General features: G+C 39.5%; 10 protein-coding genes and 1 long non-coding RNA gene across 19 annotated transcripts; 7 read left to right on the top strand and 4 right to left on the bottom strand.

The window, feature by feature from the left end:
* Window positions 1-11,851: 11,851 nt before the first annotated feature.
* LOC130552078 (uncharacterized) lies at window positions 11,852-21,678 on the top strand. Its single transcript, XR_008962680.1, has 3 exons — window positions 11,852-12,183; window positions 15,122-15,216; window positions 19,721-21,678. It is a non-coding gene; the product is annotated as an uncharacterized LOC130552078 (long non-coding RNA).
* Window positions 21,679-23,477: 1,799 nt separating this feature from the next.
* Window positions 23,478-31,282, top strand: rbpms2a (RNA binding protein, mRNA processing factor 2a). 2 transcript variants are annotated; one of them, XM_057330259.1, is made up of 8 exons: window positions 23,478-23,999; window positions 26,527-26,604; window positions 26,713-26,751; window positions 27,196-27,282; window positions 27,529-27,679; window positions 27,919-28,064; window positions 30,300-30,372; window positions 30,452-31,282. In XM_057330259.1, exons 1-7 carry the CDS (start codon window positions 23,946-23,948, stop codon window positions 30,363-30,365), a joined length of 621 nt encoding a protein of 206 aa, XP_057186242.1. In that variant the 5' UTR covers window positions 23,478-23,945; the 3' UTR covers window positions 30,366-30,372; window positions 30,452-31,282. The 2 variants fall into 2 exon arrangements, with proteins under 2 accessions (XP_057186242.1, XP_057186243.1); XM_057330260.1 differs by having other exon boundaries at window positions 23,498-23,999; window positions 27,220-27,282.
* A 2,256-nt stretch (window positions 31,283-33,538) lies between these two features.
* LOC130551524 (AP-3 complex subunit beta-2) lies at window positions 33,539-55,034 on the top strand. Of its 4 annotated transcripts, none has more exons than XM_057329185.1 (27): window positions 33,539-33,690; window positions 41,995-42,070; window positions 43,426-43,500; window positions 43,703-43,798; window positions 44,415-44,575; window positions 44,678-44,744; window positions 44,826-45,008; window positions 45,080-45,256; window positions 45,468-45,565; window positions 45,908-45,962; window positions 46,583-46,654; window positions 46,769-46,831; window positions 46,942-47,074; window positions 47,194-47,303; window positions 47,386-47,562; window positions 47,640-47,826; window positions 47,905-48,023; window positions 50,152-50,266; window positions 50,572-50,755; window positions 51,044-51,212; window positions 51,298-51,382; window positions 51,457-51,566; window positions 51,646-51,874; window positions 51,969-52,053; window positions 52,308-52,405; window positions 53,659-53,797; window positions 53,983-55,034. In XM_057329185.1, the coding sequence occupies exons 1-27, from the start codon at window positions 33,584-33,586 to the stop codon at window positions 54,131-54,133; spliced, it is 3,321 nt and encodes a 1,106-aa protein (XP_057185168.1). In that variant the 5' UTR covers window positions 33,539-33,583; the 3' UTR covers window positions 54,134-55,034. The 4 variants fall into 4 exon arrangements, with proteins under 4 accessions (XP_057185168.1, XP_057185167.1, XP_057185165.1 ...); XM_057329184.1 differs by having other exon boundaries at window positions 53,944-55,034; XM_057329182.1 differs by lacking the exon at window positions 33,539-33,690 and adding an exon at window positions 37,147-37,700 and having other exon boundaries at window positions 53,944-55,034.
* A 192-nt stretch (window positions 55,035-55,226) lies between these two features.
* Window positions 55,227-63,334, top strand: cpeb1a (cytoplasmic polyadenylation element binding protein 1a). Of its 3 annotated transcripts, XM_057329186.1 has the most exons (12): window positions 55,227-55,256; window positions 56,171-56,288; window positions 57,033-57,215; window positions 58,250-58,464; window positions 58,593-58,836; window positions 60,443-60,556; window positions 60,657-60,746; window positions 60,838-60,974; window positions 61,043-61,241; window positions 61,315-61,409; window positions 61,500-61,580; window positions 62,159-63,334. In XM_057329186.1, the coding sequence occupies exons 1-12, from the start codon at window positions 55,242-55,244 to the stop codon at window positions 62,267-62,269; spliced, it is 1,602 nt and encodes a 533-aa protein (XP_057185169.1). In that variant the 5' UTR covers window positions 55,227-55,241; the 3' UTR covers window positions 62,270-63,334. The 3 variants fall into 3 exon arrangements, with proteins under 3 accessions (XP_057185169.1, XP_057185171.1, XP_057185170.1); XM_057329188.1 differs by lacking the exons at window positions 55,227-55,256; window positions 56,171-56,288 and adding an exon at window positions 56,726-56,957; XM_057329187.1 differs by lacking the exons at window positions 55,227-55,256; window positions 56,171-56,288 and adding an exon at window positions 56,726-56,957 and having other exon boundaries at window positions 57,003-57,215.
* A 24-nt stretch (window positions 63,335-63,358) lies between these two features.
* On the bottom strand, window positions 63,359-67,869 carry sv2 (synaptic vesicle glycoprotein 2). 2 transcript variants are annotated; one of them, XM_057329180.1, is made up of 13 exons: window positions 67,371-67,658; window positions 66,986-67,042; window positions 66,740-66,901; window positions 66,074-66,236; window positions 65,857-65,978; window positions 65,565-65,728; window positions 65,278-65,358; window positions 65,114-65,197; window positions 64,937-65,025; window positions 64,708-64,835; window positions 64,527-64,622; window positions 64,258-64,417; window positions 63,359-64,125 (listed from the first exon to the last, which is right to left on the bottom strand). In XM_057329180.1, the coding sequence occupies exons 1-13, from the start codon at window positions 67,570-67,572 to the stop codon at window positions 63,942-63,944; spliced, it is 1,692 nt and encodes a 563-aa protein (XP_057185163.1). In that variant the 5' UTR covers window positions 67,573-67,658; the 3' UTR covers window positions 63,359-63,941. The 2 variants fall into 2 exon arrangements, with proteins under 2 accessions (XP_057185163.1, XP_057185164.1); XM_057329181.1 differs by lacking the exon at window positions 63,359-64,125 and having other exon boundaries at window positions 64,297-64,417; window positions 64,504-64,622; window positions 67,371-67,869.
* Window positions 67,870-68,099: 230 nt separating this feature from the next.
* On the top strand, window positions 68,100-76,751 carry snx1a (sorting nexin 1a). The gene is made up of 15 exons (XM_057329179.1): window positions 68,100-68,331; window positions 69,593-70,274; window positions 70,656-70,795; window positions 70,890-70,956; window positions 71,681-71,724; window positions 71,811-71,952; window positions 72,038-72,116; window positions 72,268-72,343; window positions 73,821-73,934; window positions 74,027-74,120; window positions 74,239-74,444; window positions 74,561-74,704; window positions 74,780-74,860; window positions 75,260-75,331; window positions 75,408-76,751. The coding sequence occupies exons 1-15, from the start codon at window positions 68,224-68,226 to the stop codon at window positions 75,456-75,458; spliced, it is 2,100 nt and encodes a 699-aa protein (XP_057185162.1). The 5' UTR covers window positions 68,100-68,223; the 3' UTR covers window positions 75,459-76,751.
* Window positions 76,752-78,289: 1,538 nt separating this feature from the next.
* On the top strand, window positions 78,290-83,561 carry snx22 (sorting nexin 22). The gene is made up of 6 exons (XM_057330164.1): window positions 78,290-78,623; window positions 82,260-82,448; window positions 82,694-82,788; window positions 82,883-82,921; window positions 83,056-83,123; window positions 83,213-83,561. The coding sequence occupies exons 1-6, from the start codon at window positions 78,534-78,536 to the stop codon at window positions 83,434-83,436; spliced, it is 705 nt and encodes a 234-aa protein (XP_057186147.1). The 5' UTR covers window positions 78,290-78,533; the 3' UTR covers window positions 83,437-83,561.
* Window positions 83,562-83,830: 269 nt separating this feature from the next.
* ppib (peptidylprolyl isomerase B (cyclophilin B)) lies at window positions 83,831-85,648 on the bottom strand. The gene is made up of 5 exons (XM_057330165.1): window positions 85,448-85,648; window positions 84,868-84,981; window positions 84,691-84,784; window positions 84,341-84,525; window positions 83,831-84,223 (listed from the first exon to the last, which is right to left on the bottom strand). Exons 1-5 carry the CDS (start codon window positions 85,580-85,582, stop codon window positions 84,101-84,103), a joined length of 651 nt encoding a protein of 216 aa, XP_057186148.1. The 5' UTR covers window positions 85,583-85,648; the 3' UTR covers window positions 83,831-84,100.
* Window positions 85,649-86,443: 795 nt separating this feature from the next.
* depdc7b (DEP domain containing 7, paralog b) lies at window positions 86,444-91,107 on the bottom strand. 2 transcript variants are annotated; one of them, XM_057329591.1, is made up of 13 exons: window positions 90,618-91,107; window positions 90,442-90,502; window positions 90,127-90,282; window positions 89,925-90,022; window positions 89,665-89,749; window positions 89,148-89,589; window positions 88,908-89,032; window positions 87,759-87,948; window positions 87,423-87,682; window positions 87,194-87,336; window positions 86,975-87,100; window positions 86,793-86,868; window positions 86,444-86,717 (listed from the first exon to the last, which is right to left on the bottom strand). In XM_057329591.1, the coding sequence occupies exons 4-13, from the start codon at window positions 89,928-89,930 to the stop codon at window positions 86,494-86,496; spliced, it is 1,677 nt and encodes a 558-aa protein (XP_057185574.1). In that variant the 5' UTR covers window positions 89,931-90,022; window positions 90,127-90,282; window positions 90,442-90,502; window positions 90,618-91,107; the 3' UTR covers window positions 86,444-86,493. The 2 variants fall into 2 exon arrangements, with proteins under 2 accessions (XP_057185574.1, XP_057185576.1); XM_057329593.1 differs by having other exon boundaries at window positions 87,534-87,682; window positions 90,127-91,107.
* Window positions 91,108-91,626: 519 nt separating this feature from the next.
* On the top strand, window positions 91,627-106,992 carry nuak1b (NUAK family, SNF1-like kinase, 1b). The gene is made up of 7 exons (XM_057329590.1): window positions 91,627-92,653; window positions 98,079-98,199; window positions 99,676-99,827; window positions 101,084-101,149; window positions 101,346-101,465; window positions 102,439-102,571; window positions 102,691-106,992. The coding sequence occupies exons 1-7, from the start codon at window positions 92,444-92,446 to the stop codon at window positions 103,728-103,730; spliced, it is 1,842 nt and encodes a 613-aa protein (XP_057185573.1). The 5' UTR covers window positions 91,627-92,443; the 3' UTR covers window positions 103,731-106,992.
* A 7,259-nt stretch (window positions 106,993-114,251) lies between these two features.
* LOC130552097 (uncharacterized) lies at window positions 114,252-117,448 on the bottom strand. Its single transcript, XM_057330197.1, has 4 exons — window positions 115,454-117,448; window positions 115,008-115,208; window positions 114,602-114,855; window positions 114,252-114,515 (listed from the first exon to the last, which is right to left on the bottom strand). Exons 1-4 carry the CDS (start codon window positions 115,602-115,604, stop codon window positions 114,402-114,404), a joined length of 720 nt encoding a protein of 239 aa, XP_057186180.1. The 5' UTR covers window positions 115,605-117,448; the 3' UTR covers window positions 114,252-114,401.
* Window positions 117,449-128,635: the final 11,187 nt, after the last annotated feature.

The raw sequence follows: 128,635 nt of genomic DNA, 5'->3' as shown, positions 1-128,635 counted from the left end.
TTCTGCATGACTGAATTATAGCAAAACAAGGAGAGAAGCAATGCCACGGCGACCACAATGATGGTTGATGGTTGTGAATTATAATGTCGAGTTGGTGAGATTTGATACCATCATACAAAACACAAATAATGACCCGCAAACATGACTGGACTTTTCAACACTGTAGATGTGTGTGTGTTTGATTTTTATCTCTGTGTTTGGTCAACGTGTCTTTGACCTCACAGTACAACAACAGTGCGTGCTGGGAAACATGTATCCCGGAAACTTCGTGCATGTGAAGGAAACTTCAGATCTATGAACAGAGAGAGAGAGGGAGGGAGTTGGACTTGATTTTTCCGTTGGGTGTCCAATTAATATTGCTTTCACAAGCTTTATTAAAACCTGAACTTGTTTGTTTTATTGGTAGTGCCTGCACACACCTATGTTTGTGTGTCTGTCGGCAGTTCTGTGATCTATTGGCTTACATTCATCACTTGACTCAGTGCCTGCGGTGCTGTAAACAAACAGAGTCCGTACGCTCATTATTTATCAGCCGTGTTTTGCTAATGAAAGGAAAAGCCATGTGATTTTGAACGGTGCATTAGATCGGGGGATTATATTGATAGTTAAAATCATTCTGTTATCATTTACTCATCCTCATGCTGTTTAGGCATCACACTAACGCTGGATTCACACGGAGTGTCAGCATCAACGCTTCTCATTAGGCTTGTTCGACTTGATGCGGCGCCGCAAGATCCGACAGGCGAATGACATCAAAGTTTTTGTTTTTTATTAACTGAACATTAGACCTGGCACAAAAGAGCAAATGTCGAAATAGACATCAGACAAGCATTACAAAACAAAATAAAACAAAATAATAATTTCCATATACCTTTGTAAAAACTGCAATTATTAACAGAATAACACAATACAAGAGAAAAAATAATAAAATAAAATAAAACACACACTAGGGGTTCTCCGCAAGTTCCAAATCTTCCACTAAGTTACACAAACAAATAGCATTTCTCTCCTTCATGAACTTGAGTGACAAGAAATACAGACATAAATCTTTGTGAAATATTTAAAAATTGGGAATTGTCTTCAGAAATTTACATTTATGTAAAAATAATTTTACAAGAATAAGAATTGTGTTAACTGCTAAATCATGTGTTTTATCCCTCAAAAACAAAACAAACAAAGATGTTTCTTTGTTAACTCAGGAAGATAGTCAAATTTTGGAAATAACCAGTAATGCAAATCCTCCCAAAAAGCATGAGCAAACTTACAGTCAAAAAAGAGATGTTCGGTTGTTTCAATTTCATCAACACAAAATGAGCAACTGTTACAGTCTACTATAGTACCAAATCGACATCTGGATGACATCAAAGTACCGCGAGAGCGATTCGAAACCAAACATTTTATGGTATTTCGAATGGCTCTCGCGGTACTTTGATGTTATATGCCTGTCGGATCTTGCGGCGCCGCATCAAGTCGAACAAGCCTCATTTCTCAACTTTTCAAGCGCCAACGCAGGCGTCAGCCAATCAGATCACCTTATGCAAATAACCTAGTGCAGGCACTAGCCAATTGCGTTCATGCAAGACCGGAGAACAATTTAACTGGCTGTTGTCACTATGACGATCGCGTCGGCCACGCTTCAGACACGCCCTCCGTCTATGGAAGGCCAGAAGGGCCAAAACGTGTGATCGGAGCGTAATGCTTCAAATGACGTGTGCGCTTTATTTCACGTCTCCTGAGTGTTTAAGATGATCATCTCACACCGAAATAAACTCACAGATGCCTACACGCGATTGCAGAGTTGCATACGACTGTGATTTTAAGCAAATCTCTTAACACACCTGTTTGCGTGTGAACGACTTTTAAAATGTGCAAAATATTGATTTTTTTATGAAAATGGCACAAATGCAGTGCTGGGCTTGAAATCTTTAACACAACCAAATTCTGACCCACATAGCATACGCGCAACTGAGATGAGTTATTGATTTGGTGGAGAGACATGTTTGCTGATAACAAGATCGGTTCTAGGATCAGACACACTGACTGACCTCACACTGACCGTTTGATCAAAGTGACATGGATAAATGGTGATTTCAAATTGCATTAGGGGACATTAGCCCTGTCTAAAACAATAACAGCAGACCGTATTGTTGTTGTGGCAGACAGCGCCATCTGTCTGTGGTTGGGTGTAAGATTTTAACAATGGAGCATGACTTAATACGTCTGAAAGTTCTTCCACTTCACATCATGTTCAAACGCATGTGCGTTTTATTCAAACCATATGATAAAAAACAAGTCCGCATTAACCAGCATATTTAATATTTATGTACGTCATATAGTGCACTTTTATGCATGTTTTTGGCGTTTTGTTTGGTTATACTTGCATTACAATCCTTTTACAATCATTTACAATACTTACCATCTATTTTCTGTTGGCTAGTGATGATCGGTTATCGAATGAATAAATAATATGAGTCGATACCTTGCAATGATTCGAATGCCTTGGCATACTTCGGTTCGCGATTCAAATAGAATCATTCAGACGATTTACTCGCGCACCGAGTTGTTTGGAGCGTTGTTTGGTAACGTTTGTAAGAAAAGTACTTAAAAAAAACTGAAAGTGGATATTTACATACAGTCAGTTGGATTAAATATGCAAATCTATCCCGTAGAGTCGTTTGCCAACAACGATGAAAATCCTTCAATACACCTGCACGTGCAGCAGCGTGGTGTGTGGCGACGACGGAGGTAATTTAAAGACGACGGGTTTTAACCGTGAGAAAGTACCGTGATAATATTTGTTTAGATATTGTGTACCATGGTATTACCATGATATTATTTGAAGAGATTTGAGGTTCAGGGTTAAAAAATTATTCCCCCAAAATACAAAAAAGTTAAACTTGTATTTTGAACATGTACACTGAAATGAAAACAGTTTTGTACTTCTGTATCATCCAAATAATCCGTGATTATTTTAATCTGGGTTAAAAAGATAAAGTGTAAACATTTTATTTAATGTGACAAACTCGTATTACAAATAAAACATCAACCACATGACCACTTGCATACTTACTAATTTTTCCACAAGGGGACGCCAGTGGTCAACTTGTTCTTACATAAATATAAACACACTCTTTTTGTTTCTCTCTCAAGGTTGTGAGTGCTTTCTTGCGCAAATGAACTTTTGATTGTGCTGCCAACAAGTGTCCTGATTCAGATATGATCTTATGAGCCGTGACCACATTTGAGAGATCCAGCATCACTCTTCATTCATCTCTTTGGATAAAACGTTTGGCCTTTATATTTTTAAAAATAACGTTGCATTCCAGTGCTGAGGGTTAAGGATAACATAAGGGTCAAACGGTGGGTTAATAATGACAGACATTTTGGCTGAATTGTCCCCATAAGACAACTTTAAAGCTACTTGAACGTTTTCTACATTCTTTTGGTAAGGATGCTACTGCGTTAAAAAATCATTCATTTTTACAATTCTTCATTGTAATGTTTACATACACAAGTATACATAAATCTAAATTCTGATTGGCTCTGTCAGAAACTTGGAGTGCACACAGTTCTGTAAAATGATCGTCCGCCACACACACGCGGTGTATACGTCACCGACCTGAGGGCATGGGTAACTAACAGCTGGAGGTAATAAACGAAATCTCCTTCTGTCATTCTTTCAGGTTTTTCCACAGTATTGTGTTTCATGATGCAGTTCGGTCATGTGAAATGTTGTTTTGATGTATTAGCAGATCTGCGGAATAGAAACCCAGAGACTGCTTTGCTATTTAAGAATCTGAACGATTTGCGCCAGGACCTCACCTGCGTCAGAATTCCACAAAATACTTAATTATTCTTCAGTTAGAGGAGAGAAATGTGAAAAAGAACGCAAAGACCTCACACTGAGCTCGTTTACATATGTGAATATTCATAAATCTGACGAAACCAAATACACGAATCAAGCAAAATGCACTTCCAATCAAAAGTTGTGAACTCTTGGCTCATGCGTAAACACAGTATTGTAAACAAATGATGTATAAATTGCCCAAATGTTTTTTTCAGATTAACTGTATGTGTTAGACCGAATAGCAGGATTAAGTGATTTTAAAAAATGTGTCGTCATAAAGTTTAGTGACAGAAGAGTCGAAAGTTGAGCCGGTTGAAAATCGATTATAATATGTGACGATTCAAGTCGGTTGAGACGTTATAAAAACCGCAGTACATGTTTTGAACAGCAGGGGCCGCTGTTTCTCTGCAAACTTGGTAAACGTGGATATGCTGATATTTCTTTAAAAAGTAAAAGTTAGGAAAAGCACAGATAAAGTCTTAGTTTGTTTATATTAAAGATACTTTTGTATTATTCATTTTTTATTTGGTTTGGAATTTGTTTTATAACTGTAATTTAATTTTGTTGTTTGACATAAAATATATTTTTATTTTACAAAGAATTGTGCATCATTAGAGAAATAATAAAAGGGCAGTTGTTCGTTTTAAATTTTCCTCAACTCATTCTGTAAAAAAATTGTGATTAAATCGTATCGTGATATCAAAATCGTGAATCGCATCGTGAGCAGAGGGAATCGTTACGTCCCTAGTCGACAGTGCAGGGACATGATTGAGCCAACAGCTTTAGCTGCTTTGAAGAACTTGAAACAAGATATCTGATTCCATTAACACCACTTAATTCCCTTTGCGCTTAGTACTTTCATTTGTTTTATTTTATAGTTTCAATCGCTTCACCATTATTCTAAAATGTGGAAAAAGCCTTTGTCAGATCTTTAAAGTGTAATCAGATCATTAAATGATGGTGCATGTTTTAAATTCATTATGGGATGATGTTTCTAAGAGAATCAGTGTAAAAGACATTGACCCATATTTCAACGCCATTACTGCTTCATTGTTGTTGCCATGGCTTCTTTTGTCCAAAAAAAGAAAAAAATGTTAATGCATATAAGTCATCTCTCTCTCATCTCGATGAACATATCAGCACTTATCAGGGGAGAGAGAGTTTATGCAGCAGGAATCTGATTTGTAGAGGTCATTATGATGTCACCACACAAGAATGTTACTCGGTTGATGAACAGCGAGCAGAATTCCAGCCAGGAAAGCGCACGTTAGCTCAGCATGGAGGAGTTTACCCTTCTTTAGTATTGCGTCATGATAAAAGCATTAAATCTGCCCTACATCACAGAGACCCTCGTATCCCCTGCCGACAGCCACAGCGAAACCAGAACACATTTCCTCTCAATTTAAGAACAAATTCGCCAATCAAATTTGTGTTTTTGATGTTACTGAGATCATAGTATGTAGTCAATTAATAGAGGCTTTTATCCAAAGCTTTTATCTGCAATCCTTATGGAGTAACCTGAGTTTAAGACAACAGTCTCTAATGACTCGCTACTGGGCTTCGAATCAACAACTTTCCAGTTATCATATCAGAGAAGTTAAATAAGTGTGAAAAGATAGAGTCGTTGAATCATGCAGGGCCACTAGTGACGTTCGCTGTTCGCCTCTATCTCTCAACTCAAAATGGCAGTGTGGTGTGAGCATGAAATATTTAATCTGTTAAGTGGAGCTCAGCTCGATGGTTCTGATTCAAAATGAAGTCTGTAGAGAACTTACAGGGCGACACATACACAGGGCACTCTCAGCGATCTGCATTAACACAAAAATAATCATCCAAAATGTATGATTCAAAGATTTTCAGGCCAAGCATTTTTTCCATTTTGTTTCTTCCTGTGCAGCATTTTCCAGTATGATAAATCACTATTAGGAGCCCCAGAACTCAAACAAGTTGAAGCGTAGAGGCAGAGGTGGGTAGAGTAGCCAAAATCTTTACTCAAGTAAAAGTACAAGTAACTAGAGAAATTGTTACTCAAGAAAAAGTAAAAGTCACTATTTTAAAATTTACTTGAGTAAAAGTAAAAAAGTATGCAATGAAAAAACTACTCAAGTAGCTAGTTACTTAGTTACTTTGTATCTGATTATATAGGCCTACTACATAAAATTAATATTAACGCCAATATTTTAATATTACATTTTAATCAATATTTTTAATTATCATAATCAGATATCTTTGCAATATACTAGAGAGACTAAAGAATAGACAAACACAGAAGAGACGAGCATTTCTTTAAATTTCATATAGTCCTGATGTCAATGTAGTTTACACAACTTATTTAGAATAATAGACCATGTCAAACTAAAGCATGAACTAAACTCAGAGCATTTCCTAAAATGATCTAGAACATCTGCAGTGCTCTCTTAAATGAAATACACATTTTTGAACAAAGCTCATGTTTTCTCGTGTTGTGTCACGTGTGTGTTGTGAAACGCTCTTACTTGTAAACAAACAGTAAACAGTGAACCACACGCCCATCAACAAGTTTTCTTCCTTCTGTTCTTCAAATGTATATTTCTGCAAGCCCACGTCTCTGTGTCTGACAGGTAACGCGCATGTTGCGGTGTCTGACGAACAGGTGGGCGGGTGCGCGCATATGGCGGGCATTTATCATTGCTGGCAAACAATATGACACATTTGCAGTTTTGATTGTATAGATATAGATTAATATCCACTTCATCCAACGCTCTTTGTGTTCTGCGTGTTCTTAAATTTGGCGCTACGAGGAGTGAGTAATCCTGCTTCAGATGATTCAGATCGTGCTGCGAACTGAACAAATCATTTGAACTGATTCATTGGCCTATTCAAATGGTTTTGCCCATTGTTCAATTAATGCTTTCAAAAGAATCGACTCAAAAGAATCGATCACTCGGGAATGCCCGTAAAAAGAGACGACAACCTTGAAATAAACAACGCGTTTTAAAAAGCATATTTTAAAATGAAGGAACGAAGGAACGTCACGCAATGTAAGTTATGTAACGAAGTAAAAGTACAGATTTTCTATTAGAAATTTACTCAAGTAAGAGTAAAAGTACACACTTTTAATTTTACTTAAAAAGTACATATTTTCCAAAATGTTACTCAAGTAAATGTAACGAAGTAAATGTAGCGCGTTACTACCCACCTCTGCGTAGAGGTGAAAGGTTCTAGGTGTAAATGTGGTAACAAATCCTTCCCAATACAAATCCTTCCCAATCCTCATTTCTCTCTCTCTCTCTCTCTCTCTCTCTCTTTCTCTCTCTCTCTCTCTCTCTCTCTCTCTCTCTCTCTCGCTCTGCATTCTTCTAGTGTTAGATAAGTACCTCTCTTGCCAACCAAAGTAAAATGATGTATTCCGATTTCCATGATTCGACTTCCTCATTCTGGTTACTCAGCCCATATATGGCTAATTTCCATTTTCCTGATTATATCAGTCGCTTCTCATTGTTCTCAGTGCCAAGTGTTCAGAAATACATGCCAGACAGGTAAATAAATGCACTTGTGTAATAATTGTGGAATGCGCGCTGATGCTTTGACTAATGCATGTTTGCATATCAATATTTTTGTGTGTTGATTTGAGAAAAATACCCTTGGGGACAAACACCATATATTTCTTGTTATTTTAGAACTAGATGTTTTTGTTGATGTGAATGCTTTTCAAGAGGTCACTGTTGTAGCATTTTGTTTTTCGAACAATAGCTAGTGTTTAATGCACCAGTCGTACTTTTACACGGCTGTTTTTACCCTCTCTATGACCCCAAAAGTCAACCGTAAATCATATTCGACCCTGTGCAGTTTCTTAATACTTCTTCCAAGTCTTATTGTGCATGTTAAGATTCATCTCTGTGATCTTAGCGCATGCTTGGAAAATCCTGTTTTATGACTACTTTAAATTCTGTTTCATTCAGCTTTTCTTAAATGCTTATTTTTATTTTCTTGAACTTAATTTCACAGATGTAAAATGTTGCCGTGGTTACAGTGGTCCTCTCCGAGGAGACAAAGTGCTGTGGATCCTTCCTGTAAACCAAAAGAACCTGCAGGTATTTCCTGTTGACTAATGAAATAAACCCAACCCGAGCTCTTATTCGTCCAATGGAATGTCCGTCATCTAAGTCACACCTCCTCTGTCTGTCCAAACAGGAAACACACTCCGACAGTCACGTCAAAGTTCTCATAACTCTCTGGAGACTTGTTTAGATTTATGAACGCCGTAACCGTTCGCTGCACAAACACTCTGAAACACGTCCAACCTCACCTCTCCTCCCTTTTATCTGTTTCTCGCTCTCTGTTTTTCTTTCCCAGATTCACTGGAAGCTTTTTCATATTTAATGGGATTAGTTCCACCCACCGCACCGCACAGCTGAAGGCAGGACAAAGAAGTGGACTGAAAAACGAACCCTTTATTTTAATGAGCCTGTTATTGGCAGTAAGACGGGTCAGTTTGACCCCGGATCAGATCTCCTGCGCCCTCTACAGCTACAGACCCAATAGATGGTGCTGGTTTAGCGCTGGAGCTCTGAAGTGAGTGTTTAAGGGAGTGTGTCACTTTCTTTGAACCCAGGTGGAATTTGTTTGGGAAATATTATTTAAAATTGGTGCTTAACCGCTCAACCCTTCATAACCGACCATTAAGTAATGCGCTGGCAACCATTTCTGACACTTAAGCAACTGCATAGCAACACCTTAGCAACCATCCATAACACACTGTGTTAATGCACTAAACACAATGCAGAACATCTTAATCACATAGCAACGCCCTGACAACCACCCACAACATCATGTTTGTAATTTATGCATTTGTGTTTTTAAAGGTCCAGGGTGATGTCGGGTCACTCCCCTCCTTTCGAAGCACTACGGTGGCTGACACAGAACAAAGATGTTGTCACGTTTGCACTTCTTTGCCGAAGGAGATAACGTATTTATGAAACACGTTTGTCCGTTTAGGGCTACTGTAGAAACTCAACTCAACTCAACTCAACTTTATTTATATAGCGCTTTTACAATTTTCATTGTTACAAAGCAGCTGTACATGAGACACATTGACTACAAGCAAAACAATCAAAGTTGTACCTGCAAAAACAAGAAAAGGTTGAAAACACAGAAGACAGACACACCCACACACAAAACACTCCACACACACAACACGCACACGCACCAACACACACAGACACAGAGACACACACACACACACACACGCACGTACACAGACAAGTACGCACACACACACACGCTCAGTGAGAGCACACATTTAGGATAAAGGAGAGAGAAGCACAGGTCAAATATAACAGATAATAAATTCCTATATGCAATATTAATTAAGTAAAACTTTAAGATTCTAAAGCAGCCCCCCCGGTCAGGCAGATAGTGCAAAAACAGTATGCAAACGGTGGCGAGGAACCCAAAACTCTAATCGAGAAAAAAAACCTCAGGAGAACCCAGGCCCAACCAGGGGATTCCAGTTCCCCTCTGGCAAAAGCTGCTGCCTCTGCACAAGCTCCAGAGAACTTGCACAACAAGGCTAAATAAAATAAATAAACTTAATAATAAAATAAATTATAGTTTAAGATTATCATTAATAATCTAATAGCATTTGAAGTTTTGTGGTGAAGACATGTCAAGAGACCGCGTCCTTCTTTATCCAGCTCTATCATCTCAGCTCTTGTCAGGTCCCCACTTCCCATTCTCCGCTCTACCATCAGGTCAGGCCATGAACTGCATCCTGCTCGCTGTGGTAACCTTGGAACAATGAGACAAGACTGGCTGAGAGTAGAGTACTGTTCTGTACTCTTTGATGCAACAAGTACATCAGTTGTGTTTTTGGTTCCGGTTGATCTAACTAATGCAGCCTAAACCCTCTGAAGATTTATATTATGGAAGAGTAGTGTATGCAAGATTAAAAAGATGCGTCTTTAGTCTAGATTTAAACTGACAGAGTGTGTCTGCCTCCCGGACAGTGCAGGGAAGACTATTCCAAAGTTTAGGCGCTAGATAGGAAAAGGATCTACCACCTGCACTTGATTTTGAAATTCTAGGTATTACCAACTGACAGGACGCCTGAGAGCGTAATGCACGTGAAGGACTGTAATACAAAAGGAGTTCATTCAAGTACTGAGGAGCTAAACCATGTAAGGCTTTATAGGTAATAAGCAAGATTTTAAAGTTAACGCGATGCTTTATAGGTAACCAGTGCAAGGTTGACAGAACCGGGCTAATATGTTCATACTTTTTTGTACGTGTAAGAACTCGAGCTGCCGCGTTTTGGACCAATTGGAGTTTTTGTAATAAGCCTGCAGGGCAACCACCTAACAGTGCATTACAGTAATCTAGTCTTGATGTCATGAATGCATGAATTAACTTCTCTGCATCTGAGATTGACAGCATATGACGTAGTTTAGATATATTCTTAAAATGGAAAAACGCAATTTTACAGGTGTTGGCGACGTGGCTCTCAAATGACAGATTACTATCGAATAGAACGCCAAGATTCTTTGCTGACGACGAGGGTTTTATGGAACATCCGTCAATAGTTAAACAGTATTCTTGGTTGTTACTTATAGCAGTTTTCGGTCCAATAAGTAACACTTCCGTTTTGTCCGAGTTCAGTAATAAAAAGTTGTTACTCATCCAGTTTTTTATATCGACTATGCATTCCATTATTCGATGGAACTGCTGTGTTTCATGAGGCTTCGAGGAAATATAAAGTTGAGTATCATCAGCATAACAGTGAAAGCTAACTCCGTGTCGCTTTATTATATCTCCTAGAGGTAGCATGTATAATGCGAAGAGCAGAGGCCCTAAGACTGAGCCCTGTGGTACACCGTACTGGACTTGCGATTTGCGTGACACCTCATTGTTTATTGCTACAAATTGAAAACGGTCGGATAAATAAGATTTAAACCATTTCAAAGCTATTCCCTTAATGCCGACATAATTTTCGAGTCTATGTAGGAGTGTGCTGTGGTCAATGGTATCGAATGCAGCACTAAGGTCTAGCAGCACCAATAACGAGATACAACCTCGGTCAGACGCCAATAGCAGATCATTTGTAACTCTGATCAAAGCAGTCTCTGTACTGTGACATGCTCTAAATCCAGACTGGAATTCTTCATTGATGTCATTCCTTTGGAGGAAGGAGCATAATTGAGTTGAAACTACTTTTTCCAGAACTTTAGATATGAAAGGTAGATTCGATATAGGCCTGTAGTTCCTTAGTTCTCTAGGGTCGAGTTGGGGTTTTTTGACAAGGGGCCTTATAACAGCCACCTTATATGCTTTAGGCACATGTCCTAATGTCAGAGATGAGTTAATAATACCAAGAAGAGGATCTATAATTTCTGGGAGCATCTCTTTCAGTAGATTTGTAGGTATAGGGTCTAGTATGCATGTTGTTGATTTAGATGATCTAATAATTTTAGACAGCTCATCTTGATCTACGGTATAAAATAATTGCATTTTCTCCTTAAGGGCGCTGTAGTTAGTTTGTTCAGCGGGTTTCACTTCTGATTGCATTGTTATAATTTTTTCTCTAATATCTTGGATTTTATATGTGAAGTAGTTCATAAATTCATCACTGCTATGCTGATATACAGGATCAGAAGTCACTGACGATTTATTTTTTGTTAATTTAGCCACCGTGTTAAATAAAAACCTAGGATTGTGCTGGTTTTGTGCTGGAAACAACATGGCGAATTCCATGCAAGGGGACCCGCTGTGTATGTCGATAGAAATAGCTCATTCTAAGGTAATAAAACATAACGCTTCATTATGTATGGTCTTTATACACCTCTGAAGACAAAGTTATGTATATTGTATCGCATTTCTGTCAATAGGTCCTCCAAAAATGTTTTGTCATTCAAACACCGTTTAATGCGATCACGTTTTCAAAATGGTTAAGATGCATGCAAAAATTTAGCCAATTACACACTTTCTGTGTTTTTGTTCCAATTTTAGTTGCGCTCAAAACTACGAGATACGGCAGGGGTTTAATATAAACATAGAGGGAGTCAATAGAAGGGTTGTTTAGCGCTGAGAGAGTTTCAGGTGCGCCTGTGGTTTATCACCGACAGCTTGTAGACGTAATCCAGATGATGGTGGGAAGAGCAGGAGAGAGACAGGGAGATATAAACAGAGATGGCATGTGTTTTGGTTTCAGATCTCTGATTGATGCGCTCTGACTTTCTTCAGCTTCGCAAACAAAAGTCTCTCGCGTCGAGCAGGAAGTTTAAAAAAATTCGTCCAATCGGACCATCCCAGATAAAAGAGTCAGGTGATATTACTTCATGAGCGCATTCGTGTTGGGAATAGTAAGTATTTCCATTTCTGTCCTGCTTTTAAATAATTAAAGTGTCCCATACTGCGATATCTTATCGTGACTCTTCAAAGCTCCAAAGGAAAAACACTGAATAAGAATCAAGAGGCTGTAATCTGATGATGCAAGCGTGTATTTATGTAAGACAAAGATGAAACGCTCCAGAAGTCACGCTCATACTAACTTGATCAACAAACCGATGGCAGGATCTGTGTCTTTTAACCACAAATTATTTGCCTACTTACTGTATGAAGTATAAGAAAAACAATGTGGTTTTCGTAAGCAAATGGTCTGTGGTCATGTCATTTGAAACTAAGACGGTATATTTTAAGCATGTGATTTTCTTCCATCCATTACATGTTAATCTATGTTGAAAACTCTAAATTTACCCAGTGATGTTGTGAGAGGGTGCTGGGATTCCCACGCTGTGTGAGCGGAGCTGAAATGGGGAGAACGGGTCACACAGGAAGGTAGAACATTTGTGGGTGGAACCCCAGCAGCGTCTCCTCTCTCGGTTCAACCTCACGAGGGACACATGGAGGTCGTGGAGTTGTCAGTGGTCATGTGGTCATGGGAAAGGTGGAGCAGAAATATTGGAGAGGTCACAGAATTGAAGCCACAGAAACTTTTACTTATTCTTTCCCTTTTAATTGAATTAGTTTTTTGTTAAATTAGTTTTTTGTTTGTTTTAATACTTAATGTGACCGCTTTGACAGTCAAAATGTATAGATTTTTATGGTGTTAATGCACACTAAATTGACCTTTGTCCCATTTGGGGTTTTTTTCAGTTTTGTTTTGCTTTGCTTTTCTTTTTTGCTTTTACTATAGATTGTTTTCCCATTTGTTTTGTTTTCTATTGGGTTTTGCTTTGCTTTTTTTATATTGCTTTATGGATTTTTGTCTCAATTGTTTTTTTATATTTTGTTTTGCTTTTATTTTTTACTTTTACTAAGTATATTTTAGTCCTATTTTATTTTTTGCTTTGCTTTGCATTTTTTTAATTGATTTTTGTCTCATTTGTTTTGGTTTGCTTTTATTTTTTACTTTTACCAAATAGATTCTGTCCCATGTGCTTTTAAATTACTTTAATTTTGTTTCTCTTCTTATTTTGCTTTGCTATTTATTTTTTACTTTCACTAAATTTAATTTTGTCTCTCTTGTTTTGTTTTCTTGTTTGTTTTGCTTTGCTTTGCTTTTTATTTTTTTAATTTTGTCTCATTTGTTTATTTTTTTTACTTTGTTTTGCTTATTTTACGTCTTATTTAATTGTTTGCCCTGCTTTAACAACACACATGTATTTGTTATGGCACACTGAATTCTCTATGGATTTCAAAACACTGAATTCTTTATGGAATGCAGTTGAGAAAAAGAGTGAGGGATATGAAATGGAATTTCCCATGTTTTTCTTTTCTCTCCCAAAACAATTCTCAGAGAACTATATTTAGGAGCTTTGGAGATGCTCTCAGCGACACTGTACAGAGAAGGTCATTTTTTTCTGCTATTTTGGTTCTCTTGAGACCCCCTCTCTCCATCTTTCTCTCCTGCTGTGAAAGTCCTGTCTTTGCTGGTAACATGTTTCCCTTGACCCCTCATGCAGAGAGAGAGAGAGAGAGAGAGAGAGAGAGAGGTGACTTACAAATTATCTTACGTCATATCAGAGTTGCAACATGTCATACATCAGGTGCGATCGATTGCTCTGTTCATCCTGCGATTCTATTGGTCATGTGACCTCTTTTGTTCTGCACATGCACACGGTCAAACTTTGTGCTACAGTATTTCTCTCTCTGTTTTGCACTGGACTGTAGCCAAGACCCTCGTTGACTGGATTGTCCTCCTTCACAGAGCGAGGGAGAGTCGGATGGGGGAGTAAGGGAGAGAGAGAGAGATATTGGAGGGCCCTTCAGAATGTAAACACCTCATTGCGAGGACAGACTGTTCTTATGCTTGGCATTCCAAAAGAAGTGATTTATAAAGCTTAAGACGTAGAAAGACCGTTTTTTCCCCCTCTGGCTGTAATTCTGCTTTAGGCAAGCTCCAGATCTCTGAGACCAGATCATGTCATCAATCAGAACGTTTCTGCGTCACTCTTACACCACAGAAGCTGCATTTCCTCTGACTAATATGCAGAGGCCTTGTGTTTGGGTACAGTAACGTTTATTGAGATGTTTGTTTCTTCAGTAACTTTCTGAAACTCACAAACCCTTACAGTAAACACAAATGATTGGTTTCTGCCTTTACAAGTGTTGTTTGTTAGAATGTGATAGTCACGGACAGCTTGCCAAGTTTTGTGTTTACTTTAATGTTAACTTTATTTAATACAATAATTTAATGATTATTTATTTTGGTAGTTATTTAATACAATAATTTAATGATTATTTATTTTGGTAGTTATTTAATACAATAATTTAATGATTATTTATTTTGGTAGTCATTTAATACAATAATTTAATGATTATTTATTTTGGTAGTTATTTAATACAATAATTTAATGATTATTTATTTTGGCACTTTTTAATGCATTCCTTTTTTTCATACATAGACCACTTTGCAACATGTAAATAGACCAGAAACCAGAAGCACTTCCGGTTTCATTTTTTTAGTTATTTATTTGTATAATCCTACATATATAATTTAATCTTAAAGAGGTTTGTTTAAATCAATTTTGTTAAACTGAAACAGGAAGTTCTTCTTGACCAGCGTTAAATGTTTTTTTTTACGACGGTCGAAGAGGTCTATACAATAATTTCTGAATGTTTACTGAAATAATGTTGTTGATTTAATTCTTTTTTATTTACATTTGACAGACGCTTTCATCCAAAGTTCTTTCCTTGGGAATTGAATGACTTTTGCGATTCTATCGGAATGCTCTTCTTCATACTTATTTGTTATATTTTCGGACTACTGAAACATTGATGTTGTGACAATCCTAACAGGCACGGAATCCTGGAGTAACTTTGAGTCGACAAGACCATCGACCATCCAGTAACCGGCATTTAACCACCACACCACGCATGACAGCTTGAAAGAGGTATGAAACGACTATACATATGTCCTGGGAGGAACCTTTTAGTGCCATGATTTTAGACATAAATATAGAAATCAGAATTCCTGACCCTGTACCAAAGGGTTTGTTGTAAGATCTCGCCTCTTGATTAATCAGCGCTGTGTTTGGAAAACCCCCAAAAATGCTGATAAGATTTGAGAGCAGAACATGACTGGAACTTAAACAAATCCTGCGACCTAATGACAAAATCACCGGAGTCATTTTCTGTCATTATCTGTATCATTATGTTGTCTTGAGCGTTATCAAACACAAATGCTGCACGGGAAGTGAAGGCCGGGATCTTTCCTGTTCTGAGAGATTTTAAAGTGTTTCTGCTCTGTGGAAATGAGGGCGCAGAGGACAGAGGGGGTGCGGCGAGAACATTTTAGCGCTGAGATGATGCTAACGCGATTGGACGTACTCATCGAGGCGAGATGGAGAGAGCGAAAGAAAGGAGGAGGGAAAAGGGAATGAGAGCGAGGCGGGGGAAGTTGAGGGACCTGTGGGACCGGCTGCTTTTAGGTGAATCCACGGCTCTGCTTGTGCCGACTTAACCTTCTTCTGCAGGTACAAGGATGAAAGATATAGATAATAATAATGAAAAAATCCTTTAAACCACCTGTGTGACCAATTCTTTTGAAAATGTGGTTAAAAGACCGACTTAGTCAGGATGTTGGTCTTTTGAGCTGGAAAACAGAATATGTTAAAGTAATGCAACTTAAAGCTGCAAAAATGTTTATAACTACAGTATAGTATGTTCATTATATGAGCTGTCTTGTACGACTTCGTGGAAAATGTGGAAAACATCATTCGACTTCAACCCATGTAAAGAAAAGTTCGTATATAGATCTGCACTTTTATGTTTCAAACAAAGATGGCGATATAGAGGCAAGAGTTACAAATGGTATCTTTAAGTAAAATGCTAAAAAGAAGTCATGTTAAATCTACATTTCAGGTTTAAATTAAATGCACCTTTGAAAAAAGTGTGTTGATATCCACCAATAACATTTCCTCTGCCTCACTGTCGACAAGCACAACACGCTAGTCTTTCTGATCTGCACTCAGGTGAACAGAACATGTAATGCCAGGTCACTAAGAGCAGAAAACTGGGAACCTTTTTAATGGATTATTAATAAAAATTTTTTTGCAGTTTTCTGAACAAGCTGTCGTTCTAAACAAGCTGTCTCTCTCAAGCTGAGAGAGAGGCCGGTAGCCCAATCAACCGAGCCAGGTTGACCTTACGTAACAAACATTAGAGTTGGCTTGAAAGATTTTGTGTTGTCTTATGTTTGATGTTGGACAATCCTTAGTATATTTTTCCTTCTTTCTAGAACAATGGAATTCCCATTTCCTTGCTCAGGTGTATAATTCTGTCTGTTTTTCTTCTGAACAATGATCTCACTTCCTGTCTTTATATTCTTCACGTTTCCTTTTCGACAATGGCTTATTGAAACACAATATGGAAACACAATTTCCACAGGCCCCACCATAAATGTGAAATCAAGCTTTGGGTTATAGCTGGACTGTCCGTCATCCATTGGGAATATCAGGGTCCTTTAAAGGGATAAATGAAAATTCATCATTTTTTACTCATTTCATTCCAAACCTGTATGAATTATTCTGCAGAACACAAAAGAGGATATTTTGAAGAATGTTGGTAACAAAAACAACATTGGAACCCATTGACTGAACACAAAACAACATTTTTCAAAATATCATCTTTTGTTTTCCACAGAAGAACGAGTCATAACACACATTAAACCACATGAGGGGGAATAAATGATGACAGAATGTTTGTTTTTGTGTGAATTTTTCCTTTATATACCCTACTTATATGAGATGGGCCCACCCGTAAAAAACATCCCCCCTTAACACCTTCCCCAACTGAACTCGCCATTCCAACTTCTTCCTTTGCTTTCACGGTGGACAGACAGCCAGCAGAAACTTTTCTTTCAAAAGCCACATGGTTGTGAATGATTTAGCGTGCTGTGAATGTGGCGGTGCTGTTGGGAACAGCAGGGCTACACCGCGGTAGGCTTTAGCGCTCATCATTTATGGAAGGTCAAGGGAGAGATGGGCTTGCCTCCCCAAGCTAGAGGTTTTCTGAGCTGGAGAGCATGAATAAGGCATGTTCCTCCTCCGCTATGTCTGTACGGACCGGGCGAGGGGGTCCAGGGGAATCAGAAGGGCCGGTTGGAATACACTGGACTGGGGGGAGGTGGTCAGGAATACACGCATACACAGGAGGCTGTGCGGGAGCCATGTTGTGACTGTGAACCGTGAGGTTTATTTAGCATGACAGCAGCAGCAGGAGATACCATGAGCATGAGTTTCAAGCAGGTGTGTGTCCGACTGGCCTCAGATCAGGAGATGCAATATCATTAGCATTTGCATTCAGAGGTTATGTTCAGAACAGCAATAATTTAATAATTTACTGTAGTTTCTCATTTTTGACCCAGAGAAAAACTATTTATTGTTCAGATGTTGCTCTATCATAGCTAAGAAGATTTGAGTTCTCGATTGTTTAATTTATGTATCATCATAGTCTCCAATGTTTCTCCTAAAATGAAAAAAAAATGGGAACAAATTGTTAAAATGAAAGGAGTATTTCTCTTGACTTTCCAAAGTCGTTTTTAATCCTACTATGGAAAGTCAATGGGGGCTTATTTTAAAGTGAACTACTCCTTTAATGAAGAGTATGGATGTGTAAAATGAATGTAGATTGGAGATGTAAAAAAATCTGGATTTGAGTCAATTTGATGAGAAATGTTTGAGTTCATATTGAGATCTTCAACAATATTGACTTTTGATTGCAGACTCAGTTTGCGTCATTGTTTAGATCTCTTGTGAAACTCTAACGGAGACGTTCGTGAGATATTTCTCAAGAGTCAAAATATCTGGGACGCAGATGAGACCAGCTTCCATTTGCTCTCCATTCAATCTCATTGATATCTAGGAGAAATCTTTGAGATATTGAAGAGAGGTTATTCTCTCTTATGCATGCGTTTTGAAGAGAGTCTGACTCTGGTTGTCTCTGCCTTCACGTTTATGTCGGGAAGGAAAACAACTCTTCATTTCAATTCTTAATTCATCATGTGGAATTAAGGCTTTCCTCTCCTCCTCCTTTCTCATCTATCTTTGATGTCCACGCCATTTCTTCTCACCGGTTTTAGCTCCGTTGGGTAATGAACTGTAAGATTTGACTGTGGAAGGAGAAGCAGTGATGTGGAAGACGGTCCTTCTGAGGGCTGCTAAAAGCCTGCTGTCGTACACCCCACCTCACCAAAGTGACACCCGCAGTCTGTCTGTCTATCTATCTGTCTGTCTGTCTGTCTATCTTTCTCCATATCCGCAGACAACTGAGTTTGACTGCCAGACCATTTAGGGAAGAAAAAGACAAAAGTGATTCATAACACTAAAACAGACAGACAGTTATTGTACCGTCTGTACACTGCACGTCTGCAAACTGTACAGACGCGCAGGCCTCAATGTGTCACAATAGCTGGGACTGATATTTTGTTCCGTTCTTCATGCTTTGATGTACACGAGCGCCTCTCCTCCCTAAAAGGACAGAGAGAAACCATTAGCTCAGAAATAGACTTTTAAAATCCTCAAGCTAATAAAAGACGCTCAAGCGGGTTTACAAGACGGAGATCTTCCTTCATGATAGCGCAGGAAGTTCTGCTTTGTTTGGGTGTTTTCTAGTCTTTAAAGTCGTTGGAGTTCTTCTTTCAGTCAGTGTCAGTGTGTTTTATCAGCTGACAGAGGCCCGCAGTGATCCACCGCTGATTTGTTGGAAAATAAACACTGACGGTTTAATTCTTCTCAGCTGCTCGGAGCTCCATAAAAGGCACTGGTCTTCTGAGAGTGATTTGTTTACATGTGAGCTCTTGGAAGCTAGATATTAAAAAACACAATACTTTCTGCTTTTAACAATGGGAATAGAAAGTCAAGGAGAGTCATAAAATAAGTTTAAGATTAGATAATTAGCCAATCTTTGCTTTACAGACACAGTAACACAAACCTGGATGAGGAATCATTCAGTGCTTACTTTCTGGATGTGTCGATAGATACAAAGTGGAAAGCAGAGATTTATTAAATTTTGAGAGGAATCGGAGAGATGTGCCCAGAGGAGATTTATTGCTCTGATGTCAAAGCTGAATGGAGTCCTTGGCTGTTTTTTATTAGAGTATCAACTTGGTCTCAGGACTTACAAAAAATATAATATGATTGTTGATATACAAGATTGTATTACTAAACTATTTGTGAAGTGCAAAATAAATACAAGTTAGTCTTGGAAGTACTGATACATGGTTCAGATTTCAAAGTTGAGCATCTTGGCAAATGTGAGCTGAGATCTTGGGCCAGAAAGCAACCTGGCAACTAATCCCATTCTTATTCAGAAAATGTAAAAATAGTTTGTGATTTACTTTCCTACTGTATAGGTAGTTTTAGCGGTTTATCTGTAATCTCTCTCTCTCTCTTCCAGAGCGACGTCGGTGGAATATCTTCCCAACAGCTTTGGCAGCAGCAAGTTAATGCAGAGAGCAAACACAGAATTCCCCTTAAAAGGAGCCAATCTCGAGTCTCTATAAACCAGCGAGAGTCGCGTGTGTATATACAACTGCATGAAATAGTTTACAATCGCTCTACCACTTCTTAAATAGATCCTTAACGTCTGTTTTCCTGTGTGTTCCTGCATTAGGACTTTTATTATGGCTGCACCTATCCATTTCGTTCTTTCTTTTCTTAAATCTTCCATTGACATTTTTTATTTGATGCACAGGTCACACAACGACACATTCACCGCAATTCCAACAAGCATGTGAGATACAGAACTTTGACCCTTGAGAGAGAGGTGTGTCTGTGTGTATTTATCCTAAAAATCATGGGATCCTTCAAATGTCTTTCTTTCTTTCTTTCCTCATTCTGACTTAAAGCCAGAATTTCTTCATCCGTACACGCTTTCCTTTAGTTCAACATTGGAAGTGGCAAGGCCATAAATTTGATTCCCAGAGAATGCACACGATCATAAAGTAGGCCTATAGCTTAATTGCTTTTAAAGGGCCAGTGTATAAAATGTAGCGCGAACTGCAACCAACGGCTCACACCAGCACTCCCCCCTCCGTTTCGAAGCACTACGGTGGCTGACACAGAACTAAGATGTTATCACGTTTTCGCTTCTTTGCAGAAGGAGATAACATATTTACGACATGCGCTCGGAGCAGTTTGTCCGTTTAGGGCTACTGTACAAACAACATGGCCAATTCCATGTAAGGGGACCCGCGGTGTATGTAGATAGAAATAGCTTGTTCTAACGAAGGTAATAAAAACATAACGCTTCATTATACACCTCTGAAGACACAGTTATGTGTATTATGTGTTTCTGTCAATAGATCCTCCAAAAAAATCACACACACCACCTTTAAATAAAAGTGCCATCTATGCATTGGTGAAAATGTACAAATAATGAACCGTTTTAAGTAGAATTAAGGGGACAATGTTAGTGTTTTGGTTTCTTTTTATCACAATAGCACAGACTTGAATTTGAGAAAAATCTTTAATTTGGTGTGATGTAACTGCAACAATAAAAATAACTTCATTTCCAGACAAACTAGATGCAACGTGATAAAAACGCCGTCCTGTGAGGTGGGTTTATAAAAGGAACAAACTCTAAAATCTTCAACTCAACACCACCACACAGACACGGAACAGCAATAAGAGGTTTTAAATATTTTACCGGCGCGTCCGAGACGGCTGACTGCAATGAAAGATACAGCTGGCGTTAAAGTTGCTGTCGGATGAAGTTTGCAGCGACGCTTTCCCACTGACCTGAGATCAGCCGTCTGTAGTCTGTCACCATGGTTTGTGACCACATCAGAGTCTGTTTAAAGAGATATTCAGAGTTGGAAGGCGATTGCAATACATTGTAAGTGCATAACTGTCAACACATTCATCCCACAGATGTGGTTGATCGAGTGACTCACAAAAAACACAGAATAATCTCTTAAAAAGCCTCTGGAGTGATCACAAAAAACAAAAGTTCATGGGCAATTTTAGCTTTTTTTAACGTGTCGGATGTTTTATCCAATCTGTGCTCATGTTATACACACAGTGTACATGTTCTGTCTGTTTATGCATTAACGCTGTAATCCTGTGTCTGTAAATCACAGACCCCGAGCGAGAGCGATTCCTCTGCTTCTGTCAAACAAACTGGTCTGATTTGCTGCTCTCTGCCTGCCGGGACTTCTGCACACTGTCATTTCGAACACGGCCGAGGAATAAAGTTATACACAAACGGGATTTAGTGCAAAGCAACATGGGTAACCCCTCGATATCCTTTCGAACTTCTTACATCCTTCAGATTTTATTACTGAGCCCCTGAGTGACCTCTGCAGTTAGTACCACGGGCGTGGGTGCTCTCACTTAGGTCCTCTTGATGTTATCTCTGCGGCGATGAAGAATGTCAGGGGTTGTTATTTATACCCCCGTGTCTGATAGTGAGGTGATGGTGGCAGACGTGTTTATCTCAGGCAGCATTCTCTCCCTCAGTTACCCGTGATTAGCAAGGGGGCCTGGTGGTCTCCTAAAGAAGGCTGGGACAGCACCCACTGGGACAATTATCTCGCACGTATCTCTCCGAGGGCGTGGAATTATCTCACGCCCTCGGATAATTATGGGGTTTGTATGATGTCTCGATTAAACCAGAGGAAGCTTTAAACTGATTTTGACTGGGGATAAGTATTTGTGTTTTTTAAGAATTTGCGAGTAAAAACTTTTAATAGTTGAATTTGTGTGAACACGTTTAATATTTTCAGTAGAAACGAGATGAAATAAATAAAGTTTAAATTTTCTAGGATTTGAGATCACAAAGTCCTAAAACAAGTCTACCAGTTACAGGTTAATAAGTGACTCTAAACCTTCAAGCAATACCTGCTCATGAATATTCATCTCTCACAGAACAAGAATGGCAAAATAAATCAATAAATAAATACGTTAACAACACTACCATTTGCCAAATACTTTATTCATAACAGCCTGCCATTATATAAATTACCAGGACGTTAAACATGTACATATTCTTTTTAGCCAAATAAACATTAAATAAATTCACTGAAGCTGTAATCTAAGAACAGTAAATTATCAGAATGTTGGTGAGTGACGGTGTGAAGCGCTGATATTGTGGCATGTTGTTCTCTTCAGATTTGAACTGAAAGGTCAGAGATTGTTTTAGTTAAGCGGCAAGAACCATTTTAGCAGGTCAATGATTGCTAAAGCCTCAGATCTCCACAGTCACTGCAGCTTCTGGTCTCTGAATGATTGTCCTGTAGTACAAAGTCAGGAAGTTCCTACACACACACAGACTGAGTCTGCATTAATACACACACAGGCACATTCATTCTTACACATAAAGCTGCAGAAAGTCTACCGGAAGCCAAATTCAGCTGTATGTCGGAGACTGTAGGATTAGAGGCCCAATATTGACAAGGCTGAAATTATTCTCATATTTATCAAATTTAAATTTGTTTAATTTGTATTATTAATATTTTGTTGATGGGTATGTCGCTATAGATGTATTGTATAGAATACTTGTAATATTTTTATTGGAGGCATGGTGTTATATTTAATTGGACTTATTTAATTCTGTGACAGAAATAAAAACCATTGAAAGAGCACTGAATATAAATACAAATGTACATATTTAAACGGAAAAGGAATAATATATTTTCATTTTCATGTATTAACATAATTGTGTGTTTTTAACTGATTATACAGGATCATAAATGTTGCAGACTCACGCGCACTTACCATAAAACATGCGGCCACGAGACCTTGGCGCGCGCGTCATGCGGGACAGGCGCGAGATCACAGACATAAGCGCTTCTTTAGATAAAACCGTATGTTGGATTTTTACTAAGAAACTGTGCTGTGTTCTGTATTTACGCTAGATTTCGACAGAACAAATCAAATTATTTGTGTAATGTGGAACCAAGAAGCCTCAGACTGTTTCTTTAACTGGTAAATTAAATCTGGGGTTTCATTCATTTTCTTCAAAGTGTGGATACAACAGCGCAGAAAGAGGTAGATTTACAGCAACCAGTAAACGATTCAAAAACAGCACGTTTTCACAGAGTATGAAAGCAGAATTATGTGATATGCAGGAGGTGTTGGGTTAGATATGTATGCAGGGTTATATAGCTACATCATGTATAAAGGTATGAAGACAGGTTAAGATGGCATGTAAGATAAACGGGTCAGATGTAAAGGAGGGTTTAGATGTGAAGGCAGGGTCCGATATGCAGATGATGGTGATGTGGGCCGGGCCTCGCGCAGCTGAGTCCCATCTGAATCTCGAATGCGCGCATTGAACCTGATTGATCCGCTAATAGGACAGAAGAGCAGAGACATTCAACTCCAACTTTAAATCTATCCACGGTTCCTCTTTTCTCATTTCTTTCCACTTCAACTCAAACGAGCTTGATGTGAGCGAGAGGGGATAAAGCAAACTCCAAAAATCACCTCCTTTCCCTTTCTCACCCTCACCGAGCACCTCTCACCTTTATTTTCGGATTCTGGCTTTAACTCACGGCTTCACCTGAGCACGAGACACCGAGAATTTCTTCCTCAACTTTAACGCACACCAGGGAAAAATCACCGACAGGGAAAAGTGATCTTTTTGTTTTTCTGGCACAACGACGCGTTAAAGTTACACAATGAGTCTGAAGTCAGATTCAGAGACGAACACCAGTGTTTCATTAGAGGAGGAGGTAAGCGCAATAAACTTTAGTAAACATCAAGTTCACTTCGTTGAAGTAAAAAGTGTCTCCCGGCGCGAGACGGTTGAAACTTTGCGCGTTTGGCACGAAGTTCAAAGAGAAGTGGCGTTGCGCGTCTCCAAAGGCATTTTAAGTTTTGCAGAGGGGTTTATTTACTTGAATGCTCGTGTTTGTGAAGGAGAAGCGGGCTTTGCCGGATAAGAATGGAGTTTATAGAGCTGAGAGAGGAATGTGAATCTGTTGATGATTAATCTTAATGTTGGCATTGAAGTACAGGGACTCACCTGATGACACGCACCCTCGTTACAGTGTGTGGGTGAAGGAAATGCTTTTTTTTTTTTATTGGACGTTCAAGTCATTTTTTTAAATACTTTTTTTGGAAATACATTTGATAATGTGTATATATAATTTAGGTTTAATGTGGAGTGATATATTCTTTTGGGAAAATGAATGGTTTATTATAGAAGGCAAGCGATGTTTTTTATTGTTTCATTGGTTACCCTACTACTAATAATAATTTGTATTCGTTCTACTAATGTCATGGATCTTTAACTCATGGTTGGGTCAAATATATAGACGATTAATTGAAGCCAATGGGTGTGTTTGTCCATGTTTTACCCAACCGGGTTGAAACGGCAGACTTTTTTACAGTGCATAGTTCTCTGTGATGAGGCCACTGTAAATTTGTGGTAAAGGTTTTACTACAAAAAAGCTCAACTATGGTGACCGTATTAGAACCTTAGTAGTTTTCATGCTGGATGATCATCTTTCTTGTAATGTAGACTTTTGGCATCCGTTTTAAAACGAGTAGATGGTGCCATATGTAAAATGCCTAATCATTTACGTTTGGTTAAAACTCTCATTGCTTAAGCCTAACATGTTACGAGACTGCATGCACCCCAACCAGAACACATTAGGAAGTTTTTCAAGTAGTGCCCGTATTGTGTTCGTTGTGGTTGGAGGGGTCTTGGGCTGGGTTTCAGAGGGCGTCGTGTCCTGTCATTGTTTTTGTGCAGCACTGGGTCAGTGCGTTTGTGCCGTGTGCTGTGATCACCAGGACGGGTTTCCTCCCCTCTCAGCCTTGTTTATTTCTGTCCTGAGAACTCTACATCTTATTTTACTGACCCCTGAAAAATAGCCGCGCACGATCAATTGGCAGTATGAATGTTGTCCTTCGTTTATTTACTCTCTCTGTTGCTGGCAGAAGTTGCTCAAGTTTTATATTTCAGAAACGTCAGAACAGATGCTGACCTGAGTTTACAGTGACCGGGTCTCAATCTCTCCCTGCAGCCCGGCAGGAAATGACTGGTTTCCAGTGGCCGCTGTATTGGTGGAAATGAAGTGGAAGAGATCTTACAGGGATGCTTCACCCAAAAATAAAAATTCTGTCATTTACTCGCCTTCGAGTTGTTCCGAATCTGTATAAATGTCTTTGTTCTGATGAACACGGAGAAAGATATTTGGAAGAATGCTTATAACCAGACAGATTTGGCCCCCATTGACTACCACAGTAGGAAAAAATACAATGGTAGTCAAAAGTGCCCCAGAACTGTTTGCTGTCCTACATCCTTCAAAATGTCGTCTTTTGTGTTCATCAGAACAAAGTAAATTTTCCTACTATGGGAGTGAATTCAGTTTTCGATACAGCGATGATGTAAATTGTATTCCAAGGTGTTTAATGATTCTGTAAGATTTACATTGCACTCCAAGGTATTTGCCCTCTACTGCTAGGCATCACATTTAACTTTTTAATATTAAGTCAAGAATTGCAAAAATATTTAATATAAAGGTAAATTTTGCGAGATTCACGTAAAATTCTTTCAGATTATGTCTGTTCACATGTAAAGCGTTGAGAGGGTCGTGCTGAAGCATACTGTAGTTCTCTCTCTCTTTCTCTCTGCTTCTCCGTAAAAGGTCATGGCACACTGTGTGCTTACTCCACTTTAATCTCTCTCTTTCTTATTGTAGATATGAAGTAACTACATCTGTTTTAAACGCTCGTTGCATTTGAGTAACTTCAGAATCTGTGAAATTCAGACTTGATTTGTGTTTTTTCTTCTTGGAATTCAAAGTTTCAAGGTGACCCCTAAAAACTGTGCCAGTTCTTTTCCCGTGTTTTTACTCTATTCACTGCATCATTTAATCCATCCTGTTCATTTGAGTTCAAATACATTTTCTGCATTCGAGCCGAGATTCTGTTTATGGCCTGCAGAAGTTTCTGCATCCATGCTGAGGGTCACGCACACACACTTCTGCACACCGAACACTAACACGGTCTCATGATTGTATCTGAACGTGTTCAATCTCACATAGTGTTATCTGCAGAAAATGGAGACGCGCGATAGGAAGAGAGAAAATGAAAGGTAGTTGTAATAATGATTTTATATTTATTTTTTCAGGGGAGCATTATTGCTAATGCTAATACAGTGCTCATAGGTCAGAGGTCACAGGATTATTTAGTATCTGTCAGTCATGTTTGTGTGCGCTGTTGTCATGTATAGGCATTTCCTTGTTTTAGGTACGAACGCTCTTTGTCAGCGGCCTGCCTGTCGACATCAAACCACGTGAACTTTACCTGCTGTTTAGACCCTTCAAGGTAAGCGTGATGTCATTCAGAAAAACTGTTTGTGATTGGTTATTATTTGGCTAAGGTGAGGATTTAAATGTACTAATTGTGGAATTGTCTGATGCTTTACTGAAACAGGGATATGAAGGATCTCTCATAAAACTGACCTCAAAACAGGTGAATTGTTTTCGTACTTTAACTTTTTTTATCTGTTTGGGCATCGTATAAATATTTTAAAAAAAATGTATTTGGGTAGTTGACAAATAAACCGCACATGTGTAATAAACCGCTGGTGTCGCAGCAAAAATATAGAAAAACCTAACAATGATAATAAATCTCTTATGCTATTTTATATTATAAATGTAAATAATGACAAAAATAGCAAATATTTTGAAAAAAGTTAATATTGTGTCACACCTGGACACATGGTATGGTTTGCAGGTTTTATTAAATTTGACTTTTCGTAATGATACAAAGTTGTATTTAGATTTTTTTATATTTAGAAACTCTCCGTCTGGCAAGGTTTATACAACTTGACTGTAAAATCTGTGACCTTAACTAATACTGGTGACATGAGATTTGAGACCTTGTTTTGCTATGCAGATGAATTTCTTTTCTCAGTCTGTGTTTCTGTCCATCCTCCAGCCCGTGGGCTTTGTTACCTTTGACAGCAGGTCTGGGGCTGAAGCGGCGAAGAATGCGCTGAACGTAAGTGATCGTTGATCAGTCAGTAAACTGACGTGACTGCGACGTTTAATTATTTATCAGACTGTCTCTGCTTGTGTCCTCTAAACTTCTCCTAAAAGTGCCACATGGATACTTAATAGGACTAAAGTTCACTCTAGTGTGTATGGTGTGACGTCATGGTTTTTGTCTAGATGTAAAATGCATTGGGGAATACATGGTCGCAAGCAATAAGCTTTTAAAAACATTTCTGATCTCCTCTGTTCTCAGGGAATCCGTTTTGATCCAGAGAGTCCTCAAACGCTGCGTTTGGAGTTTGCTAAAGCCAACACGAAGATGGCGAAGAGTAAACTGATGGCCACACCGAACCCGTCCAACCTGCATCCGGCTCTTGGTGCGCACTTCATCGCTCGAGACCCTTGTGAGTAAACAACTGCCGGCCTGCTAAACTCATAATGTTGCTCTAAAAAATGTTACAGAACGTTGATTGAAAAGAAACAACCCAGATTTATCTTCATGCTAACAAAGTTGGCTAGATCTTTAAAACGGCGTGGTATAGAAAGCCCCTTAAAATCTCTTTATACTGATGATTATAAATGTATGAAGTGCCTTTTTACCCAAGTCATGAAGTCTTTCTCTTGTCTGTGTGTAATTCTCTAGATGACCTGACGGGGGCAGCACTGATCCCCGCATCCCCTGAGGCGTGGGCTCCGTATCCACTGTACACCGCTGAACTGACCCCAGGCCTGCCTCACGGCGCCTTCACTTATCCTGCTGCTGCTGCAGCCGCTGCCCTGCACGCCCAGGTGAGCGACCGGCCGATGCGTTGCCCCATTTCTCTTCTGCTTTTGGAGGTTTATGTGGTGCATACTAGCATCTGAAGTATTCGCCGGAGTGACGTGCTCGATATAACCGTTTAGGTGAGTCTGAATATGACAGACCTGATTACCCAGAATCCCTCTGCAAAGCTCGCAGGGCAAAGAATGCCCTTCAAAGAGCTCACGTTAGAGAAAAGCTGGTTTTAATTGCATCTGGGCTTGGATTATGACTTGGTCGTTGAGTGAGTCTGTGCACAGAGAGGGCCGGTTAAACTTTAGCCAAAAAAATCTGTGTGTGAACGCTTTTACGATCTATTAAAAGTAACACGTGTTAGAATCCTCCCTCGCTAACAGTCCCCTTGAACGCCTCGTGTAGTTTAAGATTTCTTTTAAGGTCAACCTGTTGATATCAAATTATTGTTGTCATTGTTTATTATAGATTTTATTGTTCACTTGTTTGCGTAATGAAACGTGATTGATTTGGAAGAATCTTGACCGTGAGTTTATCGATCGGCGGCTGGACTGTGCGGTTGTCACGGTAACAGCCCAGTGAGCGCTAAAGGTCATGGATGAAGAGGTTTTACTTGTAAAAGTCTCTTGAGATGTACTGCTGTTTCTTCTGAGGAAAAAATTGGAACGTTATGGCGCCATGATGTCGGTTTGATCCTTTTGGTTAGGCTGTGTCATTGTTTATACGTTTATCTTATTTAAATTTCAGTTCATTTTAATTTGAGCTACAATTCAGTTGTATTTTTCTGTGACGGACCTATTTTGTTTATCAATGTACACAGTTCACTTAAAGTCCCAGTGAAATAAAAAATGACAATTTTTTTTTCATTAAATATTGCAGCGTTTATACTAAATAGCTTATCAATGTGGGTCATTTTCTTTTTAAAATTCATGTACCCTCACAATCTTCAGTTAAAATCTGAAAATGCACTTCCGCCCTGAAATGACGATCCATCTCAAATGACGTAACTCCTCCCCTTCAACTGCCAGTTTCATGTCAAAATCAATACACCAGCTATCTTTACACATCCAGTCAATTCACAGTGAAAAACGCAAGCCACGCCCACTAATTTTCACCTTTGAAATTCACTCGGAAATGTGTCAGAATACGGAAGTAGAAGAATCGCAACTTCCGGTTCACGGGGACTTTAAAGCTTGAATGTTGTACATACGTTGCATGTACAACATAAATTGTTTTTATTGAAAATGATTTTGTTTTGGAAAATTCAGTATTGAGTTGCATTTAAATTGTTCTAAATATAAAATTGTGACCGTGAATCCTATATTGTATTAAATCATGAGCTGATTGTATTGTTACATTTTGCAGTTTGAGATTTTTAGTTTGGAAAATTTTGCTTTCTATAATATTTGGAATAACGTACTGAGAAGGCGTGTTATGGAACGATCTCCAAGGGCTTGAAAAAGGTTTTATCCTACTGGTGAGAAAAGAGTCGACGTGCTAATGGACCCGGGTCACTGGCCAATATCACACTGTGGATCTTTAGAGAGAGTAGGAGTTACTCATAGCCGTCCCTGCGTATTTATACTGGGAGAAAGCATTTTAACACAATTAATTGAATCCTTTGACATTGACAACTTCCTGCTGTTTCTGTATTGTTGAACTCAAGAAAAAACTGATCATGGCATGTGTATGTGTGTAGTCTGGATGATTCAGCTGAAGTTAAACAACAGGAATAAAACTCTTCTCCACCCCACCCACCCACACCAAACCTACTGGAGAGGTTAAAAGCACACTGGCTTTAATATCCTAATGGACTGGGCTCTTTGTGTGCCGCTGTAGTCATTTCGAAGCGTTTGACGGCTCGTGAAGAATGTGGGAAGTTTGCTGCAAGTGTGTGAAGAAAGTCTGAAACGGAAGTGCCGGGCTGATTGTCCTTTCCTTGGCCCTCGAGAGGGAGGGGAATGCTTGTGGTTGGGACGGCATGCAGGATGAGAAAAATGAGTTGTTGTTGAGAGCTGTTTAGAGATGCACTGATGCATTTCATCCAGTCCGTGAGTTCAGGGTCCATGGCTGAAATGTTCTTTTCAAAATTCTTAAATGAACCTGTTTACCAATTTAGCTTTATGGTTCTTTGGATGTCGTTGTTGACTTTACAGGATTTTTTATGCACCAGATTTTCTCTTGAATGATTATTTGCTTCCATTAAAAAAAAAAAAACTCCCTTAATGTGACTCTTGCGATCTTCTGTGTAGATGCGCTGGTATCCATCTCCATCTGAGAGCTCTCAGCCAGGATGGAAGTCACGCCAATTCTGTTAAAACATCAGTGAGTATCAAACAGTTCTCAATTTCCTGCCTATGAACACTTGAATGCGATGCAAGTTAATGTGTTTTTGTCTCCACAGATGCCATGTGTTCAGTACCGGATTTATATTTTATTTTCTCCTGTTTGAAGTAAGCGGAACTGCGCTCAACGTTTAATTTAATCGGGTTTATTTAATGGACAATCTAAGCATGAAGGAATATTTTCTTCTCTACAAATGTGGTGAGATTCAGAGGATGCTGACAAACTTCGCGGTACTCTCTCAGTTTCCAAATCCGTGCAGGACGAGCCAATCACACGCAGGCATTCACTCGTCTAGCCGCTCTGTTATTTGTGTTTTTCGGGGGGGACGGGATATTCTGCATGCAGTCAGTCATGAGGTGTAGATTTTTGCTTGTGTTTGTCCCTAAATGTTTTCAGAATCTCTCTCTCCTTATTAAGAACTGATGATGGATGCACTGGTTATTTGTTTCTGTGATTTTTGAGAGCAGACTTGAGTTCTTTCCAACTTTCAATGCATCTTCCTCTAACCCAATCTCATCAAACCTCTATCAGTGTCTGCTTGGAGTATATTTGAACAAAAAAGAAATATGTACAAGTGTTGTTGTACATTTGTATAATAATGAATATTTATGCATATTTTGTGAAAATAAGTATATGTATGAGCAGTTTAGTGTTGTTTTTGGAGTTTTTCTCGTTGATTCCGTCTATAACCTGTTTGAAGTAAATAAGTGCAATTCTTGATTTTCTTTTTGCTCTCGTGTTACATACTGAAAGTTTCTTGTCTGTGGCAGTACTGCAAGTTTAAATGGACTGCTAACATAAGATTGCTGTATTATATTGTTTAAAAAAAAAAAAGAAGAGTAAAATGCTGATTTTTCAGAATGTGAATCTGTAGAATTAAAAGAAATCTGAGGCTCTTGTGTTTGAGTGGTTTCTTTCCTTTTTAGTGTTTTTTTTATTAACCAAAATAAATTGCAAACCTAAAAAACGACTGCAGAATACTACAAAAAAGCAAAAAGTAATAGACTAAAGGCATTCAAACTTGACATTCTGTAAAATATTACTCTTTAATTTGGGTTTATCCTTGTATGGATTTACAGCAAACTGCTGAATGTAAGTGCTCCTGGTGTGTTCGTTCAGAGGGGTTTAGTTTATTTTAGCTTGCACACAGTATCTGCTCCCCTTCCGTGGGTTTTGCCTTTTAAGGCATCTGTCCCTACGCTGCCAAAGAAAAGAACTTCTCTAATCGCAAACCATCAGAGAATTTGGTCAGTGGAGAACTTATGCTTATTTGGCGAGTAACGTCAGACTGTTAACGTCTATGATTGTCAGTTTCTTGTGTGATGTCAGATGTGTTAACGTTTCGCAGGTTCTGTGATCTTTAGCAGTTGTTTCAACTCTCATCATAGGATTTTAAGTTTGGATGACATGTTTAGTGGGGGAAGATGATGTAACTTCTTACTGACCTAAATTCAGCAAATGGTGTTGAGTTATAGACCATTAATGAGTTTTATTGGCCGTCTCATCAAATGGAGACCACTGACATAGGCCTACCATTGATATACTGGTAACTGGTTATAAAAAGGTCAGATTCAGTGCATGTGGGATGCATTTTCCAAGCACAGGGCATCTTGACACAGTTGAATATACAGAGATTTTTGCACCGTATGTCTGTACAGAGCTTGCTATACTGCACAATAAAAATAACTTGATCTCTTGAATAATCCATGTTCTGCGATGTAGAAGTAAAAAAACGCAGGCATGTTTCTGACCCGAACCAAGCACTCTGACTGTTGACACTGCTCAAAAATTGTTTGTCCAACTCCCACTTCAGAGGAATTTCCTGAATCCAAGAAAACACCCCATGCCTTCCCACTCACTTCTTTGACTGAGGGGAAAAAAAGAAAGGAATAAAGAGAAAAATGTCTGTGGGTGTATTTTAATATGTAACCCAAAAATGAACTTACCGTGTTTCTTCACGTTCATGTGAAATGAAGTTGCACGTCGGTACCAGCAGAGGGAGACCTGAATGAGTTTAATTGTGAGTCTACAATATCTAGGCTACATTACGTGATGCGTTATGTTATACATTATATGTTATACATTATCTATCTACATTACGTAATACACATACAAATTAGTTAGTGATGCAAACTTTTGACAGAAATACACCGAAACACCAATAGGGGTCTTCAAACCAAACCATTACGTAGCCCATCTCATCTTAATAGGCAAGCATACAGACGTTTACCAGGTTATTTTCCTGAGTGGGAAACGGGGGCCAGTTGCACAAATTTAGCCGCTAAAATTACTGCGTCTTAACCACTTAACACATTATAGTAACTGAATGGCAATTAGTTAGGACTTATCAGGCTTCCTTTTCACATTTCCGTTAGACCAAAATACCTTTTTATATAACTGACTTGAAGAAGTTATGACCAGTCTTGAAGAAAACAATGAGATGTCTAACTTCTAGGACTAATCTAAGCCGCTTATGCAACCGGCCCCTGGTTTGTATGACTGAGCAGAATGAAATTACATGTAAAATTGTGAATTTAAACATTTTGTGTAGAAATATAATTCAAACATGCAGTAAATACAGTTTTTGGAACGTCTCGGCTGCAGTGATATAGCATTGGCGCCCTCTGGTGGGTAAAAGCAAAACTGCAGTTTGGTGTGGAGCGAAATCACGGCATGGGACCTATCGGTCTGTTTCGAATGATCTAAATATAAATGAATACTATATATTAATAATGTACTGGTAATGTTCCGTGCACATTTTCAACAAATAAATAAATTAAATTGATATGGTAATTTGGTTTGATCGTCATGGTTTAAAAAGGAAAATGTATAATTTTGATTTGGTTCGATTAAAATATATTATAAGGGATCGTCAAACAAAACAAACTGTGTTAAACACCAATTTATGGGCAGATTTTTCATTATTTTACGAGCTCACCGGCCCATTCGGTCTTGATAGCTAAACGAGTTTGGCTTGCTGTCATGTTTATTTACTTAGAATATATTTTACTTATCTGTGCTATAGGACATGACTGTTGTTTGTACACAATTTTTTTTTAAATAAAACATTATTTTGACAAAAAAAACACGAATCTAGCTGTCCACGCATGCGCGCGGCCCGGCCTTGTCTGTTTCAGCACCGGGGTCACGTGATTCGTCGCCGCTGAATCGCTTCACAGCAACAGCAGAGATGTCCGCGAGCTCCGCGTTCAGCGATGAGAAAGGAGGGTCGTCCGGTGAACCCGAGTACGGCCACGACCCGGCCAGCGGGGGCATCTTCTCCACCGACTACAAGAGGTGAGACGCGCTGATATCTCGTTACTATACCGGAGAATTTACCTTAGGCTACGGAAATCACAGACGCGGGAGGCGCGCATGCGCGGATGAATCTGCTGGAAAAACGAAAGAGATGATAAACATGATTGTGATATTTAATAAATAATTGATGTGTTGTGTGTGTGTTCGGTGTGATTTTACCGTGCGGGCAGTGTGTGTTTCGTTAATACAAATGAACACACACACACACACACACACACACCGGTGGGGCCTGATTGGATCCCGATCCGATATGAAACGATAGGATCTGATCTGAGAGATCATAAGGGTGTGTTTGATAGTATAAATGTTTATTACATGAAAAGGTTTAAGTTTACCGCTGTGTGTTTTTGGTGAAGCGTGTATTTGTGTTTCAGCACCGGCCGGTGGACAGCGCCCAGCTCCAGATATAATATGATTATGATTTCTGCGCTGTTTTCATATTCTCGGCATGTGTTACGGTGTATTTCTTAAGTGGGATGTGAAGATTTTGTATTGTTCTAGAGAAGTCTAAGATGTGTTATCTTATTGATACCCATCATACCTTTACGCATTTGGCAGATGGTTTTATCCAACGCGACGTGCAGTAAATCCAAGTTTACATTTGATCAGTTTTTGTTTCTCGCGATATTTGAAGCTTTGACTAATGCCATTGCTAGCATTATAATGTACCAGCACAGCTACATCTACCTCAAAATATATTTACGTCTGTTCCAGTATATAGCTCAACTGGTAGAGCAAATGTGACGGGTTTGATCCACAGGGGACACACATACTGATACAAATGAGCTTGAATGCAATTTATGTCGATTTGGATATATTGTAATACTTTTAACCTCACCTCATAACCAGCGTTCTCTTCTAACTCCACATCTCTCTCTCTCTCTCTCTCTCTCTCTCTCTCTCTCTCTCTCTCTCTCTGGTCCACACCATGTGCTTACTGAACCATCTGTTTACTGATGGTGTGGACCAGTTTTGATCAATGCTAGCTGCCAATCTCTCTCTCTCTCTCTCTCTCTCTCTCTCTCTCTCTTTCTATGGTTATATTTAGAGGCAGCTGTTTTAGATCAATGTCCTTAGTGGGGAATATAATGGCTCTCTACTTGAAGTTGTGTGACATGCTATTCATTTAACTGATGCTAGATTTTGTGATTATAACTTGCTGAAATGTTTTTTTCTATCTCAATCTAGCTCTGAACTGTTTTGATGCATTGATGTGATTTGTGTGTGTATATCAATAGAATGTGTTCTCAGAATCAGATACTTTATTTTACAACTATTTTTCTGTGCAGTTTTATTCTGTGATTTGAATTCAAGTAATTTCTCAACCAGGTATTCATACATCAGTACATTTTGTACTGACTATACCTTGGCCGTACTTCACCCGTACTCTTTATTGGTGTTTAACATGGTGGTTTTAACGTATTTTGGTATTAAACTGTTTGTTTATTTCTAAGTGATGGGACAATGCATGTATAAGATCCGATATAAAATGTTAATGTGTAGTGCGGGCCAGGGGTATTTGTTTGTACCTAAAATGTCTATTCTTAGCAAGGATTACGCACAATACTAAACTGAAGCTTGTAGACATTCCGCCTGTTTTCCACCAGGGGGTGCTATAAGCCTTCAGTTGATGTCTGGGGATAGATTTTGCATATGGCAGGTATTTTATATTTTTTCGTTATATGTTAGTTGCAGGACAGATGTTTTATAATTTTATTCAGAATTTATAAAAAAAAAAAAGAATTATAGGTAGGTTTTTTATATTTTAATTTGTTTACTAACTTGGAATGAAAATGAATTTACTTAGTATGTACTTTCTTAAAAAATGTCCCTTTTTAATATTTTTCAGAATCTTAAAAAAAAATACAATATCTTTCTCTACCTTCAAATAATTTTTTTTCTGTTTTTATAACCAAGGGGACATGGATAGAGAGACATAATAGAATTAACCAACATAATAGTAGGCCTCGTCATAGTCATAACAATCACGTTAACTATTTTGTTATAATTATGTTGTCACATTTGCAAAAACAGTTTTGAAAATTTTCTAAAATCATGTTTTTGTATTGTACCTGCCAATAATGTAATGTCAATCAAGCTGCAGTTGGGATGTTTTGATTAAGTAATAATAACTAAATACAGCTAACTAACAAAATAAAACATAATCAAACCATGATAACACAATAAAAAACATTATTTTAAAAAGGGATTTATCTGTTTCGCAAATAAACTCTTCACATATAGTACTGCTGACACACATTGCACAGAGCTGGATTAGTGTGTGTGTGTGTGTGTGTGTGTGTGTGTGTGTGTGTGTGTGTGTGTGTGTGTGTGTGTGTGTGTGTGTGTGTGTGTGTGTGTGTGTGTGCGTGGTGGCAGTTTTACTGGTCCCAAGGTAAACATGAAGACTAGCGATTCTCACCTGCTGTTGCCTTGGCAACATGCCTTCCCGAACGGCTACTGTACCGCTCTTCATGTCTTCTGCTTTAGCAGCTGAATTAACAGAAAGCAGGAGCTCTGATCCACAGAGAGTCACACTCAAATGTTCATTTAACAGATTCTATATTTGAGTCGAGGGAGCTTCAGGCTTGTCTGACACGTGGGAACGTCTGAAACATTTTGTCACTGTGCTGTGAATTCTGCATCTGTCTGTGAATTCAGCTGCTCTCTCCTCCATGTTGTTCAGACACGCCACGTCAGATCTTCGAGAACTGAATCCCACTTCAGATCACACTGGCAATGCAATGTCATGTTGAGTGCATTGCATTGTGGGATACAGTATGTTTCTCCTAGATTCAATGCAGAGCAAAAGCTTCTGAATCTGAGATATTTCTTACGAGAAAAAGACTCGGAAATCTCTTCTGAAACTCTAATGACAATGTCTCAAAAACGGAGCTCTTATTTGTCAAGTCTGCAATGAAAAGTCAATATTGTTGAAGATGTCAATATGAACTCAAACATTTCTCATCAAATTGACCCAAATCCAGATTGTTTTACCTCTCCAATCTACATTCATTTACACCTCCGTACTCTTCAAAGATTTCAACAATCGTCTTATCTGTTCCCATTTTTATTCTTCCTAAAACAGTAGCTAGATCCAACACAAGTGTCCTGATGTGAATGTGTATTTGTGTATTTCTGCACTGATGGTTTCAGGCGTTATTAGGCTGTAAAAGCAAACAGCAGTAATGTTTGTGTATACGCCTGTGTGCGCACATCAAATGGGGGGTTTTCCTGCGAAAAAGCCTTTAGTGCTGCGTTTAGCTGAGTCATATCTGAGAGAGGGAGAGGTAATCGGCTGTTGCAGAAAATACGATTGAAAAAAGGACGAGAGAGAGTAAATGTGTCAGGAGAGAGAGAGCGTGTGCTTTTCCTGAGAGGCGGGGCTTGTGCCGAGGGGGGCGGGGTTTGCCCTGCTGAACGATCCGAGCGGCGTGCGCACCACCATTTGGTCCTGAGCAGGATGAGAAGACCTCTCGCCGTCAGAAGAGATAAAGCTCTCGTTTCGTCTTTTTACATCTCAGAGCCACGACTGACACCTGAAACGTCTCCAGATCTCTATTACAGACCTGTGGATTGTGAGAGCTAAAGCTTGGCGGACAACTGTTGCTCCCGAGACGGATTCGACATATAAAGGTGTTTTAGCACAGGTGCACAGACGTCTGGTAAGTCTTGGATTCTGCAGTTTCAGGCCGGTGAAGTTGCAGGACAGCTGACAAGATGACCACCATGCAGAGGTTGCTTCAGCTCCCTGTGAACGCCGTGAATATTGTGAAGAGCGTGCAGGGGGCTGCTCAGGGTCAGGAGGAGGTCCTCAGCCCGGTGTTGACCCCAGACAGCGGACCTCAGAACTGGTACAACGCCGTCCAACCTGAAGAACTCAGACACCTGAGATCAGGGGGGACGGGGGGAGGCGGATGGGGGGAGGGATCGGAGGAACGACCTGGGACGGACGAGGGTACAAGCGGCGTTCAGACGCAACCCTTACGGTACGCACACACATACACACGAGTGATATAAACGTAGGATGAAGCATCAGTGACGTCTCATGACGATGTCAAATTCAGAACATTTTTATTGATCAATTTTGTTTTGCTAAACGCGTCAAAATTGTGTGAATAGCATAGCTTAACTTATTTGGACTTGGATGTGATGAGAAATGTTGGAGATTAAATTGAGATCTGTGACTTTGGTATCTGTGAGATCTCTCTTAAGGAGGACGCGTGAGATCATTCCTAGAGGAAACTTAATTCAAATTCAACAGGAAATTATGAAATATATGTATATATATATATATATATATATATATATATATAATACACACATGGTATTGTTCAAAATTTTAAGATGTAGATTGACAAAAACGAACAAAACATTTGTGGGTTTGTCACCAACCGTAATCAGACCGTATTATAAATGCTGTAAGATTCATATTAGTAATACTAACTTTAAGAAAATGATAGTCTGTAAGATTTTAAGAGGTTTTCGAAATATAATATATAAAGGAATCAGAAGACTTGAGTCTCCATTTGCGCTCCATGTATTTTCAATTATCTCTATGAGAATCAATAGATCTCATGTGATGTTTCGCTTCTCTCTTCTCAGCGGGTTGTTGTACCTGTTGATGGTTTATGATTGTTAGCCTCTGATTGGTCTGTAATAGTCACATGTCCACCTGTGACACAATGGGTTATATAGAAGGTTGTTACGGAAGATCTTCCACACATATGCATGTGACACCGTGACTTCCTAACTGTGAAAAGATCACTGAGTATTGACTAAGATCATGTATGTGTGTGTGTGTGAGAGAGAGAGAAACGCTGTGAAGTGTTAAATTATGAATAACATTAATAATGTAGATCTGAAAGTGTAGAATGATAAAAGATAAGACAGACATAAATCAGACTCTATGAAGACATTTTTCCCACTTAACTTGATATACGCTACTGCAGCTTGCTATACCACTCAAATGTTTATTATGCGACGCACACTTGCTTTGCGTTAAGAATTGCATCATACATTTAGAACACAATTATTCTAAAAATTCACATAGTGTGCGAGTGTGTTTCATGTCTGGATGTTTTCTATCCCTGCTAAAGTTGGGACGTGCTGGTTTGTGCATGTTGTTGATGATTTGGTGCTGGTAGGACTAGGGATGTAACGATTCACTCAGCTCACGATGCGATGCGAGTCACGATTCTGATCTCACGATGCGATTTATTCACGATTTATTTTTACAAAATGAGTTGAAACAAATTAGAAATGAACAACTTGCCTTGCATTATTTCTTAAATGCTTCACGTTTCTTTGTATAATAAAATAATGTTTTATTTCAAATAACAAAACTAAACTGCAATTTTATAACAAATTAATAATAGAAAAAGTCTCTTTAATATAAACAAACTAATACTGTCTGAGCTTTTCTTGGATTTGTTTGCATTTAAGAAATATCAGCATGTCCACGTTTAGATTTGCAGTGAACATGGCGGCCCCTGCTGTTAAAAAAAAATGTATTGCGATTCAGTTCACACCTCAACCGATTTGAATCGTCACTCATTATAACCGATTTTCAACCGGCTCACGGTGAATCGTTACATCCCTAGGTAGGACACATTTCTCCAAATATCTTTTTCTTGTGTTCCACTGATGAACGAGTCATATGTAGGTTTACAACCACATGAGGGTGAATAAATGCTGACAACTTCCATTTTTGGGTGACTTTCCCTTTAAGTTAACGCTGTAAATATGTCCAGCATGATCGACAATTCAGAATTGAATTCATTTGCTAAAAGCCTGTATGTAAATGAGTTCGTGGTTGTAAAAATAAACACACTCTCTGACATACTGTATGATGTCATGTTTTGTGCCCAACCGTGTCTGCATTAGCGAAGATGAGGACTTCTCTCTGATCACGACCTGATTCTCACAGCACGACAGGGCACACACGAACACACGAGACAGACCTACTGACGCGTGGAAGGAAATGCCACCCCCGCTTTCTGCAACACAAGCGCACGGTGAACTATCACTCCTAACGTTGACGGCGCGTATACGCCACGTCGCAGTCCCTAATGAAAGTCACCGGTGGAATCTGGATCTGAAGATGCTTGTGTGGGGTGGGAAACGTTGGCAGGAAATCTATCCGCTGGAGTTTATTGCTCTGTTTGTTGCTGTGGAAACCAGAGAGCGAGACCTGGGTGCCTTTTAAGATATCGTAGTCGCTTCGTTTTGGCGAAGGCGACGTGACAGGCACCCAGGAAATGTTTTTCATTAGGCTCATAACAGTTTCACGCTAGAGCTTTCAGCTCGGCTTTGATGGAAAGGGTTCGAGTGAGTGAGGTTAGGCTGGCTCTGATTGGTCACTATCGTTGTGACATATTCGTCGTGTCATCATTCATCGAGGCTGTTATGACTGCTTTTCATTCATAATTAGAAAGAGAGATGGAGATCAATCCGGAGAAAGAGAGGCGCGGTCTCGTTCATGTCAGCCCTCTCTGAGCTGATCTCTTGATACACACACACACACACACACACCCTGGTTGCCCGCGAACACCCGCCGGCCAGACAGATAACCAGAGCTCATCAGACGCAGAGAGGGAGAACGAGGAAAGCGTGAGTGAATTCAAAGCAGGCGAGGGAAGGCATCACCTCTCCTTCATTACTTCCTTTTAAAAAGAGATTCATCACATGCATGTTGCTAAACTGCTGACATCCGGATGCGGTTGCTATGGTAACGTGTCGATCTCAAAGATATGGACAGAAGGGTTATGGCTTCAACTCTGTCCAGATACTAAAAACAGAAGTTTAGATCAGTATGGTTATAAATGGTCTATAAAAATGAGTCGAGACGTTTAGTCCATGCGAGTCCATCGAGGCCACCTTTCTGCTAGTCTGCTTCTAAACACTTAAAACGGACTTTTAGCAGATAAACAAATATATTCATATTTTATGTTCAGTAAAATTGCCTAAAATATTGATGACACATCATGAACTACACACATTTTATTAGCACTGGTTTACTGCTGTGACATACAGTATTTTTTATTTAGTGTGTGTTTTTTGCATAATATAGCCTACTTTTTGTTTGATTATTGAATTGATATTAAATTCAATGGGTTTTAATATTTTTGCCAATTGAAGCTGGACTTTCCTGACTAGAAAATCGCTGCTGGTGTGATACCATGATGGCCGCCAAGCGACTTGCATTAACAGACATTTTAAAAGGATACTTCTCCCAAAAATGAAACTTTTGTCATCATTAACTCACCCTCAAGATGTTCAAAACCTGTATAAATGTATTTGTTCTGCTGAACACAAAGGAAGATATTTGAAAGAATGTAAGCAATTTTCAGTTCTATCATTCACTAATATATTTTTTGTTCTGTTGAACACAAAATGCGATATTTTAAATAATTTAGGAAAGCAAACCGTTCTGGGGCACCTTTGACTACCATTTCATTTTGTTCTAATATGGTAGTGAATGATTTGCCAGAACTGAAAATGGCTAACATTCTTGCAAATATCTTCCTTTGTGTTTAGCAGAACAAAGAAATGTATACACGTTTGGAACAACTAGACGGTGAGTAAATGATAACAGAAGTTTCATTTTTGGGTGAACTATCCCTTTAAAGAAACATTTCACTCCCCCCCAAAAAATAAAACAAAAAATAAAAAAAGTTCTTGGCCGCCATTGACTACCATAGTAGGAAAACTGACAACGGTAGACAAAAGTGCCCCAGAACTGTTTGCTTTTCTACATTCTTCAAAATATCTTCTTTTGTGTTCAGCAGAACAAAGGAATTTATAAAGCATTTTTCCTACCATGGTGGCTAAGAACTGTTTGGTTATAAGCATTCTTCCAAATATCTTTCTCTGTGTTCATCAGAACAAAGAAATATACAGATTTGGAACAACTTGAGGGTGAATTAATGATGACAGAATTTTTATTTTTGGAGAACTGTCCCTTTAAGCTGACATATAAAAAACGGGTGTTTAATAAAATATTTTTGTGTGTTTTTTGTGTGTGTGTCTTTATTTTCATTATCTAGGAGTCCTCTACCACATTTATTTGTGTAAAAGCTTTGATGGATGGTTTCATTTTATTCTCCTTTATCTCCTCTCATGAATAACTGCAGGGCTCTTAAAGGGCCGGGAGTCTCTGAATGAGTCTCCTCAGTCTCGGCGTGTTTTTCTTACAGCACTTTAACTTAGATATTAAGATATTATTGTTATTATAGACTGAAACAACTGACAATATTGTTCTATCTTGTTTGCAATTTTCAGACATGATGACCTGAAAGAGATGTTGGACAGTAATAAAGACTCGCTGAAGCTGGAGGCCATGAAACGAATCGTTGCTGTGAGTTTAGCTTTTCTTGTCTCCAAAATCACTTAGCAACCCCCTAGCAACCACCTGTAATGTCATGAGTGATACAGAGCTGTGCTGGGAAATCAGCTGTGATTTTTCATGGACCATTGGTCATAATATCCCAGCAGCCTTTAGGAGATGTCCTGTTTGGTTTTATAGGTGTAAAAACGGAACCTGAGCAGACGTCAATAAATCAACCCCCCCCCCCACACACACATGAACACAGAAAATCAAATTAAAATCCTACAGGTTCACCATCAAATGTAGTCGTGTTTGTATTTCTGTGTCTGTGTTAACAGACAGAATACTGTAATTGAGGGTGATCAACAATGCCGTCGTCGCGGTTTGTTTTGTGACTGAAGCGTGTGTGTGTGCTTGCATCATTGGAAATAGGACAGGAATGCACAGCGTTTAATATTCATGAGTGGATTTGGTTTCTCTGTATTGTTGTGGATCAGATCAGGGCTGAAATATTTATCATCCAGACAGAGCTCAGAAGCCACAAACAGCCACCTGATACACACGAGGAACCAACAGCAGGTAGATGTCCATCTGAAGCCAAACCCAAACTTAAAGTCAATATGAAGACAACATTTTCTTTCTGAACACACATTCGTTGAACATCATTGAAAAAGAATTTGCTTTATATATTTTTTAAATAGGTCCCGTCTCTGAAACCTCTTATTTCTTTAACCCGTCACCTTTAACAACTTATAGGCACTTTTTACCTGTTTAATTCCTAATAGGATAAAATCAAAAAACATGTTTTTGTAGCTCTTGTGCTTTGATAAAAAGCAAATATTGTACCAAAATGTCTTCTGGACACTTTTGTCCAACACTGTACATTCAGTCACTTTATAAGTGTCTTAATACTTTAAGCAGATCTATAAATAAATCAAAACTATAGTCTATAGTCGTAGTGAACTATAGCAGTTTTTACCCCTACTAGTTAAAAGCGACATGCTTAATGGTGCAAAACTCTCATTTACCAAACATTTACGTCACGTAGAAGCCAACTTTCTAAAAACCTTTTATTTTGGACCTTTCCAAAACGAATCAGTTTTATATCATATTTCTATATGATTATATAAATCACCAAAGGTGCTGAAAGAGCGAGAGAGTGACTAACCTTGAGCCATGTATTAGGAATTGGTTTAGTTCACCTTATAAAATGCAGTGTTTTTTTCCCTCACATATTCCCTGAGGCTGTGTTTAACTTCCTGCTCAAGTGTTCAGAGAGCGCGTGTGGATGTGGTTGGAATTCTCAGATTGAGTTTTCTCGGTTCGTTCTTTCATCAGAGTAATAGAAATGCTGTGCGTGTGTGTGTGTGTGTGTTTTCACACAGATGATTGCCCGGGGGAAGAACGCGTCTGATCTTTTCCCTGCGGTGGTGAAGAACGTGGCCTGTAAGAACATCGAGGTGAGTGTTGAACAGAAGAGGATCATCGAGACAGGAAGTGACTCATGAACTTACAGGAAGTCCGCTTTTCAGGGGCGTTAATAAATTGAATCTTGATATTGATACGAGATGGCAGCGTAGTGTTGTTTGTGCCGAGTCAGAAAAACCCAGTTATGTGTGTGTTGGATTTGTGTTCTTTCTGAGATAATGTGTGTGTTTTCAGGTGAAGAAGCTGGTGTATGTGTATCTTGTGCGTTACGCTGAGGAACAGCAGGAACTCGCTCTGTTGTCCATCTCTACCTTCCAAAGAGGCTTAAAGGTCCTTAAACACACATCCGTATTTCATTTTTTATTTAATATAACTGAATAAGACAAATGCACATCGGGTACCAAATAGAGGATGTTTTCACGCACACACTTCTTGCAGCTACACGCTGTATTGTTGTCCATTAAGAGGGAGAATGTTCGACTCTGCCCCCTAGTGTCAGATGACGTCACACCCTTTAAAGCGATAGTTCACCCCAAAAGGAAAATTCTGTCATCATTTACTCAACTTGTATGACTTTCTGTCTTCTGCGAAACACAAAAAAATATATTTCGAAGAATGTTGGGAACCGGAGACCAAGTTTGGTTACCAACATTCTTCAAAATATCTTCTTTTGTGTTTTGCAGAAGAAATAAAGTCACACAGGTTTAAAATGACAAGAGGGTGAGTAAATAATGACAGAATTTAACATTGTGGGGTAAACTATCCCTTTAACTCTTTAAAGGGACAGTTCACCCAAAAATGAAAGCACTGTTATCATTTACTCACCCATAAGATGTTTCAAACCTGTATTCATTTTTGTACTGCTGGACTCAAAGAGGCATTAAAGTATGTCAGTTTTTCTTTATCGCTCTCTTTTAATCACTGTGACCTCTGACCCCTGACACAGGACCCTAACCAGCTGATCCGCGCGAGCGCCCTGCGTGTGCTGTCCAGCATCAGAGTGACCATCATCGTACCCATCATGATGTTAGCCATCAAAGAAGCCGCGTCTGATATGTCTCCATACGTCCGCAAGACGGCGGCTCACGCCATACCCAAACTCCACAGGTACCAAAAACAACCGTCTGATGTTATCTGCTCACTTTACCCATCAGCGGCTTCGGTGTAGTTGGCAGACTTTTCAAACGCAATGTTTTTCTCTCCCTGCAGTCTGGATCCTGACCAGAAAGATCAACTCATCGAAGTCATCGAGAAGCTATTGGCTGATAAAACCACAGTGAGTTACAGGTCTGTGAGATATGATGTTTGTTCCTAATGTCATCTCACACCTGAAGTGTGTGTGTTTGCGTGCGTCTAGCTTGTGGCTGGCAGTGTAGTGATGGCATTCGAAGAAGTGTGTCCGGACCGCATCGATCTCATCCACAAGAACTACCGTAAGCTGTGTAACCTGCTGATCGATGTGGAGGAGTGGGGTCAGGTGGTCATCATCAACATGCTCACACGCTACGCCCGAACGCAGTTCCTCAATCCCAACATCAACGTGCGTATCAGAATTGTGCGTGTGTGTCAGGAGGGCGTGGACTTTCTCATCAAGTGCGCGTGTGTGTGCAGGAGTCTCTGTTGGAGGAGGGCGATGAGAAGGCGTTCTATGCTTCTGATGAGGAGGAAGATGAAGAGAAGAAGGTCGAGGCGTCCGCTCTGGCCAAGAGGAAACCGTATGTGATGGATCCTGATCACAGACTCCTGTTGAGAAACACTAAACCTCTGCTGCAGAGTCGCAACGCTGCCGTGAGTCTTTCATCCGTAACATTTGTCTCTCTATTGCCACCTCTGTTTGAAACATAGAATTGCAGGTGACTTTATGTTCTTTGTTTTTATAAATACATTTTTTTTGCTGTTCTCAGCTTTTTATTTAAGATTTATATTTTTATGTTTAGAATATTTTATGTTTTATATGAAGCTTTATGTGAAATCTCTAATAGCGACTCTATTTTTGTAGGTGGTGATGGCGGTTGCTCAGCTGTACTTCCATTTGGCTCCTAAAGCAGAGGTGGGCGTCATCGCTAAAGCTTTGGTCAGGTTAATGCGGAGCCACAGGTATGTAACCACATACCACTTACAAACAAATCCTCACACGCACAGCTAAACAAATCAACTCCATCTGTAAATGGACGGGTGATGGGTTCCACCTCCGATGAGACTGCGGTTCTGCTGGCGTGTCTGCAGATTATAAACATCATCCATTATTCACATCCCTCATTCCATTTTGCTTCCTTTCAAGTGTTCTTAAACTTCCAGTCCAAGACTATTAATCTATTTTTTTCACCCACGGAATGTGTTATAGAGGATACACACTGAATACACAGAGTGTGATGCTTTTTAACTGGTTTTGAATACTCACGTTTCACTCTCGCGTCTTTGACTGTTTTGTTTCTGCAGTGAAGTGCAGTATGTCGTGCTTCAAAACGTCGCCACCATGACTATCAAAAGACGGGTAAGCACGCAACACAACAGAAAACTCATGAGGCGGATCTTTTTGATCATTTACCTATGCGTGAAAAATGTCACAGATAAGAGCTGTTTTAAAATCGTTTCTTTATATAAAAATTAGGGCCGTCAAACGATTAATCGCGATTAATCGCATCCAGAATAAAAGTTTGTGTTTACATAACATATATCTGTGTACTGTGCATATTAATTTTGTATTTATAAAGACAAAACACACACATACTTGTCTATAAATTTTAAATGTATTAATTTATATTTACCAATAATTGAAATTGTAAATAAATGTTTATTAATAGTTATATTTTATATTTTTCTTAAATATATGCATTTATGTGTATGTGTTTATAAATACAAAATTAATATGCACAGAACACCGGCATATATTATGTAAACACAAACTTTTATTCTGGATGCGATTAATCACGATTAATCGTTTAAGTCTTCACTAAATATACATGCACAGTTATCTTTCTTCAGTTGTATTTGAATAGATTGTCCTGGAGAGATTTTACAGTTTGAGAGATCACTATGGTTTGGAAGAATGGAGCAATTCCAAAAAACACCCCCTCGAACGGAGGTGTTACGTTTGTTTTTTGTTTTTTGCAGGGAATGTTCGAACCATATTTAAAAAGTTTTTATATTCGCTCCACGGACCCCACCCAGATCAAAATTCTCAAGGTGAAATGACACTCGACTTACGTTTGGCTTTGAAACGCTTTTATTCTGATCTTATAACTGAATACAAGCAGGAATCTGAAACAACTTATATTTTGATGACTTTTTTGAATAAAGCTGGAAGTTCTGACTAATTTGGCTAACGAGACAAACATCTCCACCCTCCTGAGAGAATTTCAGGTACTATTTTACTCGTGCCTTTTCTTTAGTTGTGTATTCATTTCAATGCGTGTATATGATATATAGGAATAGTTGACAGTCATCGATCTGTTCCTATTTTTGTGACACAGACGTACATTAAGAGCATGGATAAGGATTTCGTAGCCGCGAGCATTCAGGCCATCGGTCGCTGTGCTACGAACATCGGTGAGGTCAGAGACACCTGCTTGAACGGCCTCGTCCAGCTGCTCTCCAACAGAGACGGTGAGAAAACGCAATTAAAAATAACACTGGTGTGATGCACCCTGTGTGAACGCCACCTCTGCGTGTCTCCGAAAATGTCCGGTAAGATCTTACGTGCATGCGTGTGTGTGTGTGTTTAGAGTTGGTTGTAGCCGAATCCGTAGTGGTGATCAAGAAACTCCTGCAGATGCAGCCCGAGCAACACAGTGACATCATCAAGCACATGGCCAAACTCATCGACAACATCCAGGTACCGCTCCCATCCATACCTGGCACGCTTAAACACGCTCGTATCCGTTTTCGCAGTCCTGACCGTGTGTGTCATGTGTAAGGTACCGATGGCCCGTGCCAGCATCCTCTGGCTCATCGGTGAATACTGTGAGCACGTTCCCAAAATCGCCCCAGATGTCTTGAGGAAAATGGCCAAGAGCTTTACGAACGAAGAGGACATTGTCAAACTTCAAATCATCAACCTGGCAGCCAAACTGTATCTGACCAACTCAAAGCAGGTGAGAACCTCGCACACACATTTCCTGTCAGGTGTGACACAATTCGCTTAAAAAAAGTGTATCTCGTTGTCTTACAGACTAAACTGTTAACACAGTACGTGCTGAACCTGGCAAAGTACGACCAAAACTATGACATCAGAGACCGCGCTCGGTTCATCCGCCAGCTGATCGTGCCTACCGATAAGAGCGGTGCTCTCAACAAATATGCCAAGAAGCTTTTCCTTGCCCTCAAGCCCGCTCCTGTCCTGGAGTCTCCGTTTAAAGGTACGATCATGGCATAAAACGATGTACCCGTTTTAAAAAAAACTATGGAAATACCAGCAAAATGTGTTTGTTTTGCAGACAGAGATCATTTCCAGCTGGGATCACTGTCTCACCTTCTCAACGCTAAAGCTTCCGGATATCAGGAGCTGCCGGCCTGGCCCGAATCGGCACCCGACCCGTCCGTGCGCAACGTGGAGGTGAAGGATTCAGTGTGTGCAGGGCGAACAGTTCTGACAGGGCCAGAGGCCGCAGGGGTGCTTCTTCAACTGACCACCAGAGGGAGCATCAACATGCAAGACCTCCCAAAGAAATGCCCTCCTCGCTCATTAGCATAACTCCACCCTCATAATGCATAAAATCACACGCTCTGCATTTCAACGGGGTGGTAGCTACTCATACCGCAATCCTATTGGTTGCTTTCTCGTACGAAAGAGATTGGGATTGGTGCGTGGCTTTTTCCGCCACGCACTTGTTATTTAGAGCTATATAATGTTGAGCATATATTCGACTAACGCGCTCACCGTAATCCACCCCAAATCATTCTCAGACCGGACAAATTTGAGTTAAAAACCATCAAAGCATATGCATGAGATCTGAGGTCTTACGCTACGGTCAGGGGCTCCAGGTTCAGGTTTTTGTCTGTACGATGTTTACATTTGTCGTTTTATAAAACCGTCATTCACAGAGCAGATTTCACAGCACCCCTGTTTGCCCACTTTTTGACAGTCTTATCTCTCTGTCTCCGCCCACAATGCAATGCAGCAAGAGGAATTCATAGACACCAGCGAGGGCCGAATCGGCCTTCTTGGAGACTGGAGAGAGGTGCCCGCAAGAGTGCAGTGGCTTCTCTCTCTCGCTGATCTTTGTGTGGTCCAGTTTGACCTTCTTGCATTGAAGTGTGTGTGAAATCTGCTGACCTACGAATCCGTTTTCAGCCATACAAACCATCACATCAGCAAACGTCCATATTAATGTTGCACTTCCATTTCCGTGACACCAAATGCTCAGCAAAGCATCCAAACATCACGCGAATACAAATTTGCTATTGATACGCATTTTTAAACATAACCGGTGGAGTATATGAGAGACATCTCTTGCGGGGAAAATTCACTAAACGGTTGCAAACACTGTTTTTATTGTGTTAAATCGAACACTTTATTTTCCTTATTTAGGCCCCTCCCTCTTTTTGACGTCACTGTTTTTGTGTAGTGTTTATGAATTTGATTTCTAACCGATTGTGCTTAATCTGTGAGATTAAATGCTTCAATTTAACAAGAAAAAAAGTCAAATGTCTCTGTCATTAGAGTTTCAGAAGAGATGTCAAACTGAGCTCTTATTTGTCAAGTCTGCAATCAAAAGTCAATATTATTGAAGATCTCAACATGAACTCAAACATTTCTCATCAAATTTACCCAAATCCAGATTATTTTACCTCTCCAGCCTACATTCGTTTACACCTCCACTCTTCACGTGTTCCAACAATTACACTCACATTTGTTTCTATTCCTCCAATGGAATTTGAGCATCTATCAGTGAATGCAATTCATCTTTAGTGAATTCCCCCCACCGTTTCCATCGCTTTGACTGAGACTAAATTAAAGAAATATTCACGTGTAAGAGACCGAGTATACCTGCTGATCTGTTGAAAAGTGCAACTTGATTCCTTGTGTGTACTTTGAAATCTTTTCTTTATTTTCTGTTCTTTCCTTTCCTCTTCTTCTGGCCATCTCACAGCATCATTCTTGCGTTTCTTTTGTTTCTTTCTCGTTTGCCAGGTTATTAGACTGCTCGAAAGAGTCACCACTTTAACCAGCGTGAGTCCGTCAGTCACCCTTAGCGTCAGACCCAAGAGCTTTTGCCACCAGCTTAGTCTAGCGTCTGTTCTGTGCTAGATCAGCCTTTCCCTTTCCTCAGTCCCTGCTCTACCAATGAACTCAGAATCCTCACAAAAACATCGAGGACGGCCTACAGCGCTGATGCTAAATTTCAACTATTCCTGATTTACAGAACACGCAAATAGTACTAAAAAACTTCCACGCAAATTCACGTCCATCTCAATGATTCAGTGCTGGAGGTCGTTTTGTGTTTTTGAGGATGTGACTTTTTCTATATGTTTAAGCATACACGATAAGAAAATGAATGTGGCCATGAATGCACGACCTTCGCTGCTACAGAGACCAAGCGCTGGCCTCAGGAACAGAGTTTTGTTATTCATGTATAAGTGTAAATGAACACACTGCTTGTAAAGAGGCATTCATGGCCGTTACGAATATTTCTGCCTGATTTCAGGATCTGGTTTGACTTTGAATCTTGGTCCTTTCGCAGATTCCAGATTGGAGCAAATGCACGAGCCGGAAAGATCGGAAGGAGAAGAAAGTGGAGAAGCCGTTCTATTCCGATTCGGATGGGGAATCAGGACCGACCGAATCTGCGGATAGCGGTAACCATGGAGACAACAACATCCTGTCTGTAATGAATAAAGCATCACAGCCGTCTTGTTTTTCAGTACAAATGTCGAAACATTTTTGCTTGGAACAAGAGAAAATATCTGCTGAGGTGCAAGAAAAATAAACGTGCTTTTAAGGGAAAACATTTTTCTTATGCTGTATTTCTTATATTTTTTATGCATAAACTTTTGATAGTAAATATAAGATAAAAAATCTGATCATTTTGCCTAACTTGATTCGAGATTGTTTAAATATTTGTGCAGAAAAATAAGATTTAGAAAGATACTTTTCTTTCTAGAGTCAGACTCGGGCAGCAGGTCGGAGAGCGTTAGCGGCAGTGATGAGAGCGCTTTCGGCTCAGAAAGTGAGGAGAGCGGAGAGGAAACCGAGTCAGATGAGGAAGAAGAGGAGGAGGAGAAGATGAAGAAAAAAAGGGTGGAGAAAACCAAAGCAAAGAAACCGGTGGTGGAGAGCGCAGAGAGGTCTCATACATTTACTAGAAACCAAATTATTGCCTTAATACTGACACTAATGGCTGGAACACACTACAAGACTTTAAAATCTGAACAGATTTTTAACTAGACATCATACACTTGCAGACTTTTTGAAAGTTTCTGATAGTAACACACTAACTAATCAAATCCGGCACAGACTTTCTCCAACAAGCTCAGACTGAAAATCTGAGCAAAAGTCTTGTAGTGTGTCTCAGCCTTAAGACAATCTGAATTGACATGAGAATGAGCTCAGAGTGTTTCGATTCATTCTCACAGTGAACAGAGCAGCGGCGCAGAGGACCAGAAGCGCGGCAGGAAGACGGGAAAAGATCGAAAAAGCGCTTCAGAGTCAGAGAGCGAATCAGAAAGCAGCGAATCAGAAGAGGAGTCAGAGGACGAATCAGAAGAGGAATCAGAGTCCGACGCTGACATCAGAAAGAAGAAGGTTGGACTTTCTCTCACACGAGCGAGAGAACGTGTAGATATGAATTCTTTCACTTCATCTGGGTTTTTTTTTCCGTTTCATTCAGGCACCCGCAAAACAGCCGCCCAAACAATCCAAAAAAGTAAACAAGAAAGAAACGCAAGAAATGTCTTTGCTGGATCTGGATGATTGTGAGTAAAAAAATGTCATAGTATTTTTCAAATACTCGAATGTCTAAAATGATCTAAAGATCTGTCTCTCTCAGTCGAACCGACCCCAGCATCGGCTCCGGTGACTCCAGTCAACTTTCTGTCCAGCAGTTTGGTGTCTGATCTGGAGGGTTTGTCATTAACCGACACCATTCTGGCACCAAGTGTGAGTTTTGTAAACTCGCATAACTATTGTGACTTTATTTAAATGATATAAATATTCAAACCTTGCTCTTCTCTGACAGACCATCGCTCAGTCTGCTTCGATGAAGATGTGTGAACTCCTGCACCGTATAAGAGGCGAGGGTCTTGCCGTTGAATACTGTTTCAGCCGGCAGCCCTTCAGCCCCGACCCCAACATGGTGGCTGTCCAGATCCAGTTCACCAACAACACCAGCTCAGAGACTAAAACCATTCACATCGAAGAGCCCAAACTTCAGTCGGGAATGAGGATCAGAGAGTTCTCTGAGATCGGTCTGTCCTCGCATGGGTGCATTCACAGGGCGTTTCTTTGTCCAGAGGAATCATTTAGAGTTCATTGTTGTTCTGTGTGTTTGCTTTCTTTCAGAGTTGATGTCGGCAGGTGAATCGGTTACAGTAGTGATGGGCATAGATTTCTGTGACTCGACGCAAGCGGCAAACTTCCAGCTGTGGTGAGAACTAGCTTCAAACTAGCTTAAGATGCTAAAGACCGTGGCTCCAGTTGAGCAAAAAAACGACATTTAAAAAGACGTTTGACCAGCTAAATAATCATGGGTGACCATCTAGAAGCCATGTCATACCAGCAAACCATCAGCATCTGGTTTTGGTGGATTTTCCGACAGGCTAAGATGCATCTAAGTTATCGGAAACCACATCATGGTCTTGATTTGCTCTGATGTTTCCTCGCACATTTGCTTTGTTTTAGCACCCACACCCGCAAGTTCTTCGTTTCTATCCAGCCACCCGTCGGGGAGTTGATGACGCCAGTGTTTCTGACAGAAAATGATTTCAAGAAGGAACAGGGTGAGCAACAACTTGAACTTTATCAACTTACTTAAAGGGATAGTTCACCCCAAAATAAAAAATCGGTCATCATTTATTCACCCTCATGTCATTCGAAACAGAAAAGAAGATAGTTTGAGAAACGTCCCAGTGGTTTGTGTCCATACAATGGAAGTCAATGGGGTCAATGTTGTTTGGTTACCAACATTCTTCAAAATATCTTGTGTTCAGTCATACAGGTTTGGCATGAGGGTGAAATAATTTTCATTTTTGGTTGAACTATATCTTTAAGCATCCACAAACTTTCTTTTGAATGTTAAAGTGGTGAATAAATCCATTATTGCTTATTTTCAATCATTTTTCAAAGTCTCTCTGAAACTTATTTTTGAAGTGTACATTAGAGGAAGAGAAACTCGATAAAGTCTTTTTAAGTCTCTCTTTCATTATTCATAAAATGTGGCCTGAGTTTCATGGTTTCTGGATTCTTTTAGGACTGAGTCCGAATTTGCCTGAGCTCATGTGGTCTTCATGTCCTCATGGGAAGTTCCTACTTACAAGTTTAGAAAACCAAATTACAACATGATTTTTCGTGATTTTAGTTGCAAAAGGAATTGACCAAGTTTATATTTTACTCCTTAATAGTTTTGACAGAGACAGAAAGCTTGTTAGGGCTTGTTCAACAAAAAGATCAAACCTAACATTTATTTTCACACAGTTTAACATAATATTTTTACAAACTCGTGTTGTTTCTTTCCTGTTGGGTCATTTTGTCGCTATCCATTAGAAAATCTATTGAATGGTAAGTTTCTGTAGCCGAATAGATTAGCATTTGCACTCCCTTCCTTTTCCCTTTAACACACACACAAAGTCAGTCACACCCCCTTGCTCTCGTTCTATCAATGACTTTGCTTCTAGCTGCCCCTTACTCTTATCTCCAGCTATCTCCTCGGCGACCGTTACCATGACTATGTATCTCCTCACGGCACATCAAGGTAACAACGTGCAGCATGTCACTAGGAATGTGCCGTCCACACAAAGAACCCGTGTGATTGATCGCAAACCATCGTGACTTGCAGCCCAACACACCCGCCTTACATTTTCACTTCAGTTTTGTGCCGACTTTAGTGTCAGTAATGCACCCATGTTCCCTTAAAATGTTGCCTAGGTAGACAGCTCACTAGGTTTTGAAACAGATCCGATTTAGCTCATCTCGAGGTATGCATTGAGCTTGCTCTCTCTCTCTCTCTCTCTCTCTCTCTTTCTCTCTCTTAAAGGTAAACTAATGGGAATGAATGAGATCTCGGAGAAGTTAACACTTGGAGAGAAATGTGTGAATGAGCATGTCATCGTTGAAAGGGTCACGGCCACTGCCAACTTAAGCCGAGTGCCCTGCGGTTCGGATAAAGAGTGCAGGTAACATACAAAAAACCATTTCAGTCCAGTTTTAATATAACCTGTGACCCAAGATGATATTCTGTTATTAAATCGTGTCATTTTCTTTGCGTTTCTCCGCTTGCTTTCTGTTATTCTTGCCTGTGATCTTTTGAACTTCATCTCAGTTCTCCTCCGACTCCTCCCCCTTCTTCACCTGTTCACAGATTCGCAGGTAAAACCGTCAGCAGCGGCTGTCTCGTGCTGGTCACCGTTGCTATGAAGGAAGGAAGGGGAGCTCAGTTAACGGTCAACTGCGAGAAGATGGTGATCGGCACAATGCTGGTTAAAGATATCCTACAGGCCCTGACGCAGTGACGACGCCCCCTGCAGTCCAGACCCTCCTATTGCTGCCTAGCACATTTATTTGCAGCCGTGTGTGCATCTGCCATGTATGGACCGGCTTGTAGCATCAAAAATCAAACCTACAGTGAGAGGCATCGGGTCTTTTGTTACAGTTTGTTCAGTGTGTGTTGCATGAGAACAAAACAGCTGAACACCAGAAATATCTTTTAGTGTGGATTAGATGTTACATTTAGGATCAAAAAACAAAAGTACAGAATTATTACGGAAACCAGTATTTTAGTTAACCTTAAATACATTTTATTCTTATTAATTTAGCCATCTAGTCACCAGGTTAATTTTTAATGGATTTATAAAGTTATTTTTCCTTCAAGTCCAAATACTTGCACTGCACAGTAAAACATTTTATATAAACATAATTCATGTTTCTAACCATATCAAACTGGTTACCATTTACAAACCTTAACCTTCTAGAGCATATTAGTATAATAAACAGCCTTCTAATTTATTTCTAATAAATCCAGATATAGATGGATAAACATTTGTTACATAGGCTATTAGAATTTACTGCCGTTATCTCAAATGCAATGTTTTAGCATTTTCAATCTCTCTGAAAAGAAAATGTATGTCTTTAGTGTTTCTTTGAAAACATGTTCATTTTTTGCTGAAAGCATTGCTTGTAGTTTAGATTTTGGATTTTTTTTATTTCAAAAGAAATAGTTATGATGATGTGCTTGTGTGCATAAACCTGATCCTCCTCCACTAGGTTCAAAATCCAGTTTTGCTTTGTCCTCTCTGTGTGACTGTGGGAATATCACGTGTTCTTTGAATATTATATCTCTGTTTATTTTAAAGAGTTTTAAATGTCAATAAAGAAGAATGTGCACTGGATTGGACAAATTGTAGTTGTTTATGAATATGCATTTGATGACTCCTCTGACAACTAGCCCCGGTCTCATTTAAATTTACCATTGGAGCTTTGCGCGTGACCGTCCTGATGTGCACGTGCTGGACACGTGCGCATGTTAATTGCTGCTAAAACGTTCAGTCAACGGTTGAGTTAAATTGATTTTGTAAGACCGAAGCATCGTGTTTGTTGTGTGCTTTGGTTGCCGCGTGCCCGATGGATTTCCGTAAGGTATGAGCGCACGCGCACTAATACGCGCTTTCAGTTTAGTTTGGTTTTAATAACTTAATATACAACTGTACATTTGCATTGCTAATAAAATTGCACATTGGTTGTGTACATAAAAGTACATACATAGAGCAAACACGACACAAAAAGGTTTTGTTAACATTATTGTTGACAATATTAAAAGATGAAAGAAATATGCATTAAAAACAAGAAAAATATGTCGTATACTGACCAATATAATAATGTCTTGGTGTTATAGCCTAAGGGTAATGGCCTACACTAGATAATAACCGATTTATGCTAATAAAAGTGGGGCATCTTTGCGTACGCACAAAATAAGCATATATGTGCAATTTTCCACGAAAAAATAAAGCGTAAATGTGTGAACACCCTACGGACACTCCACTGTGCGTACTAGGAACACTTTAAAGCGATAAGTCGCCCAAAAATGACGACTTTCTGCAAAAGAACGTTGGTCTCAATAACATTGGCCCCCTGACTTCCGCTGTATGAGCACAAAATCACTGAGACATTTCTCAAAATATATGAATTTGTCTTCCAGAGAAACAGTCATATACAGGTTATAATAAATGATAAGAATTATCATTTTAGGGTAAAATGTATCTTTAAGGATTAAATCTACGAGTTTCACACATGACGCGCTGCGGTTCGAGTTTGTGCACGCGCATTTTTCCTGTCAGAAGGCTATCTGTCGCTCAGATCAAAGAGATTAAAATGTGATATTTTTAAATGACACTTATTACCCCTTAAATCACTTTTGTGCTAATTGTGCAGCTATAGAGAGGTCCAATGCATGCACGTATGGATGAGTTATGATTGCATAACATATTTCTCTATATATATATGTCAAGGGCAACTGAAATGTTTTACCATTCATAAGAACTTCTGTTTCACAGTGTAATAGAGAAAATAACCAGTGTTGGGATTACGGCGAGCCTGCAGCTCAGAGGGTCTTCGGACCCCCCACAAGGGCCGCCGGGATCAAAGACGAGAACATCTGGAGACATTACATGGGTAACTAAAATCCACAAACACCACAGTTTAGTCTAGTATAATGTTATACATAACCATCCTTAGAATGGGCGGTCTGGGGGCGTGTCATTTTAGGATGGGCGGTCCATGCTCGTGTCATGTTAGGATGAATCTAGGGTGTGTCTGGTACAGCCTGGGTTTAGCAGAGAGAGAGAGAGAGAGAGAGAGAGAGAGAGAGAGAGTGTGTGTGAAGTCAAATAAGCTGAATCATAGTGATCATTGGGCCGGCCCCGACTGTCTGTTTCTCTGCTGGTCAGGCCAATAACGAGAGAGAGAGAGGAGAGAGAGAGAGAGAGAGAGAGAGAGAGAGAGAGAGAGAGAGAGAGAGAGGAAGAGAGAGAGAGAGAGAGAGAGAGAGAGAGAGAGAGAGAGAGAGCACTGTACCCTGACCAAAACACGTGATTCAGTGTCCACGCATTCACAGAGAGCGAGAGACAGACAGACTGGGAGAGAAACTACTCATTGATAGGAAGTAGTGGGTCTGTGTTCTGGCCGGTGGAGTGTGTGTGTGTGTGTGTGTGTGTGTGTATGATGTAGTGACAGCCTTTAGCATTAGCAGTCTTGTGTGAGGTCTGAACGAAGCGGTCACATGTTAAACGGGGCAGTAATGAACACACATAGGTACAATGACCTCATCTGGACCCGCTGCAGGTTGGTAACTCTAACTTGGGTGTGATGTAGTCACTGTTGGTTAAGGGGGTTTGTGCCTCTCTCTCTCTCTCATAGATGTGTCAGACACAAGCCGCTCTCCGCTGGTTGACAGAATGCTGTTCGCTCCAGAGCAGCAGGACTCTACGGCTGCTGTGCCCGGCGTTGATGAGCTCAGTCTGGGCCTGCTGTTTCTCAGCCTCCCGTGCTGGAACCGCCCGGAACCCCAGCGTCTGACCCGGCCCTACCCCGAGACACCCAGTGAGTGAATCAGCACTGTGTTTCTGCATTTCTGTGCCGAATGTGCATTTGATGAAACGTTTCATTGTTGCACTTTGAGTTCGGTGTGTGTCGATACATTTTTCTAGAAGGTCTAGTCTGTAGTGACGCTGTGTTTTTTTTACCCGTGACTAATCACTTTCACACCAATAACAGAAAACAGAACGGTGGATTCATTCGAGTCGGGTCACATTTCATTTTGACTTTCTGTTTGGCTTTCTTGTCTTGTATTACAAGCGTAAATGAGTCAGTGTGTGGGTGTGTGGCCGTCCAATTGTGTTTGGAATGAAAGCCACGATGTGCCTAAGGTTTGTTCTGACCCAAATCCCATTATAGAGGATCACACACATACACATCTTATTTCTGCTGTCTCATGCCCTCTCTGTTATTCAGCATTTTCACAGGAATATGCATGAACAAATGCTTTACGGTTTCGGAGTCACATATTTGGTTTATTAAGATGCTTTTTAGTCCAATTTTGCTTGTTTTTTTAACTATTTTCAGACACTTCTCAAGAAAGTCTCACATGAGTCTCAGAAGAGATTTCAAACAATGTCTCAATGTTCAGATTTCATCAGACACTAATGCCACAATAAAAAACAGTCAAGACCAAATTATCTTGAGTTATACATTCATTTTAATTGATTAAATGGATTAATTTAATACGTTAATTTAAAGTATTTACATTTATAGACGGCAACAACATAAACGTTATGTGGCCCAAACTTAACCTCCGGTATACCTCTGCTAAGAATCAATAACTGTTGAGTTTAATTTATTACAGTTAATATACAATAAAATATGAATATATATGAATATAAATTAAATATTAAATAAAAATATATATATTATGACCAAACACAGACCGGAAGTTATTTTCAGGCCAGGTGCCCTTGTCTATATTTACTCTTAAAAAACACAAACTCTTTATTTTCATTGTTGATAATACATTTTATCCAGTTATAAAAAAAAATGGTTGGTTAAAGCTTGTGTTGACATCAAATTCTCTTCCGCAGTGCTGAATCTCTTAGGCGCTACACAAGGCGCAGATTCCGGTCGGCAGCAGGACTTCCAAACTCATGAGTCGGCAGGTGTGAGCGACCCGCTGGAGAGGTTCTGCGCTCTGAGTCACATGACCAACATGTTGGAACCTCGCTCTCTGTTGCGTTCTGGATCCAGCAGCCCCGTCAACTCTGAGACCAGCGGAATCTCATCGGGATCCGATCACCTGGTGAGGTTTGAGCTGCGATAACCCGAAAGAGTGTGCTAGAACGTTCCCGAGTTTCTGTTTCCATGGTGACAGTGTGAGTCTTGCTAAAGTCAGCTAGTCTTATAGACTTTCTGGTCTGTTTCTGTCAGGTTTCCCTTAGAGTTTCTTCTCCACAGACCTCACGACTGCCCAGACTGCAGGGTGAGGGTCTGAAATTGGGCGTAGATGCCCGTCTGGAGCAGAACTCGCTGCCCACCCCCACCACTCGGGCTGAAGGGTCAGTGACTGGATGCTGGTCTACAGGTTCTGTCTGGCCCGGCTGGGACACTTTGAGTTTGAACAAACCTGCGTTCTGCATCGAGAGAGAAGCTAAACTACACAAACAAGCTGCAGGTAGTCCTGAGTTACGATAGTTTTCAGTGTTATTGTAGTTTTATATATTGTTTTAATTAGCTTTTATTTTTATATTCTTAGTTAAATTTTAAGCAACTTTGTTATGTGCTTTTGCCTTTTTACTATTTATTTGTTTATTTTTATATTGCTATATCCTGTACGTTTATTTTTATTTCAGTTTTGCTGATAGTTTAATTTTTCATAATTTTTTTAGTTAATTATTTTATAATCTTAAACTTATCTCACTTATTCAGTGTTGCTAAATTTCAAATTTTTATTTAGCTTAAGTTTTCCATATAATATTTAACCCGATATTTTATTTGTTTTCAATTAACAGAACGTTTTAATAATTGTAGTAATTTTGCAGACACATTACGCACACCATGACTTAGCATTAGTGAGAGTTGATTATATTTATTGATTGTTAGTAAGCAACAGTGTTGGGTAAATTACTCTAAAAAAGTAATGGATTACTAGTTACTAATTACATATTCAATAGTGTAATTAGATTACTTTACAAATTACTCTCTCCAAAAAGTATTTAATAACTTATTACTAATTACTTTCTATATCCTATATCAACCTTGAAAAGAATTGATTCAAGGATAGACATGAAACAGCTTATTTAATTCATTCAAATAAATAATAAATAACTACATTATTTAACTACAATTATTCTTATAGACAGTTAAAAACTTTTTTTATCGGCTTGGTTGTGGAGGAGATGTATAACACGTCTATCTCATGCGCTGCTCCATAGCGCCCCCCTCTACAATTACTCTTATTAACTGACCAAATGATACAAATGTGAGAAGGACACATAAAGCATACATTTTAAAGTTAGACTTATAATTTGGATGTCGTTTCCACTATTGAATATATAACACAGTATTTAGTTCAATTACATCAGAAGTAGATGTAATTAAATTACAGAAAAATAAGAGTAATCCCTTACTTTACTTTTTCAAGGGAAAAGTCGTTAAATTACAGTAACTAATTACTTAGTAACTAGTTACACCCAACACTGGTAAGCAAGCTATTCTGTATGCTGTGTAGTGTCTACCCTTACCAAAAAAAGTATACTTCAAGTTTAATTATATTTTACGTAATATCAATGTACTTTTAGTATACTTGTAAGTGTACTATTTAAATACGACTAAGGACTAAATTGTCTAGTTGTGTTTAGTTTATAAAGGTATACTTTAACAGTTGTAAACTTTGGGACACAATCAAGTGTACACTGATAGTTTACTAGATCAATACATGTAGCTCATTTTATGTTCATAAAAGTGCACTTTGAAGCATACTCTCCGTAAACTACTAGTGAAAGTAGTGATAACAGTGATTGACAGACTACTCGATCAAAACAGTAAACACAACTACAACTACATTTTTTGACCGTCTAGTGAACTTAAGTGTAATTTTAAGGACATTTCTGAAGTAGATATCTTCTAGTAGGCCTACATAAAGTATATTTTTGAGAAGTACATAAAAAGTAGACTGAACGTATATTTTCTTCTTTTAAGTTTAAAAAAAGTACACCAATAGCACGCTAGAATGAACTTATAAACAATAATAATATTGTGATCGTGACTGTCTATCACAGCGCTGAATGAAGCCACATACATCTGGGAAGGTCATCTTCCGCTTCAACACTACAAAAATCCCGTTTACTCCTGTAAGGTGTTTTTGGGAGGTGTACCGTGGGACATCACAGAGGGTGAGCCACCAGACACACATCTGAGCTACAGATTATTCTGATTTAGTCTTTTGAACACAAACAGGGTTGTGAAGGACGATCTTTGTTTATCTTTCCACAGCGAGTCTGTTGAGCACATTTAGCGTGTTTGGTCCATTGAAAGTGGAGTGGCCCGGTAAAGAGAGCAAACATCCACGCTGCCCTCCACAAGGTATAGACAACCATCGCCTGGCAATGGATCACCAGTAATCTACAATTTTACAGTATATTTTCTATATTAGACTATCTTATATTTTGCGTAGGTTACGTGTATCTGGTGTTTGAATGGGAGAAGTCCGTGAAGGCACTTCTGCAGGCCTGTACTCCTCACCGTCTGCACTCGGACGATTATCTCGAGTTTTACTACAAACTGTCCAGCAGGAGAATCCAAAGCAAAGACGTAAGAACACTCCACATACTGTAAACGCGTGGCTTTAGCGACCCCTAACCTCTGACCCTCACTCGCAGGTGCAGGTCATCCCGTGGGTGATCTCAGACAGCAATTTCGTCTGCTGTCCCTCCCAACGCCTCTGCCGCAATAAGACCGTGTTCGTGGGCGCTCTGCACGGCATGTTGAACGCTGAAGCTTTAGCTCACATCATGGAAGAGCTCTTCGGAGGGGTCATGTACGCAGGCATCGACACAGACAAGCACAAATATCCCATAGGTCGGTTCATTGGTCTGGTTGAAATAAGCAGGATCAGTTTGGATATGGTGTTCTGAGGTGTTTGTACTTCTAGGTTCTGGAAGAGTGACCTTCAGGAGCCAAAAGAGCTACTTGAAAGCTGTGACCGCTGCGTTTGTGCAGATAAAAACCTGCAAGTTTACAAAGAAGGTACAGGAAAGCAGTATATATATACTGTATATATAATATATACCACATATATTGGTTTTTCATATTTTTCTCTTCGCGTCTGCTCTGAAGGTCCAGATCGACCCGTATCTGGATGACTCTGTGTGCCAAATATGCAACAGTCAGCCTGGACCGTTCTTCTGTAGAGCTCAGGTTTGCTTTCACAGATAACATTAGATGTGACATAGCATTTTATTAGACATTAAAATAATTTTAGCATTTTCTGGTTGGGTATTTGTCACTGCAAATATTTGTCACTGTCTTGTATTTCTAAAAAGCAAAATGACTAGTTCACCCAAAAATGATAAGTCTGTCATCATTTACACACCATCAAGTTGTTCCAAACCTGAATACATTTATTTGTTCTGTTGAACACAAAATAATATATTTTGAAGAATGTGTGCAACCAAACAGTTCTGGGCCACCATTGACTACCATAGTAGTTTTTTTACTGTGGTAGTCAATGGTGCCCCAGAACTGTATGGTTGCACATATACTTCCAAATGTTCCAATAAGTATTGTTTGTGCTTAGAAATAATATATAAAATATTAAAAATAATAAATCATTATACTGTTCTAAGTATAAACTAATATACATTTGTATATTTGTACTGAAAATCAAGACAAAAATACTGAGCAAGAAAATCCATTTTGCAACGCACACCAATAAAACAAAGCAAATTCTGACACCAGACTCTAGCTAATGTTTATTCATTTGAATTCCCTTTCAGGCCTGTTTTAAATACTACTGTCGCTCGTGCTGGCATTGGAGACACTCTCTGGACGTGCTGAGGAACCATCAGCCTCTTATGCGAAACCAGAAGGCTCTGAATCCTAACTAAACCCACAGAACATCCATAAAATACTGTTTCATTAGGAAGCGAAAGCAAAGAGCCCACAGCACAGAAAGCCTGGAATTAGTTCACCGCTTTGAGAAGAGATTGTAGTGGCTGAGAAAACAAGGACGTGGTTCCCTAGAGGAAGTTCTTGCGTTGTTGCACTTGCATGAGTTCTTGTTCATTATGGCTCTATGCATCGACGGGGTTCATGGATGGCGACTCATTTTGCACAGTTAACCAGACAGCCATCGCCATGGAGATGACCCCGGGGTTGTGAAGGTGGCCGGAGAGTTTGCCACCTTATTTTAAGAGTTGCGTTTTAGATTTCGCATGCATAGAATATTAGTTTAAAATCGTGCAGGTCTGACCCTTTGATGCAGGCAAATGCCAGTTTGTGCCTTTGGCTTTTCATTTGTTATTAGTTTTCCATCATTTAATTACATTTATTTATATTTGTTTGTATTTTTTACATTTTTTAAGTAGTTTTACTCGCTTTCTACTTGCATGTTTGGTTCACACCATGGAAATATGAACCAATTGATTTATTTAAATTTTTGCTGCTCCAAGTGTCTCTCCAAGTGCCATTTTTAACAGTACTATATGGTTGATGAGCATCTTGACAAGATCACGTCACAGCTGGCCGATGCTGTTGCTTAGCAACCACCCATCATCTTTCAGCCATTAGATCAGATACGAGTAGAATTTACTTTGGCCGCTGAGATTGTGCTGTACATAGTTTTAATCAAATTGTTGTACTTTAAAAACGTAGCGCTGGGGAAATGTTTGCCGGTGGTTTTAACATTTATTTTGAGAGGAATGAGGATAAATCCTCACAGTTACATTGACTTGTGTGTTTCTGTTAAACAAAAAAACTAGAGTCTCTTAATCTCGGTTGAGTAAATCTGTTCTGCTGCTCTAGTTCTTCGCTGTGCCAAAGAGCCTCGTCATTTTCTTGTTGCCTTTTGCAGCTGCTTTTTAGAATTTAAAAGTCTCTACCTCATTCCTCTGCAAGTGTTGCCATGGTTATTTACAAACGTAGATGTTCCGATTGGACAAAATAAAGTTGCTGAAGCATTATATCATTGAATGTGCTGTTTATTCATAAAAACAGATTTAAAAACACGAAACTTATATTAAAGTGGTTAACTTATATTATCTATTAGAAAATCTTAGAATAGAAAATATAGATTTTTTACAGTAAATCTAAAATGATCCTGGTCCTATTGTGCACATTAAAATCTGATTAATCGCATCCAGAATAAAAGTTTGTGTTTACATAATACAGTACATGTCCGTGTACTGTGCATGTTCATTTTGTATTTATAAACACATACATGTATAAATACAGTATTTAGGAAATATTTACATGTATTTACCAATCATTTAAATCATACATAAATGTTTAATTTTGATATTTTTCTTAAATATATGCATGTATGCGTATGCTTTTATAAATACAAAATTAATACGCACAGTACACAGACATATATGATGTAAACACAAACTTTTATTCTGCATGTGATTAATCAGTTTGACAGCCCTAAAAAATGTTTTTATAATTTGCACTTGTGCATCATAAAGGCAAACCCGAAAAGGAAATGTAAAGCTCTTTGGTCCTGTAGTTGGGAATCACGTAAGAGGTCACACGTGTTTCAAATGTTGTTCACCAGGTGTATCAAGTGAGTTCAGTCTGTTTAGTTTGTGGCAGGCGTAACGCAGCCACTCCTCCTGCCAGCAGGAGCGCAGAGACCATCAGCAAAGGAACAGCACAGCTCGAGTCCACAAGCTGCCCGAAAACCACATTTCCCATGACTGCTGCCACACGACCCACTCCGGTGAAAAACCCCAGAGCTGAGGAGCTGAAACAGACAAACTGGAATGAATCAAAAATCATTTGAAAGTAACACAGCCAGGACATCCAGACTGCGAAACCTTTTTAACAATGGGTTGTATATCCATTTCATCTTTGTTTAGGTCCCACTAACAGTTACCGTAGTTGTGTGGGGTAAAGTTCCGTCCCGAGCACGTCCAGAGCGTTCCAGGAGATGACAGAAACACCACTGAACACGCAAGACACGATCAGACTCTGAGATTTGGTCTTCACCACGTAGATGACAAACACGCTCACACTGGACACCATCAAACTGACAGCTACCAGAGAAAACGCACACACACCAACCGTCAATTAGATGAATGATGATCATATCATAAAATGACAAATTTAAAAAATGCCAAACCATTGAAAGTACGCTGTGCTTACAGAGCAGGATTTTTCCTCCCAATCTGTCCATGAGCAGGATAGTGAAAATGTTTCCTGGAAGGTTTGAAGCTGCGGTTATGAAACCTTCCATGTACACTACAACAACAACAAAAATGATTACAACGCTCATCTAGTTTTGTTTTGATTTGACTTGTTTGGTCTGGTCATGATGAAATGATACCAGCAGTCTTGACAGGATAGCAGCTTTCATTCGCTGAGCTTTGGATTCGGGATGTGTTGGCACATGCAGACCCTCCATCTTCCACCCTATTGAAAAGCTCCGGAAACCACATCCATAAGCCATAATACCTGAGAAGAGCGTTTCCGTTATTCTCATATTTCCATTGCATTGCATTCAAAAAATTGACTTTTTACCCATATTTAGAAATACTTAGACACGAATCGCGTACCCAAATGATATGCAGTAAAATATTATAAGCAGAGCGACGCTTCTTGAAGCCAGTGGTCCGACAAACAGCTGTTTAATGGGGTCAAGTGCCTGCATAACATCAAGACACGTCACGAGTAAGTTATTTATTTGACATATCAGAGAAATATTCTCTGTCGGCGAGGTCACACGTCATCACCTGCTTGAGACGGCCGGTGAAAGATCTTGAATCGAGTCTGTCTTTCTCTCCATCATCTTTAGGTCTGATCACAAGCCCTGATGCCTTTTAACACACAAACTCACAACTTTATGAAGAGATACAAATAGAGGGATGGAAAGCAAACACTAGGTGGGTGTACATACAGGAAACGTTTTGATGGCGAAATTGTTGTTCAGTCTAAACATGGTCTGGAACACAGATAAAGCCTCCGTCTCACGACCAGCCTGTGGAGGACAAACACACAACTATTAAAACCAACAAACATTCAGTCTTAATGGTGTGAGCTACACATAACCTGGGAATCAGAATATATAACACATTTATTTATTTATTTAGTAAGACTTAGACTTACTTTTATTCGTTTAAAATTAAATTTTTCTTTGACTCAAGTCTATTAAGTGAACTTGTTCCTGGTGGACTCAGTTTGTACCTCCATGAGGAATTTTGGGCTTTCTGGCATAAAGAGTCGGAATATAAGTGCCGATGACAAACTTGGAATCGAGCAGAGGACCACAAAAAGACGCCAACTTTGAAAGTCCAACCAGCTCAGACGAACATTCAGAGATGTTCTGGGAATGACCAACCATGCCACACCTAAACAGAGACAAATATTTGTATTCTTGCACGTTAATCTTCAATGCTTTTATCTCTTTTGCATTGCAATTCATTGTTGTTGTGTACAGTATGTTGTTGTAAAGTACTGTATGGAAGGAAGGGTTTACCTGCTGCTAAAATATTTCCAGCCATCCAGAAGGTGGCGAGGGCGCTGATCATCGCTCCTCTCCGAAGACACGGCTGGAATTCCGAAAAATAGGAGAAGATTACAGGAATGGATCCGCCGACCCTGCATTCATGTGATGAGATTCTGTTCAGTTACAGTATTCTTGTCAAACATCAGAATGTCTGTGTATACGTTAAACTCTTTGGATTTGCGGTTACCCGAGTCCACTGAAGAACCGCAGGAGCAGAAAGAGCCAGAAACTCGGTGCCAAACTGGCCCCAGCCCCAAAGATGCCATTCACAGCCAGAGAAACCACCAGGACGCTTCGGCGGCCTCTGCGATCGGCCAGATATCCCCAAACATAGCCCCCCACCATCATACCTACCGGAAAAATATGTAGAACACGACATGATGACATCATCTGTTAATCTCTGGCTCAACTGCGTGTTTCTGGATGGACTAAAATCATAAAATCTTTAAAGGCGTGACATCAGCGTGACTGCATTTTTCTGACACATGATCAACTCAATGTTCAACCGAACAGGGAACAAACTGCAGTTTGATCAAATTGAACTGATAACTTCATAAAAAAAGAGAAGTGAATGGTTTTTTTTGCCTTTTTGCATATATATTCAAACTAAAACAACAAATTTCTTTCCACACAAAGCACAAAACTGTTAATTGTTTGTATATCGTATACCTCTGTTTTGTGTTATTTGCCATACGTTTCTACTCTTAAAAAGAAACAAAACACGGCTTAAACCTAATATTAAGCATTTCAGACTGGATTTTATGATGTTCAACAGGAAAATGTGGGACTGGGATTTACTCTATCAACTGGAAATTTACTGGAAATGAAACGTATGATCAATCAAGACAATAACCCAGAAAAATGCTGGCGGTAAGAACTCCCATATCAGCCGAGCTGAGGTGCAGGTCACAGCGGGCGGTGGGCAACAAGAAAGACACGCACAGTATCTCCACAGCATCACTGGCGTTCGCCCACCCGCAGATGACCAACAGCAGCCAGTGGAAGAGCCCGAACCCTGCAGACGGACACATACACTCAATGATCCATGTGAGGTGTGTGAACATCAGCAATTTGAAATACATAAAGGTAAAATATTAACCTGTTGCTTCAACAGCCTCCTCATAGGAGAGTTTCTTCTTGTTGGTTGCCTGATCACCTAAAAACATCATCACACAAACATACAATGACAGGCACTTACAAAGTACTTTGGCAGCTGTGAAGTCGTGTTATCATAAAGTAATGCCATAATCACATATACATCAAAGAATATGTGCTATTATCCAAAGTACGTAAAATACATACTTCTACTAAGGTAAATCCAGGTAATGATCTAATGCATAACCTCGACTTACAATACTTAATAGATCAACTATTTACTCATTTATGCCACACTGTCAGAGATACATTAACCTCATTAAAGTGAACTTCAGTACAGAGAGCTTTAGTACTACATGCAGTATTACATGATCGTTAATGTATTTTACCATGTGAGGACTGAAGCAGCGGTTCCGTGTCTTCATGAGCTCGTCGTGCCATTACCTTTATTTTCGGAAAAACGCCAGCAAAAGTGTAAACTGCATGATCGCCGACCAGAAGAATCGATGCACCTCTGTCTGTAAACATACGGGCGTGGTCTTGTGATGACGCCAACTGTAAACCCCGCCCCTGTTGCTTACTTTTTCGCATCAGCTGTGTGAAGATCAAGTTTTTTTACTTAATTTAGCCGTTTAGAGTAGAGAAAACGACGCCATCCTATGTTTATTTTATATTAATTTTATAAAAAAATATTTTCTTACAATATTGTGGGCGCGGTTTCGCTTGCGGCGTCATGAACCACGTCACTCTCGTTCGCACTTCCTCGTTTTTTAGCGTGTCTTGGTTTTTCCATATTTACGTGACAAAATTGAACGCGGTTTAATTCAAACGATGGCACCTGGACTTCATCACTAAAACCACAAAAACAATAATAACATGTTAAATGTCTAAACCCTTCACTAGCGACTCACACGGAGTCATGTGCCTTTATGGGTGGAGTTATCTCACGTGCGTATTTTATTACACACATAATACATGAAAACTAAAAGTAAAAAACATGTTTCCACTCTTATTTATCGTACAAAAAAAAACATTTTACGCTCATAGGTGTGTTACATTGTATTCGAGCGCTTCCGGTTAGCGATTGTCACGTCGTATCAGAGTTTAATCCGACCGTCGGCCAGCAGGCGTCGCTATTGCCCCCTCTCTCTCTCCGTTGCGCAACAATGTCGCTCTCTCATCGTATCTCTCCCGCACTCCCAGCCCGTAATAAAGTTTGTCCGTGTGTGTGTGGAGCTGAAGATGGCGGCCAGCTCGGAGCGTAGTCCTCCGCCCTTCCCGGACTCAGAGGAGCCCGAGCTGCTGGAGGACAGCGACAGCGACGACGGCGCGGGCGTGTTCACGGGCACGGTGAGTGACGCGTTTAAATGCGTTTATAACATCATGTAAGTAAGTTAGCCCGCACCATAAACACAGAACAGGGAAGACGTAAAAACACGTATCTGATACTGTAACCCCCGACGCTTCTTCATCCTTCACATCTGATGGTTGAAGAAGACGTATGTGCGATTGAGTTTGCTTATCGAGTGATTTAAAATCGTCATGTGTGAGCATGAGTTTTGGTTACGTTTGAGTAGACGTGAGGTAGGCCTGCGTGTGTTCAGAGACAAACTGAAGTTGGACTCGTGTAGTTTCAGAATATAGGCTATCTCAAGGAATGTGACCCAGTTTTTTGAATGAGAGAAACCCTTAGAGGGGTTGTATGTGTCGTGATGAAGGACGTCAAAGAACATTGATATAAAGTACAGATGAGTGACAAACAACAAGCGTCTGTATTCTGCATGCTTTGGTAACCCAGAAAGAAATCCAAACCACAGTTTGAGGATTAGGAGGGAACATCTTGTCTAAAATAAATAGGCAGGTGTCCAGCTGTCAATATTTACTCAAGTGTAATAATTTCAGGGTTGGAGATCAAAGTTCTGGTGTGTGCGTATGACCTGGTCATGTGAGTCTCATATGTGCATCAAGATCCTACTGGATTCCACTTTTTGGGAAGAATTTGCTGAGTGGGAACGTTTTTAAAAGTGGTGTTTTTGGATTTACTGTAGATGGTGTAGCAGTTAGAGATCTAAACTGGGACCTGGAGTTGATCCGTGATTTGTCTCTTGACCTTGAGCAACACACCGTACCACAGGTTAATCCATAGGGATTGTACGTGTACTGTAATTCACTTTAGATAAATGTGTCTATTTACTTTATACATGAATCTTAGAAAGAAACGTCAGAGTTATGTTCGACTGGACGAAAAGGGGAGATCTGTTTTGCTCAAAGAAAATGAACCGTTAAGATTGTTGTAACATTGTATTTTTGATGCAGAAGTGCATTTCCCCTGTTATACAGTAATGAGAAATTTTTATAAACAAATTTTTCATAAAATTGGTCATGTTTACGTTATAAAATGCTATCATATTAAATAAATGGTATCGTTTTTTATTACAGTGATGAGAACATGTAAATTTTTTTATCCAGAATATAATTTCTTATTTTATGGGTTTTTTTTATTTAATTTGGGTAATATTAACCTGCACGTTCATGATGGGTTTGTAACTTGCTCATTTTTTGTGATAGTACTTGTATTTTTCTAATAACTGTATAATGCTTTTGCTTCCAGTCTATATCCGAAATGGATTCTCCATCGCCTGTTGACACATCCAGAACTCCTAAAGACATCTTCAACGAGCCACCAGAAGACATCTTCAGCGATCCACTGAGCGACACTAATTCCGAACCCCAGAAGAGCGTAGACACCAAGATATCGTCTCCTGTTAGCGATGAAGATATCGACCTCTTCAGTGACCCGCTGGATGATGAAACCAAAATCATCAGTCCGACCGAGTCCAAAAATCCAGTTCCGGATCTCTTGAACGAGTCTCTGAGCAACAGTGAACCGCCAAAGTCTGATGTCATCGTAGAACCGAGTGACATCAGCAAACCTGGCCACAAAAACGACGTTGGAGATCGTCGGAAGGATATTTTCGAAGACCTCCCGATAGACGGAAACAAAGGCGTATCCATTAAGAAAGCAGCAAGCTCGGAGCTGTTCGAGGATGACGATGAGGATGACGAAGATTTGTTTAAAGAACCGTTCAAGGCCGTATCGAAGAAGCCCAGTGGGCCACCTGTTGATGTTTTTACCGAGGTGAAATCAGAAGGGAAGGGTAAGGCGCAGGGTAAAAACGCCTCCACTGATCTGTTCGCGGAGGAAGCCGTAACAGCCCCAGGTGCCAAATCTTCAGCGGGCGCCGGCTCCAAAACCAATGGGGTTCATTCTGAAGAGCAGGATCTCTTCACGGGTACGTCTTAAAGATTTATTTCGACTCATTCAAACATTCAATTCGTCGTTCTAAATCAACCTTGTGTTTAGGCATCACATGCTTTGCAAAGCGCATTTTTGAACATGCCTTAAACCCCCGGTGTCTTTTGCTTTCGCGCACAACAGAAAGATTTTATTGCCGTTGACCCTTTTACTGGCATTCATCACTTTCCTGAGTGATAGATCGTGAATTTGCCTTCTCAGCATTGACACAGGACGAGGAAAAGGAATTCCTCCGTGACCTTTGCCCCTGAGCCGACTGTATACTGCTGATGGAACATGTTCTGCACGCTGTGTGCGAGTCGCGCGTGAATGTGTTTAAAACAGAATTAAAGGTGTAATAAACACTCTGTCCATACAGAAGCCACAGTGGAGTTGTCTCTGGACAGTCCTCGTAACGACCGCAAGATGAAAGACGTCGTAAAACCGCCGGTCTCGACTCCTGCCGCCCCGGGGATGAGCGCCTCTGGTTCCAAAGCAGCGTCTAAAACTCTGGAGGAGGTCAATATTCTTACTCTGCTTTGAGAACCTCCAAATCCAACAGTGTTTCTCCCTCTGATCATCTCTGTTTTTCTGTTTCCTTTGTCTCTAAAAGTTGGAGGAAGAGGAGAGCGAGGACAAGTTTGATCTGAACATCTCCATCACGAATCCAGAGAAAGTCGGTAAGAGCTTCCTGTGCTCTCGACATCTGATTCCTGAAATAGTATTGCCTTCTGCTGTGTTTTTTTAAAGCTGGTCTTGTGAATCATAGCATCTTGACCCCAATAGTGAGCTGAGTTTGCAGAAAGTGGTGATTATGTCATGAGGTGAAATGTTCTAATTAAGGAACTGATACGGTCGCTTGGAGTGTTGCCATGTAATCTCAGCTTCCTCTTTTTGCTCTGTCCAAGCTATTTCCATTTCCTGTTCTCCTTTTTAAAGGTGTGGTTTTACTGTAGTGTCTAATATCTGCAATGCAATTATTCATGTTAGATAAGACGCGACAACTGTAGCTGTACTTGTACCTAGTTTTACTTTTTGTTTACTATTTTAAATGACACAATTTGATATCATATTGACAGTTTTTTTTTTTTTACGAGAAGGGCTGTCATCATTTATTCGTCCTAATGTTGTTTAAAACCTATTTGACTCTTCTGTGGAATACAAAAGAAGATATTTCCAGAAATGTCTATGTTGTTTGGTCACCAACGTTCTTCAAAATATCTTGTTCTGCAAAAAAAAGAAAAGAAAGTATGACAGAAATCGAATCCTTAAATACGAGCCCTTAAAAGTGTGCATTGGTTTCTGAACAGAACCGTTTTAGGGGTCTACTCGAGTCGAAGCCGCAATATGTGTCTTTTCTCATATGACGGTTTATATTTGATCAAATATTTTTGCGTCTCACAGGTGATGGTATGAACGCATATATGGCCTACAAAGTTTCAACACAGGTGATTATCACAGACTCTTGATTCGTGTGCTGCATTTTTAACTGAAGCTGGCCGCGCAATATGACAACGTTCCGGTTCTTTCCCAGACGACGTTACCCATGTTCCGCCGCAAGACGTTTACAGTACGCAGACGCTTCAGTGATTTTCTAGGATTGTACGAGAAGCTCTCGGAGAAACACTCGCAGAACGGATACATTATACCTCCGCCGCCAGAGAAGAGCATTCTGGGTAGGATTCCTTAAAAATGAATCATTGCATCAGACCTGGTTGCTATGAAGTGTCTGGTTATGAATATTTTGTGTGGTCGGGGCAGGTATGACTAAAGTGAAAGTGGGGAAGGAGGATCCGTCTTCAGCTGAATTTGTGGAGCGGAGGAGAGCAGCTCTCGAGAGGTTTGTCACGCAAGCATTTGTCTAACCAGTGGCGAGCGTCTATTAAACACAAATCTGATCTGAGGAAAAGATCATTTACTTACAAACCGTAGACGTCAATGAAAGGTCTTCATAACCATAACTACAGTCATGTGTCTGTGTGTGTGTTCAGGTATCTTCAGAGGGTTGTGAATCATCCGTCTCTGCTGCAGGATCCTGATGTGAGAGAGTTTTTAGAAAAGGAGGAGGTGAGACGTCTGAGATTCACTCTTTTTCTTTGTCTTTCCTCACCCTTTTACTAGAGAATGCTTGCAAACAAACAGTTCTCGGCACCATTGACTACCATAGTAGGAAAAAATACAATGTTAGTCGAAAGTGGCCCAGAACTGTTTGCAGTCCTACATTTTTCAGAATATCTTTAGATTCGTAACAACTTGAGGGTGAGTAAACGAAGACAGAATTAACATTTTTGGGTGAACTGTTCCTTTTAAGTCCCTGTGAAATGAAAAATGACATTTCCTATTTTTTTCATAAAATATTGCAACGTATATCGTAAATAGCTTACCAATGTGGGTCATTCTCTTTTTAAAATTCATGTGCCCTCATATCTTCGGTTGAAATCTGAAAATGCACTACTGCCCTCTAGTGACTATCCATCTCAAATGATGTATGTTTGACGGCTTGGGCGGAGCATCTGTTAACTCCTCCCCTTCAACTGTCAGTCTGCTCCCAGTTCCATTTCAAAACGCAACAAATGCCACTATTTCTTCTCATTCCTTTTATAAAATGAGTTGTTCCAAGTACCACCTAATGACCGCCATAGATAAACACTTAAATTAATAGTAGAGCTGTGAATCTTTATCTCTACACCTCGTCCTCCAATTCTAACGTATTATTAATCATACAAACACTTTTTTTATTTACCAGCTGTTTTCAAACTAAAGAACATGTTTTTTTCCACGTTTTTCAAGTTAGTCGGCAATAATAGTGGACACAAAACCCTTTTCTGTAGTGCACTGTAAACAGGGCTCTTTAAATAAGTTTTATGGGGCATTTATTAACTTTGTGGGGACTTGCAGAAAGACTACAAACTTATATTAAAGACAAACAATGTGGAAAGAATATTCAACACCGAAGATAAATAAATAAACAGTACGTATGCTTAAACAACTCACAAGCGTCTGTCTGCTCCCGCTCTGTGTTTGAGTTACATCCACCAATGATAAATGAACAATAATTCATAACTATTTTAAAATTGCACATAGGCTGAGATGTATTCCGTATTTATCAATCATGTTTTAGACATTTGAAATTGTATTTAAAACACGAAATGTAAATTAATATTGGATTAATATATATAATTTTCTGTCTGGTCACTTACCACTGGGGTCTCTTCAAGTACCACTAGTGGTACGCATACCCCAGTTTGAGAACCACTGATCTAGAATAAAGAAGTGACATTAGAAACATCTGGTCTCTCTCTCACTTCTTTCTTTCTTTCATTCTTTCTCTCTCTCTCTCCTCTCTCTCTGTTTTTTCTCCCTTTGTTCTCTCTATGTCTTACATACTACATAAACATTTCTGTAGCGATAAAATGTTTTTTTGTGGTTGGTTGTTTATAACTCTCTTTGTGTGTGTGTGTGTGTGTGTGTGTGTGTGTGTGTGTGTGTGTGTGTGTGTGTGTGTGTGTGTGTGTGTGTGTGTGTGTGTGTGTGTGTGTGTTAGTTACCTCGTGCGGTAGGCACACAGGCCTTGAGTGGAGCCGGCTTCCTCAAAATGATCAACAAAGCCACAGACGCTGTTAGTAAGATGACCATCAAGATGGACGAACAGGACGTGGTGAGTCCTACACACATACAGTATGAACTTAATCTACACAACACCAGCCATTCGGAACCCAGCGGTTATATCGATGTGTGTGTTTGTGGTAGTGGTTTGATGAGAAGATCCAGGATGTAGAAAATGAAGAACAGCAGTTGCGGAAGCTTCACCTGATGGTGGAATCACTCGTCAGTCACAGGAAAGGTAAGAAGCGGCCATGACGTTTGCCGTTAAGTCATTTTTTTCTTGCACACTAGTAAAGTCATTTGTGGCAACAGTGTTTTGTAGCTCTTTTACCTGATGTGTGTTTGTGTATATTTAGAGTTGTCGGGGAACACGGCCGTGTTTGCGAAGAGCGTGGCGATGTTGGGCAGTTCAGAGGATAACACGGCTCTGTCCCGAGCTCTCTCTCAGCTGGCGGAGGTTGAAGATCGGATCGAGCAGCTCCATCAGGACCAGGCGTCCAATGACTTCTTCACCTTCTCGGAGCTGATGGCCGATTATATCCGACTTCTGGGAGCTGTCAGGGTACAAACACACACATACTTTGTGCTTTTCCGAAAGTCTAGGTAACAGGGTTGACATTGAGAGCAAATGTAAAGATGCAGTGATGATCAAATGAAAGTGTTTTGTTTGTGTGTCAGGGGTGTTTCGATCAGAGGATGAAATCGTGGCAGCGCTGGCAGGACGGACTGAACATGCTGCAGAAGAAGAGAGAGGTGGAGGCCAAATTATTGTGGGCCAACAAACCCGACAAACTCCAGCAGGCCAAGGATGAGATCACAGAGGTGACCTATGATGTCTTTAAGACTACGTCATCATCTTTAAGCTTCTGTCTGTAACTTTGTGTTTCTGTCCCGCAGTGGGAGTCAAAGGTGACGCAGTACGAGAGAGACTTCGAGAAAATTTCAGCCACCGTTCAGAAGGAAGTCATACGTTTTGATGTGAGTCATTGAGCGTTTCTTTACGGAATAATTGATCTTTTTAGTCATTTTTCATCTTTATAATGACCAGGAAGAAGTTTTAGAAGTTTAGTTTTTTTGTTTGGGCAGATCGGGCTCAAATGATTTATGTAGCGTTTGAACAAAAACAAAATGTCATAAACCTCAAACTACAATATTATGTGATGTTTTTGCTTTATTTGGAACGTGAAATTACACTGACTATTATTTTATTCGAATTTTTTAAGTTATTTTTACAAGAATTAATTTAGACACTTTCTAAACAAATGGATCATATTTTATCCTTTGCAAAATAACTGTCAGACGTAAAGGTGAGATTTGGAATTAGATGCAAAAGGTTGGAGGTCTCATTTTCCTTTTTCCATGTTTTTTTGCGGACAGAAAGAGAAATCTCGGGATTTTAAGAGACAAATCATCAAGTATATGGAGTCTTTGCTGCTCTCACAACAACAGGTACATCAAACATTTCATCCTTATGATTTATGTTGTAAAACTTCACTCCTAATTCAGATTTCTCTGTTTGTTCAAGATGATCAAATATTGGGAGGCGTTTCTGCCCGAAGCAAAAGCAATCGCGTGAAGCTTTTTCACACAAACACACACAGATGACTGAGGCCTTTTCTATATTCTTTACCTTTAAACAAAAACAAAGGATAAAACGCACCGCAAAAGGGAAATGATTGTCCTGCCACTGTTTACTTGATGTAATTCTCACCTTTATTTTCTTATGATGATTCTTTCTTTGGTGCGTTTGGGGGTTTGTGTTCATCATCTGTATGCAACAATTTCTTTTTCACGTTGTCATTATCTCAGTCACCACAGGGTGAACAGGGTGCACTTTGAAATCATACTCATCTGCAGTAATGTCACTGCTTTACACTAGAGGGCGCTCTGCTCTCATTCATACACGTGCACTGAAACATTTTCCCATCTGTTTTGACACACGTTTAGATTAAGGAGGAATTTCAGAGACAAATGTTGCCCCGTCTGGATTTACACCATCCAAATTTGTCATAGCACGTGACCAAAAAAATACATTATTATGAAGATTAAAGTTAAAGATGTTATAACGTCTCTATCCAGCAATGTAATCTGGCCAGTGGAAAGAATAATACATAAACATATATCAGCACTATGTATGTTACTCGGTAATATATTTTTCTTTTGCCGGCTACATTTTTTGCAGGACCTTTTTAATATTCTGGAGCGAAAGATGGTTGTGTCATAAATAATGTGTGATAAATGTTTATTCTATGGTTCATTTAATGCACTTCAAAAGAATTTAAAAACCTCATTCCTACAGCAAAGTTTTATATCAAAGCCTCAGCGTACCGGACGTTCAGAGCACTTCAGTCTTAAACTTAGCTTTAAGATCTGTTGTCTGAAATTATGCTTCTCGTTCATTTCATTAGCTTTTTCCCTCTTTAAAGCATTTTGTTTTCTATTATTTGTTTATGCCAACACATTTATTATTGATTTGTGTAAAAACACGTTTGTGTTATTCGCTCGACTCTGGCATGTTACGATTAATAAACCTTTGCTTTTGCTACTAATAATGATAAAACCATTTTCTACATTGCGCTTTGTTTTTTTTACACATTTTGCTGCTGTAAAGACATTACAGAGTTTTTTTTAGGTTCTTTTTAGTGTTTATAAAGACGTGATTGTTAGTTCAGATCATAAATGATATTTTGGGCCCTGCTGACACATCAATCAGACGTTAACCGGTTGGACTCCTGAGGGTTTTTTTTTTGCCAGGGTTCACCTTTAGGTGCCATAATAGTCAAAAGTTTCTTTACTAGAAAGGCATGTATTTTTCCACTGTGGATGCTTCCTTTAAAGAAAACAATAAATATTAAAATACAAATGTAAAGCTATGGTTTTGTTGTCATTTGCCGGAAGGTTGACAGAAAAAATATAATGTTTCTAAATCAAATGTAAATGTACTGTGTTATTAATCTGGTAAATCATTGATACATTTTTTTTATTATGTGTGGTTGCATGAAACACTTTATATAATGTCAGTTTCTGAAAGTAACAAAGGACTTAAACGTGCATGCAAAATGAAGGAAGTGAGTCTTAAAACGCTTCTGCCTTTCAGTATTTGTTCTGTTCAACGCATCAGCTCTCATGTAATCTTTCACCAAACACTTTTCAAATATAAAATCATTAAACATGTTAACTCATTGAGGAGTGTACAGTATGCATAAGCGAGGGAGAGAGAGGCCCCAGATAACTTCTAATGATTTGTCTTTATTATATATTAAGTTGAAGATGTTGTGCAATGATTAATCATTTGGACTAGTATCCTCCCTGGGCACAAAACTCATTTTAAAACTGGATAAGAGTTGAAAAGTGATTATTTCAAAAAGGGGAGAGAATGTACTTTATGATTTTTTATGAAAATTAATTATAATGGTTTCCATGCAAGTAAACCAAACGAGCTGAGTGATCTTACAAATAAAAGGAGAAATCTGAAGTGTAGTGAGAATGTGGAACAGACTTGAACATCAGGAATGTGTCAAATCTTCAGACTGGAGTGTGTTTAGTCAGCAATGCATGAATGGTCATGTGTCGCAGGAAATCATGTGATTCCCATTTATTCTCCATTCAGACAGAAGGAATGAGCACATTTCGGTATACGATGTCCACTGCTGAATCAGGCTGTTTCCAAATATGACCTTGCAATATAAATGATTTTTGAAGCAATTGTTTGTTTAAGAATGATTGAAAAGATACAAAATTCAACCCTATACATTCATGCATTTTGGCAGATGCTTTTAAATACTTTTTTTAGTATATACGCTTTTATATACGAATATAATGCATTGTTACACAAAACAAATATTGGTTATAAAGAACAACACTTTTTTTAACTACACCGATAATATTTTGGAAATAGAAATGCTATATTTTGTGGATATGTGGCACAGTACGGTAATCTTTCAAATGAAAATGTTTTTTAATGCCTCAGGTAACAGCCACATGCACGTGTTGTAAATTGATGCACAAATAAATGTGCAGTGTACAGGAATGTGCTTTTAAAGAATTACCCCTTATTTCTAAGAAGAGTGTGTGTGTTTACAAATGAAAATTGATCATATGACAAACACCAGATCTGAGCTAAAGGACACTGAGCTCTCTATATTTAGCCATTTATTGCAAATTTCGAAATTCATCATCCACATTTCATTACATTTTAAGTGAGACTGACAATGTTTTGCAATTCAGTTCCTTAACTTAAATTTAGTCTTCAAGTTTTCCAATATAGTCTGCAGAATCCTGCTGATCTCTTAACCTGTGATGTCATATCAGCCAAACGTGATTTTTGGTAAAATGAGGGTTACTGTCTGAACAAGGAACCATTACAGAACCACAGGAAAACAAACAAAAGCCTTTTCCCTCTTAGTCTTAACCATTGACTTTTAAACTGTTTGTGTGAAAGTGTAGTAGGCCTCTTGGGTCAATGAGTGGTTTTCAATAACATTGATTGAGGGTACGCGGCTCCCCCAGCAGTAATCGCAGTGGTGCGTGTGTTTGGGGGAGGAGCTCCAGATCCACGGGGATCGGTCCACGGACACAAACAAACACACAGCAGTGTTTGCAGTGAGCGTGGGTCGTGGGTCTTGACTTCAGTCTGTGATCTGTGTGCAAGATGTTGGACCATCAGTACATGTCTCCAGTCATCGAGATCTTTATTCCGGCTCTCATGAGGGAGATGGACGAGACGGGCAAGTTGCGCAAAGTAAGTTTCTTTGACAGTCACCGACACGTGCACTAAATGATTTATATACGTGACAATTTTGACATTGTGCACGAGAATTAATCTGGGCGGAATACCATGTAAATTACTGTAATCTGTGTATTAATGTTCTTGTTCTTTATCGTTTCCTTTTGCTTATCTATCTATCTATCTATCTATCTATCTATCTATCTATCTATCTATCTATCTATCTATCTATCTATCTATCTATCTATCTGTCTGTCTGTCTGTCTGTCTGTCTGTCTGTCTGTCTGTCTGTCTGTCTGTCTGTCTGTCTGTCTGTCTGTCTGTCTGTCTGTCTGTCTGTCTGTCTGTCTGTCTGTCTGTCTGTCTGTCTGTCTGTCTGTCTGTCTGTCTGTCTGTCTGTCTGTCTATATAATTGTATATCCCTATTCGGTTTGTTTTAAAACTTTTCTGTAAATGCACTCTCAGACATAAAATTATTTAATTATATGTTGACAATTGTGTCTAAATATTTTACCATGTTCTGCTGTCTTGCACACATGCAAAGCTAGTCATGTTTTGTATTTGATTACAACAATGTTTAGTTTCTCCATCGCTTTCCTGTGTTTCTTTTTAATCTCATCAGAACGAGACGCGTGCATGCGTGCGCATGCGCTGTTTGTACAACGCCACGCGCCGTTAACGTCGCGTTCTTAAAACGTGTGTAAAGGTTTATTTAACGATTTAGGAACGTTAAAAACATGTTTTGGGAAGACATGTGTTGCTCTTTGTGCGTTTTGAACACAATAAGGTGTCAAAAGGTGTCGTAAAATTGGAATCCCCGCGATATTTGACTCGCTGCTTCTGATTGGTTCATACACCGTTTTAATAAAGCAACCCATCCGCTTCAAATCAGCTGTCAGAACAATCGCTGCAAACTCTTAAGAAGAAAATAAGTTTTAATCTTCTATAGTATATTGAATATTTGTATTACATAAACAGGGGGCATTTGTCACACTCTATGGGGTAAGTTGTCACAACACCCCTTATTATTCTAATTTAAAAGATAACAGTGTTTGAAACCAACATACACACATTTGTTTTTGGACTTGACTCCAACGTTTTTGACTCCAACCTTATCATTACTGAGGCCCTTGACAACAGTGACAACTTCTAGTCTCCAAAATCCTCAAAACCGATAAACCACGAATATGACAGGACATGTTTGGTGTGTTTGCCTTAAGCTATCAGACACAGTTTGTGGGAATCATCCAGTGTTTTCATGGAATTGTAATAGTGTTGGCAATAAACACGTCGTTTTACGGCATATGTTCACAATCCTGATCGGGTCTTTTGTCCCAAGACTCTTTTTAGATAGTAGAACCAGTGTGTGGTGTGGAATCTGAGCCAGTTCTGTAGGACAGTCCAGCTGCGGGCAGAACCACCCCAGCCAAGAGGAACGAAGAGTCACTGTGTTTGTCAAAAACACAGACCGAGACCACAGCGATGTGAGGTGTCCTTTAGTTAAAACGCGCTTATTTATTAGATCAAAGTTCAAAATGTTTGTAGATGTTTAGTTTAAAGTTTTAGATTTAAAGTGACGTGTGTGTGTGCCTGTGTGTGACGCTAAAAGTGGAATCACTGCTGAATCACACGCAACATGCTGATGTCAGTCAAAGCTTTAAGCCCATAACCACACACCTGTCACACACACATTCTATTTAAACAAGTAGGTCATAACGGTTGCTATATGTATGATATTGTTTGTGCTTCCTTGAGGTTCTAGAATTCTCAGTCAGTTATTTAAAACCCAGAGAATTCTAGAACACAAGACGAATCGAAGTTCAGAGGTCAGAGATGGAGAGCTGAATGGAAGGATTTGTGTTCATCATAGTGAAAATATCCAGCAACAATGAAAGCTCTATAAGAAAGAGAGACTTGAGTTTAAATTCCCAAAAAACACTGGACACGATCCGGCCCTGCTGACCGCTGTCCAAAACAGTCGTGTCCTCGGCATGCTTCACCAGGAGCTCGCCCAGGAATGTTCTCCACCCACAAACTCACTTTCCCCTCACAAAGACTTGCCAAAACTCTTTAACCACATCCTGGAATTTCTCAGGTAATTGTGTAGAATCAAATTGAATTGATTTAGAATGATCAATTTTAAGATGCATTATTTAGTTCGATAATTCCAAGTTACTTTTTGTTTCATTTATATTTATGCATTTGGCAGACGCTCACTTCTAAAACAACTTACAAAGCATTCAAGGCATACATTTGATTTGATTTCCTCGGAATCAAACCCACAATCTTCTGCCGCACTACAGCAACTGTTTTTCCACCTATAAATATTTTAACCATGAAGGTTGTTGTCTTTAAGGTTTAGTTTTGATAGTTGCGCTACCGGAACGGTTTGTTCACCTAAACTGAACCGTACACGTTATCGTTGTTATGTCTTAGTTTTGCAGAGTCAGTTCATACCACTGTGAAGAGATCTTTGAACACAGACTTGTTAAAACACGCTTGAGAGAAAATCACTTTTATTTCCCTCTTGCTCTCTCTGATCAAGCAAGAAAACTGTGTGAGGTATTCAGAAGCGAAAGATTGAGCTCACAGTGGGAAATGTTTGGTGGAACTGAATGTTCTCCGTTCTTTTGTTATGGGTGGAAAACGGGAAGCTGTGAATTCTCACATCAGTTTGACCCAAACACCCCCCCACATCAAGGTAGTGTTCAGAATGTTATACTAATGCACTCTTTACTGTAAATACAATCAAAACAGTATGCAACAAAAAACATTTTAGACAGCAGCTTGCTACATTGTTGTCACGTGACCTCATTCTCTGCATGTTTAACTCAAAAACGAATATCTTCTCTAAAATAAACTTGGTTACTTTGCAGTTTGTATCCAGTTTTATTTAAAACCATACAAACTTATGGCAGTCCAAAAAAATAACAAGCCATGAAATGGGTTTGAAATGTTGGACACGGTGTTCTCTAGTGCGCTTTGGTAACATACGACAGATTTTGTCAAACGTGTGTGAAGTATTCTATACACACTTAACGTGCACACTGTGCAGCACACACCAGAAACCTCAAAAAGCAACTTGAATTGTGAGCTCTTTTACAGTGATGGAGGGTTTATATGTTACCTTGACATATCTTTGTGCTGGGGACAATAGAAACCTGTGAGTTTTGTTAACGGCCCTGTGTGTTACTCAAAGCAGCAGGGTGTGATCTTACCTGAATTACTGCCACTCCTGTTTCCTGTGTACTTATAATTCCTCTGTAAACTCAGAGAGCTTGTGTAAATACACAAGGCAAAATTATACATAGTTATTACAGTAACATATTCATTTAATATCGTCATTTAAGCTATTAAATAAACCCACGTGACCCCTCTTTTGATTGCTGAATGATTGATGATGGGAAAATGTGAATTTGATTGCTTACGAATGATTTTTTTGTAAATGTTGTGACTACATTAGACCACTAGAGGGCGCATCGAGTTTACAGTAGAGACGTCCGCTGGCGCCCCCTGCTGGCCATTAATAGTCACCGCAGACGCACTGTGGCATCACATGACGTTTCATTATGCTCATGGCATAGAGATGGTTTAGTTATATTTGAGTAAATCTATTTGACTGTTTTATTACATGTATTATGATATGTTTAGCTCTTCAGGTTGGAGGTTCTTTTCAATGGAAGGAAACACTTTGTTTTACGACGATACAGCGAGTTTCAGACGCTTCACAGGAAGCTGAAAAAGATTTTGCGAGCTCCTGATTTTCCAAGTAAGAGAAACCAGCACCTGAGAACCAAACCTCTGGAGCAAAGACAACAGGAATTAGAGGACTACATCCAGGTAAGCGCTGTTTGTATATGCTCCGCCCACATCTACTAAATTCCCGCCCCTTTTCAGTGCATAGTGTATAAAACGTTTATTCTTTTTTGCAACTAGAAACATTTAAAATCGAACCAAACTACATTCAGTAGATTTATATTGATTCAATAGGTTTATATCTGTTCTCTAGAAAAACAACATTACAAAAATATACAAAATCTGTTTTTGTCATGCTTTGAGGTTTCTCCGTTGGTTGTGAATTGCAGGTGATACTGTATCAGAACGAAATTGTTCCTCAAGAGCTCTTGGACTTCCTGCAAGTCAAACATTTCCATGCGGCCAGCAAGAACTGCAGCTCAGAGTTTGTCTTTTAAGCTTTCCTGGAGTTTGTTGTGTATAAATGTGCAGGTCTATTATGAGTAATACACGTATTAATGTCCTAATTTTCATTTCAGCGAGAATCAGTCAGATGACTCTCTAGAACAAGATTACAGGTATGACCTACAAATCACACCTGAGAAATAAGCTGCTTATTTAACATTTGTTGAAATTCAGTCTGCTATTAGATATCATTTGGAACGCTCAACTGATTCAGGAAAGCAATTGTGAACTTGATATCTTCCTATAGGTTTCAGTTATTTAATCAACGGGTAGTTGGGTTCTCGGCCGACCCTTACCAGCTTGAATCCAGCTCAGGTAATTCTAAAATATTTTCTCATTACACAGATGTCTTCTTAAGTTCATGGCAATATGAAACTTTGACTTTCTATGCTAACCTATTCCAGATCTTCCTGATATTGTAGTGGCAGGTGTCATGGAGGGGTTTTACCCCAGAGACGTCAAAGTGAGTTTCAAAAAGAATTGCAGTAAACCCAGTATTCCTGCTCGTGTCACCTGTGCACCGGAGCTGCCTGTGCATCCCAGAATTCCCACCATTACCATCAGCAGAATCAACAGTAGCTCGCTGCCCGAGTCACAGAGAATATCAGCTCAAACAGCTCCGTGTTAACAAGTCAGGTTTATATCCGAGTGGAATTGAAACCTTCAGCTTTTAGAATGTTACATTTGATGTTTATTGTTTTCTTGGAAAATCTTTACAAAACTGTAAAAAAAAAAACGTGCCGAAATGATTCACCTCAAGTACTTCAACATTTTACATTGCATAGATTAAGCACATCCATCACATACTTAGTATTTGTAAGTATAGTATTTGTAAATGATACGTCATGGTAATGTTTTCTGTACCGAATGAATGTCGATCCTAAAAAAAAAGGACATGAGGTTTTTTATTGCTGTATTGAATCGTGTATATTTACATGGAAATGAGAATTACAGCATTTCTATTAAACGAAGACTACAACATTTTGATGGTCTCTGTAAAGTACATAAACGACACAAAACTATTTTTAAGAAAACCTGGATCCTTTATTAAACACTTGTTCACAAAAGCAGGTTGAAGTGGGTCAGAAATTTGACCGTGTGGAATGCCTGTATGGACTGGACCCAGGGTGAGCCGCTCTGCGGACCAGGACTGGTGTGTGATTGTCCCACGAAGGGGCGGAGCTTCACTGAGCTCACACATACACACATTAACTCCACTAGCACACTAGTGGCCCAAAATGAATTCAAATCCCCTTATACCCCCAAAGTCCTGTTGTGCCCCCAAACATAATTTACTCTTTAGCTACTGCGAAAGGCTTTTCCACGTCGATCTTGCCGCAGTCGTGGATGGTGACGTCTTTGAGAGGTTTATCTCGTCCGTCTGTCTTGTTGGCCTCAATCTTTTTGACTACATCCTGTAAGACAGCAAGGAAATGCCACAAGATTTAAACTTTAGATCCTACGAGATCTTGAACTAATACTCCTCAGGCTTAGTAAGGAAAAACAGATAATATCCGAGTAAAGTGGCTCACCATGCCCTCCAGGATTTTGCCAAAGACGACATGTTTGCCGTCCAACCATGGTGTCTGGACAGTGGTGATGAAGAATTGGGAGCCGTTAGTGTCTTTACCAGCATTGGCCATGCTGAGCCAGCCTGGACCGTAATGCTTCAGCTTGAAGTTCTCATCGGGGAAACGGTCACCGTAGATGCTCTTGCCTAAATGAAGACATGCCAGTTTTGTCATTGGGTTAAAAATGTAATAGCATCTGTCATATGGATCTTTAACGGAGTCATAGGAACAAGAGATTAATCTCTAAATTACTGTTATTATGTCAAAAGCAATTTGTGATATTAATATATCGGTGTATTAATATGCGGTACCTCCGGTTCCATCTCCTCTGGTGAAATCTCCTCCCTGGATCATGAAGTCTTTGATCACTCTGTGGAACTTGCTGCCTTTATAACCGAATCCTTTCTAAAATAATCAGAGTTGCATTGGTTTAATCCACTGATAGAATTTTGTTAGAAAGCATAAATGCTTTACACCAGTGAACTCACCTCTCCCGTGGCCAGCTGGACGAAGTTTTCCGTTGTTTTGGGAACAGACTTTCCAAAGAGTCCGATAACAATACGCCCCGCATCCTCATCTCCGATCCGCATGTCAAAGTAAACCTGAGAAAACAGACCATCCGCACGTGACCCCAAAACATCGGAACCAGAACACGAGTGCTGCGTAATGGCGCACGAACCAGCTCACAATGACGCCCTTTAAATCCACTGAAATCATTCAAAACCCAAATATACCGAAATCTGACACAATTACAAAATAGAGTAAATAAATGGATTAATTTATTTAATAAATTATGTATTAATGTTGGAAAGCCCGTTTATTGTTCCCGTTTTTCCCCTGCACATTATCAATGGGTGCATGCTAAAATAAATACAACTGCACACAGTTTATTTGTGAGCAATAACAAAAAGTCTTCAGGAAATACAAAATTGATGGATCTAGGTGTGAAAGCAATTTTCGGTTCGGCTTTGAATGCGCATTAGCCTACAACACTTTAACGTTACAAGGGCCAGATGCAACAATGTTGCGGTAAGCACAGCAATGCGCAGCCGTGCGGCGTCTCTGTACCTTTGCCGTGACTTTCGGGCCCTTTTTCTTTTCATCCGCCTCCGATCCGCTCGGAAAGAGCAGAAAAATCACCGAGCCAACGATTAATGTGACTGCCACCAAAAACTTCATCCTTCTCTCGCAGATCCGCACCATGAAAAACCCGAGGAAAAAAACTGAATGTGTGGCACTGACTGAGTATTCTGGGGCATCCGGGGAGGAGATTTGAGCTGCGCCTAGACTTCAGATCAGAGCCCCAGAACTGATCCAGGAGCAGCTCACGCATTTAATGTCTGTAGTGAGAGGGATATAAACTGGTCTGTGAACAGCGGCTGGAAACTCGTTCTGTCTTTGTGACGCGTCGGGAGCCATTAGACGCTGATTGGATACATTTGTTGTCTGTCGTGAATGGAACAGCCAATCAGAATTTGAAACGCGTAAAGAATGAACTGAGCCACAGCGGCTCCTAGAGAAGCATCAGCGTCAAAGGGACAGTAGGAAATATATTTTATATCACGATGATGATATATTTCAGATTCTAAATAAAACGATACAAATAAAATACTGCGACATACAAGTAAACACAAATCTGCTGGAAGCCAGAGGAAAAAAAAGTGTTTACATTCTTGTAGTATGTGGTGTTAAAGTTGAATGAAAGTTTCTCACAATCTGAATAAAAGTGATTATTTCCACCAAAACATAGGAGCACTGGACAAATGCTCTCTTATTTGTAAGTTTTTTTGGGGTAAAATGTAAACGCTACATTAACATTAATTATTAATAATAATCAGCTAAATTAAAAAAGGAAAATGTAAATAAACACAATATTGTCCCCAAGCTGAACACAAAATTCAACTTTTCTGTGAAAAATCCCAAATTGTCTTACATTTTCAAGAAAATACCAATACAATTTACGAAGCATTATGTATTAAGATAATCCAGGGCTTTTTATCATACTAAGAAAACTAAACATCCGATTGTATTACATTTAAATATGTTTATTTAGATTTTAAAACACACAACATATTTACAAAAAACTTTTACGCAAATACGCAAAACAGCAATATTTAATCTTCATTAAGGTTTAAAGTGCTCAGCCGAGATCCAAAATACTGCATAAAGATTTCAGGATGTCCCTTATAAAACTGTGCCAGGAGTCGTTTCTTTTCTCTCGGTGAATATTTGGTGTTTTCATCGATCATCTTTAGCAGAGAGTACAATTCACTTTTCGTCGACTCTTTCACGGTGTCGGCATAAGCTTCTCTGGGCACTTGCTGGCAAAATGGAGTGTCTAGTAGATAAAGGAAACATTAACATATAAATGATTGCAAGTAAAATTGCAAAATTCAACCTGAACACGTCATACCGGTGGTGGAGGAATCTCTGTGTTTCACAATGTCATCCAGCTTTTCACTAACCAGCTTGTGAAGAGAACCTGGAATCTATACAAATACATACAGACGGTCTATGACTCTCACTGTTTAATGATTGATAGTGAATCAACATGGAATGAACACAGCTCCATTTGTAAAGGTGTCGTATAAGAACCTTGAAGATCTCTTGGTGGTTGTCGAGCATGAAAAGCAGCAGAAGGTCTAGCTTTCCTTTCGGAAGACTCCTGCTCTGGATGATGGCTCTGGTGAAGGTTTTCTTCACAATCACCCGGTTCTCAATCTAAAAAAAAGTCCAATTTAAAATGACTTTCATACACAGTAAGCTATTAGATGACAAGCGTTGAAATAAAGATCACATGCATTATGACTTTACCACTGTGTGTAGCTGAATCTCTGCAGCATCCGCCGCCACAGCCATGAACTCCAGTAATCTGCGCAGTTCCTCGCGCGCAGACGCAGACAGCAGCTTTAGTGTCAGCTGCAAAACTTCCAGAGCACGTTCAAACTTCCCATTTGCTACACACAGAAAACAAAATCCTTTTTTAAAATATACTGACGCTGTTAATTGCTTTGTTCAAACACAAATCGAGTTTAAATTTCACCCAGGAGTTCCATGATCGCAATATAAACATCCACCATGCTGTCACAGAGGAGGGATTTAAAGTCCATGTGTCCGTAATGTTTGTCCAGTACGTGAAACAGCAGTAATTTACACTCGTCGATGCCCGAGGGTCTGCCCTGGCCTTCATCACCATCCTCATCTTCACAGCAGTAACTGGGAAGCTCTCTGCTCACCTCCACCACAAGCGGGTCAGGCAGAAAGTCTAGCAGGTCTACAGCTGCCGACAACCAAACGTCAGATCTGTGAGGGGAAAGGCAAGTTAGGGATATTGTACAGGGTTTCTTTTAGTTTTAGGTAAAATGTCAAAGGTTCTTACTGTGAGTCTCTGAAAGCCTTGAGAACTTCTCTGTCGAGGTAGTTACTGGTGTAGAGCAGGTCGGGTTCATTATTACGGCCTCGGGATGGGGGAGAAGAAATGTCGCAGTTCAGCACTCCCTCCAGCAGGGGGAGATCTATCAACCGTGACAACCGCCGTACTGTCTGCTCATGCCACACCTCTCGGACCACTTTTAGGATTTATTTTAAAACAAACATTACAAATAAAACAATACAAATGAAACGTTACTTAAAACTTTAAACTAAACTTAAAATTTAGAACATTATGCCCCGGGTTCACAGACAAGGCTTAAGGCTAGTGTCAGACTAAAATGAATTTTGAGCCGTTTTAACTGAAAATAACGTAAAATATGTCAGTGCCATTGTTTCGTATCAAGATGCACATCGGTAATGTTTTGTCTAAGGCATTTTAATAAAAGCGACGTAAATAGCCTAAATTAACGAAGGCATAGTCCTGATTTAGGCTTAAGCCTCGTCTATGAAACCGGGCCTATAATATTTTACTTGAAGTAACAATTACATTATACATATTTTCATTTCTTGACAAGGTTTTACATGCACAAAGTAGACTAGTTAAAAAACCCTCTTGTAATACTGATCTTAAACATGAAAATAAGAAAACGTTTCAAAAGAATTCTAAAACATTTTAATAGCCTGAGCATTATTTCCTAATTTTATTCCTTTATGATTATGTACTATTATTAATTTTCTCTTATTTCTACTGTTATGTTCACTTTGTATTTTTGATGCTATTCTCTTTTATCTTTGTATTGCTTTTAAACAACGAAGATTGTTTACATGCACAGACTTTAAATAGATTTCTTTATTTAATTATAAAAACTTCTCTGACCCCTGAGAGAGAGAAAGATTTCACCCGGTTACAGTATTTAGGTCTTTGAGAAAAACATACTACCAAAATACAATTTTTGCAGGGCGTACGTCATCCCATGATGCAATGTGCTTGATTACGAAAGAAACCGGTTCATTAGGACAGAATGCACTGGCTACATACATTTCAGCATGCCACTGTTTGAAATGTTTATCATTCCATTTTTTTTGCAACAATATTAAGAACACATTATTCTTCAGAGACTTGTATGCGTGACTTTGTGTGAACAAAAAGTCTTACCAGAGGGTGGAAGACTTTCAATGGGAGGAGAACCGACAAGTCCAGTCAAGTCCAGCTGCTCCATGAGTAGATCCAACGCATGACCTGGTTTAACAGGTGTGCTATGAGAGAATAGGATGTCCTGCCTTAAAAAAACCCCAAACAAACATCCCGATTATTAGAATTCAAATACAGGATTAAAACATTCAGCATTGCATGACAGATCTCATTCACAATAATCAAATACAAGATCTAAACCACCTGCACGGAGTGACGTTCAATGAGTTCTCACTGGGAGACAAAAGAACAGATTCAAACACTTCCACCGAAGGACGTTCCGTCTTGAGAAACCTGTATAGACCGGTGCTGCTGTCCTGGAAGCGTCCTGGTTTACTGGCCTTCCCCAGAGATTTGGTTCCTACTGCCTCAAACACTTTAGACTCCAGCAGTACCTGGCAAAAACGAGCCACCTTGGCTCTGCAGACCTCAGCATCCCCAAGAACTTTATTCTGGATAAGAAAAGCCTGGATGACGTCGACGGCATCTGAGCCCACGAAGCAGTTATCATGATATTTCAGATGTTTTCTGCGTTTTTTGATCTTCACTTGGGCCTGTAGAACGGTGACGATGTGGCTCCAGATGTCTTTGTTGTGGATATTATTATTGGTTTGTATTGCTGGGGGCTTGTCTATCACTTTGTGATCTGCAGAAACACACGTTAGTACAGCGTGTAAATCAAATGTATTATTTGATTGTATTTAAAATGTTAAGACTTTACCAAGGGGTCGGTTCATGGGACTGTATAGCGCTCCCCCAACATTAAATGCTGCAACTCTGTCCCGAACTGAAGCCATGTATTCTCTCTGCAGATCACAGGTTCAAACTCATTAATCAGTCTCAACGATTAACACTTATTAGTGATCTTTCCATCTGATTGGCTAGCAGTAAACCAATAAAAACCAAAAGAGCAATACCGAAATATAACACTAGATGGCAGTAAATAATAGCCACTCGATATGATCAGAATGAAATACTGACCTGCATCTGTCTGTCTATCTATCGATCTTCCATAGATCTATTTATATGTTTTTGGCAGCTGATCTTGTTTTCCGTCTCTGAGGCAGATAGATTGTCTCCTGTCGTCATGTGAAGTGAAAGATGTAGTTGTCATGTCACTTGCAGTCGTACACATAAACACGTTCTCACTGAGGGAATGTGACCTATGATGAGAGCGTCTTACGTAATATTCCATCATCTTGTCTGTGGTTACCCCTCTCTCTCTCTCTCTCTCTCTCATCCTGTCTTTCCTCCATGGATCCTGCTGTTTTTAATTTCGGTGTGTGGAGGGAATTGCTGCGGTGAACCTTCTGCCAGATGCCCGAGGGACTTCAAATACCTGAATGAAACATCTTTAAACAAATCTTTGTTTGATGTCCAAGTCCAAAAATGAAACCATAACTTTTCTTGGGATCAAGAAAATATTATCACAAAATACTATAACGTTATTCAGCAGGCAAAAAAAACCTTGTTACACAATTATTTTAATAACTCTCACAGTGTGGGTATCTATCGTCATTTAACAAGATCTTTTATACATTGAGAAGACGTTCTTCATCCTGTGTACAGAAAGAAAAAACAAGCTAAGTTCTGGATAAACACAGACATCTTTCATAATCCAAAACAAATGTTGATTTTATTTTGATCTATTTATGATGCTCTGGCAGTGCTGACCTCGATATCTTTGACCTACACGTGCATTTCCACCACCAGGGGGCAGAAACCAGATTCCTGGGTGCATCTGAGGCCAAGTTTCAGCCGAGATGCAAATCTCCAAGCAAGCACACATGCACACAGTTACTGAGACTGAAGTCCGCTGTCCGACTTGCTCACCACAACACAGGGCGGACCAGATTCCTGAAGCTCGCAGATCAAACAAAGACAAACAACTCAATCTGGAGTCTGTTTGACTTAAACTTCCCCTCCACCAATCAGTGGCTAAATGACACTGCGCAAGATCCAAACAGAAGCAAACAAAAGAACGCTGAGGTGAATAGGTAGGGTGAGGTTGCAGGCAGGCCTATGTCATGTCTGACTGCATTTAGGTGATCTGAACTTTACTGCAGGTTCAGATGGAAAGTTCAATGTGACCATCACGGTTTAAACACAAGATAGAAATTGAGTTATTTTAGTTCAAGAAAGTCTTTAAAAGTCCTGGTTTATTTTTTAAACAAGTTTATTTATGATGGTCACGTGACAACATTTTGGTCATAAAGTGTTGGGCACCTAGTTATGAAAGAGAATGAACCTTTGTTTTGCTTTAAGGCTTTTGAACGTCTGATCATTCAAATCAACCTAGTTCATGTGTCAAAAAGTTTCTATACAAATTGAAGCACAATTTTTAGAGATCCTACTACGACTTTATAATGCACATGTTTGGCTTCAAGTTACATCAAAGAATACATTGTTTGAACCTTTTTATAACGTCTTGTCACCGTATCTCTCTCACGCTCTCTCCCCCATATCTGTAAGTAATGCTAAAATGTATTATGAAAGTATACAATACTGAAAACACACACATACTAATTATGTTAATATTCGATTGAATTCTATTCGTTTTTAGTTAAGCAGAATCGCTGCAGTGTGTGTCCATACAGAACGTCCAGACACCTGAGAGAGAAAGAGAGAGAGAGGGGTTGACTCCGCCTCTTTTCGACTCTGTCTTTATTCTCTGTGTTTCAGACGGAGGGGCAGAGAGAGAACCAGAGATCAGGGCACGAGGAGGAGAACCGCGGCGAACGCACCGAATCATGGCCACAGCAGACACGGCACCACAGATCCTTCAGTCCGATCCCCGCGCACCGAGCCTGACGTCACGGATGACCGGCACTGGAACCGAGCTGACTGAGAGCACGGCAGATCCGCGGACAGAATGAGGGTGATTTATATCCAGAACGCCGGCGCGGTCGCTGCTTTCTCGGTCGAGACACGGAACGATTTTCTGCGGTAGATCGAAACAAAGGAATATCGGTGAAGACATGATCGAACGCGCAACGGCAACGTGAAAACGTCATAATGGAATAGCACACGTCATAGAATAGAATAGCGTCATAATAGAATAGAACGCGGTAGATCGTTCTAATTGTGAATGATACATTGTAGCATTTTTATATTTGCCATAAAGCCTTGTGTTCCGCCGCATTCCGATGTCATTGGGATGTGTTCTGTAGTGTTATTTTAATAATATGACATGTAGAGTATTTGTAGTCCGTTTATATCCAGTTCTTGTTTTATGGTTCATAACTAGACTAGACTATTTTTTAGATAGCCTACCATAGCCGGCTATAGGTAGAATAGACACCTCATTAAAACATGAGTCATTATCGACAATCATAAATGAGTTTACACGTGAATTAAACATTTTCTTGTAATTTATTTATTTATTTATTCATTCATATGCTAATTGGGTCTATTAGTGTTATATTATCAATATTTCAATAGCATTTAGTCAAGGTATATTTAAGCGTACGGCGAGGTGTTGGACGTCAGCCTTTGGGGTGATGGAGACACAAAGGCCGGGTGCAGGTGGCCCGTCGGGCCCCTCGGTGGAGTCACCTGGGTGCTCCGGAGGGGTGCAACGCAGCAGCTCCGGTGTAAAGAAACATCACCACAAACACAACCTCAAGCATCGATACGAGCTGCTGGAGACCCTGGGGAGAGGAACGTACGGGAAAGTCAAGAAGGCCATCGAGCGCCATTCTGGAAGAGAGGTATTCCAAGAATTCCACAGTACTCGGCACTCTTGTTTGAAAATTGTGCTAAAGGGGTTTGTAGGAGTGCGTGTGTTTGACTGCGTGTGAATGGTGTGGCTTGAAATCTGTGCCCTTGAGAAAGACAATTAGCCTCAAATTACTCCAGCGGGACTTTCCCTCTTGTTTTGTGGCATTACTATGGAACTGCAATATATGGTAGAGAGTCATTGGCACAGTACCAGGTCTACCAATAAACAAAAACAATGTAATTTATTGTTACATTGCTATGATAAGAACAAAATAAACATGCAGCAATAGCCTGGAGCGGTTGTAGTTTAGTCAGCAGCCCATAATAATCAGTTGTTGTGTTTGGCTCCTTTCGGCCCCCTCGTGGGAATCCCACCCTACGCACGCTCAGCACGCGCTCGGCTGCGGAGAGCAGATGTTTTAAATCTTGAGTTTGACTGGTCTGAAGTAACTGTAATGGCCCCCAATAAAACGCATCTCGCCTTCGCCAATGTACCATTTTTGTTGCAGCTGGGTTCAAAGGTCGCTGCTGACCGGCCACCATAAATAATCGTGCAGTGTTTTAAAGAGGGCGAGATGTGACCCTAGGTAACTAATGAACCCTGACCCAGATGCCTAAAGCACCGCTAGACTTGAGTTTTGCATTGGGCATCTGGGTCAGGCAAGGGCGTTCATGTGTTCATTAACAGAGGGGATCTGTTCGGCGCGTGGCTTTGGTTGTTCTTTAACATCGTCCTCTAAACCTGGAGAAGCCAGAACAGCTGCAGGAAGCATATTTCCATCCGTTCTGGGTCTGATTCATACAGGGGTGTGTGTGTAATACATGAGCATGTTCCAGTGCTTCAGGACCCTGACGTTGAGTGGTCACCAAACACAGTACCAGAATTGTTTAGCATGCAAAATTGAATTTGAGTGGTTTCATGATCTCAGCATCCAGTAATTCGTTGCACAAAACACATTCTGTGGTTGGCACAAATTTTATGCAGCCTGAATCATTTTTTGTTTTCACGCAGGCTGGTTAAATAGACTTGCTTCTATTAAAGGCACAGATCGCCTAAAATCAAATATTATGTCATCATTTTTTTCACCCAAAGTTACCAAAGTTCACCTCTGTAGAACACAAAGGAAGAGATTTTGAGAAATGTCTCAGTGGTTTTGTGTCATACACTGGAAGTCAATGAGGGTCAGTGTTGTTTTGTTACCAACATTCTTCAAAATATCTTTTTGTTCTGTAGAAGGAAAGTCACACAGATTTGAAATGACGTGAAGGTCAACATTTCTGAGACCCTACCAGAACAGACCTGCCCACCCGTTAAAAACAACTGTCCTACGCTATACCCATGCCCTTTGGTGCAAAATGCCTTCTGTCGTCATGGCAACAGGACTTGCTGGCTTTTATGGGTTGTGTACAGATATAAAGTCGTCTGTTAGTTTAATGATTTATAATTCATTTCACAACACTTATACTGACACAGGCCTGTGTGTTTCGGTGGGCACTGTGCCATTAGATTTTTGGCAGCCTGTTGTAGTGCGAACGTCGGTCTAAAAATAAACCAAACACGCATACATGTTTTATCCTTTAGCGCAAAGCCAAACGCGTGTAAAACATAATTTGTCATGCATGTTTGTGGCCTCGTAAACATGAAGCCACTCGGTTAGTGATGTTTACTAGCAAAGAGCAGTTTGCTCAGCAGGAGTCAGTTGGAAAAACGGCATCGGGTTGCAGGCTATAGATAAAAGCTATGGAAACCGCGGATAACAGACATGGAGACTAAACATTTTCAGGCGAACTATCCCTTTAAGAGTTTCAGTAAGAATATGATTAATATCTCTCAGTCTGAACTCAAATATTTCTCATCGAATCCTTCCGAATCAACTCTGTTGATCTGTAATAAAGGTTTATTGTTCCGCGGCGCTATCACATACAGTCAAACCAAACGTTCAGACTGCTGATACTCTGCTGTCTGGTACAGCATTTCCTTGACCTTTGACCTTCAGCGACCGGCTGCAGTCCCTGCAGATAACCGAAGAAATTACGAAACGCATCTCCTTATGGCTTTAACAGCCTCTGGTTCGGCTAATGACCCGAGCAGACAGACAGATAGCGTGTGTATGTGAGCTCTCGCACGTATGAGGTCAGTCCAGCACATAAAAATCTTCAGCGTGTGTTTGTTTTGCATACTGTGTGTGTGAATGTACAAACAGGATAAGATTTCAGAACAGAACGGTGAACATTCTTTCCATGCTGTGTGATGAACTGGTCACATGCCCACGTGTGTGTTTGTGTGCGAATAGGTCAGTGTGACAGTGTGAAAGGAGATAGCGAGATTTTGTGGTTTTGAAGGGAAATGAAAACACCATGGAAAATGAATACACTGCATGGGGGCCAAAGCAGCTGTCTGATCCTGGGTCAGCTACATTAAAGTCAGAACTGTATCATGGAGTTAAGTGCACATCAGATCTCGGATCGGTTATTCACAACTTCACTACAACGTTTTTTTTTGACGTCTTTCAGACACAATCTTTGAGAGTTGTCAGGCTGCTCTGATTAGTTTTTAATATGTTGCTGTGTGGTTGCCAAGGAGTTCTCGGTGGATGCTACACAGTTTCTTTCATCATTTAATCACCCTGATGTCATTTCAAACCTGTATGAGTTTCCTTTTTCTGCAGAACACAAAAGAAAATATTTGTAAGAATATTGGTAACCAAACAACATCGGCCCCCATTGACTTCCATTGTATGACACAAAACCCACTGAGGCATTTCTCAAAATTAGGGATTTTTTATGGCCGATGCCGATTTTAACAAACAACTGTCGTCCGATAACAATATTGGTCAATTGCATAGTAAATTACAATTCTAGCTTTTCCGTATTAAATTAATTTGATCATTAATTGGATCCATTTAACATTTTAAGACAAAAATACAATAAGACAACATGACAGTCTTCAAAGGTGATTTTTGCTATCCAATATTTCTTTTATTAACAACATTAACTCATATTTGACTCAACATTAAACATTTCTTTAATAAACTTAAATAAAGTATGTGCTGTTGCTATTTAATTATTTTGCTCAGAGAAAAGCGTTGGATTATTCAGACATGCAACTCATTGCCTCCATGCATTTAATTAATAAACCATCTTCTGTATCGGCTTTTTATCATGCTATTGCCGATATGCAGATGGTGTTAAATGAATCCAATATCGGTGCATCCCTACTCAAAATATATTCTTTTGTGTTCCACATGTGAACGTTTTCGATGATCTGACAGATTATTATTTTTTGGCTGACCTATGCCTTGAAGTTTAATACTTTGTTAACCTGACATGTTGGCAATAGTAACAGTGATGCACGCCTTGGCAAACTCAGTTCATTAAATGCGGATCTGTTTATACTGTATTTCATTCATTTGGCTCGCACGCAAATAAACAAATAAAACTCTCTGCTGGCTTGTTTTTCCAGAAGATTATTTTAAACTCTCTTCCCGCTGCGTAACAAACGGCAACATTAGCATTCCTGCCATCTCCAGCAGACCTGGCAGGAGGTGAAAACCTTCAGCTGTACATAACTACATGAGATCATGGAAAACACTCCAATAAAGAGTCGAATGTTAGCGGGGTTGCTATACGGCTTTTGGAGAACTGGCCCCCGTTTCTGGATTCGTTTGCCTTTTTTATTCCACATAATCGGTTTTGAAGCGTTCCGCTTGCTCTTTCCTTTTATGGACGTGCTCCGTGATTTACCTTCAGCTCCTCGGAAACATGTGGTTTTGGTTTCTCCGAGAAAATGTAAGCAATGGTCTGCAACCACGTACCCTACAGGCAGACGAGGATAGAGATGTTTGGATGGGCACGTCTTTGTGTGACATCACAAAACAAGATTTTACCAAGGGATTTCCTTTTTTAAAGGGATAGTTCACCCAAAAATGAAAATTCTGTCAGCATGTACTCACCTTCGAGTTGTTCTAAATCTGTATAAATTTCTTTGTTCTGATGAACACAGTGAAATATATTCATAAGAATGCTTATAACCAAACAGTTCTTGGACCCCATTGACTACCATAGTAAGGAAAAATACTTTACAAAATACTTTCTGTTGAACAAAAAATAAGATATTTGGAAGAATGTAGGACAGCAAACAGTTCTGGGGCACTTTTGACTACCATTGTCATTTTTCCTACTATGGTAGTCAATGGGGTCCAAGAACTGTTTGATTACAAGCGTTCTTCCAAATATCTTTCCCTGTGTTCAACCAAACAAAGACATTTATACAGATTTGTAACCACTAGAGAGCGAGTAATTCATGACAGAGTTTTCATTTTGGGGTTTTTCATTAAGGTTTATCGTAAACATGTTCATTGTTCCTTTTGTGCTTTAAAGGTGTAGGACACGCCTGGGAGGGTGAGATAGGACGAACGACAAAAATAGACAGGAAATGAGTCGTTTCCGCTTTCCTTTCAATGACATCACCCATCAGTCAGCAGGGCATCTCCTGTGGTGGACAGCTCTGTTCTAAAGTCAACCTTCTAGAATTGTACGATTCATTTGGGTTTTGGAATAGTTGCCAGAAATTGTGAGTCCGATCACTTGTGAAAGTTTATTTACTCATTCCCATGTCAATCCATACCTGTGTGACCTTCTATCTTCTGCGGAACACAAAAGAAGATATTTTAAAGAATGTCGGTAACCAAACAAAATTGGCCCTCATTGACTTCCATCGCACGAACACAAAACCACAGAGACAATTCTCAAAATATCTTTTGTTGTCCACAGAAGAGTCAAATACAGGTTTAGAACGACGCAAGGATGATTAAATGATGACAACATTTTTATTTTTGGCTGAACTATCCCTTTAAAAAGCAAAACTAATAATTATGCCAGTGAGTGTACCTGCACACGTGTGAATCTGAATTTGTCACGTATTGCGGACTCTACATCTAGTGTTACGTGATGTTTTCATCACAGAGAGAAACCGCTCGAACCCTCAAGGCCAAATAAACACACGAGAGCTTTCATTACGCTTCTAAACACTGAACCATCATTTTCCCAAAAAACCCTCAGCTAAATTACACACCGACAGACTGAAAATATGCTCAGATGTGTGTGTGTGTGTGTATGAGAGAGAGAGAGTCTGAGTATTTTTCAAGAATTGTTTTTGTCAAAGCTGTAGCCAAATGGTTAGCGAACGTGCTGTGACACATTTAGCCGTTGCGCTTTTGCGGGCAGCTTGAATCTAACTTATGTAATTTCCTGACCCCGTTTCCCCTCATCACATCATTGTTTCCTCGCTTGACTCCCTATGTCAGTAAAATGTGTCAGAAACAATATGAATATTAAAAGTATTAATAGACAACGCAAATTTTCCATGAAAACATGCATCCAGTTTATTAAAATCTCTCTCTTTCGATCTCTCAGGTTGCCATCAAGTCTATCAGGAAGGAGAAGATAAAGGATGAACAGGACATGGTTCACATTCGACGAGAGATTGAAATCATGTCATCGCTTCGCCACCCACACATCATCTCTATATACGAAGGTATCCGTCTGTCTGTCAATCTGTCCGTTCTGATGAATTATTAGTTAACTTGTTCGAATAACCAGTGAACTATTAATGATAATCAGTGATTGAACAAAAAGAAAGTTCTTTCCCCGTTCCTGACCAACACGTGTTTCGTCCGTTTGGATCTCTGGGGCGTTGATGATTTCTAAAGGCACTCGGCGGCTGTCTGGTTTCTTCTGTTCTTCAGTCTCTCAGCAGGCCGGCCGCTGACTCTGTGGTTTTTCCATCCGTCTGGGCTTATAGAGCAGTTTCTTTTTGAGGGGTTGCTGTATTCGTCTTTGTTCAAAGCTTCGACTCCGCCTGTGTTGTGGTTGGCCCGGCTCGGAGATGGTAGAACGGTTCTTTAACGCGACCCTATGGAGATACCAACTTTGTGTTTCATTGCTTTCAGACGTTCTTTTTTTAGTCTTTATAGTTTGGGGTAGTCGTGGACGTGAACGGATGCGGAAATAAATGTGAATTGTTTGTATGTTCCTGTGTCATGTCTCAGGTGTTTCTCATAAAATCCTTAGTAACAAAAATAGAAGCAAATGGGAAAATGTGGGTAGTTTTGATATTCAAGTTTCGCTTTTCTTTCCTATGCGAGATCCTATTAAAAATGTTGCATTTATGAGAATGATTCAAACTGTAAATAATCCAAAGTGTTGACAGTTCCTGTCAAAGGTCTGCGCTGCATTGGATTTGTCTGATTTTCTCATAGCTCCGTTGTATTTGTTATTCTTCTCTGATATTCAGTGACACAGTGATAAGACGGTGATTCAACATCTATGTTCTGTCCCTCCCAAACATGATTTGCCCAATCCCAGAAGGCCTTGCGCTCCCCTCCCCGCTGTGCTGTAGAAAGCGGAGAGATTCTGTAAAAAGAAGAGAACTGTTTCTCTCTCGCTGATGTGCGAGAGAGGCCGCCGGCAGTGCCAAGCCAGGGTGGGGTGATCCGTGCGAGAATTTTTGGGGTTTTGCAGAAACAGCCACTTTCTGCTGTGTCGGACTGTAATTTTGCTGTGTTTGTTCCTTTGGATTTTTCAGCCTCTTCTGGTGGTTAGTGGATTCTTCCGTGACCTGTTGAACTTGCCGGACCGGCCGCTGCAAAACAAAGGCCGTCTTTTGCACATCTAGTAGTTTTGTTAGTAATTTGTCATGGTGGGTTGCGTTCTGAAGACACAGGGCGCCGGAGCGCATGTTTATTTTCGACTGGACGCCTCCGAAAAAACCCTTTGGTGGCGGCATCTGCTTTTCAATTAAACAAAAAATCTTTGCGTTTTTTCAGGATAAACACACTGAACCCTTATGCAAAGAAAACATATTTTTCCTATATTCAGTTTGTTCCAATTTTTTCCCTAAAGAATCCAACAGCTTACATTTTGACCTGTCTAGGTCATTTATAAACAAACGTGATTACAAATAAACGCTCATAAGTAAACACACTAAGTGTCGGGTTGTTTTATTTCCCAGTGTTTGAAAATAAAGACAAGATCGTGATCGTCATGGAATACGCCAGCAAAGGCGAACTCTACGACTACATCAGCGAGCGTCGCCGTCTGACGGAGAGAGAAACCAGACACTTCTTCAGACAGATCGTGTCTGCTGTGCACTACTGCCACAAGGTACCACCCTCACTTATTTCTCTCCCCTTTCTCTTTTCCAATCCTTTTCTCAAATCCTTGAGGGCTGCACGTGCAGTTATTTGATGAAATCCGGCCATGCGGTTAGAATCTGTCATCTTTGGCTGTTGTCCGTTTGGGAGGAATCCAGGAATGGCCGACTGATGTGAAACGGCTTTGCATCGTGGGAATCGTAGATTTCAGCATTCAGCAAAGCTGTCGATAGAGTAATCAACCACCCAATGACGGAGTTTCTTCTTCATGTGTTTGATTATTGCTGGCTCATTCTCTCTTTCTTTGATTTGCACACATTACGTCAGTGTGCATTGATGTCATGCATACCAAAGTTAGTCTGTATAATGCATGTATGAGCGTTTTGAAATGACTCATTCCCATTGTTTTAGTTTTAAAGTCATATCTTTGCTGTGATGATTGCGTGTATGTTGAGACACAATAGCCTACATTAAATGGTTTTGGAACAGAGCTGAAGTCTTGTATCGCATCTGACAAAGGACCAAGCCCCCACAATGCACTGCTTCGAGCCATTCGAGACCCCAGTGGAGCTGCACTGGGTGGGCTGGTTTTGAATATGACGTGATGCTTTATCTCAGAGAAAGGGAGCTTCCAGACACCAGAAAGGAGAGCAGTGAGTCACGCTTGCCTTGGGCAACCGCAGTACGGGGAGGACTTCGGGTGGGGTCGATCTGTTCAAAGCCATGCATGTTGAACACATGCGCGTTCAGACATCTGTAATGAACTTTCTCGGATTCAAACCCCCGCGGACGAGTTTCCGAGCTGTAACACTCTCGCTGAACGTTGTTTAAGAGGAAACATGCGGTGTAATTGCACAATCTTGTTTCAGTTTGACAGTTACGGAGTTGTTTGTGCAGCAGATGTCGCTGCTTGTTCGGTCACGTTCTTTTGTCTGTGACATAATTACATCCTCTGCTGAAAAAAATTCTAATGGTTTACATGAAAATACCATTATGAACTAATTGCTTTTTCCATTAAAACCATTACAAAATGTCATTTTGTAGTGTGTTTTAGGTATTATTCCAATAGGATTTTAATGGTGTTCTGTTGGGTCCCGTCTGCCAGATAACATCCTACTAAAAGAATTCATACCAGTACACACCATATTAGTTTCCATAAAAAAACAATATAATTCCCATCAGAACCAATAAATCAATAAAAAAATTTTCAGCAAGGCCATTTATGAAGATTGGTAATACATCTATCCTGATGTGTTTTCCTTACAGAATGGTGTCGTTCACCGGGACCTAAAACTGGAGAACGTGCTACTGGATGAGAACTGTAACATAAAGGTGAGATATTTCATGTTACAAGCACTTTAAAGCCAGAAGAATCACGAAAGAGTGACTAAATCTTTATTTAATCTGTATGATATAGTATTTATGATGAGAATGAATGTGTCTCCGAAATACTGTTGATGTTAAAATGTATATAAAATGTAATAAAACAAAGATTCTCTTAAACAGAGCTTCCTCACGTTTGTTTCAGATTGCTGATTTTGGCCTGTCCAACCTGTACCATAAGGACAAACTTCTGCAGACATTCTGTGGTAGCCCGCTGTATGCGTCACCAGAGATTGTCAACGGAAGACCTTATTGTGGTCCAGAGGTGAGACTCGCTCCCATCAGCAAAACCCTGTTTTTCCCTGAGGAATAATGACAAATCTTTTCAGGATCATAAAAACATGCCGGGATGGTTTACAGTAGACCGGCATGGCATATGAGGTCTCCATCGTTGTAAATGAAACACCCCGTAATTTCATTTTGTAGCGTGTGAAATGGTCTGCGAGCGTCTGCGATATCTCATGGACTGTCTGTGTGGTTAGCCAAGCTTTATTCTGCTCTTTGATGGGATTATACTTCCATTGACTCGTAGGAACAGGCCTGCGTACGCCTTGTGCTTATCCTCTAAACATGGAAACCAGCTGCAGTGTCTGCGATTCCGCTGATCCTGGGTCAGAATTAAAATGAGAGATTAAGATCTAAAAAACAAAACTGGTGCATAAACATAACCAAAATGGGTTTACCTTAAGTATCTTTTTATGTATACAGCCCAAGGAATTTTTAAATAGAAGTAGTTCTGTGCACTTCAGTTGACTTCGGTGTGCTATAATTTGCTCTTTTTTTCCCTCAGGGTACAAAAAGAGTCGAACGCAAAGGCTGTAATCAAAATGTCCAAACCCTTTTTGGTTAACAGCCAAAGCCTGAAGTGAATAAAAGCACTAGAGTCGCCATCATTGCGCGCTACGAGCTAAACAATTACTTTGGTCTCGGAATGATTTCCTGTTTAGGAATCTGGTAAACCATCCAGGCAGGTGGTGCCATCATGATTTTTTCTGGCCCACATACTTTGCACTTTAATCCGACCCCACGCAGGACTTACATAACCGACTGCCTGGGGCAATATGTAGTGCAATAAAATGTCTCAAAGAACAAATGTTAATTTTTTGGGTGGACTATCCCTTTAATGACATTTTTCTACCCCCTGCCTTCTGTCATATGGTTATCTGAAAGTATCTTCAATGGTTTGTGAATTTTACTCAATGTTGAGTCAGCTAATATTGATGGTCTGTTGTCTGCAGGTGGACAGCTGGGCTCTGGGGGTGTTGCTGTATACGCTGGTCTATGGCAGTATGCCGTTTGATGGAGGAGACCACAAAAATCTAATTCGGCAAATCAGCAACGGGGAGTATCGAGAACCGACTCAGTCATCAGGTATTGAACTTTAAAAAATGCAGAAACTCTTACAGACATAGGTACGCTTTAAAATGGTACAATGATAGTATTGGGTGGTAAGATCATAGTAACGTGGTATTCAAATGTTCGTTTGTTAGATGCTCGTGGTCTCATCCGCTGGATGCTGATGGTCAACCCTGAACGGCGGGCAACGGTTGAAGACATCGCCAATCACTGGTGGGTAAACTGGGGATGGAAGACCAGCGTGTGTGACTGTGAGTCTCAAAGGGATGCTGGCTCGCCCATGTTGGCCCGTCTCATCGACTGGCAGAACCGGACCGAGCCCCGTCCCACCAAAGCCGTCCGATCCGAGCCGTTCCTGCTGGTCCATCAACGTCCCAAAAAGTCCAAGAAAGAAAACGATGTTGGAGTTTCCCAGTGTAATGGCGAGGACAGCGATGACCTGAAGAGACCGAAGAGCATCTTGAAGACGAGACTATCCGAAGAGCAAGACTCTCCAAGTCTTGAAGACATAGAGTTGGGGTCAGGTGCAGGAACCCCAGAGAAGGATTCTGGGCCTGATGAAGCTGAGGAGGAGTCAGCGCTAACAGGCCACTCCCCTGGTAAGATGATCTCCATCCTTCCAAAGAAAGGGATCTTAAAGAACAACCAGCAACGGGAATCAGGGTATTATTCTTCCCCGGAGCGCAGCGAGTCCTCTGACCTGCTAGGTGGCAACATCACACCGCTTGCGTCCAGCTCGCCACCAAAGCGAGTGGTTGGTAGGAAGGGCATCTTGAAGCGCAATGGGAAGTATTCCACGTACAGCGGAGCTCCTCCCGTGAGCGTCCTGGGAGAACCGGCACCTGGCGATTCAGGGTTATCCCGCAGTCAGAGTCGCCCGTCAAGCATCGTAAGGCAGGATAGCGACACCATCACAAGCAGCTCCTTCAGCGCCACCGACTGGCCCCTGCCCACCGCCCGGCCCAAAATCAGAGGCTGTGTGTCTGCAGAAAACCTCCTCCAGCTATCTAACTTCAAAGGGCTTACGGCGGCTCCACCCCTACATAGTGGAAAATTTGGGAGGGGAGCACAGAGGTCCCCTGGGGATAACAGCAGCTTCTCTCTGTTAGGAGATCTGGATGATATGACTCAGGTGTACCAACTAGCCCTGGACATCAGCAACAACCTGTCATAGGGGGTCAATTGAGAGGTGTCTAGAAAGAAAGATGGAAGGTGTTTGGCATGTTGGTGACGACCAGTTTAATACTGGGATTCTGTGAATGGGAGAATTCATTTTTTGATGGGATGATATTGGAAGTCATACACAACCATTACCCTAACTCAAACTCTTAGTCCCTAACCACTAACCCTACCCAATCCCATAAGCAGTGTTTGAAGCAAGTTTCAGTCGGTACTTTGGGACAATATCTCCCCTACTGGCAAGAGATGAAATTAAATGTTTACATATTAAGTGAAAGGTGAGTTAGCATTACAGAAGACGTCATGGAACGCTCTTGATGACAAAAATAAGCCAACCTGAGTTTATAAAGCACCTTAAAACTCGCAGAGCACATGTCGTGTTGTCTTTACTTTCGATACAAGAAACCAGGGTCTTGCTCCAAAAGAACTGTCGTTTATTATTTATTAATATTTTTTAGTAGATTTAGTGATACAAAACTGGTGTGGTCTGGCAGTACTGGAAGCATAACAGTTAAATCTCTCATTTCCTTAAGTGGAACTGACACATATAATAGTTTTTTCTTTGTTGGTTATTGTTAATATATCTTAAACTACATAATGATCAAACTTGTATTGATCTTATACCTGAAATCAGTGGAGCATATGGAATTATAAAAGTGCCTTTTTTGTTTGTAATTCATATTAAATTATGTATGTCATTTCCTTGAGGTGAAGACGAGAGATGCCAGAGGAAGCTGTTTTCAGGTGAACAGCATTGATTTTATTTTATTTTTTTGTTGAGTTTGTATTGAATGGTTAGAAAATGCCCAGGACCTCAGAGCACAAAGTCTACCCTACAAGAATGTCTTGATCTTAAGGTATGTTATACTTGTTTCTTAAAATCTTTCCCACCGCGTGCACAGTGTTTGCATAGCTTTATTTAAGAATAACACAGTTGATCCGCGAGCCGATTCCAGAACGCTCTACATCATTAACACAGGATGTTCAGTGTTTGGTACTTCAAGGTACTTCAAGGCTCCAACATCTCAGATCAAGTCCGGGAGGTTTTGATTGGTCGGTTGTGATGGAGTCCTGACAGAAACGTGCGTGCAAGCACCATGTGTTTCTCTGGAGCGGTTCTCTTGTGGTTTCTTGATTGGGTTAGGTGACTGTTGAAGGATTCTGGATACTTTCACCTTAACAACGTTAAAAGCAAGGTAGAAATCTCAGACACGCTCTCAATTTCCAGGAATGTTCTACAGTAAGCAGAGACCAGCATGTTTGGTTATTTCCTTAAGTTTCGGCCTGTAGAAACATGGCCTTTCTTGGTGTTTATCTGTTGATCTCTGTGGATTTCATTGCTCAGCTCTAAGAATAACAGATTATTGGTTTTGTGTTGGACTTTGATGCCCGATACGCTCTCCGTAAGGGCTGAAAAACCACAAACAGAGAGATTAGTTTCAAAGCAGTGATGAGCCAGCAAATTCCAAAGGTTTCAGGGGCATGTTTGGACTAGATCTTAACACCACGACCCAGAGAACGTCCCTGCGTGTGTTGGTTTAATATGGGGAAAATCTTAAGTCTTTAGTTTCTTGGCGAGTGAAGTTTAAGAATCACATTGTTTTTAGAAGGTAAGTGTTTAGGGGACCTAGTCGTAGAGAGAGTCGTACAGAGAGATGTTTACGGGGGTAGATTCATAGAAGTATTTATGGAAGTGGGGCACTTTTCCAGTAGGTGGGATATCCAGAAATATTCACTGGAAAAGATGAGTGTAGCTTTATCGCTGCATGTGAAGAAAGATGAGGGTAAGTGTAGATACAGAGAGATGAAGAATGTAGATGAAAGGATGAGGGAAGTTTATTATACCAAAGAAAAGTGTTATTGGTAAAGACATGGAGTCTCCAGATTGACCAATGAGATGCAAGAGGGCAAAGTTAGCTAATCTTAAATTGAAAAACGACTGTCGACATTAATAAACCCAGATAGCACAGGTACGTCTGTAAGATGTCTCCTAGAGATCTGGAAAACATCTGCTGTGTAAAAACATCTGATGAACGTCTTCGAAAAGGCAGTTTTACGTACATTCTAAACCATAAACATCTTACAGACATCTTCTAGATGTCTATATGATATCTAAAAGGAAATGTCTCGGAGACGTATTGCTGATGAGCAAACAATAAAGAAATACATCTTGCAGATGTAAAGACAGACATCAAATAGACGTCTCTCAGATGTTTGTGTCCTATCAGGTAAAGGTGAATTTGTCATCTTTCAGAAATTTCAAAACAATATCGTAGGAGACATTTTGTTCGATGGAGGTCCTGGCTAGATATTATAGACACGCCTAAAGTGTATGGTATCATATTGCATATCTGTATTGCATTGTATTGTCAACTGGATTAACAGTGATCAAATTATACTATGTTAGTATTTTTATGTTATTGCGCTTCTGTTTTTGATTCTCCAAAATATTATTATTGATTTACGTTTGAGGAACGTTGTGTGTATTAATCAACGCTTTCTCCCGGTATGGACAGGTTTTTAGCACTAGCCGTGCATGCGGTGCTAATGCTAATGCATTTAGCGTACACAGACGTTCAGTCACACTACTGCACAATTTCGTCAGGGTCATACTGTCACAGAATGCCGTCTCACAGATCTGACCCAATATTTGGTGTCACAATATTCACAATCAACCTTAATTGTCGACAAAGTCGAGCAGCCACCCAGATGTGCCATTTTGGCTAAATGCCATTGCAAACGCAAACATGCTCTCAGCCAAACTGGAAATACCTGGTGCATATTAGTTAGTCAAAAATTCATTGAGAGAAAAAAAACTTGACTGGATATTATAATTAACAGTACTGAAATGTTAGTATTATGTTATTTATGTATTATTTTTATTACGTTCAATTACTATTGTTGGGGGATCCGTTGAAAAATCCTGGACTGCCAAAGGTCTTTTTCGTTCAGTGCCTTTGCTTATATTTTATGATTTTTGTTTAATTTTTTGATAATGAATTTATTACAATTGCATTTTTATACTCTATTTATTGGTGGTGAAGCCATTTCGTTCTATACACAAACAAACACTGAAGACAACTGGAGGAGCAGAAAGACAGTGCGTTGTGATCACATGGTTGTGTCGTAAAGCTTTGGTTGTGCGTTCTGTCGACAAACTGCTTTGTTGTTTGTTGGAGATATCTCGCTAACCAACAGTCTTTTGTACCACAAAACCAAATCTGTGTAAAACTGATTCAATAAACTGATCATTTCAAAGGACTTTATATCTGTGTCAACTTCATTTGACTGTTGTAATTTATTCTACATATAACAATTAATAGTTTTTCTTTGTCCAAATACAAATATATGAAATGCTCATCTAATAGAATGTTCTGAGGTTTATCTGACACATTAATAAGATAGCAACTTTAACAGGTTAAATAGTACAAATAAAACTAGCAGAAAATTTTTTGCAGTAAGATATAGATTAAGTTTAGAGATGCAACGATACTAAATTTCTCCACCGATAGCCAATTAATCAGAGTAATCTGCTGATACCGATTCTGAGGATTAAATGAATTAATCTTAACTTTCAGAATGTTATTAATTCATACAATAACTATTATTCTATTGATCATCTGCTGTTTTTGTTATTGGCTGATAGCAGATAGTGTGAAAAATTGCTTTTATTCACTGATACCGATTGTTGGCCGATATATCGGCGCATCTCTAATGAATAAATGAATAAACATTTATAGAACATTCAAACTTTATTAATGACTATTTCTGACTGTTCTGTCTTCATGGCTTCAGAATATTTTGAGTATTTCGCAAGAACCATATGGTGCCATTTGTCCTTTTTGTAGCTTGGCAGCCCCTGGATACTTCTGTTAAATGGAAAATGGCACAGTGAGCTTTCTTAAAAATATATATTCTTTTCACTTAGCAAAAAAAGAAAGCCACAAATTTGGAATGAGTAAATAATGACGGAATTCTCATTTGTGAACCGTTCCTTACAGGCCAGAGATTTTTACAGCAGAACAGAGTAAAAGAAAGTCTGCATGAACAAGACAGAAATGAGAGGATGTGAAGAGAGACATGTATAAAGGAGATCACTGTCTTTGCCAGCATTAATTTGATCCAGATTTCCAGCGGAGGCGGCGCGGAGGGGCTTTTCTGCCCCGTGCCAGAGAAAAAGAGAGAGTTGCACAGACCAGACCGACCCAAATACAGTTGTATTCACAGTCCTAGATTTCTTGAGTCTCGAAGACACTTTTGTACTAACAAGTATATTTCTTTCATCACAGGCATCACACAAACATGTTTATCAAGCTACATACACAAAGACGTACCATAAAATTCTACTGTTTTATATAAGCTTAAAATGCCATACCCCTAATAGAAGAGTTTTGCATTTTAGAAAGAAAAGCATTATTTGCTGAATCTTTATTTCAATCTATATTTCAATTTAAACATCAGTATGCACACACACACACACACACACACACACACGCACACACACGCACGCAGGCACGCACATCCGGGTCAGATCTGTGCCATTATGAACGGTAAGGTGAGCCGGATCATTCGACTTCCCCTCAAGAACCCATTCTTTGAAGCTGTAATACTGATCCAGGAACTGAGAGGGCGATTACGTTTGATTATTTTTGCTGTACAGACCACACACGTCCAGAGAGATTCATTTAACACTCCCTAATCAATTCAAGAAATATGAATTCGCAAATACCCTGCACTCACGCGTCAACGAATAACAAGTCACACGAATGCAAACTCAGTGCAGTCCATGACAGAAGAGACGCATCTGCTTTCCTCTCTCTCCCTCCCCACCCGAGGCTCAACCTCTCGCTTTCTTCCTCTCTCTGTAGTGGTTTGAGAAAGTTCCAGACATTCCTGAAAGGATTCCGCTCGGCAGCAGCCAGTCAGAGATGAATTCCAGAATAGCAGGACTACGGCTAAAAATAGAAAGGAGGAGAACTTGATGAAAGGGGAAAGACACCGTACAAAAACGTACCAGGGTTCAGTGATGGAATCAAATGGAAAATGCCACTGTACTTTGATATACAGTATATAACATGTTACTATATGATAATATATCATGATGTTTTTATTGGTAGGCTACTTTGAAGAATACCATTGGTGAACCCACATGAAAATAGTGTTCGAGAAAGTTTTGAGATGCTATAGTGTTATGTAAGTATAAGTATACTACATTATTTACTAGTTTATCAATTCAGTTAGTACTACAAAATACATGCGATGGAACTGCCATCCTTTTGAAGTAAGTACTGGCACACACACACACACACACACACACACTCCAGACAAGCTCTGACTCAGTCTCTCTGTTTATTCTGTGTTCTGAGCCCTACTGCGTTTTAACCACAGCAGTTTATGCTCAATAGGGAACATCACGTAACCGAAACGCTCGCAGGGAAAAGAACACATCTCCGCTCTCTATCCCCGGATAAACTCCTGTCCATCAACACAAAAGCTCTTTCCTCTCAAACTGTCACCTGGGGCATTTTTTAGCACCTTGCTGTTAAGAACTTCCATCTAAAGCTTCTACAGATCTTCCCTACGATCTTCTTACGGCCTTGGATGGTCGCTGGCTTTCCTCCAGCAGGCCGGCTGCGGTGCATCTTTTGATATCCTGCTCAAATCTACAGGAAACACCCAGTTATGCGTAAAGACCTTCACATGTCTGAGTGGTCGAGGAAAGGAAAGATTTTGGAGCGGGTTCTTGGAACATCTGCCATGTTTTTAAAGGAAAAATGGCCACGGTTTTAAAGCGAAGGCCTGGGGTTGCAGCTGCATTTTATTTGGAGGTCAATGTCTCAGTAAAAGACAGACAGTCATGTGGTTGACAGGAGAGTTGTCTTATTAAATAAAATAGTGCTGGATGTTGTTGGCCAGTCGGATTCATTTTAGTTCACTCGAGCAGACTTTGCAAAACACTGAATTCAACTCAGTTCAACTAAATGATTCAATTGAATGACTCAAAAGAACCAAAATAATGATTCTTTTAAGAATCGATTGATTAATCAATTGGGAATCATGTGGAGTGGTCACGTGACTTCCATTTCTTTTACCTTTATAAGCATGCGTCTCTTAAAAAGCTACCATTGGTTGCATTTCACTTTTCATAATCAGTGTTGGGCAAGTTACTCTGAAAAAGTAATTAATTACTAGTTACTAATTACATATTCAACAGTGTAATTAGATTACTGTACAAATTACTCTCTCCAAAAAGCATTTAATTACTTATTACTAATTACTTTCTAAATCCTATATCAACCTTGATTAGTTAAGTGATTCAAGGAAAGACACGAAACTTACACGAAAGCTCTTAATTTATTCAAATAAATAATATAAAACTACATAAAGTAGTATTGTTAACTTACCAAAGTATTACAAATGTGAGAATTATACATTAAAGCACGGATTTTAAAGTTAAGACTTTGAATTTTGATGTCAATTCCACTTTTACACACACATATATTACACACAGTATTTAGTTTAATTACATCAGAAGTAACTGTAATTAAATTATAGCAAAAATAAGAGTAATCCCTTATTTTACTTTTTCAAGGGAAAAACAATTAAATTACAGTAACTAATTACTTAGTAACTAGTTACACCCAACACTGTTCATAATGAATTGTTTTTGACAACCACTACAAAACACTGCATTTTATCGGTCAATTTTACATTTCTTCTTAGCCCCGCCCACACCTAAAGTTCATGGGCCTGCTTCTAACGTCAAACGTGGACAAGTCTTGAACATGACTATGCATGTTATAAACAGTGGACTTCGAATCCAGAGATGACACATCTCTTGAAATGCTTTGGGGAAACAATGGACAACGTTTGCAGCAGCATCGCGCAACCCATACGAGAACGAGGTGTGTGTTTTAGTTTTAAACTTAGAAGCTGTGTAGTGCGATTCGAGAGGGCGCGCGCGCAAACTGAGTAGGCTAAACTGATTGCGTCACGTCGCGCAGCGGTTTCGCGTTCATTTTTGGACAGACAATCTGCCTGTTGCTTGAAATTTGGTGCTTTGAGTTTGCGAATGTTGACTCCATATGTGTGGTCTTTAAATGCATAGACAGACAGACGTACTGTACACGGCGCATCGAGCGCTTTGGCCCGTTGCTGTGATGCGTCAACAGCGCCGCCATATTGGACCGGACAAAACGGACCTATAAACACAAAGGTGAATGGGCAACTGCTGTATTTTTGGATAAAAATAACAATAACGTTTGCATTCTGCAAGTCTTCAGAACTCCAGATCTGACAAGCTTTAAAAGTGAAACCTGTGAGCTGAATTTCAGTTGCATTGCATCAATATGTGAAGTACATCTTCATCTTTACAGTGAAGCTCTCATCTAAGCCAGTTTGTCGTGCCCTCTCTCTGTCTGTGTCTGATTTTCCTACGGCAGTTGTTTCTGTGATTAAAGCTTCTTTTATCCTTTCCATTCTTTCTTTTCTATTCGGCCTCTTTCAAATAAAGTTTAAAGTCAGAATCCGGGAGAGGAAAAGCGTTTATGCTGAGCACAGTCTGGAAACGGATGCGAGTGGAATCTTTGAGATTTTATTTGTGGGAAAGTAAAGAAACTGCTGATGGGTTTTACATGCTCTAGATTTAAAGCCGAAGGCGAGAGCGTTTGGCATGCAAAGACTGTTAACCTTCTTTCAGGCGGGATTACAAACGTGCCCTAATTTCTGCCCAGATTTTGTCCATAGGAAAATAAGATTTGTCCTGTGAAAAGTTTTGGTTATGTTCTTTTAAAGCTCACCGAAGTCCAACAACACAGGCGGGTATTATAGGGCCTGAGAGATCTTATTTTTGTCTCCTGCTTGTCCTGTGATTGAATTATCTCTTTGTTTCCTTTATATCTCTTTGCAGAGTTTAGAGTGCTGTATGAATCAAAAAAGGGGGATGACAAGATGTAGAGATGGGAGTTGTGAAGAGGAGTCTGTCTTTTTCCCCAGGCAGTGATTTAACTGTGTGATAGACACAGATCCAACCAAACTCTGCAGGTCATGGTGGTCTGTCACTGTTGAAGGTTTATGTTGCCGGATTATCCTGTGTTTGCTCTCGGCTCTCGTACAAACCTGTGAGGTTCTCTACACATCTCTACACATCACATCAAACACACACAGAGAGCCTTTATCTCTTTTACATCTACATAGAAAACGGGTCTCAAAGTGCAAGTTTTTGAAAACGGTGCTGTTATCGTCTCCTTGTAAAGTACAAGACGCAACTTTCTGAAAACGTTCTAAATATACATTTACCGTATATTTGTCAACTACTCTCAAGTAGTTTATATGCTATTTTGGGAGCGTAAGATTCACATTGACCACAATGTATGTGTACCCAAACTCAGCTAGTTTCAGATAGCATCTTCCTCAGCTGTCAGGAAGAGAGGAAAACACTCTTGATATCAAAGCGTTTCAGAAAACCCCTCAGTGATGGATGGCCATATGGCCCCTTATACTCTTCAAACAGGAGGGGCTTTACTTTGCTTTTTCCCTGAAACAGCAGTGAGATGTTACTGGTGAAATAAATAAAGAGATAGTCATTTTAAAAAACAATTTCTCTCTCAGCGGTCTGACCGCCCTTTCACTCGTGAGGGTTAATGAAAGACCCACCCGCCTTTACCCCCGTCCATCGCACGCAACACTCTGGAAAGCCTTAGTGAATCTGAGGGGCGGAGAACAGGGTCACACATTATGAGGGAGGAGGTGAGGCAAGAAACGACATGATACGCAGAATGAAGGAACGAGACCGGGATGGGATGTGTTTGTGAGGGGTTTTAAAAATAAAAACGCTCAGGTTTAATTTGCAATAGAAGAATGCAACAGAAGAAGAATAGTCTTTTTTGTTCCAGGCTGTAAGAACTTTTGACATTTGAGAAACAAAATCACAATAAGACTTTTATTGAAAAAGACCCCAGTAATCTCATATGTGTCACACCTTGAGTTTCAGAAGCGATCTTAACAATGTCTCAAACTTTTCTCAGTCTAGAATCAGATGTTTTATACCCTGTTTGTAAGAATTCAGATGTTGACATGTTGTTTCTCCGCAGACGGACTGAATAGAGTGCTGTATGTCTGTATCTATTAAAACACGAGCGCTGAGAGCTTTTGGGCTTGAGCACCTACAGGCATCTCTTTAAGTTCTGTTACTGGTTAAATGTTTAAGGATTTTAGTCATAAGAACATCAAGCAGATAATGCAGGGCTTCTCGCTCTTCAAACAGCCATCAATCGCACATAATCACAATCCTACAAGTGTGCTGAGCTGAGCAGTAGAGATGAACACACTGCTGCACATTCCTTACAACTGACATCACATCACCAAAAAATATAAAACCAGAACTTCTGGTCTTTCTTCCTTCCTTCCTTCCTTCCTTCCTTCCTTCCTTCCTTCCTTTCTTTCTCTATATCTTGTCAGAGACTGCGAAAGTGAGAGTTTTACTAGTTTATTTTTTAACTAATCTCCATGTACTGTAAACTAGCTCAATGATTGATCATTTGGGTACACAAATCAATTCAATTAAAGTGTTTTAATGCTTCTGTGGCCTTGAAGGAGTTTGCTGACTTTTATTGCGTTGTTGCGCTTATATCTGCTGTGCTGTAGACATAGTGTAAGATGCTGGGAACCGCAGGTGTCAGTTCATTACTGTGTTTTTTCTTGTTCTTTAGTTAGTCCTCATCTAGAAGAAATCCAAAAAACAATCAGGTGGCTGGAGATAATGTAGTTTCAATATCTCAATGAACAGTGTATTCATATTTGTTTCCTTTTTACTGCTGAACAATAAAGGAGTGTGCATGCACTCTTGCCCATGGTATTTGGATTTATTGTAACTCCCCACAATTAAATATGATCTCACCTGTCTCTGGTGGGCTGCAGAACAGATCATAAAAATGTGAGTTAGTTAAAATCTCTCAGCATAATGGTAAACCTCAAAGTCCATTGTATGAAAATCATAAAGACCAGATTTCAAAAATTATGTTTTGATTTAACAGCATTAACAATGTTTTGCATCATTTGGATTTGAAATAAAAAGACTAAGGGTGGGTTGCACCAACAAGGATTAGCCTTAAATCTAGATTAAATCAAGGTTTAACCTTGTTTAAAAATAATCAGGTTTATATTTAAGATATCATTTGATCCAGGTTTTAATTTTGCAGTAAATCTAGATTAATTTTAATTCTGTTGCTCCATTATTTTAAACTCTGATTTATCTCTCAGTTAGGGATTAACTTTAAACCAGCTACTGAGGAGGTTTAAATAGGTAATAAAAAACATATTTATAATAAAATATGCGGCAAACGCTGTCATGGCGCTCAAGGCTTGTGAAATGTGTTTATGGATGATCAGACTGATCAACGAATTATCCAGAGAGAGGTTTTAAATAGCAAAATTACGTTTCTTTTACATGCACGAGCTGTTTATTTCCTTTTTACGTGACAGTGCAACACTGTTGCTGTTTAGTTACACTGGCAAATCCATCATGGCGGACAAAATGAATCGCATATGACGGTTTAAATACAGGTTAAAGTTTTAATCCACGATTTGTTAATCTCTGTTTAAAATTAGGTGGTTCAACGCAATTTGAATTACATTAAAACTAGGATCAACAAACCCTAGATTAGCTCTAAACTCTGTTTACTTTAATCCTTGTTGGTGCAACCCACCCTGTGGTCATTTTACATTTAGTGTTGTTAAGCGGTATTGTTGCGTACCCTATTGCTTCAGGCCCGGGTGAGATCTGCATAAGAAGAAAAAAAGAAAAAAAAAAGTTTCACAAACATTACCTTATGTTAATCTCTGTAAATTTACAATAAAAGTGTTTACCTCCAGCAGTCTCATTGCAAAATGAAAACAGTTATTACATTGTACATTGTATGGCTCATTATAATCCATCGCCTTCATAATTTTGTCAAGGAGGTTTTTAGGTATACCAGCCTTCAAACGGTAAACCCACAACTTCTGGCCTGAGATGAAAATTTTCACACTTATTTTGGAAACCCTTCCATTTACTGAACTTTGGTTACTGAACGCAACTGAACTTGAGCTTTGCATTGCTGAGGGGTTGGTTGGGGTAGAACCTGAAAAGCACAGAATAAAACAAAAAAGGAAAGGATTTTATGTAGATATTTGTGTGCATTTGATCCATATAAGTAACTAATAACTAATAAGTAATTAGAACTAATGTCCCAAAAAACTGATGTTGTATTTGGATTTAAAATCAATTTATTACCTGTATATTCAATGACTTCATTTCGACCACAGTAAACTCCAGCGTGGTAGACTTTTTCTCTTCCCACCACTTTCCTCAGACAAAGATCTCCAGTTTGAAGTTTTGTGATATCAGAATCAGTCAAATCTCCAGAAGAATCCATTACAAGTGTGAGTTTTTCGCACTTGCCTAGCATTACTTTTATGAACTCCATTGTATAGTCTATGGTAAACATTTTACATTACAATTTACTTACATTACTATAATGAGTTACATTATACATATACATTAAATTAAGTGTAGACTTGTCTCTCATTTATTGTAAAAATGTCTGATTTAGCTGTTCACTGTTGTTCACGAAACTTGTTATTTTAAAATATTAATAATTCGTTCTTTTATATATTTCAATACAAGTTTGACTGAATAAAAGAATCATTTTAACAGCATTAGATTTAGATTAAAATTACCTTGTGGTGAAGCAAACAAGCTGTGACAATAAAGTTTCCGTAACTCAGTAAAGGTCAGTTGTTCTTTGCTGGAATCTGCAGTTAAAGTCAATACTTTTCGGTGGGCATAACCACAATAGGCATTACATGACGAGACAGGAGGAGACATCATTTCTAACTGTGAATTTATTGCCCATAGATACTATTGATGCAAGTCCATCTTAGTCCTCAGTTTTCATAAAAAGGTCAAAGTACCTGTTTTGCTGGGCTGCACCTGCGCGATACCTGTTGTGTCTCATAGCTATATACTGTATGATAACACTTACTTTATGTGTGATCTATTGCCATTTGTGATGCCTTATCACTGTATTAACTATAGCTGTTATATATGCAGGTCAGTTTTTATTGAGGCTATAAAGAAAAAAGGTGAAGTCAAAGTTAAAGATTAAGATTAAAGTCCTTTTTATCCAGTAGAAGACATTTTAATGTTTTGAGTTTGTTTGAGGTGGTCAATGAAAGCTGTTACAGTGTTGTACTGTGATCAGTGAAATATGTCAGGAACATGTCATCACTGACAGCATGAGACATATTTGAATAGAGAAGAATAGAGAGAACTAATGGCCCTACAGTGTATTCCACTTAGCATAGCCTTTTAACACTTGAAACAATAGATGCCTGCTTTAATCTACCTTACATACTTTACATGACCTGATTCTTGCAAGGTCTTTCATGTTTCAAAGAAAAGAAAGTAGACAAAACGGTCCACAGCACAGGATGTGGCAAGCAGTCCCATGAGTTTACAGGGGCTGCACAGCATACAATGATTTGTTGTACATAGACACCGGAAATATGCTTTGCAGTTTAAGGATGATTTAGGTTTGTGAATTTTGTGATTTTGTTCATTTATGTTATCATAACAGATGTATATGAAATGTAATATGAAACTGTTGCTGTTTTTTTCTTAATGTTATGATTTAAATAAATCAAACCAATGACAAATTGCAAAAATAGCACTTTCTTTTTTAAGATTGTATCTGTTACCTTTTGCATTAATTACATAAACTTAAAAAGAAAAACACCTCCTTTACAGCATTAATCAATTTTGGTAAATGTTCATTGACTTCATTCCTACATATAACAATACATTTAAGCAGCGCAAGTGTTTTTGCAGTTTCAGCCCGACGCCGTTCTCATTGCCCCTGGTTTTAAGTCAACGGCGCAATATGTATTTTTTGTTATTTAAAGAGCACGTTAGTAGAAAATGCGCCTCTGGGCGGGTCCACAATGCGCTTTCACTTTACTTATTACACAGAGGGAAGCGCAGCAGCACACAAACATGCCAAATATAAAAAATCAATGGATTACAACGTAAAAGACTATTATTGTGTACATAAAGATAAAAATCTGGTGTTACAACAAATTCTGTGACCGTCATGTTTAGTGATCGTCACGTCTAGTTTACAATGCAGATGCATAAACCACACCCCATAGGTAACAAGTTAACATCAAGCGATAGAGAATACAAATCACAACGAAACTACTGACTCAAAACTAAACCCACAATAGCTCGTTTTGTTGTCTAAAAGTTCATAGGAACACTCACCTGCTCCCAACGCAGTCAAACCCAAGACAGAGACCTGTTTCTGTTCATTCAGATAGGGTCAAATGGTCTAAGAAAATAAACAACTATTTTTGCACAGACAGCTGAGTTTGCTACAGTCCACAAACGGGGTTCCATCACAAAGCTCTCAAAGTTACGTATATGCGCGCCTATGTAACGTTACACCATAAGCGTGAGGTAATAGCGCGAGGTAAAGTGACTCCCCCTTTTTTAAAATGAACTTAGAAAACCAAAAAATATCAAATATGTTAAGAAAAAACAGGAATATTGGTACACACCTATGCACCTGTCAGGTTCTTGCATCTGTGTCTTGTCTTGGTTTTCTTCTTTCTCCCATCGGGACATCAATGCCTTTCTGTGATTGGTCAGATTTCCCGCTCATTTTTTACTGTAGTTTGATTTACTGTAAAATTACTGTATTTTAATGGTGCCAAAAGGATATTTCCCACAATGCATCAGTAACACACAGTAACATACTATACAACTGTTTTACAGTAAAAATACAGTTGATATTACAGTTAAATACTGTGTAATTTACAGAAAGCAGTATAGTGTTCATTTAAATGCTTTTATTGAGTTGATATTACTCCATTATACATAAAATCACTTTGTAATTTGAAAATCTGATTATTCAGTTGCTATTTTAAGTGAATTGTTTTCTGATATATTTGATTCACTGATCAACAAACTTTTTTAAATCACCTGGCAATAACTGAACTTATTTCAAAAGTCAGATTTTCTTTAATATCAATCATTCTTTCTGATGCTGTTTGTTTGTGTCATTCTCTTTCGCATCTTGTTGTTAAATTAATGGTTTCTCCCTCTGCCATGTTGCATTCTTCTGAAGTAAAATGAAAAAAGGATTATTGTAAGTGGTAATATTACAGCTCCCCACCCATCGTTTCTGTTGTCAGAAATCCAAAATCTTTTATTTAACAGATTTATTACGATACAAGTATGTTATACAGAAAATGACCTGACCTGTTTCATTTTGCAGGCTGGAGAATAGAAAATACAAGAGTTAGATATTTCAAGTATCTTAACTACCGTTTATTTAAAATGTAAATGTTTAATTGAAACGATTTTCTGTTTTCAACATTAAACATAAACTAAATGAACAACATGAATATTGTGACATACCTATTTGGAATAGCCCTGCATGAAAACTGCATAGAAGAATAAACATGATTAATTAAATCTGAGTTAGTACTTATTTAATACCTTTATAAGCATGACAAAATAAGTAAACTGTCATTTGCCTACCCCAAGCAATCTCAGTGCAAAATGCAAGCAGTTATTTGTCAAAGGTTGGTAAATTCCAGCATAATCCATGGCATTATCAACATCTTCAGAGAAGTTTTTCGGGATGGCAGTCCGTATACGGAGGATGCGGTATGGCTGTTGTCCAATGAAGTTCCTCACACTTCTCATGCTCACTGAGCCATTCTCACCTGATGATGAATAACTTGTGGAAACAGTACAAAACGTTGCATTTGAAGGGGCTGTAAAAGGGATATAATGCAAATAATGTCAGTATTAGTTATATAGCACAATTGAAAACAGCACTTGTTGTTCAGTTTGCTGTATAATAAATAATAAACAAGGACTAATCATTTAAATTAATAATAAAATAGTGAAAAAAATTATTTACATTAGATCAAATTTGATTATAAATTAATAGAAATTGTCTGTTTTTAAATTATATTTAATGTCATGTAGTGTGGGAGCAGTTTTAATAATATCTGGTAAGCTATTTCAAAGCTTAGGTGCAGCAACTATGAAAACTTTGTTAACTTAGTTTCGAACAAGTCTTTGGAACAGTTAACGGTTTCTGATTGGACAATCTAAAAGTTCTCCCTGGAGTATGTTCAGACAATTGATCCGAGAGATTTTACCTGAAAACTCAATGACTCGTCTGCCGTCGTACAATCCAACATGATAAAATAAGGACACAAAGCTCTCAATTTTTCTCAGGATTAGGTCTCCTGTTCTGAGCCTATAAATTGCATTTTTTATGTCATCGTCACATGGGGCATCACATTTTTTGATCAGCTGATAGCTTCTGTCTGTGCCGCTCATTAAGAACTGAATTTCTTTCCATTTCATCTTTACACCTAAAATGAAGAATACTGCAGATCAAAAACATGTTCAAAGCTATTTATTTAATTTCCTGTAAGTTATAAACCCCTCACTGCTTAAACTAGCTATGTTAAAATGTTTGTTTTGACATTTTATGGCTTTATTTGACAAGACAGGAGTGAGAGACAGGAGAGACTATATGGGAGAGAAAGGCAGACAGAAGTTATGAGAAGAACACACGCCTATAGATCTGGGCCTGAACATAATAAAGTAGCTACAGCAGTTTATGCAGTTAAAACCATTTGTGTACCAGTGGTGTTAATTTATTATAACATTGTTTAACAAGTATGATTCTGTAAACATTTTGCATTTTGTCAGCTTATAAAGTGATTAAGAGGACCGAATAAATAGACGTTTATCATTGTCAACATATTTTTCTTATTGTAATTAGCATATTGCTAGACACTTCTGATGTGCCTACTGTAATTTCCTCATTACAAATATTAGCCAAATGAAATAAAGAGAAATACTTCTGACTGCAACTTCAGAACTGAAAGTGAAAGAGCAAGTTATGCGGAAACTATGGAAATTTACCACTTGTAAAATCAGGACCAACTAAAAAAAGGGAAATTAACTGGCCGCAGAAATAATCTAGATTGTTCCCGAATTCCTTATACTCTACAGTAAGAAACTGACTATGCAGGTAACAACATCTTAACACTTTTGAAACTATGACTTTATGTGTCAGTTATGACTTTACAGAAATCTACAGAAAAGTTCAAGGAGACTTTTCTCAGTCATGGACATTTGACAATATATAGTTCTGTGTTATCTATAGTATGAGCATATGTCCTTATGCAGGCCAAGAGAGCAGCCCTAAAATGTATTTTTGAGGTAATGGTTAGATTTATCAAGGCTGTTTTAAATTCAAGAAAATTACCTTGACAATGAGCAATGCAGCTTTTAATCACTCTGCAAAAATCATAATTTTCACTCAGTTTCTTACAGTATCTAATACAATTTGTGAACTTTGTTCTTCAGTGCATTAAAGGGAAGTTGTTGCTTGTTTTTGAGTGGAGTATGCAGTTAAAGTTTACCCCAGTGGGTCATTTTCAAACTATAATATAAAAATTCAATTTTAAATGTAACTGTATTCATTGTGAACCATTCAAAATTCTCTCTAGTAACATTATGCCACAAATAATGCTGATAAATTTCTAACTTTTGTATAAACCTACATAAAAAGTACTGTAATACTTTTTTAAAATACACATTATATAGTCAGTGCATTTTTAAATTATTTAATGTAGAAGCAAGAGGTGTATATTTAGCATTAAATAGGAAGAACTTTAAATTAAAACAAAAGGAAATTACCTAGAAGAAGCAACGTTTTTCTTAAGCGTCTGTCACAATGTAAAGGGACTTTTTTGTCGGGTTATATAGTGTCTACCCCAGTGCATTTCAGTGGGTGTTTCACACAAGTTTTACTTTCTGTTTTACTTCTCCTGTTCTAATTAACATGAATACTTTCCCACAGACACATTGGTATTCAAATTCTGTGTGAATTGTCAGTTACAAATTGTCATGATTTTTTCCTCAATTTTTGTATCTGTCTCTGACTATTATGGAAAATTATCAATTATCATATCTAAAGTCTTAAGGTCAACCCTTCCTGTTGTTTATAGTGTAAATTTAAAACAGTTTATAGAATAAATAGTAAATACTTCTGTAGCTTGCAGTAGTAAAAACTTTCCTGACATTGTAAAGAAGGCAATGAACTCTGAGGATTGGACTTTGATTGGAGGTAGCTGGGTGGGTGTTGTAGGGAGTGGGGGGGCTTGTTGGTTGTGGTTCGGGGCGTTTCATTTGTTGGGACTGTGTGGGTCTGGTCTGGTTGGTCTTGTTTTGTGGTCGATGTCGGACAACAGAGGAATAAAGTTAATTATGCCATTACTACTTTTCCCTGGTTGTTCCTCTGTTGTCTGTTGTTGATCGCGGAATGGGACCGGGTTGGACCTGCACGGTTTCGGCGGGTGGGGCTTCCTGGGTCGCGGCACGTGGGCTCTCCCTGTTCTTCGTGGACGTTGCTCGGTGGCTTTGGTCGGGGTCACTGAGTGCAGCTATGACACGTCAGAGGAGATCTGGCACTCCCGGCTGAGCCTGGTTTCTCCCGAGGTTTTTTTTTCTCCATTATTCATCATTGGAGTTTGGGTTCCTCGCCACAGCAGAGCAGTGCAGTGTTGGCTTGCTCACCGGGAGACTGCATTTATTTATTTATTTATTCATTTATTTATTAGATATTATTTATTATAATGATCTAGCTTGGTCTATAAACACCATGCACTGTGCTGTGTTTTACCTTTCTGTGTTTTTCTTATTTGCTCCTGTAAAGCTGCTTTGGAACACTGCACATTGTGAAAAGCGCTATATAAATAAAATTGAATTGAATTGAATTGAACTACAATGTTGACAAATAACTGTGTGCATTTTGCACTCAGACTACTGGGGTAGGCACATAACACTTTCATTTTAAAACAGACATGCATTAATACACATCACACATAGGCTTAGATAACATGAATTTTTTTCCCTCTACAGCAGTGGTCACCAACCCTGCTCCTGGAGATCTACCGTCCTGAAGATTTTGGCTCTAACCGCAATCAAACACACCTGAACTATCTAATCAAGGTGTTCAGGTTTGCTTGATAATTACAGACAGGTGTGCTGAAGCAAGGTTGGAGCTGCAGTCTGCAGGACGGTCGATCTCCAGGAACAGGGTTGGTGACCACTGCTCTACAGCATACATTGGGAAAACCACAACAGTATGTATAAAAGTTTTTTACAAAAATGTTTTTAAATAAGTCTTTTTTCCGCCACAGCAAACCACTACAAAAGGGCTACAGTATGTTACAAAAAGTTATTTACATATACAAAATATTTTTTTGAATGTTTATAAATATACATTGATAAATATTTAGTTAATGAAAATCATGTTATCCTTTTCATTAGAAGATCTACTTGACCCCTCCAGTGTTATCGTGAAAATCACCAAGCTTATGATGTTTGGAAATTCTGACTTCGACGACAAAGAAAAGGGGACAATGGATTTAATGGTGGAGTTGCTATTGAAAAATTACGGTCTGTAAATTGATATCATTTGTATGTACAACTCCGGCCTCGTGCCCCTGGCCTAACAGCCATGCTGATATAGAGTCATATCACACTCCAACTCGAGCAATGTTGCTATAACATATGTCATGGTTCTGCCGCATCATGTCATGTTTCTCGTGGTCTAGTGGCAGGATCATGACAGAACCCCATGTTTCATGTGGAGAGGGGTAATTTTGGCTCTTATGGCCTTCCATACACCCTCTCCGGTCTGTTCCCGCCATCTCGCCTCCTCGCTATTGCTCGTTTATTGTTTCATGCCCTTCACCTGTTCCCTCTCGATTTGATCCCTTTATAATGCCCTTGTGTTTTCTGTCCTGTGCTGGTTCATTTTGATTCATGCGGTGTAAGTTCCTGCGTCTTGTCAAGTTTAGTCTAGCGTAGACATTTTGTAAATTATGTCAAGTGTTAACTGTAGTTCTTGTGTAGGTGTAGTTAGTCTTCTTAGTCCTGTCTTGTCTTGTTATTACACTCCCTTGTTTTGTTATGTTACCCCCTCGTGGTTTTGTTTTGTTTTGTCTTTATTACATACATACGCATATATACTGTATATATATACACTCACCTAAAGGATTATTAGGAACACCATACTAATACGGTGTTTGACCCCCTTTCGCCTTCAGAACTGCCTTAATTCTACGTGGCATTGATTCAACAAGGTGCTGAAAGCATTCTTTAGAAATGTTGGCCCATATTGATAGGATAGCATCTTGCAGTTGATGGAGATTTGTGGGATGCACATCCAGGGCACGAAGCTCCCGTTCCACCACATCCCAAAGATGTTCTATCGGGTTGAGATCTGGTGACTGTGGGGGCCATTCTAGTACAGTGAACTCATTGTCATGTTCAAGAAACCAATTTGAAATGATTCGAGCTTTGTGACATGGTGCATTATCCTGCTGGAAGTAGCCATTAGAGGATGGGTACATGGTGGTCATAAAGGGATGGACATGGTCAGAAACAATGCTCAGGTAGGCCGTGGCATTTAAACGATGCCCAATTGGCACTAAGGGGCCTAAAGTGTGCCAAGAAAACATCCCCCACACCATTACACCACCACCACCAGCCTGCACAGTGGTAACAAGGCATGATGGATCCATGTTCTCATTCTGTTTACGCCAAATTCTGACTCTACCATTTGAATGTCTCAACAGAAATCGAGACTCATCAGACCAGGCAACATTTTTCCAGTCTTCAACTGTCCAATTTTGGTGAGCTCGTGCAAATTGTAGCCTCTTTTTCCTATTTGTAGTGGAGATGAGTGGTACCCGGTGGGGTCTTCTGCTGTTGTAGCCCATCTGCCTCAAAGTTGTGCGTGTTGTGGCTTCACAAATGCTTTGCTGCATACCTCGGTTGTAACGAGTGGTTATTTCAGTCAAAGTTGCTCTTCTATCAGCTTGAATCAGTCGGCCCATTCTCCTCTGACCTCTAGCATCAACAAGGCATTTTCGCCCACAGGACTGCCGCATACTGGATGTTTTTCCCTTTTCACACCATTCTTTGTAAACCCTAGAAATGGTTGTGCGTGAAAATCCCAGTAACTGAGCAGATTGTGAAATACTCAGACCGGCCCGTCTGGCACCAACAACCATGCCACGCTCAAAATTGCTTAAATCACCTTTCTTTCCCATTCTGACATTCAGTTTGGAGTTCAGGAGATTGTCTTGACCAGGACCACACCCCTAAATGCATTGAAGCAACTGCCATGTGATTGGTTGATTAGATAATTGCATTAATGAGAAATTGAACAGGTGTTCCTAATAATCCTTTAGGTGAGTGTATATATGTATGTAATGTGATGTTAAATTTCTCTTTTTATTTATAGATCCAGTTGGCCACCCCACGACGTTTCAGGCATTCACCAAGTTTGTGTTATCAACAGTTGTTAACCTCCAAAAAATGTGACCTGCTGCCATCTTTATAGACAAAGACACCGTTTGTAAAATTAGACAGGTGGAAGGTCTGATATCATGTCACATCTTTTAGACTTGTTGTTTTCTTGGCAATTATCTATGGCTTGATTTCTTGCTGTATAGCCATTATGTTTATTAACTAATCACCTAAAAAAAAACTTCAGAAGTTTGCTTACTGACTGTCACTGCTATGCACCAACCAAACTAGGCAAATTTCTTGTACATGTACTGTAAACACTGGACTTGCCTACAAAGTCAGTTTTGATTCTGTAATGTCTAACATTGATTGTTTTGTCTAAATGTACATTAATCTATTCTACCTTTCATACATCAACCGATTTCTGGAACTCGTTTCATTGGTTAAAAATGCAAAATGGTTAACAAACTTAGCAGACAGCACAGGATGTGGCATTGCTTTGAGCTTCAACAACTGCACATCTGCTGTTCAATGGTTTACGATTTGGGTTTGAGTTTAAATATCTTTAGACATTTTTCTTTAGATTGGCAAGTTTAATTTATTGCAATGTCTTGCAAGTCATGTTCAAGGTTTAATGGCATTTACCTTCATTTTGTGTGATTCCAGTATAGGGAGAAAATTGAATGCCTTAATTGGGTCTAATTGAGATAAGTTGGTTCTGTGTGTGGGTCTAATGAACTGTGTGCCAAACTTAAGTTCTCTGACAAACACCCTAATGAGAAACCTGCCATTTTACCACTGCTTAAAAACACAAAGCAGAATAAATGAATACATTTAGAAATACATTTTAGAATATATGTATTGTTGTTGTTTGTACTCAAATATATCACATTGTTTATTTGGCAGAACACAGAGATGCTGATATAATTTTTGCTGTGCTGTACTATACAGTAAATGTCTGTGAGGGGGGATTAAAATGCGCTGATCTATTAAACCAATCTGTTTTTCTGAGTCATTCCTGTTAACAGCACAGATGTCAGTTCATCTCTCCTCCTAAACTCATCCAGGACTCACTCATCACCACCAGACCTTATCATACAAAACACACGCACATTCACACGCAAGTCCACCCACACCGACCCTCATTCTGCACGACTTCTCTTTACTCCACCAAGGAATGACTGGCATGTCCACAGACTCGCTCGGTTGTCTCTAAAAGACGAGATACAGCAAGCTGTAGCCCGCAGGCCCTTTTATTTCATGTGTCTGTGTGGATATCTCATCTACTTTTCACTTCAGTCAGACACGCTCCAAGATTTAGTTTTTCTAACTCATGATGCCTTGGGCGGCACCAAAGGCCCTGCCAGCAAATACCTGCAGATTCCGGGAGCTCACCTGGGCGAATTCCTTCCAGAAGGTATTTAACCCTTTGCAGTCATATCTGTCGGTTTCGCTTTGTTCTTTTTGCGCCGTCGTATTATTCACTAATGTTGCCAGAGGGCAGAATCGGAGAGAACGGGAGCAGAATGTGTTGGGTGGGGGCGTCTACACCTGAAGTTTTGAGACCCCTCAGGCGGACATGTTGAGAAAAGGATGGATTTCTATTCACGGTCAGGCCGCCCGGTTATTTCCGCAGCGCTCCTCATGGGAGTTTGTATTCTTTTGTTTTGGCTGGAGTTTCAAAGCACAAACATGTGGTAGTCATTGATGCTCGGGCTCGGTAGTTCGCTGTCCTAATAATGGGCAGTTAAAACAAACAAACTCCCAAGAGTAATGAGAAAAACCAGCCGTCCATTTAAACCACAGCCAAGATTCATTTCCCATTCAGAACGGAGAATTAATGGAGCTGACGGCAATTAATGCGACATTAAAGCAGTAAAAATAATACAATTAAATGAAAATATTCACCTTTAAGAGGGAGCGAGAGCGTAAATGATGATATGATTTTCATTTTTGGATAAAATATTTAAAAAAGCTATTCCAACAGATTTAGACTCTATGGCTTCATCCATCAAAGGAGGTCCACCGTGACCAAACACGAGTGAGAAAACCAACACGCTTACATGCAGAAGTGTGTTCTCACACTCGCTCTGAGAATTGGATGCTTAGGACGATTGTAACCTTTCATTATCTGCTATTCCACATGATCTTGCTTCCAGATGAAGAGATTCGGCCAGGAGATCAACTTCACAGAGGAAGTCCACACACTTCTAGTCTGACATTAAAATTGCTCGCTTCTGACAGAGCCGTGCAAACCCTGATGCGAATCCATCTCTCCTGATCTTAGAAACCACCATTAAAATTCCTGGAGTCGTTTTGGAGCCGTTCCTCTTCCACAGTGACCACGAAGGCCCATTTTCTCTAACTGTGACGTCAAAGGAAGTGGGACCGAGGAATTCTGGGTAAAGGGAGAGGTGCCTGAAGTGACACTGCAGCATTTACACACTCACGTTTAGACACACACACATAGTGTATTTTGTCTTGATCTATTGCAAGATTAAAGAAAAACGTTTTCAAGCATAAACGTCAGTAAATCTTTTGGTTTACTTCTTTTCTTACCATTCAGGGCTATTTTTGCAGAGTGAAGACAAGCCCGTCTATACATGCTGCAACATTACCAAATTTAGTTTACAACAGTGTAAAAATGATGCAGGTGCGTTTAAAAACAGGTTTGTAACCTTTACTGTAAAAAATCCTGTAAAAAACATTTTCTGAGGGAAATAAACCATAAAATTACAGTTTTTCCTTGTAAAATTACGTTTCCCCATTTTTCTTGCAAATGTGTGGTCTTTTCTGGAATTTTACATTTTTGACTGTATTTTCAAAATTACTCAAATTTCAAATGATTAAAATTTTGTTTTTGACAATATACGTGGAAAATCTGTAAGAAAATAACAGAAAATTCTGTAATTTTTTTGTACAGTGTTGATAACATACAATGGTGTGTGTGTGTGTGTAACGTGGTTATTTGACCTCTTGACCTCACTTATTTTTTGTAATGCACATGGTTGTCACATTGCCATGACAACCATAGACAATGCTGTCTGTTACACTCACACACGCACACACACACACACACACACACACACACACACACACACACACACACACACACACACACACACACACACACACACACACACACACACACACACACACACACACACACACACACACACACACACACACACACACCTCGGGATGTTATACTGCATTCAACTCACAGCTCATCTGGACATCAAACTCTTCAGCCCTGAAGAGAAATGGGCCGTAAATCTGGAGACCGGTAAACCGTTCAGCAACCATTGACTCGTGTGGGCTCTTTATCATGAGAGGTGTCAAACCCCCTACACCCACCCCATAACACAATGGGAAAAAGTCAGATATCGCGCAAGAAACAGGACCCAAGAAGTGATTCAGAGGAAACGGATAAATAGAGATTCAGAGATAAAAGATGATTTCCACACCTATTGTCTCTCATTGGTTGTTGTGAATGTAAAACAGTTTTGCACTTTTGGAGTCCAATAAATATCTGTAAGCAAACTACTTTAGTCAACTGCAGCCTCAAGCCACACTCTCATCAGTTTGTCTGCTGCCAAATATTTTTGTACATCTTTTAAAATAACCTGCGGCTCCTCTGATCATTTTGCTTTAAATCTTGCCAAGAATGAGTTGTTCTAAAAGAGATTTTACACCGCGGCTGCATTCCAATTGACATATTTTTCGTACAAACTATAAATATGTGCTATGTTGGTGGTGTGTAGGCCAATGTTGTATATCAATAATATACATTTTGGTCACTACAGTCCCTTTATGTTAGCAGTTTTATGTACTTTTAAATTTCCAAACTCCTTAATATGGCTCCTGTACCCCTCTCTCTACTGTCTGTCAAGAAAATATGAAAAGGGCAAACTATATATATATTACTACTTTAACTTATGGTTCATTCAATAAAAAACATTTTCAGTCTCACATTTGTAATTCATGTGCAAATTAACATGTCATTTATTTGCATATAAAAGGTTATTTGCGTAACAGTTTTAATAAAACTTTAAAAAAGAAAAACTAACAAATAATTTAAAAAGTTTATTGAACTCTGAGTTAATTTTGTTCTCTCTCTCTTTCTTTCTGTCTCTTAAACTTTTTAACTATTAAACTTTCTCCAGGACTCAATCTGTCCTTCGTTTGAAAAGTATTCTTCACACAATCGTAAAAATCCTTCACTACATGTGTGCAGTTTATCCTGCGAGCACAAAGAATTCACTTCTTTCCCCTCGAGTGACTGAGGATTTATTTTTGAATAAGAGGGGCGGAGATTGCCGTTTCCCCAAATTTGAAACATTTGAAGTATCTGAACCCTTGGACCGACTCTGGTCTGGATTAAAGGAATTGCCGGCTGGCTCGGGACTGTCAGAATCAGAATCAGAATCAGAATCAGAATCAGAATCAGAAGAGCTTTATTGCCAAGTGTGCTTGCACACACAAGGAATTTTCTTTGGTGTTGG

This window comes from Triplophysa rosa, linkage group LG3, assembly GCF_024868665.1.
Source record: "Triplophysa rosa linkage group LG3, Trosa_1v2, whole genome shotgun sequence".
NCBI lineage: Eukaryota > Metazoa > Chordata > Actinopteri > Cypriniformes > Nemacheilidae > Triplophysa > Triplophysa rosa.
The sequence above is the reverse complement of the archived record's forward strand: the minus strand, read 5'-3'. Positions and strand labels throughout refer to the sequence as shown.

Coding starts and splice junctions, on each gene's coding strand:
- rbpms2a (XM_057330259.1), top strand. CDS start 23,946: ATGAGTCTGAAGTCAGATTCAGAGACGAACACCAGTGTTTCATTAGAG. Junction 27,283..27,528: donor CGGCGAAGAATGCGCTGAAC/GTAAGTGATCGT, acceptor CTCTGTTCTCAG/GGAATCCGTTTTGATCCAGA. Junction 27,680..27,918: donor CTTCATCGCTCGAGACCCTT/GTGAGTAAACAA, acceptor GTAATTCTCTAG/ATGACCTGACGGGGGCAGCA.
- LOC130551524 (XM_057329182.1), top strand. CDS start 37,432: ATGACCACCATGCAGAGGTTGCTTCAGCTCCCTGTGAACGCCGTGAAT. Junction 50,267..50,571: donor GACCGAATCTGCGGATAGCG/GTAACCATGGAG, acceptor TTTTCTTTCTAG/AGTCAGACTCGGGCAGCAGG. Junction 51,213..51,297: donor CTGACATCAGAAAGAAGAAG/GTTGGACTTTCT, acceptor CGTTTCATTCAG/GCACCCGCAAAACAGCCGCC.
- cpeb1a (XM_057329186.1), top strand. Junction 58,837..60,442: donor ACTACACAAACAAGCTGCAG/GTAGTCCTGAGT, acceptor TGTCTATCACAG/CGCTGAATGAAGCCACATAC. Junction 61,410..61,499: donor CCTGCAAGTTTACAAAGAAG/GTACAGGAAAGC, acceptor TCTGCTCTGAAG/GTCCAGATCGACCCGTATCT.
- sv2 (XM_057329180.1), bottom strand. CDS start 67,572: ATGCGAAAAAGTAAGCAACAGGGGCGGGGTTTACAGTTGGCGTCATCA. Junction 66,237..66,739: donor TACCGCCAGCATTTTTCTGG/GTTATTGTCTTG, acceptor TTTTTCCGGTAG/GTATGATGGTGGGGGGCTAT. Junction 65,979..66,073: donor CGGTTCTTCAGTGGACTCGG/GTAACCGCAAAT, acceptor ACATGAATGCAG/GGTCGGCGGATCCATTCCTG.
- snx1a (XM_057329179.1), top strand. CDS start 68,224: ATGGCGGCCAGCTCGGAGCGTAGTCCTCCGCCCTTCCCGGACTCAGAG. Junction 72,117..72,267: donor AGGAGAGCAGCTCTCGAGAG/GTTTGTCACGCA, acceptor GTGTGTGTTCAG/GTATCTTCAGAGGGTTGTGA. Junction 72,344..73,820: donor AGTTTTTAGAAAAGGAGGAG/GTGAGACGTCTG, acceptor TGTGTGTGTTAG/TTACCTCGTGCGGTAGGCAC.
- snx22 (XM_057330164.1), top strand. CDS start 78,534: ATGTTGGACCATCAGTACATGTCTCCAGTCATCGAGATCTTTATTCCG. Junction 82,449..82,693: donor AATTAGAGGACTACATCCAG/GTAAGCGCTGTT, acceptor TGTGAATTGCAG/GTGATACTGTATCAGAACGA. Junction 83,124..83,212: donor CCAGCTTGAATCCAGCTCAG/GTAATTCTAAAA, acceptor AACCTATTCCAG/ATCTTCCTGATATTGTAGTG.
- ppib (XM_057330165.1), bottom strand. CDS start 85,582: ATGGTGCGGATCTGCGAGAGAAGGATGAAGTTTTTGGTGGCAGTCACA. Junction 84,982..85,447: donor GCCCGAAAGTCACGGCAAAG/GTACAGAGACGC, acceptor CTGTTTTCTCAG/GTTTACTTTGACATGCGGAT. Junction 84,224..84,340: donor GCAAAATCCTGGAGGGCATG/GTGAGCCACTTT, acceptor GCTGTCTTACAG/GATGTAGTCAAAAAGATTGA.
- depdc7b (XM_057329591.1), bottom strand. Junction 89,033..89,147: donor TTGAACGTCACTCCGTGCAG/GTGGTTTAGATC, acceptor GGTTTTTTTAAG/GCAGGACATCCTATTCTCTC. Junction 86,718..86,792: donor CAGAGATTCCTCCACCACCG/GTATGACGTGTT, acceptor TTTATCTACTAG/ACACTCCATTTTGCCAGCAA.
- nuak1b (XM_057329590.1), top strand. CDS start 92,444: ATGGAGACACAAAGGCCGGGTGCAGGTGGCCCGTCGGGCCCCTCGGTG. Junction 92,654..98,078: donor AGCGCCATTCTGGAAGAGAG/GTATTCCAAGAA, acceptor TCGATCTCTCAG/GTTGCCATCAAGTCTATCAG. Junction 101,150..101,345: donor ATGAGAACTGTAACATAAAG/GTGAGATATTTC, acceptor CGTTTGTTTCAG/ATTGCTGATTTTGGCCTGTC.
- LOC130552097 (XM_057330197.1), bottom strand. CDS start 115,604: ATGATGTCTCCTCCTGTCTCGTCATGTAATGCCTATTGTGGTTATGCC. Junction 115,209..115,453: donor CTTGTTTGCTTCACCACAAG/GTAATTTTAATC, acceptor TGTTTACCATAG/ACTATACAATGGAGTTCATA. Junction 114,516..114,601: donor TTGCAATGAGACTGCTGGAG/GTAAACACTTTT, acceptor CTTCTTATGCAG/ATCTCACCCGGGCCTGAAGC.